Below are 116,382 nucleotides of genomic sequence, written 5' to 3' on the forward strand. Positions count from 1 at the left end.
TCTTACGGAGCCACTCCTTAGATGCCCTGACTGTGTGTATTGGGTCGTTGTCATGCTGGAAGACCCAGTCACGACCCATCTTCAATGCTCTTACCGAGGGAAGGAGGTTGTTGGCCAAGATCTCTCGATACATGGCCCCATCCATCATCCTTTCAATACGGTGCAGTCGTCCTGTCCCCTTTGCAGAAAAGCATGTCCAAAGAATGATGTTTCCACCTCCATGCTTCACGGTTGGAATGGTGTTCTTGGGATTGTACTCATCCTTCTTCTTCCTCCAAACACGGCGTGTGGAGTTTAGACCAAAAAGCTCTATTTTTGTCTCATCAGACCACATGACCTTCTCCCATTCCTCCTCTGGATCATCTAGATAGTCATTGGCAAACTTCAGACGGGCCTGGACATGCGCTGGCTTGAGCAGGGGGACCTTGCGTGCGCTGCAGGATTTTAATCCATGACGGCGTAGTGTGTTACTAATGGTTTTCTTTGAGACTGTGGTCCCAGCTCTCTTCAGGTCATTGACCAGGTCCTGCCGTGTAGTTCTGGGCTGATCCCTCACCTTCCTCACGAGGTGAGATCTTGCATGGAGCCCCAGACCGAGGGTGATTGACCGTCATCTTGAACTTCTTCCATTTTCTAATAATTGCACCAACAGTTGTTGCCTTCTTACCAAGCTGCTTGCCTATTGTCCTGTAGACCATCCCAGCCTTGTGCAGGTCTACAATTTTATCCCTGATGTCCTTACACAGCTCTCTGTTCTTGGCCATTGTGGAGAGGTTGGAGACTGTTTGATTGAGTGTGTGGACAGGTGTCTTTTATACAGGTAACGAGTTCAAACCGGTGCAGTTAATACAGGTAATGAGTGGAGAACAGGAGGGCTTTTTAAAGAAAAACTAACAGGTCTGTGAGAGCTGGAATTCTTACTGGTTGGTAGGTGATCAAATACTTATGTCATGCAATAAAATGCAAATTAATTACTTAAAAATCATACAATGTGATTTTCTGGATTTTTGTTTTAGATTCTGTCTCTCACGAAACACTGCCGATTTTGCAGGTTATCAAATACGTGTTCTCCCCACTGTAGGCAGAATAATCTGCACAATCCTCCTGTCTCTTACAGATGCGATTCACACTCTCATGAGATTTTCTCTCTCGACTTGACACATCCCTTTCACATCCGCTCTGGTTCCCATCACTGCAGGGTCACACCCATCCAGTCCCAGCATTGGTTTTTCTAACCTCTCTAGGCCATCACAAATAGACATACACACTAAGAAACACACTGCTGTGTACAATAGCTACTACATCATATTGGCCATCTCCCTCCATGTAGTTACTATAAGCCTTCTAAAACTCCCCCTGACCCAGATACCACACACACACACACACACACACACCTGCAAAATGGAACAAATGGAAGTTCAATAACATCAAACAAATGGCAAATCCAAAAACACAATCCCATGCTATTACTGCACAGTAGCCTACCTATGTGTTATCACCAGGACAAGACAATGGACCAAGAAATACATTTCCTCCCACGTTAATTTAGTGACTCTTCAACATAGTTAGAAGCCTATAGTGGCGTATATAGACACTCTGGGAGTCTTTGCCTAATCATCAATGACCCCTAGTGGATATGGAGCATCAATGCATCTTATTGTGCATCGTATCATGTGTGTCAGTACTATCCATACATGAGAGTTTGTACGCATTAAATCACCCCAGAATCAACCAAATAGAGATTTTATTTAGATTGACATCTTTGCTAGAGGCAAAATATACGCTCCAGTATGGAAAATAAGATATTATTTGGTTGGGGTGGATGACACACACACACTAGGGTTGGGGTGGATGACACACACACACTGGGGTTGGGGTGGATGACACACACACACTGGTGTTGGGGTGGATGACACACACACACTGGGGTTGGGGTGGATGACACACACACACACACTGGGGTTGGGGTGGATGACACACACACACACTGGGGTTGGGGTGGATGACACACACACACACTGGGGTTGGGGTGGATGACACACACACTGGGGTTGGGGTGGATGACACACACACTGGGGTTGGGGTGGATGACACACACACACTGGGGTTGGGGTGGATGACACACACACACTGGGGTTGGGGTGGATGACACACACACACTGGGGTTGGGGTGGATGACACACACACACACTGGGGTTGGGGTGGATGACACACTGGGGTTGGGGTGGATGACACACACACACACACTGGGGTTGGGGTGGATAACACACACACACACTGGGGTTGGGGTGGATGACACACACACACACTGGGGTTGGGGTGGATGACACACACACACACACTGGGGTTGGGGTGGATGACACACACACACACTGGGGTTGGGGTGGATGACACACACACACACTGGGGTTGGGGTGGATGACACACACACACTGGTGTTGGGGTGGATGACACACACACTGGGGTTGGGGTGGACAGAGGATCTGTCTCATGCAGAAGGCATCTTGCCGTGAACCCGTAAGCGATACACACATGTGTAGTCCTGGTGACCCCAGTTGCTGAGGATACGGAGCTCCACATAGCGATACACACTGTTAGGGTTCTGAGAGAGAGAGAGAAGTCCACTGTTATAATCATTTTGACGCTTTTATTATATCAGCCCGCCTGTTGCACAAACAATCACCCCAAAAGTTAAACTGCTTAAAGCCAAATGTAATTGGAATAATCTGTGTCAATGTCTGGAATCATGTTCTCTGTATCTATACCATGTATATCGCTACCATGTGTATCCCCACAGGGCACAGATGTCAAGTCAACGTCTATTCCACTTTGGTTCAACATAATTTTATTGAAATGATGTGGAAACAGCGTTGATTCAACCAGTGTGTGCCCTGTGGGTCTCTACCATGTGTATCTCTAATATCTCTTTGTTAGTGTCTGACTCACAGGCAGTTTAAATGTCTGGATAGGATCCCCGGCCTGGTTAAACATGAAAGTCCCGAGCAGTGTTCCCTCTTCACTGTTAGTAGTCATGCCCTACACACACACACACACACACACACACACACACACACACACACACACACACACACACACACACACACACACACACACACACACACACACACAGACAGAGAGACAGACAGACAGACAGACAGACAGACAGACAGACAGACAGACAGACAGAGAGAGAGAAAATTAAAGGTACTCAGCATAACACTTCAAAAACATTCCTGTGTGGTTCTGATCAAATACACAGGGGTCAGAGGTGACTCACGTAGACGGCGAAGTCCTTAGGAGCGCTGTCTATGTGTCCGGTGGGAGAGACGGCGGTGGAGATGTGCTCCATGGTAACGTGGGTGACGTGGACAGGGTGAGACAGAGCCACAGTCATGGAGCCCTGGGCCCCGCGGAACGGCCAACACTTACCAGGCTGCACCAGCTGGCCCTTTGGAGAGCAGAGAAAGGGAAGAGTAGGGGGAAGCAAGACAGAGGAGTGTCAGGCTGACAGTGATCTTTAAAGTGCATTCAATCATGGTCACGTTACATTACAGTTTACAAAGGAAGGAGAGAGACAGATGGAGGGAGCGAAATAAAGTGTGAGTAGAGGAGTGAGGCAGGATGAGAGAGAGAGAGAGAGATACCTGAATTACAGTCCGGGGGCTCTCTGATGGAGACCACAGGGGAATCCCCAGGAAACTCACTCGGGCCGAACCGGTCTTATATGTCTCAGAGCACCGACTGGTTACAATGCTGCCACCTACACACACACACACAGACAGACACAGAGAGCTCTGAGCATATTCAATAATATAGTCTATACCAGGGATCATGAACTAGATTCAGCCGTGAGTAGATTTTTTGTGAGCGGATGATCGAGGGGCTGTAACATAAAATAATTTCAAACAGATATAATATTTGACAAAAACATGATCACTTCAAACCTTGCTTACATTTGTATACAATCACGTGTCTCTCTAGTATGTGTGGGAATACTTGGGAACAGATTTATTTTATGTTTTATACAGTATACAATGGTGCTGATCAGTGATGATGTCACAAACCTTGGGACTCGAGGGCGAAGTTGGGCATTTTGTCAGCCAGTGGACGACTGCAGTCTTTCACCACCTGTTTCACATCCTGTCTCTCATCCTGACACACAAACAAACATACATTTACACACAATTATATCACAATTCATGTTAATTTTGGGGGCTAATAATACAACATATCAAAAAAATTCAACTACAGTGCCTTGCAAACGTATTCATCCCCCCTTGGTGTTTTTCCTATTTTGTTGCATTACAACTTGTAATTAAAATGTAATATTATTTAGATTTCATGTAATGGACATACACAAAATAGTCCAAATTGGTGAAGTGAAATTAAAAAAATGACTTCTTTCAAAAAATTAAACAAATTAAAAACTGAAAAGTGGTGCGTGCATATGTATTCACCCCCTTTGCTATAAAGCCCCTAAATAAGATCTGGTGCAACCAATTACCTTCAGAAGTCACATAATTAGTTAAATAAAGTCCACCTGTGTGCAATCTAAGTGTCACATGATCTCAGTATATATCTCAGTATATACCCCTGTTCCGAAAGGCCCCAAAGTCTGAAACACCACTTAGCAAGGGGCACCACCAAGCAAGCAGCACCATGAAGACCAAGGAGCTATCCAAACAGGTCAGGGACAAGGGTTTTGGAGAAGTACATATCAGGTTTGGGTTATAAAAAAAATATCTGAAACTTTGAACATCCCGCGGAGCACCGTTGAATCCATTATTAAAAAATGGAAATAATATGGCACCACAACAAATCTGCCAAGAGAGGGCCGCCCACCAAAACTCATGGAGCAGGCTAGGAGGGTATCATAGTGGTTAAGCATTAGACTAGTAACTGAAAAGTTGCAAGTTCAAATCCCAGAGCTGACAAGGTACAAATCTGTCGTTCTGCCCCTGAACAGGCAGTTAACCCACTGTTCCTAGGCCGTCATTGAAAATAAGAATTTGTTCTTAACTGACTTGCCTAATTAAATAAAGGTTAAAAAAAAGAGGGCATTAATCAGAGGCAACAAAGAGATCAAAGATAACCCTGAAGGAGCTGCAAAGCTCCACAGCGGAGATTAGAGAATCTGTCCATAGGACCACTTTAAGCCGCACACTCCACAGTGCTGGGCTTTATGGAAGAGTGGCCAGAAAAAAAGCCATTGCTTAAAGAAAAAAAATATATTTTGGTGTTCTCCAAAAGGCATGTGGGAGACTCCCCAAACATATGGAAGAAGATGAAATTTGACAAAAATGTGGCTTTTTGGCCATCAAGGAAAACGCTATGTCTGGTGCAAACCCAACACCTCTCATCACCCCGAGAACACCATCCCCACAGTGAAGCATGGTGGTGGCAGCATCATGCTGTGGGTATTGTTTTCATTGGCTGGGACTGGGAAACTGGTCAGAATTGAAGGAATGATGGATGGAGCTAAATACAGGGGAATTGTTGAGGGAAACCTGTTTCAGTCTTCCAGAGATTTGAGACTGGGACAGAGATTCACCTTCCAGCAGGACAATTAACCTAATTATACTGCTAAAGCAACACTTGAGTGGTTTAAGGGGAAACATTTAAATATCTTGGAATGGCCTAGTCAAAGCTCAGACCTCAATCGAATTGAGAATCTGTGGTATGACTTAAAGATTGCTGTACACCAGCAGAACCATCCAACTTGAAGAAGCTGTAGCAGTTTTGCCTTGAAGAATGGGCAAAAATCCCAGCGGCTAGATGTGTAAGTTTATAGAGACATACCCCAAGAGACTTGTAGCTCGAATTGCTGCAAAAGGTGGCTCTACAAAGTATTGACTTTGGGGGAGTGAACAGTTATGCACGCTCAAGTTTTCAGTTTTTTTGTGTCATTTCTTGTCTGTTTCACAATAAATTTCGCAATACATTTTGCATCTTCAAAGTGGTACGCATGTTACGTAAATGAAATGATACAAACCCCCCAAAAATCTATTTTAACTCCAGATTGGAAGGCAACAAAATAGGAAAAATGCCAAGGGGAGTGAATACTTTCGCAAGTCACTGTACCTGGGCCAATCTATCTCTGAGCCATTTGCCCATGGCCTCTATGAACTCAGGGGTCAGGTGTGTGTTGGTTGGTGCCAGAGCGGGAGGAGGCTGGTTCTTTATAGAGGTCACCTGATGCTGCAGCTACCGAAACAGAGAGATCACATACATTAGGAAATAAAGTGTGTGTGTGTGTGTGTGTGTGTGTGTGTGTGTGTGTGTGTGTGTGTGTGTGTGTGTGTGTGTGTTACCGTGTCGCTGACGTCCTCCAGGGCCCTAACTCTTCCTCTAGTAAAGAGTAGGTGTTCTTGTAGATCAGCCACCTGCTTGCTGAACTCTGTAGCTTCCTGATCCAGGCGACGATCAAAGCTCACACTCTCAAAGTCCACACTAGAGACAATACAATACAAACCAATACAATACAACTTCATTTTCCATTTTGGGAGAGGTTTGTCTTGTAGAATAGAATCCAACATAACTTTAAGGAGTAGGAGCTAGGGGCTAGGGGTTAGGGGCTAGGAGCTAGAGGCAAGGCACTGAGATAGTTTCAGGACTGGCACACACTCACCTGTCCACCCTCACTCTCATGTCGTCAATCTCGGTCTTCACACACCTCAGGTCCTTAGTCATTTTTTGTAACATCTATAGGGGAAGACAAACTCAATTCGATTAAATTGTCTTCATTCCTTCCTGAGAGGCAATTATTGACACCTAAATTAAAGAATATTGGACGAAACACAACGTTGGGCAGTGTTTTTAAACTTTGAAGGTATGTCAATTTAAAGGGTTAGATTGACGCGTCTCACCTCAGAAATGTCCCGTTGCTGGTTTTCTTTCTGTTTCATAATTTCAATCTCTCTCTGCAAGACACACACATGCAACAAGTCAGATAACCAAATTAATATGTCCATCAGGCTTGAGGTCAATTCCATTTAAACTCTAGTCAATTGATAAAGTGAACCAAACTTCAATTTAAATGAAAAATGTTCGTAATTGAAAAGCATAAGAATTGGAATTGTAGTGTACTTCCCTGAAGTGAAGGAATTAAAATGGAATTGACCCCAACCTATTTTCGGCATGCTCTCGCTCTTCCCCCCTTCTCTCACTTTCTCTCTCTCTCTCTTTCTCTCTCTCTCTCACCAGTATAGTGTTCATTTTCATTTCGAAAGCTGAATTCATGATAGGAGTTCCATGCTGTGGAAAGAGAATCAACAATATTTATTGGACAATCAGGCTCAACAATACAGTGCCACTGACACGGCCTGCAACGAAAACTTGCGGTCTCTCCTTCACTGCAGCCGAGGTGAGTAAGACATTTAAACGTGTTAACCCTCGCAAGGCTGTAGGCCCAGACGGCATCCCCAGCCGCGCCCTCAGAGCATGCGCAGACCAGCTGGCCGGTGTGTTTACGGACATATTCAATCAATCCCTATAACAGTCTGCTGTTCCCACATGCTTCAAGAGGGCCACCATTGTTCCTGTTCCCAAGAAAGCTAAGGTCACTGAGCTAAACGACTACCGCCCCGTAGCCCTCACTTCCGTCATCATGAAGTGCTTTGAGAGACTAGTCAAGGCCCATATCACCTCCACCCTACCTGACACCCTAGACCCACTCCAATTTGCTTACCGCCCAAATACGTCCACAGACGATGCAATCTCAACCACACTGCACACTGCCCTAACCCATCTGGACAAGAGGAATACCTATGTGAGAATGCTGTTCATTGACTACAGCTCGGCATTCAACACCATAGTACCCTCCAAGCTCGTCATCAAGCTCGAGACCCTGGGTCTCGACCCCGCCCTGTGCAACTGGGTACTGGACTTCCTGACGGGCCGCCCCCAGGTGGTGAGGGTAGGCAACAACATCTCCTCCCCGCTGATCCTCAACACTGGGGCCCCACAAGGGTGCGTTCTGAGCCCTCTCCTGTACTCCCTGTTCACCCACGACTGCGTGGCCACGCACGCCTCCAACTCAATCATCAAGTTTGCGGACGACACAACAGTGGTAGGCTTGATTACCAACAACGACGAGACGGCCTACAGGGAGGAGGTGAGGGCCCTCGGAGTGTGGTGTCAGGAAAATAACCTCACACTCAACGTCAACAAAACTAAGGAGATGATTGTGGACTTCAGGAAACAGCAGAGGGAACACCCCCTTATCCACATCGATGGAACAGTAGTAGAGAGGGTAGCAAGTTTTAAGTTCCTCGGCATACACATCACAGACAAACTGAATTGGTCCACTCACACAGACAGCATTGTGAAGAAGTCGCAGCAGCGCCTCTTCAACCTCAGGAGGCTGAAGAAATTAGGCTTGTCACCAAAAGCACTCACAAACTTCTACAGATGCACAATCGAGAGCATCCTGGCGGGCTGTATCACCGCCTGGTACGGCAACTGCTCCGCCCTCAACCGTAAGGCTCTCCAGAGGGTAGTGAGGTCTGCACAACGCATCACCGGGGGCAAACTACCTGCCCTCCAGGACACCTACACCACCCGATGTCACAGGAAGGCCATAAAGATCATCAAGGACATCAACCACCCGAGCCACTGCCTGTTCACCCCGCTATCATCCAGAAGGCGAGGTCAGTACAGGTGCATCAAAGCTGGGACCGAGAGACTGAAAAACAGCTTCTATCTCAAGGCCATCAGACTGTTAAACAGCCACCACTAACATTGAGTGGCTGCTGCCAACACACTGACACTGACTCAACTCCAGCCACTTTAATAATGGGAATTGATGGGAAATGATGTAAATATATCACTAGCCACTTTAAACAATGCTACCTTATATAATGTTACTTACCCTACATTATTCATCTCATATGCATACGTATATACTGTACTCTATATCATCGACTGTATCCTTATGTAATACATGTATCACTTGCCACTTTAACTATGCCACTTTGTTTACATACTCATCTCATATGTATATACTGTACTCGATACCATCTACTGTATCTGCCTATGCTGCTCTGTACCATCACTCATTCATATATCCTTATGTACATATTCTTTATCCCCTCACACTGTGTACAAGACAGTAGTTTTGGAATTGTTAGTTAGATTACTTGTTGGTTATTACTGCATTGTCGGAACTAGAAGCACAAGCATTTCGCTACACTCGCATTAACATCTGCTAACCATGTGTATGTGACAAATAAAATTTGATTTGATTTGATTTGAACTTCAATGCTGCATTCACCCAATCAAGGCATAGATAATAGATATGAGACAAACAGTAGGGCTAAGTACAGTATTAGACAGATGAAAAACAGGTCCTACCGTAGTAGTCTTTTGAGTCAGATCAGGTCGAGGGTCAGGTTGAGTCGGTCGGGTCATCAGATTAAGATTCATGGTGGGGAATGCAGTCGAAAACAGGAATACGGCTGGGAAGACATCGTAGTACTAGTTACACAGAGGACATCTAGTTGATTAGGAGGACATTTAGATGTGTAAATGTGATGTAGCACTCACCGAAGGTCAGAAGAAAGGGGAGGAGGAAGAGCAGGATGGCAAACCAGAAAGGCAACCAGGAAGGCAACCATGAACGGGCTACAGGGGTAAACACATAGCGCCAAAGCTAATACTAATGCTAACAAACAAGGCACAAGCAGAGAGAAAAGCTAACGCTCAGCTAATGCTAACAAACAAACTACGAGCATAGAGACCAGCTGTCTCTAATATTGTCTCTTGTACACAAACACAAACATATTGCACTCACTGCAGCTAGCACCGGTCCTTGTACCAATTCCACTAGAGAAGCTCCTGCTGGAGCATGTCCTAAGCCTATGTGGTTCTTCAGAGCAGTAGCCAGAGCTGTAGCTCATGCTCGAGAAGCTCAGGCTGGGCTCCAGGGCCACACTAGGAGGAGACAGGAAGGTCTGCCTTCTCTGGGTGGCCCTCAATGTCGGAGCCAAGTCTGACATAGGGAGGGAGATGAGAAAGGCAGAGAGAGAAAGATAAGGGAGGTTGAGTATTTTAGACATATACAGTATATTGTGTATACATATCCAATTAATTTAGACTGACACAAATGTCTAATCCAAGCAATGGGGTTAGAGGGTAGGCCTGGTCCCAGAACTGTTTATGTTGTCTTGCCAACTCCTATGGCCATTGCCATGGCGTGACAATGACCACAGGAGTTGGAAGGACAGAACAAACAGATCTCAGACCAGCCGACTAGTCGACACAAGGGGCTAATAGAGGTTGGCAATGTGAACACCAACTAGCTAGGACAGGAAGTGATGTCTGCAGTACCAATGTCATCGGCATTGATGTTTCGCTCAGTGGTGAAATTGGTGGCACTGACAGTGCTGCTGGCCTGACTAGATCGGGAAGAATCCTTATGTCCCCCAGTTCTCTTCTTATTGAAAACCCTGAGAGGGACACACATAGTTTTAACACTGTTCTAACACTACCGTTCAATACAAAAAAATGACACGCAAGATGAACTCATACACATAATCACCTGACGTGGCTCTCCCTGTAGGAGATGCTGGAGGAAGACTCGTTATCGGAGGACTGGTTATAGTACCCTCCGGTTACTAGCCTCGCGCTTCTCCTGTGCATGACTGGGGGCAAGAGAGATTTATTTATGGATTTCAAATTAGCCTACTTTTAAACAAATAGGCCTACTGACTAAAACCAGGCATTTTATCTCAGATATAAATAGCCTTCTACTTACCGGAGTCTTGCAATCATAGGCTACAGTAATTTTCGCAGTCTGTAAAATCAGATGTAACGAGAGCAAGTGAAACTTTGCAAATGAGCCACTGTGTTGACAACTGCAATTACAACGTTATTTACATTGTTGCGTAGAAGGAGCCCAGGGCACGTCATAATCGGCTCTGCGCGCTCTGGACTACTTGATTGATGGGCAGTGCAATCCCTACCCTAAACCCTAACCTTAACCACTACCCTAACCTTAACCACAACCTAACTCTTACCATAACCCTTTTAAATGTCAACTTCAATGGGGTATGTCCCAAGGATCCCGGATAGCACTGACCCTTGATTTACAGCGGTCCTCCCGCTCATTCGTCTCCAAATGTCCATTGATTGTTCGAATAAGTAACCCTATGAGTTCATTTTATTTATTTATTACGTTTATTTAAAAGGGACCATGTACAATTAATACAAATCTCACAAGAAATTTGATGCATTATAAGTTTAATTATATTTAGCCTAGCTAAACAGCTCATTAAGGCTTCACCTCCTTGGCCCCGGCAGCTGAACAGTAGCCTTCATCTTTTCGGTTTATTGGAGTCTCATTATACAAATTGTAAGCCTATAAGCTACTGTAAGAGGGAACATGTGCCAGCCAGGGTGAAATAAATAAGCACAAAAGGCACTGTATTTTTTTTGTAGTCAATTATTTTTTACATTTTTGTTTTGTTTGTAATAATACTTTTTGGGGGGGAGTAGGACTAGGCTACAGGCAGAGCCTTCTATTGCAATAAAAGGCTTTGGCTACGGACTGGGGTGAAATTAATTAGATTTCTTCTCAACATCTCACTTCGTCATGACAACCGTTAAAGAGCCAAAACCCCGTGTTTGTCACCACTGCTGCGGCGCTCCACTCTCAACACCAGTCACCGCCCGCAATAGAAAAAGTTTTTTATGAAGTTTCATTCTTGAGAGAACCGGACCGCACCGGACTAGTCACCCCAGAGCGATGCACCGCGCAATTCACTGTTGTTTTTCTAGACACCGTTTGAGCAGCATCCAGACAAGAAAACGTTTTTGTGAAAGAAAAAGCTGTCTGACAAACGTGCTGTGGTTACATGTAAGTTTTACTATTTTTGCTTGTTATTTAACAACGCTTGAGAATAATTAACGCATCTGATTTAATAACTGCTTAACTTTAAATGCAAATCTTAGCCTAAATATTGGCTACTAAAATACTGCATTCCAATGTCACACTCACATAAATGTGTAACACAATGCGAATGACACTTCCAATATTCTGTAGTACACTCTTCCTCGAGCGTACCCTGCCTGTCATAACCAGGGCACACTGGTATACTGACTAGACTACTGCCTTATATATGGCAGTGTGTGTCAGGGGGATGAAGAAGACAACCAGGAACCAGAAACGTCCTCTCATTCAGTTAAATCTACAGTCAACGACATGTCACATATTACCCTATTACCTTAAACTATATTACACAAGTCGTTTTGAATCATATTATTTTTCAGCAGGGTCGGGTAACCACTTTTAACTTTGTTTAACAAAGCTCTCTGTAACAGTTCTAAACCACAAGACTTGTTGGTTGGAGGGAAAACGTACTGGATTGAACTGGAGGCCAGTCTTATAAATGAATCTGTCTCCTATAAAGTGCTTTTTTCCCTGTCACTTCCTTTTCTGATTATTTTGTCTCTTTCCCAACAGTTAAATCTCCTACACCAGTGTTTTTTAAATGCTGGTCTGGTCCCACTGGCGGGCTACAACTGATTCCTTTCAGGTCTGGATCCTGGCACAATAAGCATTGGAGTTGGTGACAGCAGAATCACTATTCCACCATTTTGTTATTCAGTCCTTCACCTAGCATAAGCCATGTTCAGCCTGTCAGAGCTGGCCTCTCTGAGTGAGCGTCAGGGCAGCTCCAAGCTGCTGAAGCCCTGGTGGGAGGTCTTCATGGAGTACCTGGTGGTGCTGATGCTCATGGTATCTGTGTTGTCAGGCACCCTGTTGCTATCTCGAGACAGGGTGGTGTGTCTCCCCCTGGACCTCACTACCACCCCTACTAACCAGAACACCTCCTCCAGCAGTGGTGCCGTACCTCAACCCCACCCCCCTAACAGGCCCCCCACCAAAGCATCCCCCCTACCAGCCAACCCTTGGACCCCTGCTAGGGGCAGACGCACCCACCTGGACTACCAGCAGTATGTCTACATTAGCCAGGTGTGCTACCACGAGGCCCTGCCCTGGTACTCCCGCTTCTTCCCCTATGTGGCTCTACTCCAGTCCCTGGTGCTATTGGCCAGCGGTTGCTTCTGGTTCCACTTCCCCCTCACCTCCGCCCGCATAGAGCACTTCCTGACCATCCTGGCCAAGTGCTGTGAGTCTCCCTGGACCTCCCGCGCCCTGTCCCATGCCGCCCGCCAGGAGGAGGGAGGGGAGGAGACAGGCCCCCAGGATCTCCAAATGCCTCCTCCTACTCTCCTGTCTTCACTCTCCGTATCCCGCAACCGCCAGTCCAGCCTGGACTCGGGGACAGACAGCCCCCTGCTGGTGAGATCTGATAGCGCGTCCACTGCCGCCCCTCCCTCGCCCTGCCCCTCCACTCTCTCCCGGACCTCCTCCCTGTCCACCATGTCTCTGTCCCGGGCCCATGTCCCGGCTTCCAAATCCCCTGTGGTGCTGGATGGTTCACGGCGGGTTGCCAGTTTGGACCGGAGTGACGGGGAGCAGGCCAGGGCACTGTTCGAGAGGGTGCGCCGCTTCCGCTCCCACTGTGAGGACTCTGAAGTTATCTACAAGGTCAGGGGTCATTTACTGAACGTGTCTGAACTATTTTTTTGATGTATCTGTTTACCATACCACACCTTCACATTCACTATCCCTGTTTTCTGCTCTCTCCTGCATCAGGTGTACTTGGCCCAGACAGTGTTCAAGCTGCTGCTGGTGGTGCTGATAGTGGGCTACACCACTCCTCTGATGAGCTCCATCTCGTTCACCCACACCTGCCTGCCCCAGGCCCATGCCCTGACTGGCTACAGTGCCTTTGAGTGTACCCATGCCCTGGCCTCTGTCCTCCACAAGTTGCTGCTGGCCTACATCAGCCTGGTGGGGCTCTTTGGCCTGCTGAGCATCTACACCCTCAGCTGGATCCTCCACAGGTCTGGATAGCAGATTAGTGCCAACATTTTTATGAGTGTTGTGACTGTAATTTGCATTTTATTTTCCCATCTATTTTAATTGGCTTTGCTCTGCAGCCAGTGGTATAAAGTACTTAATTAAACATACTTTAAAGTACTACTTAAGTAGTTTACTTTACTAATAATATTTTTTTACTAACTTTTACTTTTTACTTTTCACTACATTCTTAAGGAAAATCATGTACTTTTTACAACTGACACCCAAAAGTACTTGTTACATTTTGAATGCTTTGCATGACAGGAAAATAGTAAAATTCACGCAATTCTCAAAAGAACATACCTGGTCATCCCAACTGCATCTGGTCTGGTGGACTCACTAAACACTAAATGCTTCATTAGTAAATGAAGTCTGAGTGTTGGAGTGTGCCCCTGGCTATCCGTAATTTAAAAAACTAGAAAATCATGCTGTCTGGTTTGCTTAATGTAAGGACTGTGAAATGATTTATACTTTTACTTTTGATAATTGAGTATATTTTAAGCCAAATACTTTTAGACTACTACTTTACTCAAGTGGTATTTTGCTGGGTGACTTTCACTTTTACTTGATTCATTTTCTATTAAGGCATCTTTACTTTTACTCAAGTATGACAATTTGGTACTTTTTCCACCACTGTCTGCAGCATGTTACACTCTTAGTACCTTTGTTGTTAACTATACAGTGCTCTGTTTGTGGTTGTGCACCCCTCAGCTCCCTGCGTCAATACTCCTTTAACAAACTGAGGGAGCTGGGCTCCATGAGGGATGTCCCTGACTTATGTAATGACCTGGCCTTCCTGTTACACATGGCTGACCAGTACGACCCCCTACTGGCCCAGCGTCTTTCCGTCTTCCTGTCACCCGTCAGCGAGACACGCCTGCTGGAGGAGAGCCTGGAGAGGCGCTGGGGTGCCGAGAGGCTACGCTCCATGACCACGGTCGACCCAGAGGGACGGCCCCTGCTGCAGCTGGTGGCCCTGCCGCGCCTGCCCCCTGCCCTCTTTACCCTCAGCCAGCTGGTAGTGCTCAAGCTGGAGCTCATCACGGACGCCAAGCTCCCCGCACAAGTGGCCAACATGACCTCACTCAGGTGAGCCATATAGCCAACAATGAAGCCACCAAATATTGAAATAATCTACATACAATATACACTTTATAGAAGTGTTTGGTTTGGTGTGTTCTAGACAAGGGGCTTCAATTGTTTTATATGTCACAACAGGGAGCTTCATTTGTACCACTGTACTGCAGCCATGCAGCCTGGTTCCCTGGTGGTTCTGCAGGAGCGTCTGGAGGCCCTGCACCTCACCTTCACCCAGGCTGCAGAGATCCCTGGCTGGGTCTACTCTCTCCGCGGCCTGCAGGAGCTGCACCTTTCTGGCCGACTGGGCTGCGAGGGCGGGGTGGGCCGTGGCTGGGCCCTGGGAAGCCTCCGGCAGCTCCGTCACCTCCGGGTGCTGGTCCTGAGGGGCATGCTGCAGCGTGTGCCCGGGGAGCTGGGGGAGGTGGCAGGGAGCCTGGTGAGGCTGGAGATCCACAACGAGGGCTCCAGGCTGCTGGTGCTGACGGGCCTGCGGCGTGTGGCCGGCCTGACCGAGCTGCAGCTGCAGGACTGCCACTTGGAGCGCCTGCCCTCTGCCCTGCTGGCCCTCACCAGCCTGCGCACCCTGGACCTGCAGCACAACAGCCTGCGCACCCTGGAGGAGCTCCTAGGGCTGGCACACCTCCGCCGCCTCTCCTGCCTCAGGCTGGCCCACAACCGTATTCTGGCCCTACCGGCTAGTGTTGGTGTACTGCGTGCTCTGGAGCTCCTGGACCTGGGGTACAACCAGCTCCAGAGCCTTCCCCTGGCCCTCTTCAACCTCCACCACCTACGTCGCCTCCTACTGGCTGGAAACCTGCTGGACGAGCTGCCAGCAGAGGTAGGGGCGCTGACATTTCTCACCGAGTTGGACCTGAGTGGGAACAGGCTGGAGAGCCTGCCTCCAGAGCTCTTCAGTCGCTGTTTGGAGCTGCGGAGCCTGAATGTATCCCACAACTCCCTGGGTTCCCTGCCTCCAGGGCTGAGCAACCTGAGTCACCTGTCCCGCCTGGACCTGCGCAGCAACAGTCTAGAAGAGCTGCCCATGGAGCTGGGCTGCTGTTCAGGACTGCATGGAGAAGGTCTGCTGGTGGAGGACTGGCTGCTCCATGCACTGCCACGACATGTGAAGGAGTTCCTAACCCAGTCTGGCTCTCATACCGGCAAATCCTTAGAATCACACTCCCGTCCAGACTCAGATAGCTTCCCCTACTTCTCGGCTACCCAGTGGAGTTTCTCCTCTGCTCTGGAATCACGGATATAGAATTAGAGATGAATATTGTCTAACCATTCATAGAATACATTCAACATCTTGTAGTGTCTGTATTGTTTCCGACAAATCATATATTTTTTACTGCTTATTTTATTTCTAACTACATTTTATTTTTTAACACCTCTTTTTCTTCTTGACCACTCTTTTCTATGTTTACTTGTTGAGTTTGTGGGGTACATCACTGCAGCTCTGACACATTCACAATCTTCCTAGACAAAAAGTGATTTTACATGAAAGTTCATAGACTTTGCTGCAGTGAAATGTTTGATGCCTTATGTTCCTGTACAGTTTATATAACATCCACATACGTAACCCTATGGAAAAACTGAGAAGTCTTTGCTTCCACTTTGAGAGTCCTCTACTCATTTCATTTCAAGGTAAAAACAGTATTTTGAAGGAGGCTGCGCTGGATGAATGCATGTCCTGCTACATTGGATTAGACATTGACATGGAACGATCGTTATTATCCCCATGGCGGAGCTCAGAGATCCCTCCACAGGCTTACTGAAATTCTGTGCTTTCTGGGACTTGTTTGTCTGAGGAGGACAATACCCTGAGCTCCAATGAGCTTATGAAGTTCAAAGGCCTAAACTGTACATGTGGAAAGACTGAAATTGGACAGACTGAAAGGACTTAAAAGACCAATAAGATTAACATTAACATTTATTCCTACTTGTTTTGCACATATTTAATCTTCAAAAAAGTCAAATTAATCTTACTAGCATTGGGTGCAACCTTTTGTGAAACTAATACTAACGTGAAACTAATACAATAGTGTGCTTGTTCAGAACATTAGCACATTATTGTGACTATAGAAATTATGAAAACTTGTTTTTAACTTTTTTGTATGGCTTATAATATTAATTACAGTACATACCCTTATTGGTGGATTTGGGACTATTTTATTGCATCACCTACAACGTAATACAAAACACATTCCAATGAATCGTTGCAAAAACATATTATTGAGTAAATTAAGTGTTTGTGTTCTTCTGTACACAAGACCATGGTCAATCTTAGTGACGGAATTAATTTAATAAACTATGAAAGTCCCGCCTACTTCTTGGATCATGTTCCATAATAATTTTTAATGAGATTTAACATGAAATCATAAAATTCATAAAAACGCGATCATTTATGATATATGTAAAATTATATTTGTTTTCGTGGCTTAATTTACTTCTGCCCAATACGTTGTTATAAGGTATTAGATTACAAAATATAAAACGCAATCTAAAATGTTATTGAAAGACAACAGGCGGACTTATATTTGTAGATTTTGCCCTTTGTCAATAAAAAAAAATCGCATTGTTTAGAAGCAAAGGCGACTCGAGCTATTGCACACGCTTACTTCACAGAGTAAGCGTTCCCTACCGGAAATATACAGATGCATGCTAGAACTGGCTAAAAGGATCTCGCTAGCTCGTGCTTGGCTCTTGCCCACTATTTCCCATTGGAAACGACAGTCTGTGGACTATCTTGGTTAGTTATAAAAATCTCTGACAGGAGTGCTTATCGTCACTATTGATTGACAGCTTGACTTGGCCAATCGTGATAGAATTAGGAGTATTTTCGTCAAATTGACACGTAAACCAACCAATGATATTACTGTATTTAGTGGAGGCGGAAGTTCCGGCTTGTCGTATAAACTGAGGCCTCCTCTCCATGTGGTTCTGAGGAGCATTTTTTGGAGGTTGAATTGTAACATCGCTGTAAGGTAAGACGGTAGCTAATATTGCTTAGTTGTGTCCTTTTGGGAATATTCTGGTTCTCGTAGTTGTATTATGAATCACCAACTGCTTTTGATGGTTTTCGGATAAGCAATATATTGGCAAATGCATTGTTAGTTCTGAGCAAGGCATCTGGAAGTAACGAAGGCTATTTTGCAAGCTAGGCTAGGACTAACGTTCGCTAACCAAAACCGATCAAAGTCGTGCAAAACATTGGAGTTAGCCACGTGTGGCTCTATATGTTGTGTAATTTGGACAGTAGTTGGTTTAGTTCGATAACTCGCTACATTGATAGTTTTATTAGTTAACGTTAGCTACCAGAACTGCTAGTAATTTAGCTAACTAGGTTGGCCTGAGCTGTGTGCGGCAAAAGCAGAGTCGATTCATGACATTGTTTGCGTTACTATACGGGTGTTACGTTACCAGAGGTATCTCTGATTTTACTCGTAAACAAGCTACGGAGCTAGCCAATACCAACCGTTGTTGACGAAACCTTTTGTAGTTGCTTACCATTTATAACAAAATGCTAGCTAGCAGCCATTGCCCCTGGTTTTGTTTGTAATACATAATTGAGCTGCTTATTTTGCTGTTGAACGTGGATAGTTTACAACTAGTTAACTACGTAACTTAACTGGATAGTCATGATGGCTTAGCTAGTTTGAGACGTTTTCTGCAACTGTCAACGTCATGATTTAGTTAAACGTTATGGTTTGATGTTACTGAATGTTAACTTAATAGTGCTCTGATGTAGACTAACCTTACCATGGATAGTGGCGATGTTGGTCTCTTAACTTTCAAATCTCCTAATTGAAAACATATTTTTATTTAAAAAAATAGGGTCTCGAGGACAATCTTTAGTCAAAAACAAACAGTGACAGCTAGTATGAATGACCAGCCATTATTACCCCCCACCCTCCTAATTTTTTTTAGACAGAATGGCTGAGAATGACGTTGACAATGAGCTGCTGGACTATGAAGAGGACGAGGAGCCTCAGGGAGCCCCGGAGACTACTGCCCCAGCAGGCAAGAAGGAGGTGAAGGGCTCCTATGTCTCCATCCACAGCTCTGGCTTCAGAGACTTCCTGCTCAAACCAGAGCTGCTCCGCGCTATTGTCGACTGTGGCTTTGAGCATCCATCTGAAGGTGAGTGCAATGGGTGGATGAGTGCTGGGAGTGGCATAAATGGAGGTCATGAATAGCAGTGGCATGTCTGTGGATACAATGGAGTGCCTGTATAGGAGGAGGCTGTGTCCAACGTCATTGGGTGTTGATGTTTCTACTTGTCAAAACTGCATGTGTTATGGTAAACAATGGCTTTTTTGTTCAGATAAAGGTGGTGAACTGCATTCAGGTATACTGACCAAATGCCTCATTGTTTTCCAGTTCAACATGAGTGCATCCCTCAGGCCATCCTGGGCATGGACATCCTTTGCCAGGCCAAGTCTGGTATGGGCAAAACGGCAGTGTTTGTTCTTGCCACACTACAGCAGATTGAGCCTGTGGATGGACAGGTCAGTATCTGCATTCTGCAAATGTCTCTTATGTCAAGTTTCAAATATTTGTTATGCATAACCCACAGGTGATCTATTCGCATCAAATACTACTCTTTTCTCTAGGTGTCAGTTCTAGTAATGTGCCACACACGAGAGCTGGCCTTCCAGATCAGTAAAGAGTATGAGCGTTTCTCCAAGTACATGCCCACAGTAAAGGCAGCCGTGTTCTTCGGGGGCCTGTCTATCAAGAAGGATGAGGATGTGCTGAAGAAGAACTGCCCTCACATTGTGGTGGGAACCCCTGGCCGAATCCTGGCCCTCATCCGCAACAAGACCCTCAACCTAAAGAACGTCAAGCACTTTGTCCTGGATGAGTGTGACAAGATGCTGGAGCAGTTGGGTGAGTCCTTGCTTATTATTCATGTCCTTTTTGGAAATTCTCCTTCACTCGACTGTTAATCCAACCCATTTTTGTTATTTACCCCCTGAAAAATGATTTCTATCAATTGCAATCTTGATTTGGGTTTCCCCACTGGAAATCTGTTGTTGCATATAGACTGAGTAAAGTGGATGTCTTGGTTCTTGGCTGTTCTGAGGGGTAGTTTGAGACTTGGCTGTTTTATCCATGGTCCCATTTCTCTCATGTTTCAGACATGAGGCGTGACGTACAGGACATCTTCAGGCTAACACCACATGAGAAGCAGTGCATGATGTTCAGCGCCACCCTCAGCAAGGAGATTCGACCGGTCTGCCGCAAGTTCATGCAGGATGTGAGTGCAGGGGGTAGCACTGCCACTTCATGCGGTTATGGACTCAAGTTGTTTGTAAAACAGCACAACTTTGCATTGACTTCATATAAGTATTTTTGTGGTTCTGAAGTGACATGCTCTGTCTCCTGTAGCCCATGGAGGTGTTTGTAGATGATGAGACCAAGCTGACGCTGCACGGTCTGCAGCAGTACTACTGCAAGCTGAAGGACAGCGAGAAGAACCGCAAGCTCTTTGACCTGCTTGATGTGCTGGAGTTCAACCAGGTAAACCCACACACTAATGGTATAACTTTTATCCCTGTAAGAAGTCTTATTTGTGCTGTTTCCTTGTAAATTTGTTTGCTATATTTCTGTAATGTCTCCTGTGTACCTCTAGGTGGTGATCTTTGTCAAGTCAGTGCAGCGCTGTGTGGCGCTCTCTCAGCTACTGGTGGAACAGAACTTCCCTGCCATTGCCATCCACAGGGGCATGGCTCAGGAGGAGAGGTCAGTCTCTGTTGCTTACATGCACGCTTTTCTCTCACATCTCAAATGAAAGGGAGCCCCAAATGCTGACTTTATGTGGCCGAAAGCCTCTTTAATTAACTCAGCACAGTTTCCTTCAAAGGGCAGCCTCTACATCTAGTAATACCTATAGCAGCTGTGTTAATCCTCTCTGGCTGTCTATCCCCAGGCTGTCCCGTTACCAGCAGTTCAAGGATTTCCAAAGGCGGATCTTGGTGGCCACCAACCTGTTTGGCCGAGGGATGGATATCGAGCGAGTCAATATTGTCTTCAATTACGACATGCCTGAGGACTCGGACAGCTACTTACACAGGGTGAGTCACATAACTGAAGGAGCCTCAAACACCTGTCTTCTGGTTGTGAATGGTATTTCCAAATACCGATTGCATCTGACGATTTCATCAACTTGTCATTGGCCTCTGTAGATCTCCCTCTAAAGGCTCATATTCTTTGAGTTGTCACCCCCATTTGACCCTTTTGCCCCTCAGGTGGCCCGTGCTGGGCGGTTTGGAACCAAGGGTCTGGCTGTGACCTTTGTGTCAGACGAGACCGATGCCAAGACTTTGAATGACGTGCAGGACCGCTTTGAGGTCAATGTGGCTGAGCTGCCAGAAGAGATCGACATCTCCACTTACAGTAAGTCTTTCTCCATCCTTATACACTCAAACTGGCATAACTATTACTCAACTTGCAAGAATTAAAAGTGGTATTTGTCACTGTCTGCTGATAGTTGTTTAATTCAATGTTTAAAGGGAATGAATGTAGCGGGTCAAAGTGACTTGGTGATCATAACAAATGTCAATGTGTCTGGGGTAAGCCGCATCTGTTAATCATTAGTACTCTAATGCTGGGCCTGAAAGGTCAGGGGGATATTGTCAGCTCATTGAAACCCCCAAGATAATTGCCTGGTATAATAACTCCCTTAGTAATGGTGGTGACTAGAGAGAATTGGACTGCCACATAGGGCTGTCCTCCACACAATATCTTTGCCACCCGAAAGTCATCTGTTCTTTTGACCAATCAGTTGGTCGACATTTTAAAGTGTGTTATTTATATATTTTTCCATAGCGCTTGTCTGATGCTTTAAGCCAGGGGTGTCAAACTCATTCCATGGAGGGCCTAGTGTCTGCTGGGTTTTGGTTTCTCCTTTCAATTAAGACCTACACAACCACATGTGAAGTTCCTTACTGAACAGTGACCTTGATGAATTAAGTCCAAGGGAGTAATTTTTTCCAACGATTGTTTACAGACAGATTATTTCACTTATAATTCACTATCACAATTTCAGTGGGTCAGAAGTTTACATACACTAAGTTGACTGTGCCTTTAAACGGCTTGGAAAGTTCCAGAAAATTATGTTATGGCTTTAGAAGCTTCTGATGGGCTTTTTTAAAAACCTTTTTTATTTAACTAGGCAAGTCAGATAACAAATTCTTATTTTCAATTACGACCTAGGAACAGTGGGTTAACTTTTTTGTTCAGGGGTAGAAAGACAGATTTTTACCTTGTCAGCTCGGGGATACAATCTTGCAACCTTTCGGTTACTAGTCCAATGCTCAAACCACTAGGCTATCATTTGGGTCAAAAAGGGGTGTGGATGTATTTCAAGGCCTCCCCTCAAACTCAGTGCCTCTTTGCTTGACATCGTGGGAAAACCAAAATAAATCAGCCAAGACCCCAGGAAAAAAATGTGTAGACTGTCTGGTTCATCCTTGGGAGCAATTTCCAAACGACTGAAGGTACCACGTTCATCTGTACAAACAATAGTACACAAGTATAAACACCACGGGACCACGTAGCCGTTCTGCTCAGGAAGGAGACTTGTTCTGTCTCCTAGAGATTAATGTACTTTGGTGTGAAAAGTGCAAATCAATCCCAGAACGACAGCAAAGGACCTTGTGAAAATGCTGGAGGAAACGGGTAAAAAGGTATCTATATCCACAGTAAAACGAGTCCTACATTGACAACCTGAAAGGCTGCTCAGCAATGAAGAAGCCACTGCTCCAAAACCCCCATTAAAAAGCCAGACTACGGTTTGAACTGCACATGGGGGGACAGATCATACTTTTTGGATTAATGTCCTCTGGTCTGATGAAACAAAAATGGAACTGTTTGGTCATGATGACCATTGTTATGTTTGGAGGAAAAGGGGGGAGGCTTGCAAGCCGAAGGACACTATCCCAACCGTGACGCATGGGGGTGGCAGCATCATGTTGTGGGTGTGCTTTGCTGCAGGAGGGACTGTAGCACTTCACAAAATAGATGGCATCATGAGGAAAAAGGTGGATATATTGAAGCAACATCAGTCAGGAAGTTAAAGCTTGGTCGCAAATGGGTCTTCCAAATGCACAATGACCCCAAGCATACTATCAAAGTTGTGGCAAAATGGCTTAAGGACAACAAAGTCAAGGTATTGGAGTGGCCATCACAAAGCCCTGACCTCAATCCTATAGAAAATGTGTGGGCAGAACTGAAGGCGTGTGCGAGCAAGGAGGCCTACAACCTGACTCGGTTACACCAATTATGTCAGGAATGGGCCAAAATTCACCCAACTTTCTTGAGGAAAGCTTGCGGACGGCTACCCTAAATGTTTGACCCAAGTTAAACAATTTAAAGGCAATGCTACCAAATTCTAATTGCATGCATGTAAACTTCTGATCCACTGGGAATGTGAAAAAATCATTCTCTACTATTCTGACATTTTACATTCTTAAAATAAAGTGGTGACTGACTTAGGTGGTGACTGACCTGACCTAGGACATGGAATGTTTACTAGGATTAAATATATTTGGCTATGGTGTATGTAAACTTCTGACTTCAACTGTAAATATCCTATAAATCACATTGGCTACGCATGGCCTGTCTGCAACAAACTCAAAACCTTATCAATTAGGTCCAGCCCGACCCGTGCGCTAGTGAACTTGCAACATTAAATAAAATACCCTGTTTTGCTGCACCAGTGAGCTCTGAACAGAAACCACTGTAGGCTATTTGTGCAAGGGATAAGAAGTAATCAGGTAGGCCTTTTAATATATATGTTTAAACATTTCCACTGGATCAGAGCATAACATTTTCCCCTTTCACTCAGTGGTTATCAAAAGAGACAGGGCAGGAAAGATTTTTCAAATACATTGAGTAACTATTGTCACTCTCAATGCATGTTAACAGACTTTGTTTTTGAGGTGACAAGTTACTTTAGAGCTCCAACTCATCAGTGGTGGTGAGTTAAGCCAATCAGAAATGCAGCACATCCCCCAAATGGTAGACTTTTAAAAAAATAAATAAGTGCCATTTGCAGACCATGTAGCCTTAGGCCTAAATTTATACTTAGTCAGTTGAGCATCCTTACTCAAAATTGACAGGAGCACTTTAAACAAGACAATTAGTAAGTGGAATTAAATGCATCTAAAGTTGTTTCTCAGTGTTGCATAGGTTGTGCGCTCTGACAATGAACAATAAGACTAATATTAAATGCATTAACAGAAATTATGGTAAACAAACACTAGATTAGAAATTGACTCAATCATGCATGTACTACTGGTGACTTAATGGGGAATTGATACACTAACAAAGGGCAAACGATTCTCATAATGAATTGGCGGGAGTGGGTTCTGGAGAGGTGTTGTGCATCTTCGCCGCCATCCCTGTGGCCTCTAGTGGATTAGTCCACAGACATGCGTGACTCACAGGTTTGTTTCACGCTCGACTCACAGGTTTCTTATGTGCCATAAAGACATGTGGGGTCAGCCCTAAACTGGGTAGGTCTTAGTGAATGGAGACTCCGTACATGTTTAAACGTATGGTGAAAAGCTGGAATGCCCAGCTGGTGCTTATGGAGATGGTCTTCAGAAGTGTCTCTTCTTGCCTTTCTCACCCACCACTTTTTTTAATCTCTATTTTTTTTCTTCTAGTTGAGCAGTCCAGATGAGTCCTCCATCCCAGAAGAAATGTCCCCTAACCCTGAATCTGTCCTTGTTTGGATGAAAAACCTTCCTCGCTGTTTTATTTTAAAGCTCTGTTCTTTGACTGTTCACCAAATGTATTTTTATTTTATCATTGGGGGTTGTCTGGTTTTAATTTTGTGTTGTGGTTTATTTTTGGTCAATGAAATTAAAACTTTTTTATAAAATTCCAGTTTCTGATCCAATTTGACAGGTTACATGTTACTTACAATGGTGTGCGTATTAAGAAATTCTTCAAGTGACTTTATTTTTGCTAGTTAAATGGGACCATAAATTCCCCATTCAGAATGATTTCATGCGAGCTTACAAACGTTGGGCCCAATCTAAAACGCATCAGGAAAGTGTATAAAAAGCTTCTTCGAAATGACTCTTTACTGTGAGTCCCAAGCATGTGGTGGTTGCATGCTGGCTCACTGACAAAGCTGGGAAATCTGGGCACAACTTCATTCTTTGTAAGGGCTTGTAAAAGGAGGGACCGTCACGGCTTATTTGGAAGAACCAGAGTGTCTGCTGGTGCATGACTGACCCCAGGGATCATGGCTCTATTATTGGGAGCATCCTTCCATTGGGTAATCACATCTGCCTAATGGTAAACTTATTTATACAGGAATCAAACTGTTATAAGGGTGTCCTATCAAATAAAACAACCTATTAATGCTAATTGGCCACATCTCTAGTGTTTGAACCATATTTTCCCAGATATCTTTAGTGAAACCGGGTTGTGACAGTATAGCCGTTTTCATTACAGAAGTCATTGGATGAAGGCCTCTTCTGTACGGGAGTTATGTTTAGTGGCTTGACTGAACATTACCGCAAGCATTGCGTGTTATGGTTTGGAAAGCACAAGACATTTCATATCAGCGAATGTATTTTCCAAAATAAGTTTAATATGTATATATATATATATATATATACACACACCTTTTTATTAGGGTTAGTGTTCCCACCAGACCACATCTCCATGTTAGTGTTTGTTTACGGGAAACTGCGGGTTATCTAGCTCGCCCCGAACATGTGGAAGAGTAGCTTTGTCAGAGGCACCTGTATAGAGCTGTGAAACTGCTATACAGTTTTAATCGCTGATTAAAGATGAGGGCCTTATTTTTCGACAGCTGTATCGCAAACAGACGTTTCTTAACGGTGAAACTCCACGTCGGGTTTGTAGTTCACATGACCCAGTCGTGGGCGACGCTGAGAACTGTAGGGAGAAGGCCGACAGAGCTAGGAGTGCAGGCGTGACTTTTGTAGCGGTTTAGATTTTTTTCTTGTTGCTTAACCTAAAGCTCCCAACCTGCTACGTAATTCACTTCCGGTTGTAGAGGTACTCTAGGTGGAACTGAAAGGGTGCACTTGTTCGTTAGATAATAAGTCAACATACTTTATTCCAAATGCAGCATGAATTCAATTAGCCTGTGAATCAAAGTTAGGACAAAACAACCAGATATGCTTTTATACAAATTTTCAATCACTTGCTCAATAAAGCGCAGAGATTGGAAATGGCAGTGTGTGCTGTGCCCACATCAGAGCCCAGACTTGCTCAGTGCTAGCTATACATGGACTGGTTCATTGGTTTTAAGTTATAACTCAAATGGATTGGTCTGTATACAGCAAACAAGGATGCATCTGTACATGGCTGCTCTATAGTGTCGTTATAAAACCAAAGACTTCTCAAATCACAATCTACATAGGTAAGCATGATGGCAGTGTCTAACCAATCAGAACGTCAATTTTTATTTTACAAAGTCAATCACCTAACAGGCTGTGAGGCTACTATGAACACCTGTCCCAACCTAGAAGTTGTACAAAAAGTTGAATCATATAAAAATAACACTCATGGCTAATGTAATATGGGCTTCAATATTTGAATCCTCTAATACTTTTCATGGAGTCAGAGGGAAAAGCATGTTAATTACATATATACCACTCAGATTCAGTCATGAACAAGGCTAAGGTGCATGAATTATCAACCCTTCCTAATAGGGAAGAATTTGGCATTTTAGTCATTCTAAAGAGGTCCATGTCTCACCCATACAGAATCTTAACCTCCAACTTCAGACAACTGGTATGCTAATCTCTTCGAGGTGCTATAACAGACTACTGACATGTCTATGCAAAGGAGGCCATTTGTAACCATGTAGTGCTGACCCCTTTGTAGTGTCCTCATGTCCGCTTCAGTCTCTAATGAGCAGGATATTGTCGACATGTCAACCTTCAATGGCAGAGAGCAGATTTAGACACCTCAAACATAAAGCAACATGAGTAAGAGTTTTGTTTTGTGGAGTATTGTGGATCAGTTGCTAGATTACAGGCCAGATTGAGTCTGAAACGGTCCCGCCCGCTAGTTACAAATTACATGTTTACTTCATATGCAGGCATTTTTATTTTTATAACAAACCAGAGGGTGGCTGAGGCTTTTTCTACCCCTCAGTCAGGATTGTAATTTGCTTCAAATCAGCAACAGGACTTCTCAATGCCAGAATCCAAGGCTTGTTCCGCTGGCGCTAGGTTAAATGTCTCACTGTTTCAGGGCTGAGGCATGGAGGAGTAAAAAAAATGGGGACTGGTCCAACATCTAATGACCTATCACACACACACAAAGCCTCAGCCAACAGCTTCTGCGCCAGTCTGTCTCTAACCATAACATCTCTCCTTGGGGAGTTGTCTTCGTCCACTATTGCTCAGGTAATGTGGCTGTTTGACAGTGAACACTGGTGAGACCAGGAGTCAAGTCCCAGACCTCATGGAACTCCCCTCTCTCTGCTGACAGATCTCAGCTGTTTTGTCTCTCTCAGGGCCCTCCGGTCATGCCGCTCCAAACATAGCATCGCTTCTCTCATTGGCAACCACTGTCACAACAAATATCATTACAAATACAAAAATGTCCCTTCTAGAGCATTCTGTGGAGTGTCCATCTTCTGTCCCACAAAAACATTCTTTTAGTGTCTTCATTTGGTTACGCAAATAGAAGGTATTGGAAATCTACTGGAGAAGTCACTGTTTCTATGCAAGTCTGATTCTCCTTCCACTCAAACCAGACCTGCTTGCCATTGACAGGCCTACTCTATGCTGGCCATCACCATGAAATGAAACACCTTGCCATCCTACGTCCACAAGTCTACTGGGTGTGTGTGCAGCAGCTGGGTTGGAGTCTGCATTGGGTGTGTCCCACGTTTCACTATTGTCCCCAAAGTGTGGGTTCTGTCCCAGAGTACAGTAGTGCATGGGGAGTGACAAAATAGTGACTGGGAAAATCCATATTTGTCTATTTACACACTTTGATGAACCACAAAGGACCGGGTGTCTACTCTAAGGCCGGCACTAGTCACTCATCTCTGTCCAGAATGCAGATCAACCAATCAAATTCCTTCACCCAGGCCTCCCAAAACATGCTCCAAGAGGGTGGTGGGGATCTTTGCATCTGGCTACTCTTAGGACTACTACTCTATCAGGGGCTTGGTGGGGGTAAAGTGATTGGGAGCGAGTGAGGGATTTGAGGGGGACGCTAGTCGGAGAACTTGTGTGTGTCTCCGTAGAGCCACTGCTGGGGCGGGAGGGCAACCTCGTTCAGATGACTGCACTTATCACTGCACTTGCAGGACTGCACGAACATGACAGAGTGGTCGAAGCGCTCGCCATCAGGGCAGGCAAAGGTCACGGAGGCGGTGCGTGTGCGGCGGGGCGAGCAGCAGCGGCCGTCCACACACACGCCGCAGTAGTTGGGCCGGTAGAGACGCATGCTGCGGCAGCCAGCATAGGACAGACGCAGGGGCTCTGGGGCCTTGTGGGTACGGGAGCACTTCCTCCCTTTCTGTGGAGAAGAGAAAGAGTCTGGGTTAGTCACTGTACAATCCCAGTGAATCACAACTACAGTTATGCTGGCACAGGGAGAGAAAATCTGAGGAAAGGTCAAAACAACAAGACCAGGGCTAGAGAGGGGCATGGTGATAGTATGGGTGGGTGGGCATCCAACAGTTATGAGGTGGCATAGTGTCACATTAACGCCCCAACAATTCTCAAAACACAGAGAGAACATTAAGACAGGTGCCTAACAACCAGACTCATCAGTGAATCACTGCTCTGGTGAGATGTGGAGAGTGTTTAAGGGTGTTACATGAAATGAGAGAAAGCGAGGGAGTGGGAGAATAGAGAGCGCTTTGCGTCATACACACAAGAGCCTATTAACACAACACACAGACCTGGGCAGAGTGGGAGAGGCTGGTAGCATGGTGGATGTGGCTACATGTTAGCTCCCACAGAACTCAAGGATAAGAGTCTACATTCCACTGTCACAACTATTTGGTGCCTTGTACTGTTGGTCTTCAGGTCTTCTAATGAAGCTTTTTCCATTCACAGTTCAGTTGAACTTGTTCCACAGCAACAGTACTGTGAATAGAGTGGGCTCAGACACACACTGGGGGAGCTTGCCAGAGGGAGGGGCACGTAATACATGATATTAATATGGATGTGGGCACACCCCTGTCCACACAGTCTCTTAAGGTTTAGACTGGGATGCAGGCATTGACCTAAATACATGTACCTACAATGTATGAAGACCGGGGGACTATTAAATGGTTGCCACACCAAAATGGTGACCGCTGCAATCCCTTCCTTAAAGGCGGGCTGAACTTCCTGAATTAGCCTCGGTTTCAATTCTCCTCATTAGAAAATGCGACTGAGAACGAGATTTGGGTCATGGAGGAGTGCTTTGATGTGGGTGTCTCGTGTGTGTGTAAGAATGTGGGAAGCGTTTGTACTTTCACTCTGCCAAAAACAGTCCACAGTCACTCATTCTTCTAGATCAAGGGTTCCCAACCTTTTTTCCTCCAGGGCCCCCTATTTCACGTAAAAATAAAAAAAATAACATTTTTAAAATCAGGCCCCCCTTTATTTTTTACATGATTGTTTATTGATTTAGCCTTTATTAATTACACGACCAGCTTGATTTGGTTTAATGTGAAGTACTTAGGGAAATATTATTTGAAGCTAATTTCCTGCAATTCTCCGTAATTGAACAAGACTCGACATCTTTTTGATAATAATCCAAAATAAGTTCTAGTGTTTTATGATATTTATATGAACTCTCAATTTAATTATATATATTTTCTTGTAAACAAAGTGAATAGATCAATTGATAGCGACAGTCACACATTGTATAAGATTACCTCTCAAGCACAGTCCAATTTCTTTGAGTCCTTGACTTTAGAAGGTCGTAGCTCCGCTTCTGAACGTTATAGAGCCAAACCAAATATATTCCCATGTGCATCAGTCGAGTGTTTCTCTGGCATTTTACCACTTGTTTCTAGCCTAAAGTGTCACCGATGTATGCGTCATCTCAAATCAAGGAATGTCCCACGCCCCACCACGAAATGTTGGCATACCCTATGGGGGGCCGTGACCCATAGGTTGGGAACCCCTATTCTAGATAACGTTAAACAGTCTAACCAAGTCTTGTCTGGAAGTAGACTAGCTAGCCAGCTAGCCAACTTCTGTCGACGATTAGCTTCAGCTGGCCAGTGAACAACCATGGCAAATTTGGTTTGATAGCATATCTGTGTGGCTAGTTGGGGACCGTCAATAAATTACAATGTAAATGGGACAATATTTTCATGTTGCACATCTTTCAATTGTCTAATTAAGTACTTTCAATATATGCATTTAATTTCTACAGCTTCTAATTAAATCAAATTTGTAGCTGTTGGCATTTTAACATATTGTCCCATGTACATTGTGTGATTTACTGGTCCTTAGCCAGCCCCATAGTGATATTGAATGTCAAACCAAATTTACCTTGGGGCATTACGATTGGGGTGTGTGCAGCTGGTTTCCAAATTGATGATTACTTGGGTGCTGTGGGCAGGATTGAAATAAACCCCAAAAATCTGTTGTGGTACCCTTCATTCTGTGACATACCATTTTTTCCTAATTATCTCACAAATCTCAGTTTGGGATGAGACTGACTTTATGACCCAAATGATCCTATTTACACTTTGTAGTCAATTTTGGCAATTTTTATACCCTTTACACACACACACACACACACACACACACACACACACACACACTACCTTGATGGGGATGGACATGGAGCTGCAGGGCCGGATGTTGCACAGACGCGTCTCCTTTACTAGCTTACACTGGGCGTTGTCATTGGTGACACGAGAGGACACGGCCATCCCACAGCTGCGTGAGCATTGGGACCAGCTCGTGGTCTGGACCACACACTGCCCTCCAAACTGCCTCCATGCTGGACGGAAGGAGAGAGTGGGGGAGAGAGGACCAGAGGGAGAGGCAGAGAGAGATGTAAGCACACTGGCCTCATTCACAGAACAGGCAACACTGACGCATAGAGGAGGGTGATTACAGAGAAGGAAAAGCTGGACGACAGAGGTATACGCTGTGAGAGTGGTGTGTGTGCCTCTGGTGCACAAGTAGTCAGTGGAAAACATGGTACACTCACACACACATGCAGGGAGATGCAGGGGAAAGGCACAGTGGGTCTGTTTGTGAGTCGGGGGCGAAAACACAAACATGGCGTTTTACTGCGGGGAGGAAACAGACGGCGCTCTAAGGCGACATCACGGCGCCCTCTCTTACCCGCCAGGTGCTTGTGCCTGCGCAGCTTGTCCCACGTCTTCTCTACCTCCACCAGCTCGTTTCCCATGGTATCCTTGGGTTTGTAGTGGTATGGTTTGTAGGGGTAGGCAGGGTAGGGTATGAAGGGGAAAGGCGGGTAGGCTGGAGGCAGTGGGTGCCCGTGTACTGGGGGTACAACGGATGAGCCCTTGTGGCAGTCGATACTGAGGCAGCACTGCCCAGGCACCTTGACCATGCGCGGGGCAGGGCAGGAGGGTGATGCCAGAGGCACGTGGCTGGGGCACAGAGGCACGCAGCCCACCGCCCCGTCAATGCACGTACACTGGTGCTTGCAGCCAGCCCGGAAATTCTCCCCATTTTGGTAGATCCGTCCGCTGTATTCGCAGGGGCGACCCTCGAGCTTCGCTGTTATAGGAGACAGATAAAAAAAAGGAAAGACAATGATGTCTGTATGTAGAAGGATCTGAGGTATCACTAGCCTATGGCCATGCCTTTGGTTGTATTGCTTAAAACACAATGAGTTCAAGTTGAGTGAGGTAATAAACAAAGTGGAGGAGGGGGACAACAGAGACAAAGGAATAGAGAGAGAGAGAGAGAATGGGCACATCAACAAGAATGGTCCAGAACTAATTGTGTATTAGAAGTAGGAAGTGACGTGACAGTAGAGGAGGTAGACACTCTATCCCTAGTTTAATGAAGGAGCCTCTATTCTTAGTCCAGAGAGGAATTTTGACTTGTTTACGATGTCGTTCCGCTTCAATCCCTCTGCGGGACTTCCATACAACGCCCCCAAATACCCTCCTTTATATAGAAACCACCCCCCTCACATAAAAATACCCGTCTGTGTGTGCGCGCATGCGGCAACTCACGGACCTAGATAAATGCATTCTGCCCCCTGCTCTCAGCAGTGTGGCTCAGGAAGATGCTCTCTCTTCTAAACATGGCACCAGTTTCAAACCCCAGATCCATATCAAAGACAACCAACATTCACTTTTCATTGAATCCATACAACCCCAGACTAAACCCAACCCTCGTGAACCCTGACAACCCCGTTTGTATTGTGTACATACCCCTGCAGATGCCCTGAGTGTGGCCCACGTCATTGCCATAGTTACACTCCAGCCCCTTGTGGTGGTCACAGGGGTGTGAGTCGTGGCAGTCCTGGTTGAGCTGGGCAGCACACACCTTACAGCAGCCACAGCCGCCAGGTACAGAGCTGACCCCCGGGGGACAGGAGGGGGGTCCTGCCGGGCACTCACACATCACAGGGCAGCCAGCTCTCACCTGGTTGGAGGGAATGGTGCAATACAGAGGATTAAAAAAAGGATTTCAATGAGAGCAGTTCATAGTCTAAACAATAATAGAGCGAGAAACTGTTTGTTTCAAGTGGAGTCAGGCTACACAGAGCACAGAAGATCTTCAAAGTGTGTTTGGCTTAAATATTCACTAAATATCCAGTAGCACTAACCCCCTGGGACACTTTCCCACTCTCTGTTGCTGTCGCCTTCCTCTTGGCAGGGATGAAAGAGAAATTCAATGTGACCCCCTCCCTGAGTCCCAACACCACAGCCCCCCATAACCCTGATAAAAAGGTTTTGGGTCTGCCTGTCTACAGCCTGTCTACAGGATAAGACTATCCGAAGTATCCCTCTGCTGCCATGCCATCCTGGGCCAGGGGGATTGAGTGGTGGGGTCTAAATTGTTTCCACACAGCGGGTTCCATCTATTTCCAGACCTGAATGTGTCACTTTTCATCTCAGTTTGGGAGCCCTAATTGGGTTCTTGTGTACCACTGGGGGTTTAGAGGGCAGTAGTGGTCCAATATTCCAATGATATTCAGGAACCCAGGTAAAACATGAGCACTTGAGTCAGGTTCTGTCATGTCGTGCATTAGATTCAGATAACTACACTGTTCCTTTCTGTCTCTATCTTAGTGTATAGAAGACACTATGGTCAACATCACTTTCATTAGAGTACAGTACCCTATTTTTGTTTTATGGAAACATATTTAGTAGTGTGGTGGCACCATCTGGCCATAAATGTTCACTGTAAAGGTAAAACGACAGCATTTACTCAACTGTAACATCAAATTCACAGTGCATTCACATTAACGCAATATTCAGAGACACAAAGGCATTTCTTATAACGCTGAAGACAAGAGGACCAGTACGCTTGTCGGTGGCGCAGTCTGTTGACTACCCGCCACTGTGGTGACAGGAGACCGACCCGACACGTGAACTTCTATTTACAATGTTTACACAAGCTTGGCTGAAGCCAAAGTACAAAAACATTGCACACACTTACCAAGGCAACAGTCGTCATTTGAAACAGAACAAGCAATATGAACGTCCTCATGTTGTCAAATGACAATTGAATGAAAAAATAAAGAAAATATAACTTCTGCCACAAGAAGATAATTGTTGTTTTCGTCCACGTACAAAACCCCACAACGGGAACTGTCAAACAAGGCGCAGTAATTCCAAAGTTAATGTGTAGTGTTCTTCCTAGAATATTAACACCGACACATTTTAATCGATTCATTTTTGCAGCTCGGTTATATATTGTCCCCGTGCTTTTTGTTGCAGCTCCGCCTACCACATTCGGGTTAGCCAATTAAGAGGCGGGCATGAGGCCAGGGTATTCCAAAGGGGGATGAGAGGTTTGAGGCGTGGCCAACTATGAATGCGTTCATTCATAAAATAATCTGAATTACTACATTCCAGAGAGGACCTGGCTTTTGGTGTTTATTTATTTTTGTTTTAATTAAAATAATATTATTGATGCTTTTAAGTTGTTTTCACACGCATACCTCTGTCCAGCTGCTGTTTTGTAAAAGGCAAGATAAATATACTCAGCTGGCTAGTGTGTGCTACATTAATACTGGAACAGCCATAGAAAACAGTTAGGAATTTGGTCCCCTTCTTTATAAAAATACTTGACGAGGAGAGCGAGACGGATAAAGTATACATATAGATGGGCGTGTAGACGTTTCAGTGGAATTATCTCTGATATACCAAAATATTGCACAAGTCTACCAAGGTGGTGGTGGAAATGATAGCGATAACTCCCCTTTCAATCTATCACTCTCTCCTCCTTCCATATCCTGTCTGTCGTCAACATCCATCTCTACCCTTCATAGATTCCCTTGATGCCCCTCTAGGTGACCTTCATTCGTCGCTCTCTCTTCCTCTCACAGACATTTATTGAAGGGAGTGTGCTAAAGGTCCAGTGGTGGTGAGTCCAGACCAAAGCAGAGCGGAACGGAGGTGAGAACAGTCGGGCTAATCCAGGGCTCGCTCCCATGGACACGGACACAGGAAGCTCTCGGTTTACCTGAGCTGGAACACACTTTGACCAGAGAGTGTGCCCTGTTACACACTGATACTGTGTTAGAGGTAGACATACATACAACAATCCACTGACACACTGTTAAACTGTACAGCATATCATGCAAACATACAGTACCAGTCAAAAGTTTGGACACACCTACTCATTCAAGGATTTCTTTATTTTTACTAATTTTCTACATTGTAGAATAATAGTGAAGACATGAAAATTATGAAATAACACATGGAATCATATAGTAACCAAAAAAGTGTTAAATCAAATATATTTTATATTTGAGATTCTTCAAAGTATCCACCCTTTGCCTTGATGACAGCTCTGCACACTATTGGCATTCTCTCAACCAGCTTCATGAGGTGGTCACCTGGAATGCATTTCAATGAACAGGTGTGCCTTGTTAAAAGTTAATTTGTGGAATTTCTTTCCCTAATGTGTTTGAGCCAATCAGTTGTGTTGTGACAAGGTAGGGGTGGTATACAGACCACATCCATATTATGGCAAGAACAGATAAGCAAAGTGAAACAACAGTTTATCATTACTTTAAGGTATGAAGGTCAGTCAATCTGGAAAATGTCAAGAACTTTGAAAGTTTCTCCAAGGGCATTCACAAAAACCATCAAGCACTATGATGAAACTGGCTCTCATGAGAACCGCTACAGGAAAGGAAGACTCAGAGTTGCCTCTGCTGTAACGGATACATTCTTTAGAGTTAACTGCACCTCATATTGCAACCCAAATTAATGGTTCACAGATAGACACATCTCAATAGACACATCTCAACATCAACTGTTCGGTGGAGACTGCGTGAATCAGGCCTTCATGATCAAATTGCTGCAAAGAAACCACTAGTAAAGGACATCAATAAGAAGAAGAGACTTGCTTGGGCCAAGAAACACAAGCAATGGACATTAGACCAGTGGAAATCTGTCCTTTGGTCTGATAAGTCCAAATTTGAGATTTTTGGTTCCACCACCATGTCTTTGTGAGATGCAGAGTAGGTGAATGGATAAACTCCGCATGTGTGGTTCCCACCGTGAAGCATGGAGGAGGAGGTATGATGGTGTGGGAGTGCTTTGCTGGTGACACTGTCAGTGATTTATTTAGAATTAAAGGCACACTTAACCAACATGGCTTCCACAGTATTCTGCAGCGATATGCCATCCCATCTGGTTTGTGCTTAGTGGGACTATAATTTGTTTTTCAACAGGACAATGACTCAAAACACACTTCCAGGCTGTGTAAGGGCTATTTAACCAAGAAGGAGAGTGATGGAGTGCTGCATCTTATGACTTGGCCTGCACAATCACCCAACCTCAGCCTAATTGAGATGGTTTGGGAGCAGTTGTACCGCAGAGTGAAGGAAAAGCAGGCAACAAGTGCTCCGCATATGTGGGAACTCCTTCAAGACTGTTGAAAAAGCATTCCTCATAAAGATGGTTGAGAGAATGCCAAGAGTGTGCAAAGCTGTCATCAAGGCAAAGGGTGGCTACTTTGAATAATATAAACATATTTTGATTTAACACTTTTTTTGTTACTACATGATTCCATATGTGTTATTTCATCGTTTTTATGTCTTCACTATTATTCTACAATGGAGAAAATAGTCAAAAATAAAAATCCTTTAATGAGTAGGTGTGTACAAACTTTTAACTGGTACTGTACACTGACACGAACTGTGACGACAAAGTGTGCCGCATTGCACGCTGTTTTACTGAGTAAGACACGCAGACTGTACACACACATACACACACTCCTTTATCCTCTTCCCACTCAATCCATCTCTGTCTCTTCCTGACTGTGTAATGAGGTGATGTAATTGGTCAAGGTAAGAAGATCCCTCCCAGCGAGCAAAAATGGAGGGGTACGTAATAGATGGACACACTCACAGCCATGTTGTTGTTTTAATATTTCCTCAAAGCTTAGGCTACCATGACTCATCAAAGGACTTGTCCTTTCCACTGTAGTCTGAACTGGTCCCACCCAATGCATGCATACACTTTCCAATATATAACACCAACAGAAAACATACACGCACAGACACTCAAATTCACACACACACTTCTATCTCTCTCTCTCTCTCTCTCTAATGAGATGGATATTCACGCATAGACATTGCAAGTGTTCAATGACCTTTCTGCTGACCTTTGCATTCTATGTTGATAGCAAACGTCAACTGGTAATAGCTAAAGTGACACCGTTTTTTTTTTCTTTCAGATCTTTGACTACTTCAGTGGAAATCCCTCCCTGTTTATGATCAAATGGAATTCACAGCGGTAAGCGGGAAGGTAAAGGGGGAGAGGAAGGAGCGGGAAAAAGGTGGGCGGTGGCAGCTGAGGAAGAGATCAAACATTATACTTTCATAAACAAGTCTGTGGAAATCAGTGGAGGCTGCTGAGGGGAGGACGGCTCATAATAATGGCTGGAACGGAGCGAATGGAATGGAAAGGGGGTTACCTAGTCAGTTGTCCAACTGAATGTATTCAACTGAAATGTGTCTTCCGCATTTAACCCAACCCCTCTGAATCAGAGAGGTGACGGCATCAAACCATGTGTTTAAAGTATTTGAAACCATTCAACTCATCCTCCCCAATTAAGATGTCACAAAGCTTCTGTGGTGGAAATAGAAAAAGAGAGGGAGAGACTGAGAACAGAGAGAGAGAGTAAAGAAGGGGGATAGTTCTGTGGGATCACTGAAAAGAAAGATGAGGTCTGCCATTTCATGACTGGCAGTTCAGACCCAATACCTCCATTACCAACTTTTATTCCAAAACAACAGAACAAGTTGGTTCCATGAGGAAGGTAAAAAAAAAAAGATGGTCAGATGGAGGGAAGGCATGGGGTGTGTAAGAGGTATAGATAGTGTGTTTAAACCACAAGAGGTTGATGGTACCTTAATTGACCATGTTGTTGCTACCATACTGTGTTGTCATGTGTTACTGCCTTGCTATGTTGTTGTTTTAGGTCTCTCTTTATGTAGTGTTGTGTTGTCTATCTTGTTGTGATGTGTGTTTTGTCCTATATTTTAATTTTATATTTTTAATCTCAGCCCCCACCCCATAGGAGGCCTTTTGCCTTTTGGTAGGCCGTCATTGTAAATAAGATTTTGTTCTTAACTGACTTGCCTAGTTAAATAAAGGTTAAATATATACAAAAAAAATAAAAACTATTTGAGAGGACCTGCTTGTGGTAATTGTTGGAGAGGAATTGGTGAAATGGTATCAAACACATAACCATATGCCATTCCATTTGCTCCCTTCCAGCCATTATTATGAGCCGCCCTCCCCTCAGCAGCCTCCACTGGTTTACACATGCGAGGCGAAGGGTGGAGGATTAGAAGAGAAGGGGGACAGGTGTGGAGTGTTTGTTAAGGTCAGGAGGGAGCTCTTGCTTGCCACACCTGTTGAGGTGCATTCTGTTACACAAAAACACACACACATTTTTGTGCACTACAACTGTATGTATATGTTCAAATCACATCAGCATTGGGTGTGTGTCTCAATGCTGGCACATGGGAAGGGACAGGGTGACTAGGAGTGAGAGAAAGAACACAGCCTGTTCTAAAACAAGTGAAGAGAGAGAGGTTATGGGAGAGAGAGGGAGAAAAGAGGAAAGAGAGAGAGAGGGAGAAAAGAGGAAAGAGAGGAATTTAAGTACCACAGTTATTTTTAAACCTAGAACAGGAACTCTTCTGTTGACTTCCACACTGGTAGAAGAGTAGAGCAGCACGGAGACGGAGAGGACAGAAACATACACACACACACACGTCCCTTGTGCACCTACACACATGTGCACTCCTCTACTGCTACACACTATCAGGTTTAGCTCCCTCCATGCATTTACAGTGCCTTGCGAAAGTATTCGGCCCCCTTGAACTTTGCGACCTTTTGCCACATTTCAGGCTTCAAACATAAAGATATAAAACTGTATTTTTTGTGAAGAATCAACAACAAGTGGGACACAATCATGAAGTGGAACGACATTCATTGGATATTTCAAACTTTTTTAACAAATCAAAAACTGAAAAATTGGGCGTGCAAAATTATTCAGCCCCCTTATGTTAATACTTTGTAGCGCCACCTTTTGCTGCGATTACAGCTGTAGGTCGCTTGGGGTATGTCTCTATCAGTTTTGCACATCGAGAGACTGACATTTTTTCCCATTCCTCCTTGCAAAACAGCTCGAGCTCAGTGAGGTTGGATGGAGAGCATTTGTGGACAGCAGTTTTCAGTTCTTTCCACAGATTCTCGATTGGATTCAGGTCTGGACTTTGACTTGGCCATTCTAACACCTGGATATGTTTATTTTTGAACCATTCCATTGTAGATTTTGCTTTATGTTTTGGATCATTGTCTTGTTGGAAGACAAATCTCCGTCCCAGTCTCAGGTCTTTTGCAGACTCCATCAGGTTTTCTTCCAGAATGGTCCTGTATTTGGCTCCATCCATCTTCCCATCAATTTTAACCATCTTCCCTGTCTCTGCTGAAGAAAAGCAGGCCCAAACCATGATGCTGCCACCACCATGTTTGACAGTGGGGATGGTGTGTTCAGCTGTGTTGCTTTTACGCCAAACATAACGTTTTGCATTGTTGCCAAAAAGTTCAATTTTGGTTTCATCTGACCAGAGCACCTTCTTCCACATGTTTGGTGTGTCTCCCAGGTGGCTTGTGGCAAACTTTAAACAACACTTTTTATGGATATCTTTAAGAAATGGCTTTCTTCTTGCCACTCTTCCATAAAGGCCAGATTTGTGCAATATACGACTGATTGTTGTCCTATTGACAGAGTCTCCCACCTCAGCTGTAGATCTCTGCAGTTCATCCAGAGTGATCATGGGCCTCTTGGCTGCATCTCTGATCAGTCTTCTCCTTGTATGAGCTGAAAGTTTAGAGGGACGGCCAGGTCTTGGTAGATTTGCAGTGGTCTGATACTCCTTCCATTTCAATATTATCGCTTGCACAGTGCTCCTTGGGATGTTTAAAGCTTGGGAAATATTTTTATATCCAAATCCGGCTTTAAACTTCTTCACAACAGTATCTCGGACCTGCCTGGTGTGTTCCTTGTTCTTCATGATGCTCTCTGCGCTTTTAACGGACCTCTGAGACTATCACAGTGCAGGTGCATTTATACGGAGACTTGATTACACACAGGTGGATTGTATTTATCATCATTAGTCATTTAGGTCAACATTGGATCATTCAGAGATCCTCACTGAACTTCTGGAGAGAGTTTGCTGCACTGAAAGTAAAGGGGCTGAATAATTTTGCACGCCCAATTTTTCAGTTTTTGATTTGTTCAAAAAGTTTGAAATATCCAATAAATGTCGTTCCACTTCATGATTGTGTCCCACTTGTTGTTGATTCTTCACAAAAAAATACAGTTTTATATCTTTATGATTGAAGCCTGAAATGTGGCAAAAGGTCGCAAAGTTCAAGGGGGCCGAATACTTTCGCAAGGCACTGTACATCCTTATGCAGGTACACTTTACTACACTACAGTATGTGTGCATGCACATATTCACACTCACTCTTAAACACATGCGCACATTAGCATTATACTGTACGTGTAAATATGCTTTCCTATATATCGACAGTCAGTGTAAACATAGACCAAGTAGTCATTCATTTCAATCAAACAAAGCCCTTTTCAAATAGCTATGCATTTGAAATCAAACAATCTCCTAATTGACAATAATTTAAGATGTATAGAGGGGAAATAAAGAGCAGACAGAGGTCTAAATTAGAGAGCTTGCGTCTGGACAGAGAGAGAAAGGCTCTGAGTCTGTATACAGCACAGATGACAGAGCAGAAACAGTGAAAATGAAGAGACTGAGAACAAGCGGACTTGGACTTTGGTGTCTGTTTCACTTTAATTTAAATAAGTACAAGGCTATTTACTGTACTTGCCCTGTTGGGAACAATTTGAGCTAACAACAGCCATTTTCCTGTGCCATGTACTATATGTGTCACCAGGCCATTATGAGTAAGGACATTGGGGTTTGGCGAGGATGAGGCTTGGACAAAACCCAGATAGCACCCTGTGAACAAATAGTGTACACTTTCTCATTCATTATTCCTTTGTTTGGGGGTGACATAAAATCTCAGCCTCATCAATGGTTGTTCTGGGCCCACTGTCCTGTCTGTCCTGTGGAGTGAATGGGCAAGGGGGAGAAGGAATGAGAGGAAACAAGCTAGACCAGTTAGCAGTCCAAAAAAGAGGTTGCTGCTACATGTGACATGGGGCCTTATAAAAGCTACGTCAATGGTTACCATTAGCCTAGCGCTCGGGTCAGCTTGGTGATGAGTGAGGTCAGGGGTGGCACGTACTGTGGGCTCAAGGAACGTAACAAGGTCAAAGGGCACCGGAAACTGGGCCACCTGTGCCTGTTGATCAGTCGTAATGAAGCTTACTGACTCTGCCCACCCCCTGCCACCCAGCCTTGGTCACACCCTCTCTTTTGGCCCACTACCCCCCCCCCCCGTCCCCCCGTGTCCCCGTGTCCCCCCTCACCTCACCGCTAAGATGTCACAGAAAGCACCCTTGTTCTCGACCTCGCCCCCTGTCTGCTGGGATCCCTCAAAAATCCCAGATATCCCTGAAATTTCCGGTGCAATGTTTGTTTGGCGGCTAATGGGAGGGGCGGGTGGACTTAAAAAAAAAAAAAGAGCCTGACTCACAAACATTTTGGGCTGCGTTTGAGGGTAAACACATAAACGGCAGGCTGTGCGAGGCGGGCAGTGAGGAGGACTGAGACGCCGGTGTTCTGGCCCTGACATGCAGCTCCCACCACAGGCTGCACACAGAGCACAGCACTGTTCAGGCCCCAACAAACACCTCAAAAACAACATGGGCCTCCTCTCTGATCAGGGGAGGGGGCTCTCTGCGGGGGATATCTGGACACGGTCTATAGACGGTCAAGGCAGGGCACACCATTACTGAAACGCTGAGGTTGGTTCACTTGTTGATGTTAATCCTGAGAAACAACAATGCCCTGGATCTTTCAAACTATACATGCTAAATTTAATGAAATTGAAATGTGACAGGACAACATATCCTTAGAAACTATTCATGTGATTATTTGTAAAGGACGTACAGTATAATAGGCAAGAGCAAAACATTATACCTGCATAAGACTTGTTAAGGATGTGTAGGCGTAATGAGCTATAGGCAAATACATTATATAACCTTACATAAGCTAAGTGTCAGTCAGAATATGCCAAAGTAACAAGACAGAAAACCGCATACAGCGTAAACACAAATGGGCCTCTTGAGTTGAGACCCCTTTCCTTTGCTGGACAATATCACTTCCTCCTGAAGGGCAGAGAGTGGAGGAGGGGTACAGGCAAGGGGTGGAAGGGGGCGTGTGGGGAGGTGCATGGCGAGGGTGGCGGAGAGTTTTCGGGAAGCAGCAGGGGTACATGCAGGAGGGAGCCAGACTGACAGATAGGCGGGAGGAAGTGGGGGCGTCTGTCTCTCCTGTGGTTAGCTGCTGGATGTGAATACCCCTCTCTGTGTTCAGCCATCCTCTGTCTGAACCCACTCTGCTGCGGTTTACTTCTGTTGGGGGAAATGGCCTCCTCCTTTCTATCTCCAATCCCCAGACTTTGTAACCACTGGCACAGTTCACCATCTCCCTCTGTCTCTGGGGTGAAGGACGGGACATATCTGTCATTGGCTTGGTCCTCTCCTTTACAGTCCAGCCTCCTCCTTCTCCTCTTCACCTTCTGCTTCTCTTTCACTCCTCCCTCTCCAGTCCCAAGATCATCTCTCATTTTAAGAGGAGACACTGCTCTGCCCCATCTTGCCCTGCCTTTGATATGGGTCCTTAGGGGTGGGGAAAGCTGAGAAAAAGGCTGTCCGCCCTGCTGTCTGCTTTCAGCACTGACTATGAATGAGAGTGTATCTGTGAGAGGTCCTGTTGGTGGTTCTAATACAGTGAGCCCATGTGCACTCATGAGTCTCTTGGGCTGTGTTTGTGTCTCTGAGTCTGTGTTTATGTGAACGTCCTTCTCTGACACTACGTCATTGTGAGTCAGTTGATGTGGGAGTGTGTTGATGTGGGTGCCTGACAGTAAATCTTGGAGGGTGTGTGTTCCTGAAACCTCCCCGGCGTGTGTATTCGCAGGCAGCACCGCTCTGGATCTGCGGAATATGGAGCGGAGACGTCGGTGGGGTGGTAGGCTGGCCGACAGCCCCGACGGCCCGATGCTGCGGAACAAGGGTGGGGGGCAAAGGGTGATAGAGGGTCTCATCTCTTCACCCGTCCTCTGAAGGATTACATCTGCTCCTCTCTCCTCCTCCCCCTCTTGAAGGTGCCTGCAGAAGTCATCAGATCTGTCCACACGTTCAAACTGCCAGTGTCGGGAAGGCTGGGACATTTTCCCTTATTACAGGTGGCGGTAGATGGGAGTCTGTGTTTAATAGTATTGGATGGGGTAAAACATTTCACTTGGTAAAATGACCACCTCTGGTTGATATGCTCAGGGAAGACCTCGTTAGACTTTTCCTAAATGTACTTAGTTTTTAAAAAATCCTGAAGTCACTTCACCAATGTCCGGATAGTTCATAAACATCTCGTTCAACAAGGCACCCTATAAGTAGACAGTGGATACAAATTTACAGAATTAACACAGAGCACAGGAGGTTGGTGGCACCTTAATTGGGGAGGACGGGCTCATGGTAATGGTTGGAGGGGAATTAGTGGAATGGTTTGAAATACATCAAACACATGGTTTCCATTTGCTCCGTTCCAGCCATTATTATGAGCCGTCCTCCCCTCAACAGCCTCCACTGACACAGAGTTATTCAGAGTTATGTCATCAAATCTATGGTACTGCACTACATCCAGAGAAAACAGTCACTGTCCATGAAATCACTGAGACATAATACAGCAGTGGTGAAACAGAGGAGGCTGGTGGGAGCAGCTATAGGAGGACAGGCTCGTTGTAATGGCTGGAATGGAATACATGGGACGGTATCAAACACATCAAACATATGGAAACCACAGGTGTGACTCCGTCCTATAAATTCCATTCCAGCCATTACAATGAGCCTGTCCTCCGATAGCTCCTCCCACCAGCCTCCACTGCTGTGAAAAGACAGAATAATAAACACAGAGAGGAAAGGATAGTCAGGGAGAAAACATTGAGTGCAGTGCAATGAGTATGTGTACAAAAGCTAATTCATGGTAAGAAGTACTACAGGTCTACAAAGAATACCTGAAAGCCACTCAGAGGGTCAGGAGTATTCTCTCTGCATTCTCAGTTCTCAACTTCAGGAATGAGCTGTTTTTGATTGAATTCATTGTTAATGCAGCAGTCTGGTCCTCCTGTCCATCTCTCCACATCATCATCATCAGCAGCAGCAGCAGCAGCAGCAGCAATGCCTTGCCCCCATTTCTGAATCCATTGTCGGTCTGTCTGCTGTCTACTCTACTCTCTCCACATCTAGTCTCAGTCTCCTCTGCACCTCACACACCCACATCTCTCTACCTTTCATCCCGTGGCCATCTGACATGAAAGGTGGTCGAGACAGCCTCACTTCTCACTTTCATTTTAGTCTCCCCATCAATTATGAATGAATAGCTCTCTGAAGAGAAAGGGCCAACATGGTACCCATATTGACAATTTCGCTTAGGTGAATTTATAGGTGCCTGAGCTCAATGCAGTGAACTTTGTAGGCAGATAGCTTATAGCGGTTTAGAGCGTTGGGGCAGTAACCGAAATGTCGCTGGTTTGAATCCCTGATCCGTGAAGGTGAAAAAAAGGTGAAAAATATACCGTTCTGTCCTTGAGAAAGGCAGTTAACCCCAAATAACTGCTCCCCGGGCACCGATGACGTAGACGTCTATTAAAGCAGCCGCCAGTACCTCTGTGATTCCGTGTGGTGGGGTCTCCACGATTTGCATATCCACCTCACCTCTATCTCCAGGTCTTCCCATTGTTTTGCCAGAGAACCTTTCATAGCCCTTCAAGTGCACTGGTGCCACTGTAGTTCTGTATTTTAACTCTTGGCGGCGCTACTCGCTCAAACATGAGATTTACAAATAACCTGTGCGTTCTCTTTAATCTGAACTGTAAACGGAAGTACTTCATACAGGACGTTAGTGTACAGAACGGTAAGTGTTTTGTGTTATTTGTCTGTGCCACTACAATGATATTCTGGGTGACATTGGCACATAATGGCAGTAGTTTTGCTCCGGTTTGTGGATGTGGGCGTTTTATAATGGGAGGACACAGGCGCGTGGAAAGAGAGAAGGAAGAGAGGCAAAGTCACACGGAGGTTATTCGAAGAAAAAATCTAAGCCCAGTTCGTAAATACTCGCACAATGGGTGCGAAACACGACGCCGTTCTATTGGATGGTCAAGCCACAAAAAGAACTATCTAAACTCTTTGGTGGTTTATTGCCTCCCCCCATCAGCAGTTGTCCGTGACGTTAGCTAACTAGGAATCTGTTTGAATCTTGTTCCCAGCTGTTTATGTTGTGCATAGCCACTAAGCCAGCCATCTCTCACACACCTACATGTTACTACTGTATGGTGGTAAACATGAATGTCTTCTATAGGTGTCCTCCCCCTGATGTCACTGTCCAACCATAGTAGCTCTTGCCTGAGTAGTGGCCCTGTTTTCTATTATGGTGAAATGAAATGACATTTATTGATCATTCTTCTGTTCTCTTCCCCCTATATGTCTCATTTCAGATGGCTCACCGGCTGCTAGTCCGTAGAATTTGGACCCTCTCAGTGAAAGACCTTCGCTGTCTCCCGGCCTCCACCTCCTCCTTCTCTACCTCTCTGCGTTCATCCACTACCCCTCTATCCCTCCTTTCCCCCAAACGCACTCTGCCCCGCTCCCTGCCCCACACTTCCCGCAGAGAGGTCTCCTTCAATGTGCAGGACCATGAGGACTTCACAGAGAGAGTCATCAACAGTGAGCTGCCTGTGCTTATTGACTTCCATGCCCAGTGAGTAGCTAATATATTAATTAATGAATATGCTTCATGGACCCCCAGAGGGGATATTAGGCTCCACTTACAGCATTTACAAACTACCCTCTAATGAGAAAGCAAAGCCCCTAAGAGAGAATACATGGATAAGCATTTGTCTGCCTGTTGGAATTAGACAACTGAGATGACAGCAGGAAACCATTTTTATAGAAGGTATCAAATTATGGTTTACAACAAGGCTTGTAAATCTGACCATAGCTTTTTCAACAATGCACCCAACAGGTGAATGTATTTATCAATTATATTGAGTTGGCATAACATGCTCAACAGCTTTCCTATTGTAAGACTAAAGCATAACAGTGAAAGTTGTGACTGAGTACATATCATGTGGGATAACAACACCTTACCCATACTGTATGTGTCTGGCTGCATGGCTTGACATCTGATGGTGTTTCCATTGGAGGGAGATCATTTGAGGTTACACAACAAGAGGCAATGCGAGGACAGCCACATTGGGTTCATGCTCTTCTACAACGTGTCAAACTCATTCCATGTAGGGCAAAGTGCCTGTGGGTTTTCGCTCCTCCCTTGGGCTTGATGAATGAATGTCACTGTTTAGTAAGGAACTCCCCACACCTGGTTGTCTAGGTCTTAATTGAAAGGAAAAACCAAACCCCAGCAGACACTAGGCCCTCCATGGAAGGAGTTTGACACCCCTGCTCTAGAAAATTACATTCACAGCCTGAATGAATATACTTGCATGAATACACACAGTGGCTTGCGAAAGTATTCAACCCTTGGCATTTTTCCTATTTTGTTGCCTTACAACCTGGAATACAACCCCCCCCCCCCCATTTTAAAAAATGTATCATTTGATTTACACATGCCTATGACTTTGAAGATTCAAAATATTTTTTGTGAAACAAGCAAGTATTACGACAAAAAAACAGAACTTGGAGCGTGCATAACTATTCACCCCCCAAAGTCAATACTTTGTAGAGACACCTTTTGTGGCAATTCCAGCTGCAATTCTCTTGGGGTATGTTTCTATAAGCTTGGCACATCTAGCCACTGGGATTTTTGTCCATTCTTCAAGGCAAAACTGCTCTGGCTCCTTCAAGTTGGATGGGTTCCTCTGGTGTACAGTTGGAGTACAGCTATCTTTAAGTCATACCACATATTCTCAATTGTATTGAGGTCTGGGCTTTGACTAGGCCATTCCAAGACATTTAAATGTTTCCCCTTAAACCACTCGAGGGATGCTTTAACAGTATGCTTAAGGTCATTGTCCTGCTGGAAGGTGAACCTCCGTCCCAGTCTTAAATCTCTGGAAGACAAACAGGTTTCCCTCAAGAATGTCCCTATATTTAGCGGCATCCATCATTCCTTCAATTCTGACCAGTTTCCCAGTCCCTGCCGATGGGGAAAAACATCCCCACGGCATGGTGCTGCCACCACGCTTCACTGTGGGGATGGTATTCTCGGGGTGATGAGGTGTTGGGTTTGCGCCAGACATAGCGTTTTCCTTGATGGTCAAAAAGCTCAATTTTAGTCTCATCTAACCAGAGTACCTTCTTCCATATGTTTGGGGAGTCTCCCACATGCCTTTTGGCAAACACCAAACGTGTTTGCTTATTTTTTGTTCTTTAAGCAATGGCTGTTTTCTGGCCACTCTTCCGTAAAGCCCAGCTCTGTGGAGTGTACGGCTTAAAGTGGTCCTATGGACAGATGCTCCTCCTTCAGGGTTATCTTTAGTCTCTTTGTTGCCTCTCTGATTAATGCCCTCCTTGCCTGGTCAAATCAAAATAAAATTTTATTTGTCACATCCACATGGTTAGCAGATGTGTAGCGAAATGCTTATGCTTCTAGTTCCGACAATGCAGTAATATCCAACGAGTAATCTCACAATAATTTCACAATTACCTTATACACACAAGTGTGAAGGAATTAATAAGAATATGCACATACATAATGGTCCATGAGTTTGTGGGTGGCCCTCTCTTGGCAGGTTTGTTGTGGTGCCATATTCTATCCATTTTTTAAATAATGTATTTAATGGTGTACTGTCAGATGTTCAAAGTTTCTGATATTTTTTTTATAACCCAACACTGATCGGTACTTCCACAACTTTGTCCCTGACCTGTTTGGAGAGCTCCTTGTTCTTCATTGTGCCCCCTGCTTAGTGGTGTTGCAGATTCTGGGGCCTTTCAGAACAGGTGAGATCATGTGACACTTAGATTGCACACAGGTGGACTTTATATAACTAATTATGTGACTTCTGAAGGTAATTAAATTACAGGTTGTAATGCAAAAAAAATAGGAAAAATGCCAAGGGGGATGAATACTTTTGCAAGGCACTGTATACAGTAAACATGATACAAATGACCTTTATGCATGGTGGTCAGTGTTGCCCTGGTTTATGTTTTTGCCAACTTGTTGACATTGTCTTGCTCGGCAACAATTTAATGTTATTGTCAGGTTTTATTCTGTACTCATATATACACTGCTCAAAAAAATAAAGGGAACACTAAAATAACACATCCTAGATCTGAATGAATGAAATATTCTTATTAAATACTTTTTTCTTTACATAGTTTAATGTGCTGACAACAAAATCACACACAAATTATCAATGGAAATCAAATTTATCAACCCATGGAGGTCTGGATTTGTAGTCACACTCAAAATTAAAGTGGAAAACCACACTACAGGCTGATCCAACTTTGATGTAATATCCTTAAAACAAGTTAAAATGAGGCTCAGTAGTGTGTGTGTGTGGCCTCCACGTGCCTGTATGACCTCCCTACAACGCCTGGGCATGCTCCTGATGAGGTGGCGGATGGTCTCCTGAGGGATCTCCTCCCAGACCTGGACTAAAGCATCCACCAACTCCTGGACAGTCTGTGGTGGATGGAGCGAGACATGATGTCCTAGATGTGCTCAATTGGATTCAGGTCTGGGGAACAGGCGGGCCAGTCCATAGCATCAATGCCTTCCTCTTGCAGGAACTGCTGACACACTCCAGCCACATGAGGTCTAGCATTGTCTTGCATTAGGAGGAACCCAGGGCCAACCGCACCAGCATAGGGTCTCACAAGGGGTCTGAGGATCTCATCTCGGTACCTAATGGCAGTCAGGTTACCTCTGGCGAGCACATGGAGGGCTGTGCGGCCCCCCCAAAGAAATGCCACCCCACACCATGAGTGACCCACCGCCAAACCGGTCATGCTGGAGGATGTTGCAGGCAGCAGGACGTTCTCCACGGCGTCTCCAGACTGTCACGTCTGTCACGTGCTCAGTGTGAACCTGCTTTCATCTGTGAAGAGCACAGGGCGCCAGTGGCGAATTTGCCAATCTTGGTGTTCTCTGGCAAATGCCAAAAGTCCTGCACGGTGTTGGGCTGTAAGCACAACCTCCACCTGTGGACGTCGGGCCCTCATACCACCCTCATGGAGTCTGTTTCTGACCGTTTGAGCAGACACATTCACATTTGTGGCCTGCTGGAGGTCATTTTGCAGGGCTCTGGCAGTGCTCCTCCTGCTCCTCCTTGCACAAAGGCGGAGGTAGCGGTCCTGCTGCTGGGTTGTTGCCCTCCTACGGCCTCCTCCACGTCTCCTGATGTACTGGCCTGTCTCCTGGTAGCGCCTCCATGCTCTGGACACTACGCTGACAGACACAGCAAACCTTCTTGCCACAGCTCGCATTGATGTGCCATCCTGGATGAGCTGCACTACCTGAGCCACTTGTGTGGGTTGTAGACTCCGTCTCATGCTACCACTAGAGTGAAAGCACCGCCAGCATTCAAAAGTGACCAAAACATCAGCCAGGAAGCATAGGAACTGAGAAGTGGTCTGGTCCCCACCTGCAGAACCACTCCTTTATTGGGGGTGTCTTGCTAATTGCCTATAATTTCCACCTGTTGTCTATTCCATTTGCACAACAGCGTGTGAAATGTATTGTCAATCAGTGTTGCTTCCTAAGTGGACAGTGTGATTGACTTGGAGTTACATTGTGTTGTTTAAGTGTTCCCTTTATTCTTTTGAGCTGTGTATGTATGTGTGTATGTATATATGTGTATATATTGTGGAGACTTTTGATTGAAATTTCACATACATTCAGTATTATTAGTTCTAACCAGAAATCCCATGTTTGTTCTATGAAGGTGGTGTGGTCCCTGCAAGATACTGGGGCCAAGATTAGAGAAAGCTGTCGCCAAACAGAAAGGCAAAGTTGCCATGGCAAAGGTTGACATAGACGATCACACAGACTTGGCCATTGAATATGGGGTAAGCGGAAGCTGTTGACATTATTGATTGATATTGTAAATGTTAGTTAGAAAATGTGACCTTCTTTCCTCCCTTTCTTGAAGTAATTCCTGATCTAAAATGGTGGGATTTGTGAAAGCAGGGATTCCACTAAATAGCTTACAGCAACCCAGTCAGATCAGGGATTACTGGAAGGAAGGAAGGAAGGAAGGATGAATTTTGTTCTGGAACAGTGCCTTTGACTGATGTCATTGTGGTTACTGACCTCTACTTCTCTCTACAGGTATCGGCGGTCCCCACGGTAATCGCCATGCGAGGAGGTGATGTCATCGACCAGTTTGTGGGAATCAAAGATGATGAGGCGCTAGACTCGTTTGTCAGCAAGCTCGTTGGACAATGAACATGTCAATCACATCCCTGTGATCTAACCCCTTATGACCCCATTGTTGCCTGGCCTGGTCCTCAGTGCTTCATGGCCGTGTTGAACCTGTTTAAAACAACTAACAACCCACCCACCACTTGACCACAACCCCACTTGACCACAAACCCACCTGAAAAACAGGCACACGCTCACACCCATCCCTAACCTCTCTGCTTTGTATTATTCTGTCTGTCTATTGTTTAGTGATGGGTGTGTGCTTGTGTGAACTTCAATTCCCCTCTTTACTCATATAATGCTCCCATCTTGCAGCGGTTTCCTCCCTCCATCAACATGTAATGTAATGGCCCCAACCTGTAATATAATGGCCCCACCCTGTGGAAACTGGTAGAGCAGCCTGAGCCAGTGTGTACCAGTTTACTACAATAGATTGTTTAGGGTGGGCAACTACACTGCTGTACTTTACTGCATTGTACGGGTGGGTACAACTCGTTTAGTATTAAGTGGGGAGGGACGTTAACAGGAAATGTGATATTGGTGAATGAGCTGTGATGACGCTCTCCTTGCAGTTCCTGCTTAGTCCACTCGAGTGTGACCTTCTCCAAGCATTGTTGGCTGCACCCTCATTTTACACCATTATGCCTAATGTGAGTTGGATGGATGTATCTGTGTATGAGTTTCTCAGTCTGTCTCTTGGTTTTGACTGAGAAATTTGAGATAATCGGGAAACACAAATATGGTTATATGGGTTCGATTTGAGATTTTATTTCAAACTATGTAATATGACCAAGAGAATAAATAAAAGATATTAAAGGTGTTCTATATTTGGAGTGTGAATTGGTTTGTGGTCTGCTATTACATGCGGTAAAGGACTAAGAATCATGAGGAAGTGGTTTCATAGTAATATTGGAGGACTTTAGACCTATATATGACTTCTTTAGCTGTAAAATAATACTCTTTATCATTTTATTTTTGGGGGTATGCCAACTATGAAGTTTACATCTAATCAGTTGTGGTAATATTTCAGCCATGTGATTCCCTGGTTAACTATGTGGGCAGTCTAGTTAGGGGAGTGGTGATGGAATGTTGACTAAGGATGATGGTGTGATGTTTGTTTGCCTGGGAGGCAGGGATGTTTTCTGTCACGCAGATTAATTTACATATTTCTTTCTAGTCGAATGGGTGTGATGTTCTCACCATTACTGACAAACCTCTGTATGGCCCTAATGAGCTGGAATAGTCTTCTGTCTATAGCTACCTTGCCACATTCTTTTCCTTCTCATTTAATTATTTATTTTTATTTAACGAGGCAAATCAGTTAAGAACAAATTCTTATTTACAATGACGGCCTATTTATCCTCTTTTCCATTTCATGTCTCTCTCCATCCTCCTGTATTTTCAGTTTTATCCTTTACTCCAGTTTCTATTTAATCGGTCTGTCTCTGTTTCACTCTGTTTCTCTCTGTTTCTCTCTATCTTTACTTGTTTCACCCCCCTCTCATCAGTGTAATGGTGTGGTAGGCTGAAGCATGCCCCACCCCAGCCTCCACTTAACTCCTCTAAATTACCCCTCTCTCTACCCCACCCCCCCAACACCACCACCACCAAGCTGTCTAGGTAGGCACCTGGCTCTGACTCCCCCTCTCCAGTTGTCATTCCGTCTCACATGACAACACACAGGGTCATTCCCACACTGCAGTAAATTAGTTAATAGACTAATAAAGAGTTCCAAAGAGAGTTCTAATGAAAATCTATTACAGTAAGGTACTTAATTGTTACCCTGAAATTATTTGCTATTGATATAAAAAGGCTGCATTGGGCCTTTAACTACTCTTTGTCTGACTTATGCTGTGTTATTAACCAAGTGGGAAATTACAATTTACCACATTTGTCTGGGAAAAATCCACTTTTACACCCCTTCAACTGGTAATCACTAGTGGGAAACTCATCTATCATCCCGAGCTCCCACTTTTCCCACATGCTGACCTCTGACATCAACTACTAAAGAAATTACCTCGTTAACAGCATTTTCAGCAGATAAATGCAATAACAAAACATTATTTATAAAAAGCAATCTATTAATAGGGTTTTTGAACACTATAATTTCTTTACAAGCATTATAGCTGTAGTTTTAGTTTTTGGTTTATGCAGCTTGTTGGTCATTAGCCAATCAGCGTTTCTCAACAAGTTCAAAGCGCATGAATGCGTACACCTTGTATTTACGACTTCACAACTGGTAAATTCCCACCTCCCACTTGTTTATGAACGTGACATTAGTCATAGGAACGAGGTGAAGAGATGACGGAATGCTGGAAAGGTTCATGAGTAGTGTAACCCTACACTAACCCTTCCGCCAAAAACAATAGACCACACCTCCATCCTCGCTCCGCTGTCTCTCTCTCTCTCTCAACCACTCTGTTACCATATAAGGCAAAAAAGACTGGGGAAGCCAGTGACTGCTGAACAAACGGGCTGAGAAGGGAGAGTTGCAGAATTCCTCTGCCATCTCTCTCTGCTTTTCTCATACTCTAAAACTTGTAATGTTTGTTGTGGGATAATTTGACTGGCCCTGCCTGTGCCACATAGTCAAAATGCCTTTGGAATGTGTGTGATGCTGTAACAACGGCCATACCTGGCACAGCCAAGAGTATTCTGTGTTTATAGTAAATACTTCGCTCTATTTATATTTCAAACACATTTCACCCTCCAGCTTGTTGAATGTCCATTCTGTTCCAGACAAATGTAAATTTACCATACACAAAGCAGACACCGTTTCTCTTTATCGCCCCCACCTTTTCCTCATCATGTACATTTATTTTATATTTAACCTTTATTTAACTAGGCAGGTCAGTTAAGAACAAATTCTTATTTACAATGAGGGCCTAGGAACAGTGGGTTAACTGCCTTATTCAGGGGCAGAACTACAGATTTTTACCTTGTCTGCTGGGGATTCGATTTAGCAACTTCTCGGTTACTGACCCAACGCTCTAACCACTAGGCTACCTGCTGCCTCAATGAGCAATGTATACTTTTTATACATACTGTATACATGATCTGAACTTATATTTTGGCTATGAGAGTTGATTACTGCTGAGTGGGAAAGAGAATATGAAAGAAAAGGAGCCCCCCCCCCCCTTTCTCTACATTCCAGAATGTTGTGAGTCAACATGGGTCTGTCTTATCACCCTTTCCTGTGCACTGATTACTGGGGGAGGGAAGACGCGCGAGGGATGCTGAAAGGGACAAATGAAGGAATAAATTGCCATGTGTTCTACTACTATAATTTCATGACACCATATTTGGCATGCTGGAGCTGTTTTTAATTACTTTGCGGTTGTGTTTGGACATTGCCCCTCAGGGATGCTCTATGCCATTTAAGGACACACAAAAATACTTTCACACAGCCATACTCTGTCATGTCAAGACAAGCTGGCTAAATGTAAGTGAGCTGCGTAAATAGTTTTGGCAGGTGGTTTGACATTATTGGTGAATGGTGTAAAACAACAGCAAGGTGCTGGATGCTGACAATGTGTTTCTACAGATAGCCGTTAGGCTCATATTCAAATGTGTTGTATGCTTAATATGTGTCACACCATGTTTAGATATGTTTTTTATCTGGAATGAACAGGATACAGCACTCCAATCACTTACAAATCTGACACACATGTAGGCTGGCCCATACACATTACTCTCACATATGAATACACATACATGAATTCACAGAAGCTATTGGTGTGTAAAAGAGCTCAATGAACTCATTCACTAGCCTGTTCACATTGTGCGAGTCAATGGGTGCCTTTCTTTCAGAGCAGATGATGTGACTTTACACACCCAGAATTACAGACACACCCAGTTGCTATTACAACTGCAGGTGAAAGAGAGATAGACTGTCATAGCAAGGGAGAAGGGACAGAGTGAGGTCAGGAGTGTGTCTCCATATTTGGTTATCTACTCTTAGTTATAGGCTTCTGTTTTAATCCCTCGTTGCTGCCGTCTGGGCCCAAATCACTTTGTTGTGTCCTGTCACTCCTGTTGTGACTATGATTGAGCAGAGTATGATGTAGAACTAAGATTAGGTCTGGATGGGCGGCTGCACATATCTTTCCCAAATCCCTTCCTTTCTGCTCCCTCAGCATCTGGTAATGCTCAGAGGAGACCCTTGACCCCCGGGCTAAATTCCTTGTATTTCCCAACTGACCGATGTATTGATTTTTCCAACTACATGGCATGTTTGTCAGGGTCGTCGTGTGCTATATGTGATGCACAGTTGCAAAATATGCAGGAACAAACACAGACACATTCCACACAGAACAGTATAACGTTGAACAAGTCGAACATTAATCATGTTTTTCTGCTTTAAATTTTTTTACACGTAACGTGTAAATATTTGAATGAACATAACAAGATTCAACAACTGAGACATAAAATGAACAAGTTCCACAGACATGTGACTAACAGAAATTGAATAATGTGTTCCTGAACAAAGGGGGGGTCAAAATCAAAAGTAACAGTCAGTATCTGGTGTGGCCACCAGCTGCATTAAGTACTGCAGTGCATCTCTTCCTCATGGACTGCACCAGATTTGCCAGTTCTTGCTGTGAAATGTTACCCCATTCTTCCACTAAGGCACCTGCAAGTTGCCCCTGGTCAGACAAAACCGTGACTCATCAGTGAAGAGCACTTTTTGCCAGTCCTGTCTGGTCCAGCGACGGTGGGTTTGTGCCCATAGGCGACGTTGTTGTCGGTAATGTCTGGTGAGGACCTGTCTTACAACAGGCCTACAAGCCCTCAGTCCAGCCTCTCTCAGCCTATTGCAGACAGTCTGAGCACTGATGGAGGGATTGTGAGGTCCTGGTGTAACTCGGACAGTTGTTGTTGCCATCGTGTACCTGTCCCGCAGGTGTGATGTTCGGATGTACCGATCCTGTGCAGGTGTTGTTACACATGGTCTGCCACTGTGAGGACGATCAACTGCCCATCCTGTCTCCCTGTCGCGCTTTCTTAGGCGTCTCACAGTACAGACATTGCAATTTATTGCCCTGGCCATATCTGCAGTCCTCACGCCTTCTTGCAGCATGCCTATGGCACGTTCACGCAGATGAGCAGGGAGGGGCCCTGGGCATCTTTCTTTTGGTGTTTTTCAGAATCAGTAGAAAGGCCTCTTTAGTGTCCTAAGTTTTCATAACTGTGACCTTAAAATGCCTGTCTTAACGACCGTTCCACAGGTGCATGTTCATTAATTGTTTATGGTTCATTGAACAAGCATGGGAAACAGTGTTTTACAACTCTTTACAATGAAGATCTGTGAAGTTATTTGGATTTTTACGAATTATCTTTGAAAGACAGGGTCCTGAAAAAGGACCGTTTCTTTTCTTGCTGAGTTTATGTTATTTTAAATATATATATTTTCAAATATATTTTCCTTCTTTATTATTTTCCCCAGAACACAGACATATTCCACACCTGCTGACACATTGAACAGTGTAATATTGAACATTGAACATATTTCTCTGCTTGTTATTAACATATATTCTACCTTTATTGGCTCATACTTTTAGTTAGTCATAGGCTATATCTAGGGTCCTGAGTTTTTGCTGATCATATTGTGTGGTCTGGAAAAACTCCTTTCTCTAATAATCGTTATGTCATCCTATGGTTATAATAAAGCTGTTTACCCAGACTGCTTCTGTTAAGTGCACATGAGATATAGGTTGTGAATGTCAATATGTTGATGTCACCTGTGTCGAGGATGTTTTTGCCAATGTTGGTTGTGTTAACCCTTGTTTATCCAATGAGGTCACAACATCATCTGTTTCACATTCAGGTCATTTGGAACGTGTACAGAGCCAGCGTCACCCCTAGGAGAGAGTGAAGATGAGAACGAGTGAGGTCAGGAGTGCAAAGTATTAAATTACCTTATTCTTCCTCTTTCATCTTTATTCCCACCCTTTTCTCCTTGTTCCACCATACTAATTTTCACCTGGGCATTTCTTCAATGTAGTTCCTTTGCCACATTTCCTTTTTCTTTGCAAAGGGTATTGTCTCCCTGCTGTTAGTAGCCTGGACACTGGTCCACTGGCCTTTGTTCCGACTGTCTCACCTTCTCCAGATCTCAGGGGAACACAATGGAATGACTAGGTAGACGTGGTACTGAACCACTCTCTATGTACTTACGCTCTCTACCCTCTTAGAATCCATCAGCTCATATCATCCCCTCTTTCTTTTTCATCTTTTCATAGTCTCATTCTTCACTTCTGCTTCTGCTACTCTACCCCCAATTCCAGCCCTTCCCCCATCACTTAACCATGAAGTTGAAATTGTTGTCTTATGTTTTCCAGTATTGTTATTTTAAGGTTCCTTTCCAGGTAAACTTGTCCAGAGATCTGGATATGCCTAGGCTGTGCAGCCTTGGTACACCCACACACACACATACACATACATACATACAGCAGTGCTCTACTTGGGAGTGAATCTGGTTCTCTCCACTTTTTCAGCCTGCTGTCCATAGTACATCTCTTGGCTTCAAGTGGGGACAAAACTTGCCCTTCTCACTACAGCCATAGTTTTAGCAATCTCAGCTACTGTATCTAGACTACTCTCAGTAAGCAAAATTACAATGAAATAAGTATTTCCCAGACGTTGACATTACATGCATTTCAGGTGCTGAATGGAAGGTTAGAAGACGTATATTCCAGATGTCAAAAATAAACATTTTCCAGATGTTGAAATCAGGTGCATCTTAGGTGTTGAAAAAGTAAAAAAAGTGACATTTCCAGTACATGTTTTCCAAAATGTTTGAACATCACAGTACTGTATGGCAGTTTAGTACAGTAGAACACAGACGAATACAGTACAGTACAATACAGTACTGTATGGTACAGGAGAGTAGAGTTTTATTCAGTAGAGTGCAGTACAGTAGAGTTGAATTCATTAGAGTAGGGTACAGTATAGTAGAGTTTAATTTAGTACAGTAGAGTTTAGTACAGTAGCATAAAATATAGTACAGTATAGTTTAATTCAGTAGAGTACAGTACTATACAATAGAGTTTAATTCAGTAGAGTACAGTGCAGTAGAGTACAGTATAGTTTAATTCAGTAGAGTACAGTACAGTTTCGTTTAGTAGAGTAGAGTACATTAGAGTAAAGAAGGGTAAAATACAGTGCACTATACTTTACTAGTCTTTACTGTATTGTGTACTGTAATATACCTTACACTGCTGTGATCTACTGTGATGTAATTTGCTGATCAAACTTGTGAAACATAGATGCCGATGATTGGTTCAGATTCGATCTGGTATGGGACGGACCAAATCTGGCCCAATTATAGACGTCTATGTTTGGGCTAAATCATGGCTGGACCGGACAAAATCTGAACATCTATGTTTGGCCAAAATCATGGCCTGTTCGGACGAGACCAAATCTTAACCAATTATACACTTCTATGTTTGGCCCAAGTATAGGCCGGTCCGGACGTCTGTGGACGTTGAAATCAAGGCCATTCTGGACCGCACCAAAAAAAGACCTAAAAAATACCGTCAGTCCGGACAGGACTGAAAAAGACGTCCAGAAGACGGCCCCTGACGGTAAAAGCTGAGTGGGCTTTTGCACCTCAACAGGAAAGCACATGTTGTTGAATCTACCTTCCTTCTTTCAGTTGTTATTGTTTTTGTCCATTTTTATATTTCCTGGAAGATTCTTGATCATTCAGCAAGACACTGTTGACAGCTTTCTATGTTATCAGCATTGTACATTGTTTTTTGTTTGACAATAGACACTTCCCTGTGGACCAGGTCTACCTGTCAATAATCTGAAACATATCAATTCACACAATCACACTAGTAAGTGCTTTGCACAGGTCAAGTTTCTGTCACGTGGAATGCTATTGACCATTTTAATGCAATTTACCTTTTTTTTCTTAAGGTGGAAAAATCATCTGAATTGTTGTTTTGTCTATTTGGTGCGTATTTTCATATGCACATACACCTACATTTATTATGCCTCAGTGTGGTTTCAGTTTCAGTATGTTTCTCCGGACAATAGTGTTTCTGTGTCCCTAATATCACTATTATTAGTGTGGTGATGGTAATACTATCACCAACTGAAAATGTGTTCTCAGTTAACTTACCTGTCAAAATAAAGGTAAATGGATAAAGAGTAAAACAGTAGGCTACAGTTGTAGCCCAGTTTGTGTAGTGGTAGATTCCTTGACATGAACCTTGGTAGGTTCTCTCTAAGCAGTGTCTGTGAGCTTCAAAGCAGCCCCAGTCTAGCCCCATTCGAATGACACAAGGGGATAACCTGGATGATGTAGCCCATCCTGAATGGACTGGTACTTATATGGTCATAAAAATCCTTACAGTGCACATACCTCCTTCATTAAACACCACCTTATCTGTGCCCCCCTTCTCCTCCCCTCAACTATTTCATGTTCATGATTTTTTTGCCCAGTGGCACTAGTTTCTTCACTGGGAAACGCCCCTTCAATAACATTATTGGCCCAGACGGTAAGGATTATTATAACATTGGCTGGGAGAAGCTGGGAGGGCGGAGACATAACATATAGGCCCCGCCTCCTCTGGACCGCACCCCGACTGACAACGCAAAGAGCGAATTTAACTAGCTAGTGGAAGAGAGAAGGAAAAAGAAAGATAAAAAAAGAGAGTGAGGGAGAGCAAGAGAGGGAAGAAGAGAACACTATAGTTTGATCCGCGTTCTTTGCGAGGCTGCTGTCGACGGAAAATAAGTTTGTTTCGCGGCGACACGGAGACAGACTCAGCCACCGGTTGTAGCTAGCCAACCCCAAAAGCCTCTGCATCTCAACAGCAGGTAATAGTCCCGCTAGCTAGATATCTATTCTAGCTACATTCTCATTTCCTTCAACCTTGGTTCTACACATGCTTGTGTCTAGCGGTGAGCAAGTGTACCTAACCAGGAAGGACGAGAACAGCAACTTCATCACCTCACTGGGTGGGACCCATAAACCAGATGTATGAATTATTGTTAACTTTTTTTGTGTACATAGTTAATACAATTTAAGGTGGAAAGTAGTTTCATTTTACCAGGCGCGGTGTCAAAGCAAGATTATATCAGCGAGTAAAGAAGCAATGGCGAGAAAATGTTGCAAGTAACGTAAGCTAACTTGCTAACTACAGGAAGTGATTCGCATGAATGAGATGTAGAAAGGGAGGGAATGAAAAGTAACGCAAAATAATGGAACGCATCAACTATAAGCAAGGTCCTGTTATAGAACCCTTTTGACTTGTCTATTCCATCGCGGATTAACATGTTTTATTGTTTAGGACTCGCTGTGTGATCAGCCGCGGGGCAAGCAAACAAGTTTGTAGGCTAACGTACCCCGGGAGTGTTGTTGCGCACCATTACGTCACACTTTAATTGATTCGCTGTGTACGTCCACGCTTCCTGTTCGATTGATGCTTTTAGGTCTACGTCATTGAATTTGTTTGCATTTCTCATGCATTTCATCCTACACTCCAATGAGCTCATTATGCGTGAAATGGCAATATAGCCAGTCGTGTGCAGTTAATGTATATTTTTTTTTTAGGATAATCTATCTTGGTTTAAGTAATTGAACTAAATTGAACTAGATTAACTTTACTCGGTAGGCCTAGTGAACCTTGTTACACGACCAGACATTATATATGCAATGACCCCAGTCTATTTAAGTGCTTTGTCAGTAATTTGGGTTTGGTTAGTCAGTGTTTTGTGTTGTGAAATTATAGATTGCTGCAGTACTTTGATTCCGATTATTTCGACCTCAGGGACTTTGCCTGGCCAACCAAACTCGTTGCTCCGGCTAAACGCTACGCCACGCCCATTGACATTTAGTTTCTTTTCCACAGTGAGTCTGGATCGGAGTACCTCCCCAACGCAGAGGCTAGCATTCTATAAATCAGAGTCCCCAACAAGGGTGTTTTCAGGGTAAATGGAGAGCATCTGTGATGCCACTTCCACTTTTGGACGTTAACAATGTGACTCCATCTTAACTCCTCCTGCATATTTATCGGATTGGTTGAACATTGCAGAAGATAATCTCCCAATAAATTGTTTTTCTCATCAAGACCAGTATGTAGGGGATCTAGTTTCAGGAGTTTCTTTTACACTTGCTAGTTAGGTTACTAGAACACAAACCCGTTCTAACCATTCTGATTGGTCCCAGAAACCAATGATTTGGGCCAGAACCATGTTGGTAAAGCAGCATTTTGAAAGTGTCATTGGCTTTGATACTGTTTTTGTTTTGAGATGATCAAATCACTGGAAAAAGCAAGTTGGTTTTTCCACCACAAACGACTTCAACGTTGACAGACTCAAGCTGAAGTGTAGCAAATATAGAGCACAGGAAGAATTCATTTTGAGTCGTCAGGCAATCCGGGTCTCACAAATTACGCATGGTTCTCCAGTCAGCTTGGGCAATTCTCCTGTTATAGGAACCTGGCTCAGTCTAGACCTGTGCAAAAGTCTGTTCCCACTGCACTGAGTGAATGTCTGCCCTACAGATATGGCCACATTTGAATATCATGCCCATTAATTCAAACATGTTATTTCAAGTGAAACACAGGCCTGTGTCTTTATAACAGGGTTCCTGTCTTTTGAAGGCAACAGTATGCAAAGTCAAGTAAATTACTTTCTTGCATACATCCTTGGTCTCTCCGGTGTCTTTCTATTTCAATAGCGCAGGGTGTTTGTTCCTGTCAAGAATACATCATTTCCTGTTTGTGCTTTCACTGCACTGAACTGTGAATCAAACCCCTGGCAACATCTGAAAAGAATCCTCTGGATTTCAACATTGCTCTTTGGAAAGGCATTCACCATTATTATTAGATATAAACTGATTAGTCTAACTTGTAATGATCCTCTTACATTTTACTGTTTCAATGATGTCCCTACTAGAATGTATCCAGTTCATGAACAGTGGGTCGACCACATTTGATCCATATGTAGTCTAGCCTAAAAGTCTGCTTAAAATCATACAGGACAAATTAAAATGCCTGTGAATGTTAATGCGTTGAAGGCCAGCTAGGATGCAGACATCCTGGCTAAGGTAGATTACTGTAGAACCAACTTGTTTTTGTTTCAATTGGAAACATTTGGGTCAAGGCCACCGTGGCACAAAAGTGGCCCACAGTTATCCAAGGTTCAGTGGTAGCTGTGATTCTTGAGTTGATGCCATCAGTCAGTCCCAAGGTGTTTCTGTCGGGTGACATTCTCTAACCTAACTATAGATTTACAGGACGATAGTTGCCCTTTCAGTGATGAGGGGCAGTAACATGGGCAAATGCTTGCTGATAACCCAGAAAAAAATGAGCCCTACATTTGACCATACCATTACAATTAGATCATTTCAATCCTCATTAAGTAAACAATCCTCATTTTATATCCATTTTAGGCCTGATAATTCAGCTAGCTACAGCAGATCAGATGTATTTGATCAAAGGTCATCATCTGGACAGGACTGCAGTTTATGCTACATTGATATTTATGAGCCTTCTCACATAATGTACAGTACATCTCCAGTCAAAGAGGCAAGTGGAAGGCAAAGGTCAATCATCCACATGATCGTCAATATCATTTGAGTAATGTATACAAACCTGCTCATAGCCACAGATCAGCATATAAACATGGGTCACATTCGCTTCTTAAAGCTGGAATCCTTAATGGTGAAACTGTCATGTCAGTTTGGGATATTACAACAAAGTTACTGTAAACAAGTTTCTTCATCAGACGCCATTGCACGTGTGATACAATAGCAGAATATGTACTGCAACCTTTTTTAACTACACTGCTCGACGCACCTCACCTCTGTTACATTCACAAAACGATAACGACGGTGCTGGGGAGGACAGTGGAGCTGTTTCCCCTAATACGGATTCCATCTTTAACTAGGGCTGGGAATTGCCAGGGGCCTCACAATATTTTCATGATACTTGGGTGCTGATATGATATGTATTGCGTTTCTCACAATTGAATATGTATTACGATTTGGTCTGTGATTTAAAAAAAAAAAATAATAATAATTATTGTGTTTTGACAGTCCAAACATATTGCTCATATGCTGCTGAGATACAAGTGAGAGCATGAAAAATAGATCATGGAAATGAAAGTCCTATAAACAAATTGGCTCCCTATTTAATAAGATGGAGAACAAGCTATGAAGGAAAAATACTGGAGTTTTCAAATCAAGTTCAAGGAATTTTTTTCCCATCACTACTTTTAATAAAACAAGTTTGATATCATGGGTTCTTAGTAATGCAGACATCAAACACAGGATATTACGTGCGTGCATACAGTGCCTTGCGAAAGTATTCGGCCCCCTTGAACTTTGCGACATTTCAGGCTTCAAACATAAAGATATAAAACTGTATTTTTTTTTGTGAAGAATCAACAAGTGGGACACAATCATGAAGTGGAACTACATTTATTGGATATTTCAAACTTTTTTAACAAATCAAAAACTGAAAAATTGGGCGTGCAGAATTATTCAGCCCCTTTACTTTCAGTGCAGCAAACTCTCTCCAGAAGTTCAGTGAGGATCTCTGAATGATCCAATGTTGACCTAAATGACTAATGATGATAAATACAATCCACCTGTGTGTAATCAAGTCTCCGTATAAATGCACCTGCACTGTGATCCGTTAAAAGCGCAGAGAGCATCATGAAGAACAAGGAACACACCAGGCAGGTCCGAGATACTGTTGTGAAGAAGTTTAAAGCCGGATTTGGATACAAAAAGATTTCCCAAGCTTTAAACATCCCAAGGAGCACTGTGCAAGCGATAATATTGAAATGGAAGGAGTATCAGACCACTCAAATCTACAAAGACCTGGCCGTCCCTCTAAACTTTCAGCTCATACAAGGAGAAGACTGATCATAGATGCAGCCAAGAGGCCCATGATCACTCTGGATGAACTGCAGAGATCTACAGCTGAGGTGGGAGACTCTGTCCATAGGACAACAATCAGTTGTATATTGCACAAATCTGGCCTTTATGGAAGAGTGGCAAGAAGAAAGCCATTTCTTAAAGATATCCATAAAAACTGTTGTTTAAAGTTTGCCACAAGCCACCTGGGAGACACACCAAACATGTGGAAGAAGGTGCTCTGGTCAGATGAAACCAAAATTGAACTTTTTGGCAACAATGCAAAACGTTATGTTTGGCGTAAAAGCAACACAGCTGAACACACCATCCCCACTGTCAAACATGGTGGTGGCAGCATCATGGTTTGGGCCTGCTTTTCTTCAGCAGGGACAGGGAAGATGGTTAAAATTGATGGGAAGATGGATGGAGCCAAATACAGGACCATTCTGGAAGAACCTGTTGGAGTCTGCAAAAGACCTGAGACTGAGATTTGTCTTCCAACAAGACAATGATCCAAAACATAAAGCAAAATCTACAATGGAATGGTTCAAAAATAAACATATCCAGGTGTTAGAATGGCCAAGTCAAAGTCCAGACCTGAATCCAATCGAGAATCTGTGGAAAGAACTGAAAACTGCTGTTCACAAATGCTCTCCATCCAACCTCCACTGAGCTCGAGCTGTTTTGCAAGGAGGAATGGGAAAAAATGTCAGTCTCTCGATGTGCAAAACTGATAGACATACCCCAAGCGACTTACAGCTGTAATCGCAGCAAAAGGTGGCGCTACAAAGTTTTAACTTAAGGGGGCTGAATAATTTTGCACGCCCAATTTTTCAGTTTTTGATTTGTTAAAAAAGTTTGAAATATCCAATAAATGTCGTTCCACTTCATGATTGTGTCCCACTTGTTGTTGATTCTTCACAAAAAAATGCGGTTTTATATCTTTATGTTTGAAGTCTGAAATGTGGCAAAAGGTCGCAAAGTTCAAGGGGGCCGAGTACAGTGCCTTGCGAAAGTATATCTCTGCTCTCTGATTCAGGCTTGAGTCATATTTTACTGTGGCTGGCTTGCCAGTCAACCCCTTTCGAACTTATTTTAGTGCCATTACTCTCGCTATAAACGGCTATCTCTTTATATGTAATACACTCATTCCGTAGTTCAGTCTGGCTTGAAAAATATGATTTCAATTGGGTCAATCGGCTTGGTCGACTTGGCAGGGACACCCAATGTATCAGCTAAAAAGGCCTAGTGCAAATCCCACTACTAGGTGTATTCTACTGTTTGCTTGCTTGCTTGTTTCTTTCCTTCCTCCTACTCCATTCTGTCAATTTCTCCCTACTCTCCATACCTCCTATTTTGGGCCCCCTTCCCATCCTCCCCCTCACAGTGCACACCTGTAGGCTTCCACTGAATGCAACAATAGCAGGAAATGACTAATCTATGACTGGGGTTCCAAACAAACAAGGCTTGTTCTCACTTCTCTGGACTTAACTGTGGCAACACTGATTGCTGCTTTGTTTATGATACATGCTAGGCCTATGCTGGGTGGGGGGGATAGTTGTCCTTTTTAATTTATAGTGAACAAAAATAAAGCAACATGGAACAATTTCCACCATTTTACTGAGTTCATATAAGGAAATCAGTCAACTGAAATAAATAAATTGGGCCCTAATCTATGGATTTCATATGACTGGGAAGACTGATATGCATCGGTTGGTCACAGATGCCTTAAAACAAAATAGGTAGGGGGGTGGATCAGAGGACCAGTCAGTATCTGGTGTGACCACAATTTGCCTCATGCAGCGTGACACATCTCCTTTGCATAGGATTGATCAGGCTGTTGATTGTGTAATGTCGTCCCGCTCCTCTTCAATGGCTGTGTGAAGTTGTTGGATATTAGTGGAACTGGAACACGCTGTTGTACCCATCAATCCAGAGCATCCCACACATGCTCAATGGGTGTCATGTCTGAGTATGCAGGCCATGGAAGAAATGGGCCTTCAGCTTCCAGGAATTGTATACAGATCCTTGCGACATGGGTCTGTGCATTGTCGTGCTGAAACATTAGATGACGGAGGCAGCTGAATGTCACAACAATGGGCCTCAGGATCTCGTCACTGTGTGTCTGTGCATTCAAATTGCCATCAATAAAATGCAATTGTGTTTGTTGTCCATAGCTTATGCCTGCCTGCCCATGCCATAACGCCACCACCACCATGGGGTGTTCACAATGTTGACATCAGCAAACCGCTCACCCACACTATGCCATACATGGTCTGCGGTTGGGATGCCAGTTGGACGTACTGCAAAAATTCTCTAAAATGATGTTGGAGGCAGCTTATGGTAGAGAAATGAACATTCAATTTTCTGGCAACATTTCTGGTGGACATTCCTGCAGTCAGCATGCCAATTGCACACTCCCTCAACTTGAGACATCTGTGACATTGTGGCGTGTGACAATTGAACATTTATAGTGTATTTTTGTTGTCCCCAACACAAGTTGCACCTGTGTAATGATCATGCTGTTTAATCAGCTTCTTGATATGCCACACCAGTCAGGTGGATTATCTTGCCAAAGGAGAATTGCTCACGAAGAGTGATGTAGCCACATTTGAGAAGCTTTTTGTGCATATGGAACATTTCTGCAAACTTTTATTTCAGCTCATGAAAGAGAACCAAAACTATATATATATTGTGGTTATTTTTTAATTCTACGTAACTAATGGAGAGAAGCATATTACTAGATAGGTAGAGGTCTTTTACACCATGTGGGTGGTGAAAAGCTACCTTGCATGTCAGAAAATAGACCTTGTTCTGTGTTGTGATCTGCGCACTTGATGTTTGGTTTTATAGGCGTGTATACATGTATGTGTCAGACTGGCCATTGCCCAACGCAGTCAACTTGAGCACTCGAACACAGTTTCACATTGAAATGCTCTCTGCACAGGGACGTCCCTCTGACTGCCACTCCATATTTTATTTCTCCTTCAACCCAAATGCAGGTCAGGTTCCATATACCCCACTAGTTTGAATACAGCACATGTTCAACTGGCCGTGAGTGCTTTTCGACTTGTGAATAGCCTCCATAAACGCTGCACACTTTGTCTTCATGTAGCCTAGACTATAGTGATTCAAAGGGAGTGCTCTTATACTGTAGATAAGACTTCTAGTCAGAGATAAGGAGAGAGAGACTAAACCATCCCCTCCCTTTGGTCTGCTAACCCCTAAGTGAAAATAATGATGAGAAGACCTGTTCACGGTCAGGTGAAAGATGCTATATGTCCTGAGTAGGGTTTAGAAAGACCTGTTCAGTGTTCACCGTCAGGTGAAAGATGCTATATGTCCTGAGTAGGGTTTAGAAAGACCTGTTCAGTGTTCACCGTCAGGTGAAAGATGCTATATGTCCTGAGTAGGGTTTAGAAAGACCTGTTCAGTGTTCACCGTCAGGTGAAAGATGCTATTTGTCCTGAGTAGGGTTTAGAAAGACCTGTTCAGTGTTCACCGTCAGGTGAAAGATGCTATATGTCCTGAGTAGGGTTTAGAAAGACCTGTTCAGTGTTCACCGTCAGGTGAAAGATGCTATATGTCCTGAGTAGGGTTTAGAAAGACCTGTTCAGTGTTCACCGTCAGGTGAAAGATGCTATATGTCCTGAGTAGGGTTTAGAAAGACCTGTTCAGTGTTCACCGTCAGGTGAAAGATGCTATTTGTCCTGAGTAGGGTTTAGAAAGACCTGTTCAGTGTTCACCGTCAGGTGAAAGATGCTATTTGTCCTGAGTAGGGTTTAGAAAGACCTGTTCAGTGTTCACCGTCAGGTGAAAGATGCAATTTTTCCTGAGTAGGGTTTAGAAAGACCTGTTCAGTGTTCATCGTCAGGTGAAAGATGCTATATGTCCTGAGTAGGGTTTAGAAAGACCTGTTCAGTGTTCACCGTCAGGTGAAAGATGCTATATGTCCTGAGTAGGGTTTAGAAAGACCTGTTCAGTGTTCACCGTCAGGTGAAAGATGCTATTTGTCCTGAGTAGGGTTTAGAAAGACCTGTTCAGTGTTCACCGTCAGGTGAAAGATGCTATTTGTCCTGAGTAGGGTTTAGAAAGACCTGTTCAGTGTTCACCGTCAGGTGAAAGATGCTATATGTCCTGAGTAGGGTTTAGAAAGACCTGTTCAGTGTTCACCGTCAGGTGAAAGATGCTATATGTCCTGAATAGGGTTTAGAAAGACCTGTTCATTGTTCACGGTCAGGTGAAAGATGCTATATGTCCTGAGTAGGGTTTAGAAAGACCTGTTCAGTGTTCACCGTCAGGTGAAAGATGCTATATGTCCTGAGTAGGGTTTAGAAAGACCTGTTCAGTGTTCACCGTCAGGTGAAAGATGCTATATGTCCTGAGTAGGGTTTAGAAAGACCTGTTCAGTGTTCACCGTCAGGTGAAAGATGCTATATGTCCTGAGTAGGGTTTAGAAAGACCTGTTCAGTGTTCACCGTCAGGTGAAAGATGCTATATGTCCTGAGTAGGGTTTAGAAAGACCTGTTCAGTGTTCACCGTCAGGTGAAAGATGCTATATGTCCTGAGTAGGGTTTAGAAAGACCTGTTCAGTGTTCACCGTCAGGTGAAAGATGCTATATGTCCTGAGTAGGGTTTAGAAAGACCTGTTCAGTGTTCACCGTCAGGTGAAAGATGCTATATGTCCTGAGTAGGGTTTAGAAAGACCTGTTCAGTGTTCACCGTCAGGTGAAAGATGCTATATGTCCTGAGTAGGGTTTAGAAAGACCTGTTCAGTGTTCACCGTCAGGTGAAAGATGCTATATGTCCTGAGTAGGGTTTAGAAAGACCTGTTCAGTGTTCACCGTCAGGTGAAATATGCTTTATAGTAGGGTTTAGAAATACATGTTTATTTAAGTGACAGAGGATGCGGGTATGTATGACTCCCTCCAGCATTCTTTCACAACAGTTAAAAGGCTTATGTAACCATGATCTAATATCCAATGCGCTTTCACTTGTTCACCAAGTGGGTGCAAATTTAAAAAGCCAACCGTGTCCAATATGGCTGTCAAAACTACAACAGAAATATGAGCCATTTCATCATCCCTTTGACCCCAAATCATTATACGTTTTTAGGCGTTTGTCAGACTGACACCTACTGGCTGTCAACCAGTACAGTTAATAGAACAATTCTAAAGGAAATGTCTGTTATTAGATCTAAACTGGACAGTTCAAATCAGTTATTCACTTTATGGTGCTGCTAGACTAACAGGTTGCTTAGAGTTCCAGTTTTACGTGCATCTCTAGTGAGGAATGTGGAAAAATAGTGGATAAGGGTTTGTCATGGAGTGTGGTTAGTTTCCAGGACTTAATTTACTGCACAGTCTGCAGAGGGCTGAGAACTTCTCGTTTCAATGGTGTCCCCTGGCGCGCTCTGCAAGAATTCATACAACCACGTTCCACAAATGGCAAAACAGTTTTCCCTCTGTCATTTCCTCTTCCCTCTCTCTCTCCTCGGCTCCCCCTCCCTCCCCTGTTTTAGGCAGAGTGATGGTGTCTGAGTCCATAATGAACTTAGACACACCACCTCTCCTGCCCTCTGGCCTCGTCTGGCGGTCACACTCTCTCCCTCAGGGCGTCACAGTGGAGAGGACTAGGAAAGCCAGAGGTAAGGTCAGAGGGCAAGGGATGGAGGGATAGGCCGTTGAAGCTTAACATGCATTCAAGACTGACCATGCTAGACTGGACCCAACAAGAGACCATCTGATGAACTAGAGTAGGTACTGGCAGGACAGACGGGATGTGATCTGAGAGGAGGATGTATTAACGGTTTTATTAATATTCCAGTCAATGGAGACATATACCATGGCCAGTTGGCCACGTCTGTTTAACCACTTTATAATGTGGCTGGTGGGATACAAGGCTTATTGTATATGGTCAGGCTTTAAATGTTGCCTTTGGTCACCGACTGATGAGATGGAGGGTCAAGACCTTGGCTTTTCCAGCTACTCAGCATAACTCTGGGTGGGAAGGCACTGAGCTGGAATGGAATGAGAGTGGAGCAGGGGAGGAGTGAGGGAGGGATGGCTCTGAAGAGCAAGCAGCCTTTGGTGTCCCTTTTAACGAGACGGCCAGGCGTCGACAAGGACACTTTACTTCCTCCCTTTGTGCCTTCATTCTTGTGTCTGTGACATCGGTTCTAAAACCACACTCTCTCCTCCCTCTTGTTGTTCGGCACAGGGTTCCGCTTCTATAGTAGACCACTTCACTGACTAAGCACCACTCTACCTAGATGTTGGTGGTTTTCTTAGCCTTCAGTGACATGTTGGCTGGTCATTGATTGTGATAGGTCCGATAACATTTAGGGACTGTTGGAGGGATTGGTTTCCTTGTATTCCACGTGTCGCCTTCATTAATGTGTAACTTTGCTTGAGTAACTACCAGAATGGCTAATCTCAATGTAGCCAACCTTCAATAGATGAGTCTGTTTGTACAGCTGAACAGTATTTAACGTGACAAGACATGGGGAGACCTTGCAGCTGCGCGGTACTGGGCTTCAGGCTTAGTGGCGTCCCAGGTTGAGTGAAGACGTGGCCAGACAGAAAGCTGTGGACTTTGGTGGCCAGACCGAAAGCTGTGGACTTTGGTAGGGACTCTGTCATAATTAAAGACGTGGGTCTACCCAGTGTTCTCTTAATGCCATGTACAGGCTTGGCAGTGTCTATCAATGGCAACGGCTGACCATCACACTTTAGGTCGTCTTCACCTTTCAATATAGAGCACCTTCCATAGAATGACTATGAAAAGAATAAATGTGGTTATAAATGTAGCCCTGTGCTGCTCTCAGGAGATGGATGGAGGAGATGCGTCACTGACTAATCTGTGTCAAGACGACGTGTATAGGACACAGCACAGGCCTCTCTGCTCCCTCCCTCCCTCCCCAGGGCCGTCCAAAACGGCTGCATGCTCTCCTTTTTGAAGTCTCATTTTATCATTATTTCTGTTCAATATCATTGGGTTATATTCCTATCCTGCTGGCTTATCCATGTCTTGCTGGTAGACCATGCAAGCTGAACTCTCTGGCCCCCATCCTGCCTCCACTCAACAGATGGCCTGTATATGTTTGAGCTGCATGTTTGAGTTTGTTTTCATGTAGGCTACACGTATTTTTCTTCTCTTCATGCTGCACGCCCACGTTAGCCTAGCTGACACTGATAAGAATCAATCCCAGAGCGTTGGTGTGTTGAGGCTGTACTCCCCACTGCTTGTTTTTGACAAGCAGGAAAACAATGGTTAACTATTGCAGTCAGGCATTAGCTGTGTTAGGACTGCATGGAACTGACTAGACTGCCCCTTGGTGTGGTTGCTGATTGTTTGCCTAACGTTGCAGATAGTTAGGCCCTGCCACAGTCAAGGGACTGTCTGAAGGCCACTGGCTTCACCACTGCACACAGTCTAACTGTTCTACTGTACAGCCTGTGGGTGCATTGCCAGGGATCGGTGATGTATTTTGAGTGTTTAAGGGCTCGAACACACCAATAGCGTTTGCCTGCTGAGAGTACTTTGCCAAAAAATACTTTACATGTAGAATCGCGCAAAAATGTGATCCGTCAGACATCAACAGCGTGCTGAACGATCAGTAGACCAACGGGAGATCCACATTCGTTGCGACGTGTGCGACCCTTAAACCCCCCGGGCTTGACTGACCCTGTGATGGGGGGAAAAAGGGGCAGAAGGACTGGAAGGAAAGACCAGGAGAGACTGATGGTGGTAAGAGGAAAGAAATGTGCAGCGTTCCTTTGCTCTCTGTCTCCGATAAAGGGTCAGTATGGGAGGAATGTGACCCTGGAAGACTGGATAAACAGAGGGGGGGGTGGGGAGAGGGAGACTGGAGCTGACCGAGAGGGGTCCGGAGGGACTCATTTGTGGGGTACCTCACTCTAAAGCAGGAAACTGGGAAGTAAGGGTTGAGAAACAGAGTTGGGAAAGGGGAGGGTGTTGTGATGGAAGTCAGCTGTGGAGCTCTGAGGGAGAGGAATGGTGCTACAGTCTTGGTTGCCTTCCTGGTTGCCTGACGTACATCAGGGTTAATGTGCCATTTAGTATTTCTCATAACCCTTTCGGTCAGCAATGCCCATATCCAATGCAGTACAGCCCTTCTCGGTACATTCTCAAACATCTACTTGCCCTAGCCTTTGTGTGCAGTAGACTGCATTTCCCCCAGTGTAGGTTAACATGCCTAAAATACATTTTCCCATTCTACAGCAGGTAAATCTCACATTCAATGATGTGCTATTTCGTAAGAATATCTTTATGATTGCAGGCAATGTAGGAGAACTTGCCACCTTGGTAACCCCCCCCCCCCCCCCCCCCCCCACCCACCAACTGCATTTCCAAATTATCCAAACAAACTCTGCCAACAAACAAAGCTCATAAGTATGGTAGTGGAAAAATATCTTGAACTTGTAACCTTTTTGAGTGTTTGCTGTTTTGCAACATTGAATATGTAAACATAACGGAGCCAGTTGTTGTAAAATTTCAACTTTTTTATTTCTACCCTAGGGAGTGAAGGAAAGTTTTAGGCTAACGACCCTGGCGGTGGTGGGAAAGCACAACTCTCCCGTTGTTGGAATGTTCAGATAATGGCCTTCCCTTTTCTCTACCTCTGTGTATAGCTAAATGTTATGAAACACCCTTCCCTCACCCCCACTGGATTCTGGTAATACTTGTCTAGTGTCTCCATGTGGGTTACACCATGGAACTGACTTCAATGACTTAGAGATGTTGTTCATGAAAAAAAAATATGCTTTATGTCCTGAGTAGGGTTTTTCGTGAACCGGTCCTGTTTGGGCCTGCAAGCCATGTCGCTCACTTCTGGCATTGTGGTTGTGTTTTACACGAGCTTTGTAAACAAGATTCAAGACTGAACATTGTGTTTAGGCCTTTAACACCATTTTTTGGGGGGGGGGGGATATTTAGACTTGAAGTCCCTTGAATGTTCTCTTACTTTTGTTTTTGAATATGGGAGGTTCCTCAGGCCTCATTATGTACAACAGTCAATTCACCTCCCACTCTGACGTGCTCCTCATCCCTAGAAACCGAACGTTGCGAATCGCAAATTGTTTTGAAGATTTTCCTCCAAGCATGTAATCAATGAAGTCTTCCCCAAAACCACGTATTTGGATGAGATGGTCAGCACATGTTGCACATTACCACAAATAAGTTTTACAGCACTAAGTTACATTTTGTTATAGGCCGCCTTGGCTGGAGAGGGAGTGCGCCCCGTAATTTGATTAGCATCCGTAGTGATTGCCAGAAACGTGGGGCCTCGTTGAGATTAGTTTGTTTTATGTTGGACTGACCTAACCTGAGCACTCCAAGTTGTAGAGGAAACATCGGTGACCTCGGCATTCCTCAGACATTACATCAAGACAAACGGCCAGGGACCAGACCTCTCTGACAGACATCAACTCACAACCCAACAAACTTTCTGGGCAGTGGCTATCTTTACCTCCGAACAATCCCATGGGTATTGCGGATAGAGATTGACACAATGGGGAAATGACAGTTCATGCCCACATTATTGTTTTGGGGATTGATGCAAGATAATGCTTTGTAGCTTAAGAGAAGTCTTTGTTAACTTGGCTCAGTTTGTCAGGACTGTTGCTCATTTACATCAGGTTTGTTTGTTGGTTGAGGTCTAACTAAATATAATTGGTACTACAACTAAATGCTCTATTTCCTAGCCCTAACCAACTTCTGGGTCTCTTTCCACAGCAACCATGGCGACGGACGCAGACAAGTTCCTGTACGTGGACCGCAACATGGTCAACAACCCTCTGGCCCAGGCAGACTGGGCCACCAAGAAGCTGGTGTGGGTGCCGTCGGAGCGGCTGGGCTTCGAGGCGGGATCTGTGAAGGAGGAGCGAGGTGAAGAGTGCCTGGTGGAGCTGGCAGACTCTGGCAAGAAGGTGAAAGTCAACAAGGACGACATCCAGAAGATGAACCCGCCCAAGTTCAGCAAGGTCGAAGACATGGCTGAGCTCACCTGCCTGAATGAGGCCTCTGTGCTGCACAACCTCAAGGAGAGATATTACTCTGGCCTCATCTACGTGAGTATTACACACCAGGCACACACTGAACTGAAGGACCTCGCCTCATTGTATGATACAAGTGTCAATCAGTACTCTGTGAACACTTCTGACTCACTCTTGCCCCCTCATCGGGGCGGCAGCGTAGCCTAGGGGTTAGAGCGTTGGACTAGTAACCAAAAGGTTGCAAGATCGAATCCCCGAGCTGACACGGTACAAATCTGTACTACTGTTCCTAGGCCATCATTGAACATAAGAATTTGTTCTTAACTGACTTGCCTAAATAAAGGTGTTAAACATTTTTTTTTAAATACGAGAGCTGATAATATTTGACTCTTTAAAAAAAGATTTAGATGTTATCCAAGGTTTTGCTTAATGCTGGTTATGAAAGCACTGTTTGCTCATGTCACAACTTGGCCTGGTTCCAAACCAGGTAGACCTCCTTCCTAGCCTCATTACCACCATTAAGCCCATTGTGTCAGATGACCCATTGTGTGCAGGTTGCCACCCCAAACGAAAGGCTGTAATCTGTTTACCAAACATACGAGTATGTTCAGTCCTCTCTTTCTGGCTCCCCTCTCTTACACTCTCCTTCTGTGTTTGGAGTACTGCTGTAAACAGGAATCTGCAGGGAACAATACTCTCTGGGGGGGGGAAGGAAAGAGAGGGACACAATGGGGGGGGAGCCAGAAAGAGAGGACTGAACTTACTCTTAATTTGATTGAATTACATTGCTGAGATGTGTGTCAGAGTGGACAGCTTGTATGGCCTGTATGCCGCTCACTGTGGCCATATCAATATATCAAGAGGACAGGTTGCCGTGGCATCTGAAAACTGCTTTCTATTGCTCGAAATGGCAGTCAGTCATAATAACACAGTGAATTAAACGATGGGGGGGGGGGGGGGCGGAGAGTAAAGCTGTTCAGAGTTGAGTTTCAGGCAGAGCTGGAAATTAAATGGATATGGAATGTAAATCGTGCTCTAATTATTGTTCCCCCATAATGCCATTTATCCCTCTGTCCACGACGGAGTGATTTTGTGCCTGCTACATTGGGCTTTGACCCGGTCAAGTCAACACACCCTGGCCCTCTTGGGGTTTGGGTATTGCAGTGTTGTGCGCCACTGGACCGGCTACCCTTCTGAAAACCCCCCCTCTTGGGAGAGGCAGAGACAACTACCAGACCAGAAGCAAGGGCACTGCGCAATGGGGAGGACAGGAATGTAGCTGAGAGGGAAGGAAACAGAAATATGGAGGGCGGATGAACATAAATGAAGTGGGGAGGAGAGACTCTCCAGATGCCCATACCAAGATGAGGGTTTAGAGGGGTATATGGAAAGGGACAGAGGGGGTGGGGTGAAATCACCTCGGATGATGTCACTGTTTGGTAGAAGCGCTTTGTGATTGTGAAACATGCCTGATCTAGCCCAGCCTCTGGCTGTAGTCAGGGAGGGAGATTGGGAAATAAAGTATGGAGTTGGTGTTGACGAGAGGGTTAGATTCAGAAGATAATGTTCACTATGATTTCCCCATTCACATCTGTCCAGTCTTGTTTTTGGCTGTAGACCATCAGTGATATAGTATGCAGTCAGTTTAAACTATTACATTGGCAGGTCAGAGTGCAGTAGAATCACTCTCTCACTAACATCAACAGTGGAATTTTAATTGAAATGACGTCTCTAGCCAAAATCCATTGTAAGAAGACCAGTCAAGTCCGACTGTATAATCCCTAGTGTTCTTGGTTCAGGACATGGATAGAGGAGCGCATGTATGTTCAGTAACTAATATTAATAAGTGTTTCTCTTTGTATCACAGACATACTCTGGGCTCTTCTGTGTGGTTATAAACCCCTATAAGAATCTGCCCATCTACTCAGAAGAGATTGTGGATATGTACAAGGGCAAGAAGAGGCATGAAATGCCCCCCCATATTTATGCCATCACTGACACGGCCTACAGGAGCATGATGCAGGGTAAGCCACGGTCCTTTTTTACCACATCGTAGTAAGTAACCTAGCAAATTTACTCATTCATCTGAATACAAGGGTTATTGGTAGTATTTTACCATCCATGTTTAGTAAGATAATTTGCCTATAAGATATGAATCGGTTTAGACTCCTCCAGGCAGACTTGGCTCTGAAAGTCTGCATTTAAGTAGTGAAGCATTAGCCTTGATTTCTGAGGGCTCCTGCCTTCCATAACCAAGGAAAGGCCATTAGTCAGTCTGTAAGGGGATGTAGGTTACATACAGTACATTCTCAGTACTCTTTCCCAGACCATTATCTTGATGTACTGTTTGGCTTTGTCAGGCTGTCCATTCACTCCCTCTTGTCTTGTTAGTCCATTGTTGGCCCCCATTGAAGTAAAGGGAATCATTTAACTAGCAGAGGGAGGGAGTTACCATGCAGTATTTGCATGGGAATGGTTCATTGACTTGTTGGTTAAAATTCACAGGAAGCTGGATATTGATTTCCTGTGTGACCAATGCACTTCCTGTTTCAGAGACAAAATGCATGTGCTCCTGAGATAACAAATACACACTGAAGAATTCACTATTTTTTTTAAAGCCAGCTGGCAACAACATACTTCAGTTCTGACAATGGAACTGAAGTTCCTCTGCACAACAAGCACCCATGATGGGCTACAAATAGTAGCAGAAACTATTGTCACTATTGAATTGTCCCCTCATGTTATTCAATCCAAACTTAAACCATGAAATATGTACCTTTAAAAAAAAAAATCTTGGCCCCACCTCTTTTCACAGACCGTGAAGACCAGTCCATTCTTTGCACGTGAGTCTTGAGCACAAAACCCTACGAACAGCAAATCTTGGTCTCTCAACATAACCTTGAAATATTACAGCGTTAGTTGTGATATTGCTGACAACTGATTGACTTCCTTACTTTTTTTGCTTCTGTTCCTCCTTTTCTCTTCCACAGAGGAGAGTCTGGTGCTGGGAAGACGGAGAACACCAAGAAGGTCATTCAGTATCTGGCCCATGTGGCCTCTTCCCACAAGACCAAGAAAGACCAGGTCAGTCAGTCCTCATCTACTTTACTATTCTCTCTAGTTCCCTCTGATCTTTACACTCTCCTCTCTGTTTCTCCCTCTACTCTCTTTCCTATTCCTTTTTTTGTTCTCCACCATGCTCTCGAACTCTCCCTCACTCTCTGACCTGGTTTCCTATGGTCCTTTATCAGCTCAGAACCAGGCTTTTCTGAGTCCTCAATGCTCAACTACTTGTACTGTGATTGTATGTGCGTTTGAGAAATAGTGTTGCCAGTGGTACTTAACATTACATCATTGTCAAGCCATCGCCATATTGTTCCAGGTCTTGGATAGGTGCTGCTTCTATCAGTCACACCGCTCTATGGTGCCATAGAGGACCTCTAAATAAGGGTTGGCCAGTCTTGGTTCTTTAAGACTGACCGTAGCACTGCAGGAGGTAGATTAAACTCCCTTGGTAGCTGGTTCATAGTGTGATATCTAAACTACAGTGGACTGGCTATATTATTCCTTTTGTTGACATTCCTCCTCCAGCGGCTGAGCTGAATCAAAGTGACCTCCGGTCAACTCTATAAAGCCATGAGACAAAATGTAACCCTGCAGTGCTGTAGTTGGCCACCCCTGTGATAGATGCAGCTGTGACTACAGGGTTCAAGAGAGGCCCAGTCTTTCCTGAAAGCAGACCAGTATCTGTATCTATCATTCCTTTGAGGTTGTGTGTTTCTCTTTTCCCATCAACAGACCAGCTCGTTCCTGTCACATGTGAGTTACCCTGTCCCTTCATCCCCTTCCTTCCTCTCCCATCACACATCTCTGGATCTCCTCCTCCACACCCTTCCTCCCTCTTCCTGGCTCTTGTGCTGTCTCTCCCTCCTCCCCCGTGCTGCTGGAGCGTGCTCTGTGGTGGGCTAGTGGGTCACTTGGAAGTGTACACATGACCAGTGTCAGTCCAGAGGAAGGAATGTTCTTTATTAAAGGGGAAATTGCCATTAGAATTCAGCCAGACAAAACTGAGAGCGCATCCCTTTTTGTATTGTTGATTTGATCTTCTTTAAATACTATGTTTAACGATTTTTAATGAGTAAACAGCTCTGCAGTTTGACAAGTCTGGCTGAATTTTGATCTTCTAAATACTAAGTTTAAAGATGTTTAATGAGTAAACAGCTCTGCAGTTTGACAAGTCTGGCTGGATTTTGATCTTCTAAATACTAAGTTTAAAGATGTTTAATGAGTAAACAGCTCTGCAGTTTGACAAGTCTGGCTGGATTTTGCATAACGCTGTTGATCCTTTGTTTTCCCCCTGGTGGTTCCAGAAGTGTGCTTGATGTGTTTACGACTCCATGTCTGCTTGCTGTGTGTGTGTGTGTTCCAGTGTGTCTGTTCAGAGATCTGGTCAACGTTCTCTCAGCTCCCTCTCCATTTCTCACTCTTTGTCTACACCATTTTAAAGATCTCTGGACAAACTCACTGAGTTGCTGTGTGCATTGTGATGCCAGTGAACTAATTGTATACCTGTGTTCGTTCACTGGGGATGCTTCATACCAGTCAACAGATCCATTATTCCCTGCTCCTTACTACTGTTTAAAGCCTCATAGTGGTGTAATGTATAGGATTAGTTAGGGATTGCTTTTAAACTAACATTGTCCTTGAAGATTCAGGAAAAAGGTTCAGTGAGCTCCTCAGATTGATAACATTGACAAAGCCACTACTATAGCAGTCTTTTTAGCAGACATTCTTATCCAGAAAGAGTTACAGGAGCAATTAGTGTTAGTGCCTTGCTCAAGGGCACATTGACAGATGTTACACCTAGTTGCTTGGGGATTCGAACCAGAAACCTTTCGGTTACTGGCCAACCTCTTAACTGCTAGGCTATGTAAGAATATTAGTGTGAGTCTGTATTTTTATTGGGTGGATTGAAGTGATTTCCACCCAATATGCGCCAAGCTCCTCACATGTTGACACAGCCTCAGCTGTAGCAGACTCTTGAAGGTTATCAGTAGGCTTTCCTGTCCATGTATAGATCCTTTTAAAATTGAAATTCACTGTAGTATTACTAGTGGCATTTTAGATGGAGTCATGTGCATGGATCCACCTGTACAACCACAGTCTGCAGTAGAGCTCAGCGTGAACTATGTACAGATTTCTGGCTGTAGGGGTTGTGTATACTTAATGTCAGTGTAGTGAATATTGACAGTCAGTTCTCTGCATGGGGTCTGGGGGTTACTCTGGGTGAAGGGTTACTGATGAGGGCCGCAGGGTCGTCCATTGGGTGTCAAGGTGTGGGCACTAACACTGCGCTGTGTGTGGGGATTTTGTGTACTTGTGTATGTGTTCCCGGGTGTTGTGATATTCAATGGTCTGCATGCAGTTTGTTTTATTTTCTCCATAAGTAAGGTAATGCAGTTGTGAATTCTTATAACTTAAATTATGGACTTGGCGTAAAAAGGGAACATCCAAACACAAATCAAATGTTCAAACAACTGAAATCCTCACAATGAAGTGAAACTAGAGTAAATTAAAAGCAGATGACTGTAGTTCTCACAATGCGTGACGATGAATCATCCATTGGAATCACCAAAGGTATTCACAGTTTGATCCCACTACTGAGAAATGACAAATGGCATGTCCTGTCAGTGTCACTATAGAATTTGTACTAATCTAGATGTGTCCTTATAAGGAGGTGGTGGTTTAAAGAATCCAATGGGATAAAGTCATTGGTTGATAGAGCGGTTCTGTGTTTGTCCTCTAGGGTGAGCTGGAGAAGCAGCTGCTGCAAGCTAACCCCATCCTGGAGGCCTTTGGAAACGGCAAGACTGTGAAGAACGACAACTCCTCCCGATTCGTAAGAACTTTTTTTTTTTATAAAAAAATAAAAAAAATCTCTTAGTGATGCTTTTTTTTCTTTCTGTTGGACAAGTATTTCCTGCTTCCTTAGTCATTCACTATGTTCTCTCTCTCCCAGGGAAAATTCATCAGGATTAACTTCGATGTCAACGGATACATCGTGGGGGCCAACATTGAAACCTGTATCCTTCATACTATGTTAACCACAATGAAATTCACTCCCTCATTTGACATATACAATAGTTTGGGGTCTAAGGCACTGCATCTCAGTCCTAGAGGCGTCACTACAGACACCCCGGTTTGAATCCAGGCTGTATCATAACTGGCCGTGATTGGAACTCCCATAGGGCGGCGCACAATTGGCCCTGCGCCATCCAGGTTAGGGTCTGGCCGGGGTAGGCTGTTGTAAATAAGAACTTGTTCTTTAAAAAAAAAAAAAAAAAAAAAAAAAATGTACCTTTTTTTTTAACTAGGCAAGTCAGTTAAGAACAAATTCTTATTTTCAATGACGGCCTAGGAACAGTGGGTTAACTACCTGTTCAGGGGCAGAACGACAGATTTGTACCATGTCAGCTCGGGGTTTGAACTTGCAACCTTCCGGTTACTAGTCCAACGCTCTAACCACTAGGCTACCCTGCCGCTGACTAGGCTACCCTACCCACTAGGCTACCCTACCCACTAGGCTACCCTGCCGCTGACTAGGCTACCCTACCCACTAGGCTACCCTGCCGCTGACTTGCTTAGTTAAATAAAAATTCTGTAGGCTATAGATTGAAGTGTAGTTTAACTCCAGACACCTCTCGGTTAGTCTTTACAGTAAACTAAACAAGTAAGTCACACACACTTGCCCCGGCCAGTAGAAGCTCACAATCCAGTCTGAATGAGTGGCTCCTTGACGGTCTAACCACCAGACCTGCTGGAGAAGTCCCGTGCCATCCGCCAGGCCAAAGACGAGAGGACCTTCCATGTCTTCTATTACATGCTCACTGGTGCTGGAGACAAACTGCGCTGTAAGCCTCCTTCGTTATCAACTTTATCAAGTACAGCTAACTGTGCATATCAGATTAAATAACTCTGTGCTCCCCTCAGCCGAGCTGTGTCTGGAGGGCTACAACAACTACCGCTTCCTGGTCAATGGAAACGTGACCATCCCTGGCCAGCAGGATAAGGACCTGTTCACTGAGACCCTGGAGGCCTTTAGGATCATGGGCATTCCAGAGGACGAGCAGATTGGTGAGGGGGAGGACGGGACACACTACCCTCTCACTGGTTTATTTTGGCGGGTGTGACTCTAACCTCTGGTCTCCTCATGCAGGTCTACTGAAGGTGGTGTCTTCAGTGCTCCAGCTGGGCAACATGAGCTTTAAGAAGGAGCGCCATTCAGACCAGGCCTCCATGCCTGACGACACAGGTATAGCAAACCTTTATGTGGGCTGGTTTGATCCTAAAAAGGAGATCCTAGTATCTGTCAATTACACTCTACTGACCAGCAGATTATACACTTCAGTCCACCAGAATTAACTAATCAAATCAGTTTATTTTTCATGTGAGCTGAATACGACAGGTGTAGTAGACCTTACAGTGAAATGCTTACTTACAGGCTCTAACCAATAGTGCAAAAAAGGTATTAGTTGAACAATGGGTAAGTAAAGAAATAAAAGCAACAGTGAAAAATAACAGTAGGGAGGCTATATACAGATACCAGTTAGTCGATCTGATTGAGGTAGTATGTAAATGTAGGTATGTTGAAAGTGACTATATATGATGAACAGAGAGTAGCGTAAAAGTGGTTGGCGGGTGGGGGGACACAATGTAGATAGCCCAACCAACCACTGCTCCCCGCACATTGGTTAACCGGGCTAATTGAGGTAGTGTGTACATGAATGTATAGTTATAGTTAGTGACTGCATATATGATATATGAAGTAGCAGCAAAAACTGTTGAAGCCTTTTTGTCCCAGACTTGGCTCTCCGGTACCGCTTGCCATGCAGTAATAGAGAGAAGTCTATGGCTGGGGTCGTTGACAATTTTTAGGGCCTCCCTCTGACACAGCCTGGTGTAGAGGTCCTGGATGGCAGGCAGCTTAGCCCCAGTGATGTACTGGGCCGTATGCACTACCATCTGTAGTGCCTTGCGGACGTTTGCCGAGCAATTGCCGTACCAAGCAGTGATGCAACCAGTGCTCTCAATGTTGCAGCTGTAGAACCTTTTGAGGATCTCAGGACCCATGCCAAGTGTTTTTAGGTTCCTGAGGGGGAATAGGCTTTGTCGTGCCCTCTTCACGACTGTCTTGGTGTGTTTGGACCATTGTAGTTTGTTGTTGATGTGGACACCAAGGAACTTGAAGCTCTCAACCTGCTCCACTACAGCCCTGTCGATGAGAATGGGGGCGTGCTCAGTCCTCCTTTTCCTGTAGTCCACAATCATCTCCTTAGTCTTGGTTACGTTGAGGGATAGGTTGTTATTCATTCTGGCACCACCCGGCCAGGTCTCTGTCCTCCCTATGGGCTGTCTCGTCGGTGATCAGGCTTACCACTGTTGTGTCATCTGCAAACTTAATGATGGTGTTGGAGTTGTGCCTGGCAATGCAGTCGTGGGTGAACAGGGAGTACAGGAGGGGACTGAGCACGCACCCCTGGGGGGCTCCAGTGTTGCTGATCAGTGTGGAAGATGTGTTACCTACCCTGACCACCTGGGGACGGCCCTTCAGGAAGTCCAGGATCCAGTTGCAGAGGGAGGTGTTTAGTCCCAGGATCCTTAGCTTAGTGATGAGCTTTGAGGGGACTATGGTGTTGAACGCTGAGCTGTAGTCAATGAATAGCTTTCTCACATAGGTGTTCCTTTTGTTAAGGTGGGGAAGGGCAGTGTGGAGTGCAATAGAGATTGCATCAGCTGTGGATCTGTTTGGGTGGTATGCAAATTGGACTGGGTCTAGGCTTTCTGGGATGATGGTGTTGATGTGAGCCATGACCAGCCTTTCAAAGCACTTCATGGCTACGGACATGAGTGCTATGGGTCTGTAGTCATTTAGGCAGGTTGCCTTCATGTTCTTGGGCACAGGGACTATGGTGGTCTGCTTGAAACATGTTGGTATTAGACTCCATTAGGGACATGATGTTAGTTTCAGTGAAAACACCTGCCAGTTGGTCAGCACATGCCTGGAGCACACGTCCTGGTAATCCGTCTGGGCCCGCAGCCTTGTGAATGCTGACCTGTTTAAAGGTCTTACTCACGTCGGCTACGGAGAGCGTGATCACACAGTCGTCCGGAACAGCTGATGCTCTCATGCATGCCTCAGTGTTGCATACCTCAGTGTTGCTTGCCTCAAAGCGAGCTTAGAAGTGATTTATTTCTGGTTTCAAAGTCTAGTTCCATGCACTGCTGTAGGCATCAACCCTATGTCTCGTCTTTCTGTCCCCCGTCCCTCCCTATCACAGCTGCTCAGAAGGTGTGCCACCTGATGGGCATGAGCGTGACAGACTTCACCCGTGCCATCCTCTCCCCTCGTATCAAGGTGGGCAGGGACTACGTGCAGAAGGCCCAGACCCAGGAACAGGCTGAGTTTGCAGTGGAGGCCCTGGCCAAGGCCACCTACGAGAGGATGTTCCGCTGGCTGGTGATGAGGATCAACAAGGCCCTGGACAAGACCAAGAGACAGGGAGCCTCCTTCATCGGCATCCTGGACATCGCTGGCTTTGAGATCTTTGAGGTAAACTGGAGTGGGGGAAAGACCAACAAGATTACAATGTCTTGAGTAAGACCCAGAGGGTATATTTGTTTAAAGTGATTTCCTCTTCTCTCGCCATTTCCACTTATCTACAAAGACAGAATGGGGGTGGATGCCTACAGGGAATCTGTTTTCACCTGTCTAGTTCTTTCACATCACTGCAGATTAGGAAAAGGGGACAAATATACACTTGAGCCTCCTAGTTTTTGTTCATGATGGTGAATGCACTTTCTGACTTTCTCTTTCTCCTCTAGCTGAACTCATTTGAGCAGCTGTGCATCAACTACACCAACGAGAAGCTGCAGCAGCTGTTCAACCACACCATGTTCATCCTGGAGCAGGAGGAGTACCAGAGGGAGGGCATCGAGTGGAGCTTCATCGACTTCGGCCTGGACCTGCAGCCCTGCATCGACCTGATTGAGAAGCCTGTAAGTCTACCCCTCTGACCCTTTGTAATTTCCCTACCTTTAATCATGTACTGTATACTCCCTTTCTCACTCACCTTTCCCTGCATGTAACTCCTGATTAACCTCACTCCTTAGTCTCATCCCTTTCTCCCAATCCTCTCCCATATCTCTCCACCTGCTACCTCCCTCTCTCTACTCCTCCCTCCATCTCTTTCAGTTCAGTCCCATGCTATGCTGCACCCCCAGGCTCCCTGGTCTCTCTGTCTGTAAGCCTTGTTCTCTGCTCTCCCTCAGGCTAGCCCCCCTGGTATCCTGGCCCTTTTGGATGAGGAGTGCTGGTTCCCCAAAGCCACTGACAAGAGCTTTGTGGAGAAGGTCCTGCAGGAGCAGGGCACCCACTCCAAGTTCCACAAGCCCAAGAAACTGAAAGATGAGGCTGACTTCTGCATCATTCACTACGCCGGGAAGGTAAACAGACCAGTAATGAAGGCGATGTTTAGACTCTGCTTAAACTGTGTGCCCTTGGACATCATGTCACAGGCAAACCTTGTGTAATACTATTGTCTATATATGTTGTGCCGTCTCCTCAGGTGGACTACAAGGCTGACGAGTGGCTGATGAAGAACATGGACCCTCTGAACGACAACGTGGCCACGCTGCTCAACCAGTCCACTGACAAGTTTGTGTCTGAACTGTGGAAGGATGGTGAGTGAAGCCAATGATGAGAGTTAGCAACCAGTAAGAAGAACAGACTTAAGTGGATTAACCTTCATGCTGGGAATTGCTGCTATGTTTTCAGTGAAGGGTCTCTTCCTGTCTCATATCCACTTTTCTCTCTTGTCTCGTATCCAATGTCTGGTGTCTGGACCTTTGTTCTTACCTGTTCACTCTCTGTTTTGGTTTCTATCCATCTGTTCCTCTGTATGGCCCATTTTCGTCTTATTCTCCCTCTTACTGGGTCTCAGAGGTACAGAGGTCTCAGAGAGCTTATTTTTATCAGCGTTTTCCTTTTCTCCACTCAGATTCAGGTGACTTTTCATTTTCATATTTTCAGTCTCCTTTATTTACTCCAATTCTGCTCATCCTTCTGTTCACACTAATATGAACCTTTCCCTCTTCTCAGCATCAACAGCCTATGTTTTTATCCTGTGCTCATACCCTGTTTTCCCTGTGGCTCAATGTTGATTTATCAGATAATTATTTTTTTACCCCCCCCAGCTCTGTGTGCAGTGAGATCTACTACTTGTTGCTCTTTCATTGGACTCTCCTCTCTCCCTCTGTGTAATAGTGTGGTTTGGGACCCCTGGTGTTTCTCATGGGTACTGCAGCAATGGGTATATACTGCATGGGTTTGGTTCCGTCGTCACCAATAAAAAAAAAAACATGCACAGTTTGTCACAAAACATTGATTTCCACATAGTATGTCGGTTCGCACCACACATTTGACATATTAAGATGGTCGCATAGTGTAAGCAGTTACGTGTATATACACACACACACACACACACACACACACACACTTCACTCACTGCATCGAGTTGAGTCTCGTTCTAGTGTGATTCCCTCACGCTTCACTGGCATTTTGTGACCCCTCTCATTCCCCAAATCCCCCTTCCTACTGTATTTATCCTCTCTGCATTCACCCAGTGTTGTGGTGTCACTGGTTTTGAACCCGTCAGTCATCTCTCTCACCATCGCCCATGGAGAGATGGGACCCCTCCCCATCGCCATTATACTCTGCTTCATGTGTTTTATGTTGTGGTTTGTTTTCACTGTGTGGAGTTTGCCTGGTTAGATATCCTCAAATGTGAAAGCCTCCTATCTAATGTCACCTTTTCTCTTCTCCTCTTTTTCTTCTGTCTTCCCCCTCTCAGTGGATCGTATCGTGGGTCTGGATAAGGTTGCAGGGATGTCTGAGATGCCTGGTGCCTTTAAGACCCGTAAGGGCATGTTCCGCACGGTGGGCCAGCTTTACAAGGAGCAGCTGTCCAAGCTCATGGCCACTCTGAGGAACACCAACCCCAACTTCGTCCGCTGCATCATCCCCAACCACGAGAAGAAGGTACCAGTAGATCAACTCCACCAGTGAAAACATCCAAACAATAGTTTCTCTCAAGATGCCATCGAACACAGTATGCAACATAGGCACCTGCAGCTTATGTTAGTGGTGTTGGCAGCTTTTTTAAATTACATATCTAATATGCTTTTCTTCCCTCCCTTACAGGCTGGTAAGCTAGATCCCCACCTGGTTCTGGACCAGCTGAGGTGTAATGGTGTTCTGGAGGGGATCCGTATCTGCAGACAGGGCTTCCCCAACCGTATCGTCTTCCAGGAGTTCAGACAGAGGTACCGTGAACACTCCCATTGTGGCTGTATACAAATGTCTATTTTCACCAGTTCCCCAACTTAACCTCATATTGTTGTTGCATCATGCTGTGTATGTTGCTTTTAGTGAGTTGAGTCCAACTGATGATCCCATGCATATACCTTTTCTCTCTAAGGTATGAGATCCTCACTCCCAACTCCATCCCCAAGGGCTTCATGGATGGCAAACAGGCCTGTGTGCTCATGGTAAGAGAAGGGGATTATATCTTGTTCTAGAACATTGTCACTCATTTAGAATGAAGAGATGAATGTTGTCAGTTTAGCTGATTGTAATACCTCACCCTCCTGTCAGATCAAAAGCCTGGAGCTGGATCCCAACCTGTTCAGGATTGGTCAGAGTAAGGTGTTCTTCAGGGCTGGAGTGCTGGCTCACCTAGAGGAGGAGAGAGACATGAAGATCACTGACGTCATCATCAGCTTCCAGGCCTGGTGCAGAGGCTACGTGGCCCGCAAGTAAGGAGACCCCCTGACTCCAACTGTCTATCATATGGCTGCAGTGGAAATGTTCTGATGACTTATAACTGTATTTGGACGATACCAAAGTGTTTCTCGCTCTCTCTCTGCTTGTTCTGCAGGGCCTTTGCCAGGAGACAGCAGCAGCTGACCGCCATGAAGGTGATCCAGAGGAACTGTTCTGCCTACCTCAAACTCAGGAACTGGCAGTGGTGGAGACTCTTCACCAAGGTGCACATTATACTTATGCTAATGTTGTTCCTATACAATGCTACACGACTCAGCCAAACCCCCGGGGAATACTGCCGTACAACTGCCTTTTCTCTTCTCCTCTGAACTGTCCTCCTCCCCAGGTGAAGCCCCTGCTGCAGGTGAGCAGGCAGGAGGAGGAGATGCAGGCCAAGGATGATGAGTTGAGCAAGGTGAAGGAGAGGCAGGAGTATGCTGAGATTCAGCTGCAGGAGATGGAGGTCAAACAGCACCAGGTAAGATGGAGACCCTCCATCACTGAAACAGCCCTGAAGTGACATGTTGATTTTATAATGAAACAATAATTGCTCAAGCTAACTTGAAAATGCATTCATGAACCCGTAACACCATATTGTTTCTGTCTCCCCCAGTTGAGTGCCGAGAAGCAGGCCCTGCAGGAGCAGCTGCAGGCTGAGACAGAGTTGTGTGCCGAGGCTGAGGAGATGAGAGCCCGTCTGGCCGCTAAGAAGCAGGAGCTGGAGGAGATCCTTCATGACCTGGAGGCCAGAGTGGAGGAGGAGGAGGAGAGAGCCACACATCTGCAGACAGAGAAGAAGAAGATGCAGCAGAACATCACGGTGAGGACACACACACAAACCAACACACACTTTGTGTGCAGCATGGCAGGTACACACTGTACTAACTCTTTCCCCTCCTGTGTGTGTGTGTGTAGGACCTGGAGCAGCAGTTGGATGAGGAGGAGGCTGCCAGGCAGAGGCTGCAGCTGGAGAAGGTGACCACAGACTCCAAGCTGAAGAAGATTGAGGAGGACGTCATGGTTCTTGAAGACCAGAACAACAAACTCATGAAGGTCCGTATACAACCAATGGGCAGACAGGTGTGTGGATGGATACAATTATGTTGTGAACTCCTGGTTGTGTGTGTCCCACAGGAGAAAAAGCTAATGGAGGAGCGTATCTCTGAGTTCACCTCTAACCTGACTGAGGAGGAGGAGAAGTCCAAGAGCCTTCAGAAACTCAAGAACAAACACGAGGCCATGATCACTGACCTAGAGGGTAGGTGGAGCACACACACCATGTTGACCAAGTTGCTCTTATTTCCTCAACACGTTCTCCTTCTCTATTAGACCGCCTGCGCAGGGAGGAGAAGGGCCGTCAGGAGCTGGAGAAGAACCGGCGTAAGCTGGAGGGAGATTCTACTGATCTCCTTGACCAGATAGCTGAGCTGCAGGCCCAGATCGCTGAGCTCCGCGCCCAGCTGGCCAAGAAGGAGGAGGAGCTGCAGGCAGCCCTGGCCAGGTGGATCTCTACAAGATCTCTGCAATCACATACATACATAGTGGCTTTAGTGTGATCACTCTGTAAATTTTATTTTCGTGGCATAATGAATGTTATAACTCCCATTTTCCCTCTCCTCCCCTCAGGATTGAGGAGGAGGCAGCCCAGAAGAACTTGGCCCAAAAGAAGATCCGGGAGATGGAAGCCCAGCTCTCTGAGCTGCAGGAAGACCTGGAGCTAGAGAGGGCCGCACGCACCAAGGCTGAGAAGAACCGCAGGGACCTGGGTGAGGAGCTGGAGGCCCTCAAGACTGAGCTGGAGGACACACTGGACTCCACCGCTGCCCAGCAAGAGCTCAGGTACTGACACCCGGAGGAGATCAGTTACATAGTCGGCTACTGTGTTTCAATGAAACTGGTTTATTGTGAAATAAGATGACGCATAGTGGATGCTATTTAAATGCCTTCATGTTGACCTTCTAGAAAAATGATTTCATGAGTTGATGACAGTTCTCAGACTCTCAAATTCCTTTATTTTCCTTGTTTCCCAGTATTTAGCTTGGCGTACAATCTGACAATTTCCAATTCCCTCTTTCCTTCATTTCTCTACTTCTGTCTGTCAGGACAAAGCGTGAGACTGAGGTGAACCAGCTCAAGAAGGTTCTAGAGGATGAAGCCAAGGTCCACGAGCAGCAGGTGGTGGAGATGAGACTGAAACATAGCCAGGCCTTTGACGAGCTCAACGAGCAACTGGAGCAGGCCAAGCGAGTGAGTTATTTATATATACATACACACACACCCCCCCTCAAGATTTCCTGTGCATTACAGCATCTGTATATGCACTGACCCCTGGTGTTCTGCCCTCCCCTAACAGAACAAGGTGTCGGTGGACAAGACTAAGCAGGCCCTGGAGAGTGAGCGTAACGAGCTGGCCATTGAGCTGCAGACCCTGATGCAGGGGAAGGGAGACTCTGAGCACCGCAGGAAGAAGGCTGAGGGCCAGGTCCAAGAGCTACAGGTCAAACACGGAGAGAGCGAGCGCCAGAGGATCGAGCTGGCAGAGAGAGTGGCCAAGATGCAGGTACAGTACTATTAATCTCCTTTCAGGTATGATTTGGCGCATATGGCCTGTACACTAGCTGGAAGGCCCATGTTGATGACTATTTTGGTTCTTGTGTTCCTCCCCAGGCTGAGTTGGAGACTGTCAATGGCTTGCTCAGTGAGGTGGAGGGTAAGTCCATCAAAGCGTCCAAGGACTGCTCTTCTGTGGAGTCTCAGCTGCAGGATGTGCAGGTATAGTACTCCATAGACGACAACAGATCCAAGTATTCAATATTGCACTAGTTTTGACATGGTTGTAAAAGCTCAGTCATTAAGCTGCTATAACTGTGCCGGTCTTTCTCTTCTATCTACAGGAGCTGCTCCAGGAGGAGACTCGTCAGAAGCTGTCCATGGGCACTCGTCTGCGTCAGCTGGAGGATGAACAGAACACTCTGAGAGAACAGCTGGAGGAGGAGGAGGAAGGCAAGAGGAATGTGGAGAAGCAGCTGCTCACCGTGCAGGCTCAGGTATACACACGTACAGCAACATACACTTTAAAATTGGATTGGTGCAAATGTGCTATTAGAACATTTTTGTTCAACACATCACTAGAACCATAAACCGCACCACAGAATGTTTGAGTGACAAGCGGTGTTCCCCTATAGCTGGCAGAGATTAAGAAGAAGTCTGAGCAGGAGGCGGGCTGTCTGGAGAGCGCGGAGGAGGGGAAGAAGAGGCTGCAGAGGGACCTGGAGGGGCTCGGCCAGCGGATGGAGGAGAAGTGCAGTGCCTTTGAGAAACTGGACAAGACCAAGACTCGTCTGCAGCAGGAGCTGGACGACATGGTGGTGGACCAGGACCACCTCAGACAGATCGTAACCAACCTGGAGAAGAAGCAGAAGAAGTTTGACCAGGTTAGTTGTAACACTAGCTAGGTTTCCATCCAATTTGTGACAGATTTTCATGCAAATATTCAAAACTCTGCATAAAAACAATATATGCATTTTACCAGCAGAGATGTTTCCATCAAATTGACTTGTTGTGAATCAAAGGCTGTACGTGATGACGTAGTGCACATAAAAATAACTTTTGTGAGTAAATTCACATGTACCGAGGGGGAAAAATATATGTTAAATGGGTTTTCCTAATTTTTTGGGGGATGTTCTACAACGAATGTGCCTGCTCTGGCCTTGATACGGGCGCTTTAGCCAACAGCTCGCCGATACAGTGCGGGTAAGCTACCTACAAAAGGTTATTATGGACAGAGTTAAGATTTTTATTTGTTAAACGGCAGCCGAGCATCGACCATGTCACCAGAATAAGGCCCTCAATATTTATTGGACAGGAGCATCAAGCTCATTAGTATGTACTTTCACCACCCTGTGAAATTCATCCCAACTTACTTCATCTAACCTAGTAAACTGCTTTCCCGAGTCGTAGTGGGAGGACCACACGTCATCGCGTTACTCCAAGTTTACTTTGATATGATAGTTACTATATCAATATTTGTGCATAAAGGCATTTCACCATTTCTCGCATAATTCATTTTAGACACAAAAAGATCACATTTTGTCTAGTGTATTTTGAGTTGTCGACAGATTTGCTGTTTCCATCAGGCCTGTCACTTTTTTCCCTTTTTTAAAAATGATTTTCCTTATACCACATGTACTTTACTCGCTTAAAGGTTCTAGGAAACCTGGTTACTGTCCACAATTCACTCAAACTGGGGGGTAAACTACTTGGAAGGGTTGATTCTGAAGATCCATAACTATTAGGGAAAAATCTGGGTCTTGAAGTGTAGTATGACATTCCTCCATTTTACTTCTAGATGCTGGCTGAGGAGAAGACCATCTCATGCCGCTATGCTGAGGAGAGGGACAAGGCTGAGGCTGAGGCCAGGGAAAAGGAGACCCGGGCCCTTGCTCTGACCCGCGAGCTGGAATCCCTCATTGACATGAAGGACGAGATGGACCGCGCCAACAAGCTTCTCCGTGCTGAGATGGAGGACCTGGTCTCCTCCAAGGATGACGTTGGCAAGAGTGTAAGACAGCCTAGTGTCAAATCTTTTTTTGGGGGGGGTGTTCTAGGAAGAAATCAATTCAAATCCTCTGTTTTCATACAGGTCCCAAAGTCCTATTTCTCATCACAATCTCCACTGTTCTCCTTCAGGTACATGAGCTGGAGAAGTCCAAGCGTGGCATGGAGCAGCAGCTGGAGGAGATGAGAACTCAGCTGGAGGAGCTGGAGGACGAGCTGCAGGCCACGGAGGACGCCAAGCTGCGTCTGGAGGTCAACATGCAGGCCATGAAGGCCCAATACGAGAGAGACCTGGCAGGACGAGATGAGATGGGCGAGGAGAAGAAGAGACAGCTGGTCAAACAGGTACATTAGCAGCTACAGGTGTAACTTTGTAGGTAGTGGTTTCTTACTGTGTTATGTCCATTGCATGATGGGACATGTAGTCCAGTGATTGAAAGCTTGAATCGCTCTGGTCTTCAGGTGCGGGAGATGGAGTTGGAGTTGGAGGATGAGAGGAAGCAGCGCTCTGTTGCCGTGGCAGCCCGTAAGAAGCTGGAGCTGGACCTGAAGGAGCTGGAGGCAGCCATCGACATGGCCAACAAGAACCGTGATGAGGCCCTCAAACAGCTTAAGAAGCTCCAGGTAACAACCAATTAAATTATCACCAGCTTCTGACTATAGTATACCATGACCACCACCATACCATGACCACATTCTACTCTAATCAAGATGCATTCAGATGGTGAATAGTTTGCTTAAAATATGCTTTGAACCTCTCCCTCTCCACCAGGCCCAGATGAAGGAGCTTCTGAGGGAGCTGGAGGACACTCGTATGTCCAGAGATGAGATCATGGCCCAGGCCAAGGAGAACGAGAAGAAGCTCAAGAGCATGGAGGCTGACATGATCCAGATGACCGAGGTCAGTCTGCGCTGCTGCCCCTCACCTAAGCATCTCACACTAGTCTCTCGTTTTATTCTCAACTAACACCTCGTCCTCCCAAACAATACAAAACCTACTACTAGGTCTTTATACATTTCTGTGAAACTGTATTTGCACTTAACTCAAACTTTTTTGCACAAATCCTCCACTGAAATCATGATTAATGTGGAAAGTTGGTTATGAGAACTTATCTCAAGTTAGGATTTGTCCCACTCCCACGCACACACTTTGGTTCTGCCACACTCCATCCCTCCAGGAGCTGGCTTCTGCAGAGCGTGTGAAGAGACAGGCCCAGCAAGAGCGAGACGAGCTGCAGGATGAGATCAACAACCAGGCCGCCAAGAAGTAGGAACCATTTTCAAAAGCTTTCATAACCTACTGTTTATCTCTGCTTCTAATGACCCAAATGTCTATCCCTTGTTCTCTCCCCATCTTTCTTTCCCACCTTTCCTCTTCCGCTCAGTGCTCTTATTGCGGAGGAGAAAAGGAGACTGGAGGCTCGTATTGCACAGCTAGAGGAGGAGCTGGAGGAGGAGCAGTGTAACACTGAGCTGGTCAACGATAGGCTGAAGAGAGCTCTGCTGCAGGTAGGACAGCCAAGGACGGCAAGTGACTTTCATGCCCCATGTGTACAGACTGGGATAGTGTACTTCTAATGATAAGGTGAGTCAGGCAGTTTAACCCCCTGTCTCTGTCAGACTGACCAGATGACTGTGGAGCTGACGGCAGAGCGCAGTACCTCCCAGCGCCTGGAGGGGGCCCGCTCCCAGATGGAGCGCCAGAACAAGGAGCTGAAGCTGAAGCTGCAGGAGCTGGAGGGAACCGTGAAGTCCAAGTACAAGGCCACTATTGCCGCCCTGGAGGCCAAGATCGCCCAGCTGGAGGAGCAGGTGGACATCGAGACCAGGTGAGTGGGTCTGAGCCTGACCTTAGACCACCTGCATCCTCATTCAGAACCCACATCTCATGTGCGCTCCATAATGCATAAAATGACCGGAATTGCAGCATGGGTGAGATCAGATGGTGAAAATCCCCCAAGCTAAGTAGACGTTTCAGCCTGTCCATGTGACACAAATGTATGTTTCCACAGGGAGAGGCAGCAGGCGTCCAAGCTGGTGCGCCGCACAGAGAAGAAGCTAAAGGAGGTCGTCCTTGCGGTGGACGACGAGAGACGCAACACAGAGCAGTACAAAGACCAGGTCAGGACTCAAACAAGTTTCAACACAAGCCCAACAGCTTTACACCAGTAAACTTAGTCTCTATTTTCCCCTGTGTGATTCTATTTTGAATGTATGTGAATGATTTAATGGAGTACATTTATATAAAGCTTTCACACCATCTTTGTACTTTACATTGTCTTGGATCTCAACCTATCCACCACCTGTATGTAGCATCCACCTTGGTACTTGATGCTAATGCTTGTGTGTGTACACAGTCGGACAAGCTGAACTCTCGTATGAAGCAGTTGAAGAGGCAGCTTGAGGAGTCTGAGGAGGAGGCCCAGAGAGCCAACGCCAACCGCAGGAAACTGCAAAGGGAGCTGGAGGACGCCACTGAGTCAGCCGACGCCATGAACCGTGAGGTCAGCACCCTCAAGAGCAAGCTCAGGTACGTACACATCACCCAACCGGACTAAATGCTGATGCACTGAACTCGGTTGTAAATGAAGCCGTCTGTACTAGCACCCTACACAGCATACTTGCATTTACAATGTATGTATCAAACTCATTCCCTCTGCTACATTACTGATCATGTATCCTCAGAGGGCCTCCATGGTATGTGCTGTGCCTCTGTCACGATCTCTCTGCCCTAATCACTGATCTCTACCGTCTCTGTTCCAGGCGTGGGGACCTCCCCTTCACCATGCGCCGCATTGTCAGCCGCGCAGGCATTGAGAGCGATGAGGAGAGCGAGCCCAAGAGCGAGACCCTCGAGCCCAAGACTGAATGAACAGCCACAGTGTTCCCTGCTGTCCATAGGATGGAACTGCAACAGTCATACACAACACACACAAACCCACACATACCACATAAAGTACACTTAGAGGGACACAAACATCATGATACTGTATGATTTAGAGGCAGTAAATATACTTCACAGCCAGACCTCAGTCTCTCTTTAATAAGAGACTTGACAATCTCTGTACACTTGTATTCCATATAAGCCAATACAACAGTACTTCAGACAATTGCCATACTGACATAACTCATATGAACTTGTGGGTCAAATTTATTTTCTCTTGCTTCATTCTCTGGGAAAAAAATTTAAATGAATGATATTTTTGTAAGGAAACATTCCATTAGAAATAGTCCTGTTTTGGGGATCTTTTTCTAACTGAAGCAAGAACGAACGAAAGAAATATAAATGAAGTAGGATTACTCGAGGGGACCAAAGTAATATCGCAATCTATAGATTTGTATTTTATGCTATAGTTTTTATAATGGTTAAGTATGAAAGTACTACACGTCTATGGCTCTTGCTCGCTCTCACCTCAGTTTATAATGGAGGTTTATGTGCTCAATTGTACCGTATTAATTTAGCTGCGTATAGTACTTAAAACATGAATATGCTATTGGGCTTAAGAAAACGATACAACTATAGACACACACGAAACACACACAGAATTTGAGAATTTGATTTGTGCCAAATTGTCTTATTTTTGCACTGAGATTTAGGACTCTGGATTAGAAATGATAGTCAACTGCATTTGTGCATTAAATGAAGACATTGATAGACAGCAGATGCACCTCAAACAAGAAAAGACTAATTCAGAGAAACTGCAGGCTCCTGCAGGCTCCTCTGTATTCATGCCAACACACACTAAAGCCTCTCAGTCAAATTCTACTGTTCAAGGTTGTTTTTTCCTGGATCCAGGTATTGACTTTTTTATATGCATTTCTTTACTATCAATGTTTTTATTGATGCGCAGGGCGACGGTTACGGGGTGGTGGGGTACTTCATTACTCACGAACACTGTATTCTCAGAGCACTGCTTTGCAGGGTATAGGGGTGGTGGGGTACTTCATTACTCACGAACACTGTATTCTCAGAGCACTGCTTTGCAGGGTATAGGGGTGGTGGGCTACTTTATTACTCACGAACGCTGTATTCTCAGAGCACTGCTTTGCAGGGTATAGGGGTGGTGGGGTACTTTATTACTCACGAACGCTGTATTCTCAGAGCACTGCTTTGCAGGGTATAGGGGTGGTGGGGTACTTTATTACTCACGAACGCTGTATTCTCAGAGCACTGCTTTGCAGGGTATAGGGGTGGTGGGGTACTTTATTACTCACGAACGCTGTATTCTCAGAGCACTGCTTTGCAGGGTATAGGGGTGGTGGGGTACTTTATTACTCACGAACTCTGTATTCTCAGAGCACTGCTTTGCAGGGTTTAGGGGTGGTTGAACAGAATAAAGCATGTTGGGATGAGTGGGACGTTGTTACATTCTGCAGCGCTGTAGTCTTAACACATCACATGATATCCTGATGGTATCTTTACTCTGACAGAAAGATTGGGAAGATGACTCCCTGTTGAAATGCCTGGCCAGGTGTTTATCCCATGTATTTAAGGGATGGGGTGACGTAGATGCGTGAATGTGCTTTAGGTCTGGGTGAACTGACCCCTGCAGGCTGTGCTCAGGGTTGCCTTTTTTGCTCACACTGCTGGGAAGTGAGAGGAATTTGTTATTAATGATGGATAACAGACAAAGGATCACTCTCTTTCTCTCGCACTTGGAAGCAAAAAAGAAAAGAGAAAATAAATCTAAATTTTGTACCGTCATTTTCTCTGCAGCTCTGAAATGAAATCTTGAGTTGTGTATTGTTGGTATTATTGCAATAAAGATGGCTTTCTAAACTGCAACCATTTGACTCCTGAGAATTTTTATGTCCATAAAAGGGCAATCAGCAGTTACTACCCCCCCCCCCCCCCCCCCCCCATTTTTTTTTTTTTACCTTGCTACATTTATTTTACATATTGTTTCTTAATTAAAGAAAACAACTTACAAATTACTTATGAGCTTAGTTCAAAGTTAAATGTCAAATGGCCTCGAAACATGGTTAACATTTTTATCATGGATGGTTAGTCCTTGCATCCATAGCTTTGTCTATGAATTTTAGTGGTTACATTCCTCCAGCCCCATCCCTCATCTGTTTACTGAAACGGGCTGGGATTTCGAGTTAATGTGTCTACTGCTGATTGCCGCTTTAAACTGACAATACACTAGACTATCTGATCTGATATTGTCCTGTCGTCTTTATTTTTTTAGTAACGTGATCTCAGACATGACCACAAGAGGACAGTCTTGACTCTGAAAAAAAAACCCAGTTGAAATGGTTCCCCAGGACAAACGGCATAACGAAGCAAGTCTCAACCGGTTTAAACAGAATATTGCACACGGATGGACAGATTTGGGTGAGAACTGAATGTCGTTTGTATATTGTGTTAATTCAACGGCCTATTGTAAGCTACACTATTTCAGCGAATGGCCCTTACGTGTTAATCATTGTTTAATCAAATAATTACAGATGCCTGTTTCTGTTGATTACATATTTTGTCCATTCTCCAGTTCAATGCTTTGCTCTATACATTTATAAATGTGAGTTTCTATTCTCGTTATGCACGTTTTGTAACTAACTTGTCTTCGGGTTGTGTTCTCATTCTAATTAATTGAAATAGTATTAGACGTACGATTTTCGGTATAAATGTTTTGTTGGACTGGGAAACGTTTCTGACAACTATCCTGTTCATGATTGTTAGGGTTTTGTATTTGAGCTTACTATTCGTTGATTCTGGTACTTTCAAATTGGAAACTCAGAGCTCATGTTTCCAAGTCAGTTTCCTAGTGCCGACTAGCACGAGAACGAGGCATAAACGCCTAAATAACTGCTGAGATAACTCCTGAGATGCATATAGTTCCAAAGAAGATCACTGTAGGCCTCTGTTTAACATGATTGAAAATTATCTAGTGTGAGACCTGTGGTAAATGTTGCTCATATTTGTTAAAATTAATATAAATATTTTTTAATTACCTTGAATGTTAAGTCGACATGTACATTAGAGGTTGACATGGGAGTGCAAATTCATTCCTGTCCGTCTTTCCTGTGCTGTCCTGATTCTGCAACAGTTCTATAACCCCGGATCATCATCACTCCTATTCCAGTTCCGTGCTAAGTTTTTGCTGAATGAGTGTGCACTTAGTCATTTGGCGATGTATTTGTTACATTAACAATAGTCATTCATTGTATTAATCTGTTTCAATTTATATAATGTGTGCTGAGTCACTTGACTCAATCACAAAATCAGTCACATAGATGTATGCCGATTTAGATGTCTGTCTGTACCCATTTAAAGTAATGTCTTGAAATGACAGAACATATTCCATAAAAAAATTTATATCAAGATTTAAGGGTCTGAATTCTGGACACATTAAAAACAGTCCTGGACTAAAAAGCACTTTCAAACTTAATTTGTCCTCCTGTGCCTCCTCAAAAAGTATTGAGAGCATGAGGTTTCAGGCCCCCCCCCCCTCCACATATACACACATGTTCACATCACACACAGAGACATATACACATACTCACACAGATGTGCACACACACACAGAGACATATACACATACTCACACAGATGTGCACACACACACATGAGAAACATGTGCAGCGTGATCAGGGTGTATGTAATGCTAATGTGCTAGGTGGTGATCTTTTGATTAGTTAATAAGGAACTGTGTGTCTTAAATGGGAACCATAGTGTGTGTCAGGTGATTCCTACATTGGGTTTGTGCTGTGGTGAGTGCCCCAACCCCTCGGTGGATCAATCAGAGGCAGTGCAGCTCTCCAGTATCTGCTGTAAGGGACACACTGTATCAACATTGCAAAACACCAGTGCTTTAAGTTACAGCCTGTAAAATTCTATATCAGTTTTGAAAGGTTATTCTGTCTGTTATGTAATGGATTGTGCAGCTGAAATGCCCTTTCTTGAAATCTTCACTTGTAATCTCTTGTGCAGGAGCGTTTGGAAAAGTTGAATGGACAGGGGCAGAGTAAGGACTGAGAAAGTGATTCAAAAAGAGGAAAAGACAAAAGAGGATTTTGATCAAACAAGGACAACATTATTGGATTGGAATTTATTCTCAACTTTCAAAATAACCATGGAATTGTCTCTGGTGAGTGGGATTTTTATAGATAATTTAGTATTTGATCCATAATGAAAGTCTGAAGGACAATAATTCTAGAGTGACTTCAGTGACGGTTGTACATGTACTGTACTCTGAATAGCTGAGTATGTTTTCTTGATGTGGTTATAATATTTAATATCTCAGTTAAGATTTCACATGCATTTTATGTCAGGCTGTGATTTTGGATCAGGGTCACCCAGGACTACTTTCTCAATCAAGCCCCTATGTTAATCACATTACCATTCTGTGACATAGTTGATTGACCCAGTTGTCCTTACCCCTCTAACCTGATGGGAGTTTCAGTACACTTTCATACTATGCACTTTCTCAGGCTGTTCTATAATATTCAATGTTTTCAAGTTCTCTATTGTCCTCTGCCCTGAAGTAGGTCAAACTCCGGTGTGCCACCTTAAATCTTCATAGACATGCCAAACAAGTGAGCAAGGCTTTGCCAAGCCTCCCCTGTGCCAACACTGCCATTGGTCAGCAAGCACTGTTGGTGGGCTGTTGCCATAGCACCCTCATTAAGGGAGGGGCAGGGACATGTTGAGAAAGTGTGGGTTTCAAGTCCCAGTGAAAGAGTACAGGTTGTCAATGTTACATCACAGTACAGGAACTACCATTCATTTACCAGAGCTTCAAGTCATTTACCAGAGCTGAGGACATTGAAATGTACTAGAATTCATGCCCAGTGATAAGGAAATAAAAGCACCTTTACACTAGTTCTAGAGCAGCACATACCCTAAGAACTTACACTCTAGAATGTAAACCGTGATAAGTTGTTTTATGGAAGCCAGAACATACAAAAACATGGGCATGCGCTCATACACACACACACACTGACATTTACAATGTATGACGCATGGCATTTTGCAGAGATGTGCATTAGCTGGAAGCAGAAATATGAGGGGTAGAGTAGGAGAAGCAGAATTGAGAGGTTGTGCGTGAGAGAGAGTGGAAACATACGCCAGTGGGTTAAGCTGCTTTGTGAAGGGAAACTGAGGAAAGCTTACAGAGAAGTGAAGAGAAGGATGGAGGCTTTTGCCCTGACAACCCACCACAGTTCATAACAGCTTAGCCAGAGAGGGGAAGAAAACGGACAAATGCAGGAAAAACAGGATCAGCCACTGAAAAGTAGCCCGGGGAAGGTAGGGATGTGTGCTGTAGGAGGGATGTGTGTGTTGTTTTGTATATTCTGTGTGTGGCGTCTTATTTTTTTTGTCTGTAATGACAGCATGTGGAAATTGGAGTGACTGGGTATGGAGTATATGATACTTTTTCTGCAGCCATCCAGTTCTTTGTTGATGTTTGTGTTGGCAGATTGTTTAAAGAACTAAGCATGCCAATTATGATAATGCATTATAACACTTACTTGATGTAGGGTGACACTTGCAGGGAGGGGAATAGTGTGCGTGTTCATGGGTTGGTGCATCTTAGTTTTTCAATGGAGAGTCCTTGCCCTTTTGCCTGTTCTCTTTGTGGTCCCATGTTAATTTACACACAATTTTTCAATCATTGCTTTGTGTTGTAATCACTCATATTCTTGAGTCTGAATGTTTGTATTTACTACTTGTGTGGGTATTTATGTAATGTGAATTACTGTAGCGAGTGTATGTCCATTTGTCCTATTTCCCAGGACCCACTCTGCCTGGTGCTTTCCATCGTAAACAATCATAAGTCCCATCGTGCTTTGGGCTCTCGCTGAATAGCACTCTACCATGACTGGTGTGTGATCGGTGTTATCACTCTCCCTTCCTCCCCTCTCTGCTTGTCTCTCCCTTCAGGGTCACCCGGCTCTCAAAGCCTTTATGTGTGGCTCTCTCAGTGGAACATGCTCCACCCTGCTCTTCCAGCCTCTGGACCTGGTCAAGACCCGTTTGCAGACCCTTCACAGCAACATGCAGCCTGGGTGAGTAGCCTTCAGCTGGCTCAGTCAACACCTCTACAGCATAGTCCACACTTTCACATAGTAATCAGGTGAGGCTACGTTTGTAGTAAGTTTTCTGGCTCTAGATTACAGTCTTGTCCTAGACCATGAGACCAACTAGCATTGCATTACTCTATTGACTTGCTTCATTGACTAAGCAATATTTTAGATCTGAACATTGAGAGTCCAAAGAGTCATAAAACTCATGCTGGTTCCACATGGCCTGTATGCTAGTACCAATTCAATGTCACGTCAGCTATTTTGAAATGAAGCGTAGTTGCAAGACACTTAAAAATAACTTTTAGGTCGTTTCATAGGACGTGTTAATATGGCTTTCTCTCTCTCTTACGCTCTTTCAGTTCAGCAAGAGTGGGGATGGTGACTGTGTTCTTAAGTGTTGTACGGACAGAGAAGCTCATAGGACTTTGGAAGGGGGTCTCACCAGTAAGTTGGCCTCTCTTTATGATCAGTAATATAAATAGAAACACATCAATTGTGTTGAATCTGTGGGTTGAGTATATGACTCTGACAGTATGTCTGCTCTGCTTCCTCCTCCAGTCATTTGTGAGGACCATCCCCGGCGTAGGGATCTACTTCAGCACCTACTACTCTCTGAAGCAGCACTACTTCCTGGAGCAGGGCCCCGGGGCCATGGAGTCTGTGCTGCTGGGAGCTGGGGCCAGGACTGTGGCAGGGGTCTGCATGCTGCCTGTCACTGTCCTTAAGGCTCGCTTTGAGGTATGTTCAGGTAGAGAGACGTAGGGAGGGGCAGGAAGGAAAATATTAATACTTTTCTATATACTGTATGATTACAGTAACTATGTGAGTACTGTTTAATGTGTGGGTGTTTACTGTAGTGTCTGTTGTTTCAGAGTGGCAGGTATAACTACGTGAGCGTGGCAGGGGCTTTGCGCAGTGTGTGTCAAACAGAGGGACCCAGAGCTCTGTTCTCAGGGCTGACCGCCACCCTCCTCAGAGATGCTCCCTTCTCAGGCCTCTATGTCATGTTCTACAGCCAGGGCAAGAAGACTCTGCCACAGGGTCAGTATCAGAAAACCACACTAATGCTCAACACTGGTATTTGTTTCACTAGTGTGCGATCACTTTGAAGTGTCAGTATGGGGACGCCGATGACATAAACATGGAGCAGTAGTATTGGTTACACTAGAAGCCACATTTGATAACTTTGACGTATCTGTCTCAATGTGAATTGTTTGGTGTGGAGTGGAATTTATAGTGTCTCTCTGTTTCTTCCTCCCAGAGATAAGCACGTCTCCCTACGCGGCCCTGGCTAACTTCAGCTGTGGGATTCTGGCCGGGGTCCTGGCTTCCCTAGTCACCCAGCCAGCTGACGTGGTCAAAACCCATGTCCAAGTCAGCCCACATCTGTACAGGAGGACTGCAGACGCTGTGCGATACATTTACAATGTAACTATCTCTCTGGGTGTTTTATTGATTACAGTGTTGTTACTATGCTTAGGGCAATAGCACTGTTATAATATACTGATGTTGTTCGTATGTGGGTCAGGCTAAACTGTTGTCTGTATGTGTTTATATACTGACCTCTAGCCTGCACACAGTGTCACACTATGTAATAAAACATCAGGGTTGATTTATAGTAGTTGACATATGCCATTCTTTCTCTCCGTCTCTCAGGAGCACGGGTTTCAAGGGTTCTTCCGGGGTGGGGTGCCACGTTCTCTGAGGAGGACCATGATTGCTGCCATGGCATGGACGGTGTATGAACAGCTGATGGCCCGCATGGGGCTCAAGTCCTGAGAAGGGATGACAAGAAGAAGGGATGACAAGTCCTGAAGAGAGAGAATTAAATGAGGAACGTGTGGACCGAGGAAGAGAGTGAAAGTCAAGTCACCGAGGACAAACCAGTACAGTGAGGAGCGCCCTGGAAGGCACTGCTGTGTTTGTGTCTTAAGGCTGCCTAGTTGTGAGTGTGTGCCAATGGACTTCTTCACTGACATACAGTATTCTGCCATAACATTATTAACACATTGCAAAGATATGATACCTCAAGGACTGGTATCCATACTTTGACAGAAAGATGAGGACTAGTAGTTTTATTAAAATGTCTGTATATTTGAATGGATTGCAATAGTTTTGCATTGCACAATATTGTCTGTCATCATTGTATGTGAGGCTACACCAAACAAGACTTTCATTTATTATTCTACTGGGCTACTTTCAAAATTTCATATTGCACTATAAGTCGTAAGATATTGTTGGTCCCTAACTAGCCACTGTACTCCCAGCCACACTGACTGTTAAACTATTCTAGGCTTTAGATATATATCCCACTGTAGAATTCTACAATGTTAGGTACCTGTTTTCTCTAGACTTTAGCACAACTTGTATCTGCTTGTCTTTAAATTGAAGGTAAAGAACACTAATTGCTTAACATGCTGATACTTAGCTGGAAATGCACTTTAACCACTTCCGTAATCTAAAACCCTGGAGTGTCTCATGCTGCAGTGAGTCTGCCTGCCTTCCCTTTGTGCCAAACTAATGCCACTGTTCTAAGTTATTATTCTGGTAGAGATGTTGTAACATATAATAAGCTTTGCTTGCTGTCCATTTGAGCTGTACATTTGATTTGCCTTAGAAGGGTATTATAATTGTTCATGTTTTCATATTTGATATAATTTATTACTGTTTATTGTAATGGTGAATAATTATGCAGGTGTGTTGAAGAGAACATTTTACTTTTTTTTAATGTAAAAAATGTATTAAAAAAAACATAAAATGATATAATACAACATGAGTCTGCTAATATTCATTATATAAGGCATTTGCTTTGTGTCTCATGTATCCCATTACACCTCTTTTTCTCCCTTTTCTCTTTCCTTTCTCTCTCCACACTGTGAAACAACAGAAAGTGACATGACATTAGAGCCTTGGCGAACCTTTCCACCACTGCAACCCATGCGTCCTCAGAAGGAAATGAAATGACACCTGATATACTGAATCCTGGCTGAGGAGGTGGTTAGGGGGTCAATGTGAGAGAGACAGACTGACACGCAGGCAGCTCAGCTTAGTCCAGATACATGTTCCACCAATCCCCTACTTATATGGCCCATAAATCCCATGACAGTTGGTCTCTGAGCGTTAATAAGTACACCTACAACCCAACATTGCCCTCGTTATTCAACGAGGTCATATAGAAAGCCCACACAGTACTTGAGAGCAGTGGATGTTTCTAGTACATGGGTCATTCTCAGTATCAACATTAGTACGGCAATACCGGAGGTTGCTTTTATCTTCATTTCACCTTATACACAGCCATTATACCTACCAACAGTAATAGTAGTGCATGATGATTATATGCTTATCACAGAGCTGTCAGACATAAGACTGGGAGAAGGGGGCAGGGTTGTGACATCAAAGGGATAGTTAATGATAAGGAGAGTGAAAGGCAAGAGCCAAGCCAAAGTAAGGCATTAGGCTATACTGATCTAAACCAGTTTTCTTCTTGGCAATGTCTCGATTTGATTTTGATTTTTTTTTTTTATCTAGACACCTTGTACATTAAAACCATGTTATTAGCTAGGTATGCCATATTTTGTATGTTATTAGCTAAGTATGAGTCATATTTAATTGTTTGTGCATTACATGTCTAACTCATTACGTAAAACAAACACTGCTAACCTATTGGAAACTTGTGCAACTTTGTGGGTATTTTTTTTAGCTTAATGACATGACACCCAGTTCCAACGCAATCAGCTATTCTCATCAGAAACCTTATATCAAGGACTGCAGTGTGCATGTGTCACAGTGGCCTTTGCTTTCAAAGTTAGATAGGGTACACTGACATATGAAGTGAGTTTGACACAGATTAGAAGTTTGAGGTCATAGATGACATATGTGTGTAAACTTGCTGTGGAGAATACCTAGGTGGTTGCTACTTAAAGTCCCCAGGACATTCACAGTATTAGGCAAGACTGCCTTCTCTTCTTGTGCACCAGACGCATGGAATAATCTACAATCCATGCTTCATCTAGATATGTTAGTGCCACTGAATGAATTTAAAATATGGGAGACTTGTTACAGAGGGGTGTAAATGCTTTTTTTTAGGCTGGATCATGTTGTATTGTATTGCTGTATGTTTTAATTATGTAATGTATTGATTGTTTTGCTGCCTTCTTGGCCAGGTTTCATTGAAAAAGAGACTCTGGGTCTCAGTGGGCTTTTCCTGGTTAAATAAAGGTTAAGTAAAAAATGTAAAATAGATGCACCGCAAATACATTAAGATTGAGCCACTGAAAGGACTTTGAGAACACCCCATTAACTTAATTATCCTTTTTAAGTGGCCTATTCAATAAGTCATAAAATATTATTTTTTATTCACTCAGTCACATAACCCCACTTCCCGCAAGAACATGTCATACCCTGTACATGTCATACCCATACCCCATACACCTGTAATTACCCCATGACCTTGACATTGGTCAAAACATTTAAATGATCTTTTCCAGCACCCATCCCAAGAGGTCCTGAGGCAAGTTGGCATTTTTTTAATTGATCTATTCTTATACAAAAAAATGAATTTGAAAACATATTGCAAAATCACTATGTACATATTGTGATACCTTCACCTGGAACTCCGTATCTCTAGCAAATAAAGTTGCAACACAGGCCACTCTAACCGGGAAGTCAACGTCTCCCCATTGTCTTAATATGGTCTTTCCATCGCATTGTCTTAATATGGGCTCCTTGTCCGACCTCCAGTTACCGGTTTCACCCAACCCATACGCTGCTACTCGGTGCTGCTAGTGCGTTGGAGTGTTTGCGCCATCTAGTGAATTAAATATCCAATTAGACAGTTATAGTTCCAGTCAGCGAAACAACCAATCATGTGCTTTGAAATTTGAGTATATATTTGGCGTAATTTCCTTTAGTCTTCCTCTTTGGCGCGCGTGGTACATGTTTTGCGTTGTTTCGTGGTGAGTTTTAAGTTACATTTCACGCTTTTTTAAATGTCAAACATCACTTAAATAGACGAAGTAATCAGTGACCATGTCCAGAATGTCTCACATTAGTCTATCTAGACGTTTGAATTTGAAGGCTTTATATGACTTGAAAGCTAACACTAACATGTCGAGTAGACACGTGCCTGACATGCTGTTTAGCGCACTGTGTCCTACCAAGTACACTAGCCAGGCCATTTAATTCTAGGCAATGGGCCACTGGCGCATAAGCGCAACGCGTAGATGGACCTATCAACTACAATGTCTGGGACTGGAATAATTGTCCCAGACATTGTAGTTGATAGGTCCATCTACGCGTTGCGCTTATGCGCCAGTGGCCCATTGCCTAGAATTAAATGGCCTGGCTAGTGTACTTGGCAGGACACAGTGCGCTAAACAGCATGTCAGGCACGTGTCTACTTGACTCCTGGTTCCTCTTTTTTTTCTGGCACTCAAGGCAGGGAAAGTGGTCAAGATGTCCGGAAATCTAGATGTCCTTCAAATGAAGGAGGAGGATGTGCTTAAGTTCTTGGCTGCAGGAACCCATCTGGGAGGAACTAACATGGACTTTCAGATGGAGCACTACACCTACAAGAGAAAGAGTGATGGTGAGTGGTTGGCGGTCCTGAACACCCAACACTCTTTGGAACAAAACTACTTGTAGTGGTATAAGCCAGTGGTCAACCCACCCTGGTTGTGGAGGGATACTGTCTATGCAGGCTGCTGTTCTAGCACAAGCTTGCCTGATTTTGATTTTTGGGCTGGGTTTCTGTATAGCACTTTGTCGGCTTATGTCTAAAGGGCTTTATAAATACATTTGATTGCTATTCAAGGTCTTGATGAATAGTTGAAATGGATGTCTGTTTCAATGCTGGGCTGTAACAACAAATGCTTCTGTCCCCTTCAGCTCACAGAACTAGAGTTGATCACTGATTCTCTCTCTCACTAGATGGAGCACATTTGGGCAGGGTAAACTGGACACAGATCTGGGTGTACTGACTGCCCCTTGTCCTCAGGTGTGTACATCATCAACCTGAGGAAGACCTGGGAGAAGCTACTGCTGGCAGCCCGTGCCATTGTTGCCATTGAGAACCCAGCTGACGTCTGCGTCATCTCCTCCAGGAACACTGGACAGGTACAGCTCCAACTGGCAGCGTAGTGGACACGGTGAATAATTAATGGAACTGAATACTTGCCATATGTGTTTACCCATCAATTAGACATGTTTCTGTAGATGTGGCTGCATGCGTGCACACGAAGCCTTGCACCGATGTCTGTGTGCAGGTGTCGGAAGTTTGCTAGATTGGGCCCGGTTTACGTCAACAAATCCAGTAAAAGGTTCTGTCATGTGAGCCGAATACAACCGGTTCATTAGGCCTTACAGTGAAATGCTTAGAGGCCCTAACCAACAGTGCAATTTAAGTAAAAAATAGGTGCACAATAGATAAGTTAAGGAACTAAAAAGACAGTGAATAATAACAGTAGTGAGGCTATATACAGGCACTGGTTAGTCGTGCTAATTGAGGTAGTAGGTATGGTTAAAGTGAAGATGCATATAAACTTAACATGTGTAAAATATTTGTATGAACATTAGATTCAACAACTGAGACCTAAACTGAACAAGTTCCACAGACATGTGACTAACAGAAATTGAATAATATGTCCCTGAACAAAGGGGTGGGGGGTCTAAAGTTAGTCAGTATCTGGTGTGGCCACCAGCTGCATTAAGTACCGCAGTGCATCTCCTCCTCATGGACTACACCAGATTTTCCAGTTCTTGCTGTGAGATGCTACCCCACTCTTCCACCAAGGCCTCTGCAAGTTCCTGGACATTTCTGGGGGTTTGACCTTAGCCCCCAACTTCCAATCCAACAGGTTCCAGACGTGCTCAATGGAGTTGAGATCCGGGCTCTTTGCTGGCCATGGCAGAACACTGACATTACTTCTCGTTCTGTGCGTGATTTCCTGCAAGACAGGATGGCTGGTGGCATTGTCATGCTGGAGGGTCATGTCAGGATCAGCCTGCAGGAAGGGTACCACATGAGGGAGGAGGATGTCCCTGTAACGCACAGCGTTGAGATTGTCTGCAATGATGACAAGCTCAGTCCGATGCTGTGACACACTGCCCCAGACCATGACGGACCCTCCACCTCCAAATCGATCCCGCACTCTTTGCCAGTCCTGTCTGGTGCAACGACGGTGGGTTTGTGCCCATAGGCGACGTCGTTGCCGGTGATGTCTGGTGAGGACCTGCCTTACAACAGGCTTACAAGTCCCCAGTCCAGCCTCTCTCAGCCTATTGCGGACAGTCTGAGCACTGATGGAGGGATTGTGCGTTCCTGGTGTAACTCGGGCAGTTGTTGCTATCCTGTACCTGTCCCGCAGGTGGGATGTACAGATCCTGTGCAGGTGTTACACATGGTCTGCCACTGCGAGGATGATCAGCTGTCCGTGCGGTCTACCTGTTGCCCTGTCTTAGGTGTCTCACAGTACGGCCATTGCAATTTATTGCCCTGGCCACATCTGCAGTCCTCATGCCTCCTTGCAGCATGCTTAAGGTACGTTCACGCAGGGACCCTGGACATCTTTCTTTTGGTGTTTTTTTTTGTCAGAATGACCTTAATTGCCTAATGTCTGTAAACGGTTAGTGTCTTAATGACCGCTCTACAGGGGCATGTTCATTAATTGTTTATGGTTCTTTGAACAAGCATGGGAAACAGTCTTTAAACCTTTTACATTGAAGATCTGTGAAGTTATTTGGATTTTATGAATTCTTTGAAAGACAGGGTCCTGAAAAAGGGATTTTTCTTTTTTGATGAGTTTATGATAAACAGAGTAGTGTAAGAGGGGTTGGTGGGTGGCTGGAAAAAATGCAGATAGTCCGGGTAGCCAATGTGTGGGGGCACCGGTTAGTCGGGTTAGTTGAGGTAGTATGTACATATGGTTTAAAGTGACTATGCATATATGATAAACAGAGTAGCAGCGGTGTGAAAGAGGGGTTCGGCGGTAGGATTGCAAATAGTCCAGGTAACCATTTGATTACCTGTTCAGCAGTCTTATGGCTTTGGGGTTAAAAGCTGTTGAAGCCTTTTGTTCCTAGACTTGGTGCTCAGGTACCGCTTGCAGTAGTGAACAGTGACTGGGGTAGGTGGGGTCTATGACAATTTTTGGGGCCTTCCTCTGACACCACCTGGTATAGAGGTCCTGGATGGCAGGAAGCTTGGCCCCAGTGATGTACTGGGCCGTACGCACTACCCTCTGTAGTGCCTTGTGGTCGGAGGCCGAGCAGTTGCTGTACCAGGCAATGACGCAACCTTGCTCTCGATGTAACATTGGTAGGGCTTCCGCACAATGATTTTAGTTTGATAGTTACCTGAGCCGCTTCAATTCTGCATGCTGTCTCGTGCTACTTGCCTTTAGATTCCAAGGGCAGTGATGGGTGTTACACATGCTGTCTGCAGCTAGGTCGCTAATAACCTTTCATATACATTTTTGTAGAGAGCTGTGCTTAAGTTTGCCTCGGCCACTGGTGCCACCACCTTCCACGGCCGTTTCACCCCCGGAACCTTCACCAATCAGATCCAGGCTGCCTTCAGGGAGCCCCGCCTCCTAATTGTAACGGACCCTCGTGCTGACCACCAGCCCCTGACTGAAGCCTCTTACGTCAACATCCCCACAATTGCCCTGTGCAACACTGACTCCCCACTCCGATATGTCGACATCGCCATCCCCTGCAACAACAAGGTTAGACTGCTTTGCCCTCATACACTTAACACCTACGTGAATTTACTGGTTGGTGTTTGTCTTGCACACCGTTAGAGCCCGGCGCAGTCCTGTCAGTGCGGTGCTGGGTGTAGGATGTGTGCTACAGAAACGCAGTGCCTCTTTTCTCCCCTTGCTCCATCCGTGTGTAAGAGGGAGGGGGATTTGGGTATAGGCCTTGCTACATATTTCTGTAAAAGACAGCTGTTCTAGTCTCACTGGTGCAGTTGGTCATGGTCTGAACTGTGCTCCAGGGTCACCACTCTGTGGGTCTGATGTGGTGGATGCTGTCCAGGGAGGTGCTGAGGATGCGGGGCACCATCTCCAGGGAGCACCCCTGGGAGGTCATGCCTGATCTCTATTTCTACAGGGACCCCGAGGAGGTAAGAAGCAGGCCTCTTAAACACCTACTTAAACCATTCTACACCAAATTTACTAGTAGGGCAAGCTTACCTTAACAGTAATGGATCTTGTATGTTCTGTTTGTGTTAGCCTGACAACTCATTGTTTTCCCTGGCAGATTGAGAAGGAGGAGCAGGCTGAGGCTGAGAAAGCTATTGGAAAGGAGGAGTTCCAGGGAGAGTGGACTGCTCCAGCAGCTGAGTTCACCCAGCCTGAGGTGGCTGACTGGTCTGAGGGAGTGGCTGTGCCCTCAGTCCCCATCCAGCAGTTCTCTGCGGGTAAGGATAGTGAAGATGTGGTTTCTGGTTCCACTATGCTGTGACTTGGTTTTAGGTTCTTGATTGATGCACTTGGCAGCATTTTCGAAGTCTAATTGAGTTGGATGTAAATTACTCTTGGTACGTCAGGACCTATCAAATGTGTTTGTCTGAAAGTTCTCATGTTTAGGTGTAATCCTAATTGAGTTTCCGCTTGACTTTCAGCTGCTGCTCTTGCCAAGCCAGCTGCTGAGGGGTTCACTGGTGAGTGTTGTGAGCTTAACATCAGCCTCCCTCTAATTGATTCGCCATAATTGTCATCAGTCGGCTTGATTGATTAACCTACTCAAATGTATCAAATTAGTGGTTGTTGGTCATGTGTTTGCACATCTTTAAAATTCTCTCTTGCAGAGGACTGGAGTTCCCAGCCAGCCACTGAGGATTGGTCAGCTGCCCCTACTGCCCAGGTCTCTGAATGGGGTGGGGAGACTGCTGCTTGGTCCTAAGCAATGGTGGCCTAATGTTTGACAGTACACTAAATAGCTTTTTTGGTGTACAAACTGACCCCTGACAATTTAAACACTACAGTGTAGTAGGCAAGTGACCTTAACAGCAATACTACATGAATATTAGCACAACTGTTATGCTTACACTTCACATTGAAAGAACTTACTAACATTTAATTAGACTGTTGCCATATGTTGAGCCCTCTTAATGCTGACAAAAGGGGTAAAGCTCTTTAATTACACTGTTGGGTGATTTAGCAACTTTGGGCACTTTGGCCCTGCAAGCGTTCGGAAATTAAAACTTACTGAAACACCATTTACCAGTTGTCTGATTTGTCAAGAAATAATATTTTACTATTCAGGAATATATTTCTCAGACCACTGTAGACAAATGTAATTTCCATGTCATTAAACATCAATTCTAGTTGCAAATTTAAATACAATTTAAAATACTTACACATTTGTACATGAACTTGTGTATTAAGTTGTTTTTAGGGTTTTCATAACTCAACATGCCTGACTGTATAAACTTGCCTTTGCGACAGCTGAAAACGATGCGAAATAAGATATTTCCGCCCAACATTATAATTGATTTTCCAATCTAAAACAAATTCTACTCAATTACATCATATAGGTGAGGTGGAGTTGACATCGATCGCAATGTTAAACATGACAAAGTAAGACTCAAAGGAGCTGATGGGCCATGCTCAACAAAGTAGGCCATTGTTTTTGAGAGATGGGCCCAGATTGCAGAGGGGTCATTCACATAGAGCTCAGTGAGCAAAGTAAAGCAGCATCACCAAAGTGAAATGCCTGGATTGCATTGAATTTACACAGGTAATTCTCTGCAAAGTCAATATGCACGATTGCCTCTTCCTGCAGTGTTTTTTTTTCAATTTTTATCTCGAGTATTGGTGTCAAATGTTGTACACTTGTTTCCCCAACATTTGTAAATCCTTTGGAGAAGTTATCCAGTAGAGTGCAGTGTGCCACCTTATCTTTTACTGACAAATGTACAGGAACTTTTTTTTTTTTTTTTTCAATCTTTGTTTTTCAGTCAAACCACCATGTCTTTTCACCAGCATTAAAGGCAGATATTTTATTTGGTTGGCGAAGGGAGCACTCTGTACATGCACTCTTCAGGTTCTCACAGCACAGACTCAAGCTGCAGCTGATCACTATTGTAGTTTTTCCACCATGAACTAGAGGTTGGTGTGGGTTTTGCAGAGATGTGTCCCTATCATGGACTGTTGGCTTGACAACCCAAAAAGGAGGGATTTTGCAGAATTCCTAGGACATTTTATTCTCTGAATAGTCCCTCTTTAAAATTCTGATGACGGTTCTGAATTGTGCCATTTAAGAGCTTCTGCTGGTTCCTTGTCTCCTCTGTCCATGTTGCTTCTACTGTTCATAGAATCTATTGATTTTTCTCTTCTGTGGCTGTTCTAATTCTGTTACATTGCTTTTTCCTGGAGTATTGAAGACTTGTTGGCCTGTTCATTTGCCCTTATTGCTTTTGCTGACAATCCAAATTCACTGTTTGCAGCTTTTCCGTGGCTATCCTTTTTCAGGATGTTGCTTCTAAGCATTTTTGAAGCCACTTCTTTGTCCTCGGCACTGCACATGTTTTGGTACTTTTGCTTAAACTCTGCAATGGCATTTTGAAACAAAATCCTCAAATTATTCAGAGTTCCCTTCATTTGCGGTTTTGTATTTGGGGAATATTGTCTCCATTTTCATCAGTTGATTATACTTTGTATTTCTCAGTTTTCAGTGAAGCTTTATCAAGTTTGACATTTGTCATGCAAAGATCCCAATGTTTTTGAGCGACCTCTTCCAACCTTTTTCCTTCCAGCAAGTATTCGACTTCTCCCTGTTGCAGACAGAGGAAGGGGTATCAGGGTGTGCAGCAGGGGCAGGTAAGTTAGGGGCATGTATTTTGCCCTCTGGCTGCAAGTCATCTGGTGACTGGTGTGTTCCCTGATAGGTCTCCAATTTCAACTGTTGTCTTTAACATCTGCTATTCTGTTGGTTGCATTTCCATGGCCTTTCCTTGCTTCTTTGTTCTGGCTTTTGTAAGCTCAGATTTCCCTTCTCTTTCTTTCAGCATCTCTCCCTGTCTTTTTGCAGATGTTCCTAGTATTGTATAGGATTATTTTGTTTCGATGTCTGTGACCGCTTTTAGATGCCACATAAAACAGCAAATACTTGTTTTCAACTTTTGCACACATTGGAGCATTTCCTAGATTAAATTAATTTGAAATATGATTAAAGTTTTTTTTTGTCAATTCCAAAATGTTCTGTCATTTCCACCACAGTTAGTGCCTTGCAAAAGTACTCATTCCCCTTGGCGTTTTTCCTATATGGTTTCATTACAACCTGTAATTTAATTTATTTGTATTTCATGTAATGGACACACACACAAAATAGTCTACATTTGTGAAGTGAAACTTAAAAAATGAATTACAAATGGCAAAGTGGTGCATGCATATATATTCACCTCTTTCATATGAAGCTCCTAAATAAGACCTGGTGCAACCAATTACCTTCAGAAGTCACACACAGATTGCACACAGCTGGACTATATTTTACTGAATGTCACATGATTTCACCTGTTCTGAAAGGCCCAGAGTCTGCAACACCACTATGCAAGGGGCACTACCACACAAGCGACACCATGAAGACCGAGGAGCTCTCCAAACAGGTCAGGGACAAAGTTGTGGAGAAGTACTGATCAGGTTTGGGTTATAAAATTTAAAAAATCAAACTTTGAACATCCCACGGAGCACTGATAAATCTGTTATTAAAAAATAGAAAGAATATGGCACCACAACAAACCTGCCAAGAGAGGGGCTCCCACCAAAACTCTCAGACCAGGCAAGGAGGGCATTAATCAGAGGCAACAAAGAGACCCAAGATAACCCGGAAGGAGCTGCAAAGCTCCACAGCGGAGATTGGAGTATCTGTCCATAGGACCACTTTAAGCTGTACACTCCACAGAACTGGGATTTACGGAAGAGTGGCCAGAAAAAAAGACATTGCTTAAGAAAATAAGTGAAGACATTTGGTGTTTGCCAAAAGGCACGTGGGAAACTTCCCAAACATATGAAAGAAGGTACTCTGGTCAGATGATACTAAAATTGAGCTTTTTGGCATTCAAGGAAACGCTATGTCTGGCGCAAACCCAACACCTCTCATCACACCGAGAACATCCTCACAGTAAAGCATGGTGGTGGTAGCATCATGCTGTGTGGATGTTTTTCATTGGCAGAGACTGGGTAACTGGTCAGAATTGAAGGAATGATGGATGGTGCTAAATACAGGGAAATTCTTGAGGGAATCCTGTTTCAGGCTTCCAGAGATTTGACACTGGGATGGAGGTTCACCTTCCAGCAGGACAATGACCCTATGCATACTGCTAAAGCAACGCTTGAGTGGTTTAAGGTGAAACATTTAAATGTCTTGAAATGGCCTAGTCAAAGCCCAGACCTCAGTCCAATTGAGAATCTGTGATATGACTTAAAGATAGCTGTACACCAGCGGAACCCATCCAACTTGAAGGAGCCGAAGCAGTTTTGCCTTGAAGAATGGGCAAAAATCCCAGTGGCTAGATGTGCCAAACTTATTGAGACACACCCCAAGAGACTTGCAGCTGTAATTGCTGCAAAAGGTGGCTCTACAAAGTGTTGACTTTGGGGGGTGAATAGTTATGCGTGCTAAAGTTTTCTGGTTTTTTTGGTCTTATTTCTTGTTTGTTTCACAAATATTTTGCATCTTCAAAGTGGTAGGCATGTTGTGTGACTCAAATGATACAAACCCCACAAAAATAAACTTTAATTCCTGGTTGTAAGGCAACAAAATTGGGAAAATGCCAAGGGGGTGAATACTTTTGCAAGCCACTGTAAGTTTGTGATGGAAATGACACTTTACCGTTTTTGGAGAAAAACGACAGACTGCTTAGCATGCTTTGGCTAGTATTACAGCAGGCATATAGTTAACACAAATTACATTAAAAACATCGAAATTCTACCACAAATTAAATAAATTATAGCTTGTTTGGAAATGACTGATAATAAAAAATATTCCCTACACCAGCAATATTTACCTAGATTTTTCTTCAACTTCTGGACATGACACGTGGAACAACTGTCAACTGCAGCCATATGCTTCAGTGTCACTACGTTTCCATGGTAACCAAATTAACATTCTCTTGACAAAACTTTTTTTATTAGGAATTTTGCCCTCAGTGGTGGAAATGACACCACTACCAAAGGACAGGTGTATTTTGTGCAGTGGTGGGAAAAGTACGCAATTGTTATACTTGAGTAAAAATTATAAAAAATGACTCAAAGTAAAATTATCGAGTATAAGTAAAAAGTACAACTCCAACGCTAAGACATCATTTAAAAACTAAGCATGTGTGTTAAGTGTGTCTGCCAGATCAGAGGTAGTAGGGATAACCAGGGATGTTCTCTTGATAAATGTGTGAATTGGACCATTTTCATGTCCTGCTAAGCATTCGAAATGTAACGAGTACTTTTGGGTGTCAGGGAAAATGTATGGAGTAAAAATTACATTGTTTTCTTTAGTAATGTAGTGAGGTAAAATTAAAAGTTGTCAAAAATATAAATAGGAAAGTACAGATACCCCCAAAAATTACTTTAGTACTTGAAAGTATTTTTACTTAAAGTACTTTATACCACTGATTTTGTGTAAATATAAAGGGCATACTCACAATAAATATTGATATAGATTTTATTCAATTGACTCTTTCTCTACTAGATAACATTATATAATTAAGCAATAAGGCATATAGACCAGGCCAATAGACCAGGCTAAGGGCTGTTCTTAAGCACAACGCATTGTGGAGTGCCTGGACACATTGGCCATATACCACAAACCCCCTGAGGTGCCTTTTGCTATTATGAACTGATTACCAACATAATTAGAGCAGTAAAAATGAATGTTTTGTCATACATGTCTGATATTCCACCGCTGTCAGCCAATCAGCATTCAGGGCTTGACCCACCCAGTTTATAATGTGTAGGTATTCATGTTTTCTCATAGAAAAACATAGTAGAAGCTCAAAAGTATGGGTCAGGGACAAGGCAGAACAGTGAAATGTAGGTATAAAATGAATCTGAAAAGTAGCTAAAATACTTGATAGAGATGTGTTAAAAAATTAGGGGTGATTGTAATGTGAACTTAACATATAAAGAATAAAAACATGTATTAATAAAATCCCCCAAAATTGCCCTTGTGGACATAGTGCCCGTAGCTGCAGAATCACCCTGTTACATCATATTGGGAGAAGTGGTACAATTTTCAACCACTGAGGAATCTGCTATTCCTCATCTGCTGTGATGAGGAATGGATGTGAGACTTTATGTCCATTTATAAGACAAGCGTGTGTAATAGTGTTAGCAGTATAAAACCTTAATGTTTTTTAGCATACTCGCCATGCGTCTATAATTCACCTTCTACAACCCCAGCTCTTAACACAGTGATGAACCAGTATGCTAGGGAGGGGCAAAGACTGGTGTAGACGTTGCTTGGCGACACGAGCTTCCATGCTTGTCAACAGCTATCTGTTACACTAGCTAGCTGGGTTAGCATATATTTCTTGATTAGAAAAACATTTATCTTGTCTGATTATCTGAGCGCTGTTACTGTGCTTTCGTGACGACTAACTCCATTGGCCATGGTAAGTGTTTGCTTTACTGAATGCAGCTACGCTAACATAACTTTCGCTAACATTAACATACTGTTTTTATTTTATTTCACCTTTATTTAACCAGGTAGGCCAGTTGAGAACAAGATCTCATTTACAACTGCGACCTGGCCAAGATAAAGCAAAGCAGTGAGACTCAAACAACAACACAAAGTTACACATGGAATAAACAAACATGCAGTCAATAACACAATAGAAAAGTCTATATACAGTGTGTGCAAATGAGGTAAGATAAGGGTGGTAAGGCAATAAATAGGCCAAAGTGGCGAAATAATGACAATTTAGCAATTAAACACTAAAGTGATAGATGTGCAGAAGAGGAATGTGCAAGTAGAGATACTGGGGTGCAAAGGAGCAACAACAAAAAATAACAGTATGGGGATGAGGTAGTTGCATGGGTTATTTACAGAGGGGCTATGTACAGGTGCAGTGATCTGTGAGCGGCTCTGACAGCTGGTGCTTAAATTTTGAGAGGGCGATATGAGTCTCCACCTTCAGTGATTTTTGCAATTCCTTCCAGTCATTGGCAGCAGAGAACTGGAAGGAAAGGTGGCCAATGGAGGAATTGGCTTTGGGGATGACCAGTGAAATATACCTGCTGGAGCGCGTGCTACGGGTGGGTGCTGCTATGGTGACCAGTGAGCTGAGATAAGGCGGGACTTTACCTAGCGAAGACTTATAGATGACTTGGAGCCAGTGGGTTTGGCGATGAATATGTATCCAGCCAACAAGAGCATACAGGTAGCAGTGGTGGGTAGTGTATATGGGTCTTTGGTGACAAAACGGATGGCACTGTGATAGACTGCATCCAATTTGCTGAGTAGAGTGTTGAAGGTTATTTTGTAAATGATATCGCCGAAGTCAAGGATCGGTAGGATAGTCAGTTTTACAAGGGTCTGTTTGGCAGCATGAGTGAAGGATGCTTTGTTGCGAAATAGAAAGCCGATTCTAGATTTAATTTTGGATTGGAGATACTTAATGTGAGCCTGGAAGGAGAGTTTACAATCTAACCAGACACCTAGATATTTCCGCATATTCTAAGTCTGAACCGTCCAGAGTAGTGATGCTGGACGGGCGGGCAAGTGCGGGTAGCGATCGGTTGAAGAGCATGCATTTAGTTGTACTTGT

The 116,382-nt window shown here is 44.4% G+C and overlaps 8 protein-coding genes across 17 annotated transcripts; 6 read left to right on the forward strand and 2 right to left on the reverse strand.

Annotated features, from left to right (window-relative positions):
- Positions 1-2,356: 2,356 nt before the first annotated feature.
- LOC110539172 (SUN domain-containing protein 2-like) lies at positions 2,357-10,987 on the reverse strand. 2 transcript variants are annotated; one of them, XM_036939669.1, is made up of 16 exons: positions 10,754-10,987; positions 10,538-10,640; positions 10,327-10,445; positions 9,791-9,988; positions 9,544-9,621; positions 9,352-9,455; positions 7,201-7,254; positions 6,867-6,920; positions 6,629-6,702; positions 6,312-6,450; positions 6,082-6,204; positions 4,065-4,152; positions 3,645-3,760; positions 3,278-3,448; positions 2,947-3,036; positions 2,357-2,602 (listed from the first exon to the last, which is right to left on the reverse strand). In XM_036939669.1, exons 2-16 carry the CDS (start codon positions 10,636-10,638, stop codon positions 2,489-2,491), a joined length of 1,623 nt encoding a protein of 540 aa, XP_036795564.1. In that variant the 5' UTR covers positions 10,639-10,640; positions 10,754-10,987; the 3' UTR covers positions 2,357-2,488. The 2 variants fall into 2 exon arrangements, with proteins under 2 accessions (XP_036795564.1, XP_036795565.1); XM_036939670.1 differs by lacking the exon at positions 7,201-7,254 and having other exon boundaries at positions 10,754-10,986.
- Positions 10,988-11,404: 417 nt separating this feature from the next.
- Positions 11,405-17,159, forward strand: si:ch211-106h11.1 (volume-regulated anion channel subunit LRRC8D). Its single transcript, XM_021625304.2, has 5 exons — positions 11,405-11,854; positions 12,461-13,552; positions 13,661-13,911; positions 14,639-15,016; positions 15,146-17,159. The coding sequence occupies exons 2-5, from the start codon at positions 12,626-12,628 to the stop codon at positions 16,266-16,268; spliced, it is 2,679 nt and encodes an 892-aa protein (XP_021480979.1). The 5' UTR covers positions 11,405-11,854; positions 12,461-12,625; the 3' UTR covers positions 16,269-17,159.
- Positions 17,160-17,837: 678 nt separating this feature from the next.
- On the forward strand, positions 17,838-24,907 carry LOC110538469 (ATP-dependent RNA helicase DDX39A). Of its 2 annotated transcripts, none has more exons than XM_021625306.2 (10): positions 17,838-17,994; positions 18,938-19,150; positions 19,391-19,518; positions 19,624-19,900; positions 20,152-20,270; positions 20,402-20,533; positions 20,646-20,755; positions 20,943-21,087; positions 21,262-21,409; positions 24,685-24,907. In XM_021625306.2, the coding sequence occupies exons 2-10, from the start codon at positions 18,943-18,945 to the stop codon at positions 24,699-24,701; spliced, it is 1,284 nt and encodes a 427-aa protein (XP_021480981.1). In that variant the 5' UTR covers positions 17,838-17,994; positions 18,938-18,942; the 3' UTR covers positions 24,702-24,907. The 2 variants fall into 2 exon arrangements, with proteins under 2 accessions (XP_021480981.1, XP_021480982.1); XM_021625307.2 differs by having other exon boundaries at positions 17,854-17,994; positions 18,942-19,150.
- Positions 24,908-26,092: 1,185 nt separating this feature from the next.
- Positions 26,093-33,940, reverse strand: LOC110538468 (CCN family member 1). Its single transcript, XM_021625305.2, has 5 exons — positions 33,634-33,940; positions 32,400-32,613; positions 31,330-31,734; positions 30,801-30,979; positions 26,093-28,543 (listed from the first exon to the last, which is right to left on the reverse strand). Exons 1-5 carry the CDS (start codon positions 33,868-33,870, stop codon positions 28,238-28,240), a joined length of 1,341 nt encoding a protein of 446 aa, XP_021480980.2. The 5' UTR covers positions 33,871-33,940; the 3' UTR covers positions 26,093-28,237.
- Positions 33,941-44,673: 10,733 nt separating this feature from the next.
- On the forward strand, positions 44,674-51,090 carry LOC110538471 (thioredoxin, mitochondrial). Of its 3 annotated transcripts, none has more exons than XM_021625310.2 (4): positions 44,674-44,788; positions 45,372-45,634; positions 49,779-49,902; positions 50,165-51,090. In XM_021625310.2, the coding sequence occupies exons 2-4, from the start codon at positions 45,372-45,374 to the stop codon at positions 50,279-50,281; spliced, it is 504 nt and encodes a 167-aa protein (XP_021480985.1). In that variant the 5' UTR covers positions 44,674-44,788; the 3' UTR covers positions 50,282-51,090. The 3 variants fall into 3 exon arrangements, with proteins under 3 accessions (XP_021480985.1, XP_036794458.1, XP_021480984.1); XM_036938563.1 differs by lacking the exon at positions 44,674-44,788 and adding an exon at positions 44,881-44,979; XM_021625309.2 differs by lacking the exon at positions 44,674-44,788 and adding an exon at positions 44,881-44,952.
- Positions 51,091-58,818: 7,728 nt separating this feature from the next.
- On the forward strand, positions 58,819-95,373 carry LOC110538472 (myosin-9). Of its 2 annotated transcripts, XM_021625311.2 has the most exons (41): positions 58,819-59,086; positions 72,891-73,225; positions 75,018-75,174; positions 75,966-75,993; positions 76,141-76,234; positions 76,949-76,969; positions 78,957-79,049; positions 79,170-79,233; positions 79,963-80,061; positions 80,141-80,284; positions 80,367-80,462; positions 82,489-82,760; positions 83,033-83,206; positions 83,480-83,653; positions 83,776-83,890; positions 85,060-85,247; positions 85,410-85,531; positions 85,687-85,756; positions 85,863-86,023; positions 86,146-86,254; positions 86,377-86,508; positions 86,644-86,850; positions 86,946-87,083; positions 87,165-87,288; positions 87,360-87,531; positions 87,657-87,869; positions 88,133-88,277; positions 88,384-88,590; positions 88,698-88,802; positions 88,925-89,077; positions 89,216-89,464; positions 90,379-90,591; positions 90,720-90,932; positions 91,050-91,211; positions 91,360-91,488; positions 91,766-91,854; positions 91,973-92,096; positions 92,208-92,416; positions 92,600-92,708; positions 92,945-93,117; positions 93,351-95,373. In XM_021625311.2, exons 2-41 carry the CDS (start codon positions 72,896-72,898, stop codon positions 93,457-93,459), a joined length of 5,886 nt encoding a protein of 1,961 aa, XP_021480986.1. In that variant the 5' UTR covers positions 58,819-59,086; positions 72,891-72,895; the 3' UTR covers positions 93,460-95,373. The 2 variants fall into 2 exon arrangements, with proteins under 2 accessions (XP_021480986.1, XP_021480987.1); XM_021625312.2 differs by lacking the exon at positions 76,949-76,969.
- Positions 95,374-95,690: 317 nt separating this feature from the next.
- On the forward strand, positions 95,691-102,388 carry LOC110538473 (mitochondrial glycine transporter B). 4 transcript variants are annotated; one of them, XM_021625313.2, is made up of 8 exons: positions 95,691-95,925; positions 97,522-97,678; positions 99,475-99,599; positions 99,977-100,061; positions 100,176-100,355; positions 100,490-100,658; positions 100,879-101,045; positions 101,274-102,388. In XM_021625313.2, the coding sequence occupies exons 2-8, from the start codon at positions 97,541-97,543 to the stop codon at positions 101,394-101,396; spliced, it is 987 nt and encodes a 328-aa protein (XP_021480988.1). In that variant the 5' UTR covers positions 95,691-95,925; positions 97,522-97,540; the 3' UTR covers positions 101,397-102,388. The 4 variants fall into 4 exon arrangements, with proteins under 4 accessions (XP_021480988.1, XP_036794461.1, XP_021480990.1 ...); XM_021625315.2 differs by lacking the exon at positions 95,691-95,925 and adding an exon at positions 96,132-97,361; XM_036938566.1 differs by having other exon boundaries at positions 95,692-95,925; positions 97,522-99,599.
- A 2,050-nt stretch (positions 102,389-104,438) lies between these two features.
- Positions 104,439-109,842, forward strand: LOC110538474 (40S ribosomal protein SA). 2 transcript variants are annotated; one of them, XM_021625317.2, is made up of 8 exons: positions 104,439-104,572; positions 105,054-105,204; positions 105,613-105,731; positions 108,095-108,340; positions 108,613-108,741; positions 108,879-109,038; positions 109,243-109,281; positions 109,429-109,842. In XM_021625317.2, the coding sequence occupies exons 2-8, from the start codon at positions 105,072-105,074 to the stop codon at positions 109,521-109,523; spliced, it is 921 nt and encodes a 306-aa protein (XP_021480992.1). In that variant the 5' UTR covers positions 104,439-104,572; positions 105,054-105,071; the 3' UTR covers positions 109,524-109,842. The 2 variants fall into 2 exon arrangements, with proteins under 2 accessions (XP_021480992.1, XP_036794462.1); XM_036938567.1 differs by having other exon boundaries at positions 108,095-108,335; positions 108,611-108,741.
- Positions 109,843-116,382: the final 6,540 nt, after the last annotated feature.

This window comes from Oncorhynchus mykiss, chromosome 12 (genome assembly GCF_013265735.2).
Source record: "Oncorhynchus mykiss isolate Arlee chromosome 12, USDA_OmykA_1.1, whole genome shotgun sequence".
NCBI lineage: Eukaryota > Metazoa > Chordata > Actinopteri > Salmoniformes > Salmonidae > Oncorhynchus > Oncorhynchus mykiss.

Excerpts from the sequence above, each read along its gene's own strand:
- LOC110538474 (XM_021625317.2), top strand. The coding sequence starts at position 105,072 with ATGTCCGGAAATCTAGATGTCCTTCAAATGAAGGAGGAGGATGTGCTT. Across the intron at positions 105,205-105,612 it reads CTACAAGAGAAAGAGTGATG|GTGTGTACATCATCAACCTG; the intron begins GTGAGTGGTTGG and ends CCTTGTCCTCAG. Across the intron at positions 109,039-109,242 it reads CATCCAGCAGTTCTCTGCGG|CTGCTGCTCTTGCCAAGCCA; the intron begins GTAAGGATAGTG and ends CTTGACTTTCAG.
- LOC110538468 (XM_021625305.2), bottom strand. The coding sequence starts at position 33,870 with ATGAATCGATTAAAATGTGTCGGTGTTAATATTCTAGGAAGAACACTA. Across the intron at positions 31,735-32,399 it reads CACTCAGGGCATCTGCAGGG|CGAAGCTCGAGGGTCGCCCC; the intron begins GTATGTACACAA and ends CTCCTATAACAG. Across the intron at positions 28,544-30,800 it reads CCATGTCCATCCCCATCAAG|AAAGGGAGGAAGTGCTCCCG; the intron begins GTAGTGTGTGTG and ends TCTTCTCCACAG.
- LOC110538471 (XM_036938563.1), top strand. The coding sequence starts at position 44,896 with ATGGGAGGACACAGGCGCGTGGAAAGAGAGAAGGAAGAGAGGCAAAGT. Across the intron at positions 45,635-49,778 it reads CTTATTGACTTCCATGCCCA|GTGGTGTGGTCCCTGCAAGA; the intron begins GTGAGTAGCTAA and ends TGTTCTATGAAG. Across the intron at positions 49,903-50,164 it reads ACTTGGCCATTGAATATGGG|GTATCGGCGGTCCCCACGGT; the intron begins GTAAGCGGAAGC and ends TTCTCTCTACAG.
- LOC110538469 (XM_021625306.2), top strand. The coding sequence starts at position 18,943 with ATGGCTGAGAATGACGTTGACAATGAGCTGCTGGACTATGAAGAGGAC. Across the intron at positions 20,756-20,942 it reads GGCATGGCTCAGGAGGAGAG|GCTGTCCCGTTACCAGCAGT; the intron begins GTCAGTCTCTGT and ends GTCTATCCCCAG. Across the intron at positions 21,088-21,261 it reads CGGACAGCTACTTACACAGG|GTGGCCCGTGCTGGGCGGTT; the intron begins GTGAGTCACATA and ends TTTGCCCCTCAG.
- LOC110538472 (XM_021625311.2), top strand. The coding sequence starts at position 72,896 with ATGGCGACGGACGCAGACAAGTTCCTGTACGTGGACCGCAACATGGTC. Across the intron at positions 79,234-79,962 it reads GGGGGCCAACATTGAAACCT|ACCTGCTGGAGAAGTCCCGT; the intron begins GTATCCTTCATA and ends TCTAACCACCAG. Across the intron at positions 80,285-80,366 it reads TCCAGAGGACGAGCAGATTG|GTCTACTGAAGGTGGTGTCT; the intron begins GTGAGGGGGAGG and ends CTCCTCATGCAG.
- si:ch211-106h11.1 (XM_021625304.2), top strand. The coding sequence starts at position 12,626 with ATGTTCAGCCTGTCAGAGCTGGCCTCTCTGAGTGAGCGTCAGGGCAGC. Across the intron at positions 13,553-13,660 it reads ACTCTGAAGTTATCTACAAG|GTGTACTTGGCCCAGACAGT; the intron begins GTCAGGGGTCAT and ends CTCCTGCATCAG. Across the intron at positions 15,017-15,145 it reads GCCAACATGACCTCACTCAG|GGAGCTTCATTTGTACCACT; the intron begins GTGAGCCATATA and ends ATGTCACAACAG.
- LOC110538473 (XM_021625313.2), top strand. The coding sequence starts at position 97,541 with ATGGACAGGGGCAGAGTAAGGACTGAGAAAGTGATTCAAAAAGAGGAA. Across the intron at positions 100,356-100,489 it reads TCCTTAAGGCTCGCTTTGAG|AGTGGCAGGTATAACTACGT; the intron begins GTATGTTCAGGT and ends CTGTTGTTTCAG. Across the intron at positions 100,659-100,878 it reads CAAGAAGACTCTGCCACAGG|AGATAAGCACGTCTCCCTAC; the intron begins GTCAGTATCAGA and ends TCTTCCTCCCAG.
- LOC110539172 (XM_036939669.1), bottom strand. The coding sequence starts at position 10,638 with ATGCACAGGAGAAGCGCGAGGCTAGTAACCGGAGGGTACTATAACCAG. Across the intron at positions 9,989-10,326 it reads CATCAATGCCGATGACATTG|ACTTGGCTCCGACATTGAGG; the intron begins GTACTGCAGACA and ends TCCCTATGTCAG. Across the intron at positions 7,255-9,351 it reads TGACTCAAAAGACTACTACG|CATGGAACTCCTATCATGAA; the intron begins GTAGGACCTGTT and ends CTCTTTCCACAG.